Genomic DNA, 124,330 nt, shown 5'->3' with positions numbered 1-124,330 from the left:
CCAAATACCTCCTGCCAGTGGCAAAGAGGGACCTGACAATCCTACTTCTTGCTGTCCCTCAACCTGGCTCTCTTCTCAGCTATGCAACTGGGCTGTTGCTCTCCTTGGGCTATGGTTCAGTCCACCCCTTCTTCCCAGAGGTAGGGTGTGACAGTTCAGACTACAAGAACACATTTTGGCCATCATGCCTTACTTCTGCTTTGATTTAACTATCAAATCTTCAAATCTGGTTAAAGCCCTAATACATCATACAATCGAAATACCGGTATGTTCTAGATGCCATGTCTAACCTGAAGATACTCATAAAAGATAGCTTCATAGGGTTAAATTTCGTCTCAAGCTCTTAGAAGGATAACATAGTCTCTCCCATGTCAGGATCCATAACTGTGATACATCTACATGAAATCACTTATTAAATAGCTCTGAGTCTTTGCAAGTCAACCAAAGTCTCAATGGAGACAACTTGAGGGAAAATATCAAATAATATATCCCCCAGATTTAGAGAAGGTGAAACATATCTGACACAAGTATGTTTTCTTCAATTGTTTCTTTTGTCCAATCCATATCTTAAAAGGCACTTCAACTCTTTTTTATTCTAATTCCCACTTAGCTTTCTTTTTGTAATCTCTGAACCAATGCATTAGTGCAGACAGCTCAACTGGGTAACTACACAAACTACACAAATCAGTTTATCTGAAGAAGTGAGCTGTGGCTCACAAAAGCTAATACCCTGCCAGAAATTTTGTTAGTCTTTAGGGTGCTACTGGACTCTTGCTCTCTTCTACACAAATTAGCAATTGTGAGTCCTCCCTTTTCATACAAAACTCGCATAACTTTGTTTTGAAACCTGGGTTTTATTCCTCCCCAAATGAACTAATCCAAAACAGACTTTTTCAAGTTTGTCAAGGGTATTAATTGCAAAGCTAGGGACGTGAACACAGATCTGAGAAGTACTTTCTTTCTTTTTTACTGCCATCTTCCCTAAATATTGAGACATTATATGCTTGTTCAATTGATTTTCAGAGTCTCTTGTTAACTCAATGGTTGTAGAAAAATAGATACCTAAGTATCTCACGTTGCCATCTGGCTATGAAGATGGGGTGAACTGGGAGGCACAAATGGCCCTGGGACAACACCCCTCCCCCTTGGAAGGAAGAGGGAAGAAGCAGGTTTGCCAGAGCTTTTGCCTGGCTTGCACCTGCCTGCACTCGATGTGGGCTGTATGCTTGTGACTGCAGTGGCTCTCACACTGGGCAGAAGAGAGGATGTTTTGCTATGAAGAACAACAATCTAATCACAAGCTTTCCTACCATAACAAAAGTGTCATTTTGTTTTGGGTATAAATATAACCCACAGTACTGTGAGGCAGAGTGCACATGGACCAACGGAATATTTGTGTTGGCTGCTCAAGAAAAAAGTTCATCTGGAATCTGCTTTTATCTTTAGTAACAAAATATGAATCCTTTATTTAAAGGAACTCCATTCTGGATAGGACAGAGTAGAAATAGCATTTTAGGATGGAGAGAGATGCAGGAAGTGTGTCCTGCTGCCATGGTGGTTAGGTGAAGAAGAGAGGGGTCATCCAGAAGGACGATTCCCTAAGAGTAGCAATATACACATCTAAGGGATAACAGCACAGCAACAGAAAGGAAGGATATACAGAGCCTGACTTACCTCTCTCTCTGGCTCTCTATAGTCCCCATTTGAAGTCTGATGCTAAGAGACAGTGCAAAGTCCTTCAGTACAAAAAGTTCAGCAGCATCAAAATGCATTTCCAAGCTCATTGCAGAAGACTGATTCAAAATGAATACAAGGCAAGGCAGCTTGGAAGACCTCTGTTGAAAGAACGAAATAAGCACATAAATAAATACAATTCAAGACAAAGCCAATACTTTTGAACACTACCCCAGATAAACATATCAAAGATGCCCTGGTAGTCTCCCACCAGTGTGATGTAGCAGTTAAGAGTGTCAGACTAGTATCTGGAAGACCCAGGTTTGAATCCCCAAGTGCCATGGAAGCTCGCTGAATGACCTTGGGCCAGTCATATGCTTTCAGCCTAACCTACCTCACAGGGTTGTTATGAGGATAATGGAGGAGAGAAGAATGGTGTAAGCTGCTTTGGGTACCCACTGGGGAGAAAAGTAGGGTAGAAAATAATTAATTAAATAAATAAATGTTTAAATGTTTGCCACCTTGAGTGGAAAGGCAGCATAAAACATGTTTGATGATGATACCAGCAGATGGCCAACTGGCCCAGAAGATTCATGCCAGGGCAATTTCACATCAGAAGACTGCATGGTGTTCTGTTATAGCTGCAGAAGATGGTATCCTGCAGCTTGCCTGTCGTCAGCTACCATATAATCGCCAGTATGTGCACTATAGATATTATTAAACCCATTTTATTTAAGAGTTAATATTTATGGGGAACCTTTAATTTGTGAATCCTTCCTGTAATTGCCAAAGTGAATGGTGGGTAAGAATGTCTGTTGAGAGGTGGAGGTCAGGGGTGTCAAAGGGAAGCACAGAACTGTTCATCTGTGCCTGAGATACTGGAGAGGCAGAGGCAGTCAGAGTGCTTGTGTTGAGATGGGCGAATAGCCTCATGTACTATAAGACATTAAGATATTAAAATCTTCATGTAAAAAGGTATACATCACCTAGAGTACGAGATGGGATTTTTCACAGAGAAACTGGTGGGAGAGTACTGTGGGCCTGTGGACGACATAGTGAGCAGAAGTGTCCATGGAACTCAGGGAGGGTGTGATACATAACAGGAACATAGAGCACAAGAAGGAAGCAGACCTGGAAACAGTGGGGCTTTAAGGTAGAAAAGCGAGGGGAAAGACTCTGGTGGCGGTCATTCCAGACCCAGAACACTTATGGCAATCTGTAGTACCATCATTCCACTCTGACAACTGTTATGCCCATCCCAGAACACTTATGTCGCTCCCAAGGACCATGATTCCACTCTGGGGGCTATCATGCCAGGCCCAGAGCATGGATTCAAGGCCTACTGACCATCATTCAGTTATACTACTCCAAAGGACCGGCATTCCATTTATTGCCACTTGTCTGCCCTTTTCTGTAATGCTTTTCAATGGAGCCCATGCAAGCAAATAGGCATTCCTGGCTCCCATTATATCCAGTGGGACTCCAGGCCTATTCCCTTTCCCCCCTGCGGCCGTTCTCGAAATTCTTTTTAGTACATCCCTTCTTTGCTCTGTCCTCCATCCCTCTCCCCGACCCAAGGAGGTTCAACGGCATTAAGACAACAGTCAACCGCTAGCATCCATCACCATCGGTTGTATTGTTAAAAGCGGGGAAGAAGAAGCCCAAGCCTATGCACCGTGAACAGGGCAGCAAAGCAATTGAGTTTGCTAAGGCGCATCATGTGTCGGGGGGGGGGGGCTCGCGTCCCAGGAAACAAGCATGAAGCTTATTCTCCAAATATTGCTCAGTTGAATAGGGTTGACTCGTGAGAACAGAGCCCGCCCACGGGTCACCCACCATTCACCTCCCCGCAGCGACATGAAACCACTTCTCTCCTCCCTCCGCCCCCGTTTGCTCCGCCCCCCCACGGCATCCTGCGGAAACGCCGGCGGAGGCGGGGCTTGTTTCCAGGAAGTGATGTTACACGCAAGGCAGAAGGCACGCATTCGGCGCCTGTGCGTTTCCTGGCTGGTGGAGGAGGGGTTAGGGCAAGATGGCCGGATCCACAGGTCTGTGTTGGGGGGTCTCGGCGCAGCCGAGGGGGGGTCTGCCTTGGCGGGTGGGGTGCGCGCCTTTGGGGGGGCCGGGGGTGGTGCTGCCGGGCTCTGCTCGCCCTGGGCGCCGGGGCGGCCGGTGTCCGTGCAGCCCGGTCGGGGGTTTTCAAGCTGGAGAGGAAGGTGGGGAGGGCCGCGGGGTTGGTGCAGGGGCAGAGAGCCCTCCTCGGCGTGGGGAGGGACCGGTGGGGTTCAGAGGGGCAGTTCAGGTGGTGCACGGCCATCACATCTGGGGTGGGGTGGGCTGAGTGTTTATCCAGGGGCTTGAGTTTCCTCTGGGAAAGCAGGCAGGGGCTGGGTTACCCTAGCTGGGAGTTTGCTTCGTTTGTGTGTGTGTGTGTGATGTGCCGTCAAGTCGCTTCCGACTCATGGCGACCCTATGAATGAAAGTCCTCCAAAATGTCCTTATCTTTGATAGCCTTGCTCAGGTCTTGCAAATTGAAGGCTGTGGCTTCCTTTATTGAGTCCATCCATCTCTTTTTGGGTCTTCCTCTTTTCCTGCTGCCCTCAACTTTTCCAACGTGATGATCTTCTCCAGACTCTTGTCTTCTCGTGATGTGACCAAAATACGATAGCCTCAGCTGTCCTTTCAGCTTCTAGGGTCAGTTCAGGCTTGATTTGATCTATATAACCCACTGGTTGATTTGTTTTTTGGCTGTCCACAGTATCCGTAACACTCTCCTCCAACACCACAAGGAGTCTTATTTTCTTCCTATCGGCTTTCTTCAATGTCCAGCTTTCACACCCATTACATACTAATAGGGAATACAATGGCATGAATTAGCTTGATCTTGGTGGCTGGTGACGCATCCTTATACTTCAGAGTCTTTTCTAGCTCCTTCATGGCTGCCCTTCCCAGTCTCATAGAGAAGGGAATAACTCTTTTCTTTGAGTACGGTATTAGCGAATGATGTTGGTGGTAGAGGGAGATCTCAGGCCTCTGACTTCCCTACCTCGAAAGGGCAGGTATTGGGGGAGAGGTATGTAACTAAGGAAGAAGGCAGGATTTGTATACTGTAATTAAATCCAGTGTTTTGCCTCAGTAACTTATAGTGTACTAATCAGTGCAGTGTTGGGGGTGGGGGGATAGCTTGCTTATAAAATTTACTTCTAAGTAAGGTTGTTGCTTCCAGCTTTTCCCATATGTGGTCTTGTTGGCTAACTGCAAAACTCAAGAAGGAAACCTGGTTATGTTCACTGCAGTCTGTCTGTGGTGAAACTTGAGCTTTTTGCATCTCATTTGCATTCTATGATTTATCTCTTCTTTGCCCGCCTTCAGAATATTATAGAAGAGTGAATCTTTCCTGCCATTTAGTGCACATACCATGGATGGAGTTGGAACTGAACAACTATAGTAGCTGTGAATAGGAAACTGGGGAGGGGGTGGTGGTAATTATTTCCAGTGAATATGAAGTAAAATAAAATAGTTGCATATATAATACTGTTTTCTGCTAGTTATATGTAACTGATCCCGAAAAAGTAAAAGGAACACGATCAACTTTTGCTTTTAGAATACAAACCATAACCATTACACATCAAACTGGTATTATAAAACTGACTTCATGACAAAAAAATAAAATCTGAATGATAATATGTGGATTGATTTCCAAGGGGTTGTAGTAATTTCTTCTTCGATACTGGCTTAACCTAGATGATCATAGACGCTGATATACAATGAATGAATTTCATTCCAGTACTACTGCTTGGTTTTAGACTGTGAATATTGCCTCTGGTAAGGTGGTGATGGTTTGTGACCTGGATCTTTCACAGCAGTGATGGATACTGAACTCATTACATTATTTAAAATGTTTTGGCCCTAGCATGCTACTATTGATAGGAGTATGGTATTGCTATATATTCTAAGCATTTTATCTAAAAATGTATTATAATAAGTGATGGTGTGTTTTGTTTTCCTTATTTATCACATTTCTATTTTGCCTTTCTTCTGTTGTGGAACTCATGGCAGAGTCCATAAAAATTCACAGGAGGCCTTCCATCAAGAAGATCCAGGCCTGCTTTAGTTAAGCAAAGCTGTTGCATCGTGTGCTTCCAACCATACCCTGGGACTGTACACTAAACTGTATGTTGCCGTTAACCTTAACGGAAACCATCCATTCGATACTTTGAAAAGGATCCTGCATGCATATTTTGCAGAATATGTATCTGCTGGATTTTAATTGATAGAACTATTAATAATTGCTTTGGCCAATTTCTTTCTGTCTTTAAATCTACCTTTAACAATTTGGAAAGTAGCCCCCCCACCTGAGTAGCTGTCTCAAGTGGGTCTTGGAGAAGCAGCATCTACATTTTCTGCATACATTTAATAAACAAACTGCTATTTATTACATTTAAGCCACACCATCAACACTTGTCATAAAATGGTAACCAGAATAAAGTCATGCAGTGTCTCGGAAAGAAGCTTGGTGGGCTGACAAGTGGGCTTCCAATGTTTGGGGCAGATTTTGAGTGAAGGGGACATACATGGCCAATCTGACACAGCCATGAGTTACAGAAGGGAAATCCCTAAGTATGGACAGCATAAAATGGAGCTTTCAAGCTCAAAACTAGTGCAAATGGGAAACAGCTGTTTAAATAATAACATAAAAAGACAACAGGCTGTGCTTTCTGCATTGGGTGGGGCACTAACACAAGCTCTCTACAGATGAACTCCTCGGTGAACAGCGTAGAGTATAAGGGTGAGATAACTGGGTGTAGTGAAGCAGACATACCAGTTATTAATATGTACTAAATTTGTTCTTAAGACTAGAGCTTGCTTTGTCAACTGGATAGTACAACACTATTTTAGAATGTTGATAGTATGAGTTGAATCCTCAGAATGCCACTGTCTGGCATTTTGGGATACTGAGTGACAATCAAAATGCAGCAGTAAGTGGCATTGGATCCCAAACTTTTGAACATGCCCAATTATCACAGTGCCCAGAGCAACAATAAAATGTTAGTGTTATGTCTGGCTGGCAGACTGGCTAGCTGTCATAAAAGTAATGCGGATTAGAGATACGATAACAGCTGAATATTCTAACTGAACATAGAAATCCACAGTATTTTAAACGGCAGTCATCCCCTCTGTAGTTCACAAGGACAAAAGTTACAAAACATTTGGATGCTTGGAAGTATCTAAACATTGTAGTGCCTTGAGGTCCCATGTCTGACATGGAATTGTTGTGATGGGCAAGCTGTTAATCTCAGTCTTGGCTCCCTGTCTGTAAATGGGGATAACTCTCATAACATTCTTGTAATGTAAAATATGGTAAGTGTGAAAAGACACTCAAGGTCACTATGTATGCTTGGACGTGGGTGTGTGGGGGAATAGAAGGAGAGGGAGAGAAGAAAGTGTCTTGGAATTAAATTTGCTGAGAGTCAGTGTGGTCCATAGCAGTTGGGCAGCAAATAATTGATAGGTCTAATTTATTTTTTTAAAAACTGATTTAATTACTCACTAAGGTTTTCATATTTCACATCCATTGTCAATGGACGTGTCCACCGTAAGTTGTGAAATAAAGGATATTCATGATGCTGAGAAGTTATGAAGATAAAAAAAAAATACAAGGAGTCTAACGAATTGGAATCTCTGAAGCTTAATTCAGAGAGCAGGCCTGGCTGTGCATCAGAGAATCTTAACTTATCTCAACCTGAGTGAATCCATAATTAGTTATGTTCTTACTGATGCTTTGGGAACAGTGGAGGACTACAATACAGTTATAGAAGCATTTTTAGGCCTGTTAAGAGTCTTCCTGCCAAGAAGGAAGTCAGAGGAAGCTGTGTGGGGGGCACATTGACTTCTGTGGTATAAAAGGTAAAGATCCCCTGTGCAAGCACCGGGTCATTCCTGACCCATGGGGTGACATCACATCCCGACGTTTCCTAGGCAGACTTTGTTTACGGGGTGGTTTGCCAGTGCCTTCCCCAGTCATCTTCCCTTTACTCCCAGCAAGCTGGGTACTCATTTTACCGACCTTGGAAGGATGGAAGGCTGAGTCAACCTTGAGCCCGCTACCTGAAACCGACTTCGTTGGGATCAAACTCAGGTCGTGAGCAGAGCTTTTGACTTCAGTACTTCAGCTTACAACTCTGCGCCACGGGGCTGCTCTGTGGTATAAGGGAGCCTATATATAGTCTTCCTAATCTCATCTAAGTGCTGTGAAGTGCCCAGGAGTGTTGTGAAGGGGCTATCCCACTAAAGTTTCCAGTTTTAAATATCTCTTGCAGTGGCATCGGTCTCAGCACTTCGACTTTTCAGTTTGGGGTTTGAAAAGTAAACTTATATTATGGAATTTAGTATAAATAAATTAGAAGGCCTATCTCTGGTTTCCAGGTAGTGGCTTACTCTAGGTTGCCAGAAACTTCTAGTTAAAGAGGTATATTAACCCAGCTTTGTCTAGTTTTTATGCAGTGACTTTCAGTATAAAAAATGAGGAATAGTTTTGTGTGGCACAACACAGGAGTATCACATTGGATTGATGATTGTTTGTATATTCTTTTGTTTTGGAAAAACATCCCAGAAGAATGAGCCTGTAGGGTGATTTTACAAGAGGTTATATTTTTCACAAATATTTCCATACTGGCATTAAAAACAAAACATGACTAGATATGAGATCAGTGAAAATTGTTTGGTATTGTCCTTGTATTTCAGATGCAAAAAGGAGGGTCAACCTACTAAAACGTTGTATGCATATTAGCTTTGGAAATAAGTTCACAAATTACTGGTCTACAAAACAATGTAGTCACCCGCCCACTGAAATGTGAATTTCAAAAACCACTTTTATATTTAAAAAACTCCTCAGAAATATTGTTATGAGGTTATGATTTTTTAAAAAAGTTTCACTTTTATTTGTGACTTGAATGGCATGTACAAAAACAATTCAGCTACAGTATCTAGTAGCTTTTTAATTGTAGATTTTCAATCACATAATCTAATTGACCAAAGGTAAAACAAATTCTCTTGTCCAAACAAGCATTTCTAGCAACACAGTGCAAGGCTCTGCAGGTGAGTATCCATGTTCCCTTGCTCTTAATTTGAGCCAGAATTTAATAGAACTTGGGCTAGAACTTGTTTTTAGTGCCCAGGTTCAGTCCACAAACATGAGATGTAATAGAGGGGTTGTGAGAATGAGTTAAGTGCCCTGTTTAACTCATTTAGTAACCAAAACAAGTCTTTCATAGTGTTCAGATTGCATTCAGAATCAAGTTTTATTTGAAAACATGCACAGAAAATGTAAATAGCTAATGAAAGTTTACATTTTCCCCTATGATGTGGCCCGAGGTCAAGGAAACAGTAAAAGAGCGGTTATGCTAAAGGCAAAGACCCTGCTCACAAAACACAGACAATCTGTTGGCTTACTTTATTAATTTTCTGGTCCTGATCATACAAACTGCATGTAAATAGCAGATGTCTTTGCATGACAAAACAGGAAATTTGTGGAACACAAGTACTCGTTCAATAACTGATGAAAGTTCAGTTAGCACTGAAATGAGCATGTCCAAAGAATATTTTAAAATAATTTAAAGGGCTGTACTTAAGTTGGGCAAAGTTCTGCAAAGCAGGCACTGCAAAGTCACCACCTGATCGCCTGGGGCAATTTCTGGTGGCCAGTGGCAACCCAGTGCCTTAATAACAAACTTAATGTGTTCATGTTCCTTACGGTCCAGGGAACCTCCCCTAGTCTAAAATTCTTTTTAGTTTTCAGGAAGTGTGTAGCAAGGACTTGTTATTTTTGTGACTTGTTATCTTCGAGTAGTGAAGCTTAGCGTTACAAGAGGCAGATACAATCAAAAGGCTGGGTAACTGCTTTCAGAAGAGCAGCTGGTGATAATAGCATAGGCAATATTGTTTTTAGTCCTTTTCCCCATACTTACAGCTCATCACTTTTCAGATCTTATTTTTCTCATGGTCTTCTTGAATGAATGTATTTACTTGGCTGGTATTCAAGGGCCAGTTTTTAAAACTTTATTGTTTGGGCGAAAAAGCTGCCACAAATCAACAGTTAACATCTGCAGTACCAGTTATTGATGAAGGCAAGCTTTTGTGTGGCAGTTTCTCTTGATAACCTCTGCTCCTAATTGTGTATGCATTGCTTCTAAAAAATGCAGGAATTGTTGTTGCAATGTATGTATAATGCTGGAGGTCATAATTTATTTGTGTAGTAATGAGTCATTTTGCACCTTGTTTAATTTATTAGCCTACAAAAGAAAGTAGTCTTCCTCTTAAAGCATTTCACTATCTTTGCAGAAAAAAACGACAGCCCTAGTTTCTCTGGGATGTTTTAAAGGCTTAGAAAACTCTTGTTGTGGTCCTCCACCACTTCTTAGACAAAAGCTCACCTGTAAAATACTTTAGAAAGTGAATTTGAGGCTATGTACCAATATTATAGATGTTGCATGTATTAGCAAATGTTTCCTGTTTAGTAGTTGGTGACATAACTAAATTCAAACAAAAGGAGTCAGCGGTTGTAGCAATTAAATTTAAACAGTACACAAGAGCCCTTTATTTAGTCTGTAATGTAAGGTTATATTCTGAGAGGTTCTAATTCAAAAACTGTTTCCCATGGCAACCACAGGGCACTGTAAGTCTTAGTTGGAGACAAGAGCAGGGCAATTTTAACAAGATTTTTCTTGTAAACCCCCCCCCCATCAAAACAGGAACTGCTTGCTTTGCTAATATTGTACACTAAAGCCATACCTCCTTGGCGAGGGAGGAAAAACTGCTTTTGTTGCAGCTTGATGATAGTGGGGTAAATACTTGCTTTAAAAAGAAATCTTTTGCCCTAGGCTATGCGCACTTGGGAGGTCCTCCTTAAAATGGAGCTCTGTGGGGAAGCAGCAGAAGCACCCCCACCTGAAAGCAGTAGATAAACAAATTATGCTCTCCTGCATCATGCTAAGATATGGAGTAATGGATCTGGCCATCCCAAGTAGATTGCGCCTCTACATCTCAGATGTAACTACCTGTGCAAATGAGAATCAAGCTTCATATATCTTTAAGTTCAGGCTTCTATCTTCTCTTGCAGTCATCTGTTAAATTCAGTTGGCACTTTCCTCAGTTCTGTCTCCAAAAATAGCCACATGAGCGTGTTTGTGGTCAAACCAACTTAGAGTAGGCACTGCGTACTTGCATAATAGTTGACCTATACAAGGAATCAAATGTGTACATATCTGGATCAGTTACTTGATGCATGAGCTTCATCTGCTGGAAGAATTTGCTGACTTTGAGCACCTATTTGAAATGGTTCCTTTTATGGGGAAATGACATGCTGAATTTATAGTTTTTGTTTTAATCCTCTCTGAGGAAATGTGGTTTTGCTATAAGCAAACATGAAGGGAGGAGAATTATATAAGCTGCTTTGCGTCTGTATTGGGGAGAAAGGCAAGGTAGAAATGAAGTAAAAATTTAAAAATTAATGAATGGAATGAGAAGGTTTCTTGTGAAGCTCCATCAGCTGAAGATGGTTTCTGTCCAAGCCTTGACCAACAAATGCTGCTGTTGGGAACCTATTACATTAGACTTGTTTTTCACTCTTAATTTCTAGCCTGAACTAGAAACTCAAAGTGATGTAAGTCATATAAGCTTCTGATTTGCAGGACATGCTGTGAACAATGAAGTGTTGGATTCCACTGGCCACCTAATAGGCTGTGATGTGACAAACTCCAGATTTCCCAAAAGTCCAGGAGGCACCCATTAGGTGGCAAATAGGTTGTGATGTAACAAGCTCCAAATTTCCCAGAAGCCCAGGAGGCACCCACGAGGTGGCAAAGGGGCATCAAACAGGCAGTGTCTTTTGGCATTGCCCTTTAAGAGCCACTTTGGCTGTAGGCTGCTTAAGTAGACTAGTTGTCAGCCGTGCCTTCCCCCACTCAGCTGCAAATGTTCCCAGCAAACATTAACCCCCAGGGAGTCACAGTCACATGCTAACTCTTGAATTCTAGCCAAGACAACTAGACAGAAGTATCTGCTAAAACTCTGTATTGCTCACTACGGCAGTGTTTGCAAAGCCTTTTAAATTAGGACTTTTATATAATGACTGAGAACATTGCTGAATGAATTTATGAAAGGAAAAAACCAATGCTTTTATCAACCTTCTAAACAGAAAATTTGAGATGACTTTTGGAACCAATCACTTTAAAATGAAGCCTATGAGAGAATATGCTAAATTTTACAACGGATTAAACCTGGGTCAAAGTACTTTGATGCTTTGCCACAGAACTTAAAATTGAAACTTGTATTGTGTCACAACCATTCATTAACGGAGCAAGTTTTTCTCAGTAGTTCATAGGTAATGTGTTCCTCTGTAAAGCGTTTTACATGAAGAAAATTGAATGGTGTGGATTTGTAATGTTTGTGATGGACAACCTGTAATGCTAACAGGTGAAATGAGGCGAGCGGTGATTTTGAGCATTGTTATTTACATTGCTTCATTTTTCCAAATAGTTAAAGTCCCTCGTAATTTTCGTTTGCTGGAAGAACTCGAAGAAGGTCAGAAAGGAGTCGGAGATGGTACAGTAAGCTGGGGCCTTGAAGACGATGAAGACATGACGCTTACAAGGTGGACGGGCATGATTATTGGACCACCAAGGGTCAGTGCTACAAGACAACCTTCACTTTTTAAAAAATGCAGTGTTTTAAAGTAGCTGAAATTATTGGTAACCATTATGAAACTTAATGTAAAATCCTGTAGGGCTAAATTTTAGTACTCCATGTCAGGCATCTTGTAACCTACAGTTTTACATCCTGAGAGCTGGAAGAAAAAAATATGCAGAAACTTTTTTTATTCACAGCTCCTATCCTAAAGGGTAATGACTTTCTTACACACACTTAAGTAAGTTATCAAATTTATATTGAGGTGATGTGCCTTTAGTGGCTGCTGCTCATACTGACGTATATACGCGTGTAGACTGCTAGCTCAGAGCTGTGGCTCAGCACAAGTTCAGAGTCCTGCTGGGTGCATTTGAACTGTTTTGCTGGTAGCGTTAGGCATCCCCCTATGGCATTGTAATTTTGGCTGTGCCAAGAAATCGAACGTATTCTTTTAGAAACCTTAAATGTTTTCAGCTGTTATTGAGTGGCATGTAGAAAAAAAATCTTGTCTCTTGGTTTGACTGGGCTTGCAGCATGGTATTCCCTTCTTTATTGTGTGTGTGTGGGGGGGGGCAGTGCTCATTCACTGGCAGTCCAGAGTGACAAGGAAGGTGGGTAGGAGAAGAGACAATGGGTCTTTCAGACCAGTACCTACCAAAAGCAATTGCTTTTTCTTTGTTCTCTCACAGACTTAAAATTGGCAGCAGAGCTGGTTACAGTTTTGAGGCACAGCAGGGAGGGGCTGGGGTTCATATCAGATTTCCTTTTTGGTGTGGACAAGTGGGAGCCAGTGTTAGGACCCCACTGTCTCTCTTAAGCTACCCATCTGACTAAAGGTGGAGGAGAAGGATTGGATGGGTGAGCAGTGACATCTGGATTATCTGGGCTCTTGCCTAGACATTACTGTTTTGAGAGTAGTGAGTATTATCCCATACCATGGCAGGCATTTTGCTAGAATTAGTATAAATGGGCAAATTGGAGGGCGTTTGGTATGAACGTAGCTATAGTAAAAGCAGCTTTGTTTACAAAATTTCTGTGATTCTGTCATAAAAATGACAAGTTCTTAATAGAACGTATAAAACCAAAAAGGCAAAAATATTCATATCAGAACTGTTTGAACCTCTTATGTTTTCAGTCATGCCTAAGATTTATGTATTATTATAAAACATTTCTATGCTGCCTTTCCACCCAAATAGGGTCCCCAGGGCAGGAAACATCAAACATTTGAACATTAAAACATTTAAAATAATATATAAAAGAATGCAATAATTCGAATAAAAGCACCCACACAAGCAGAGCTTATCCCCATTACAGGCATCCTGTATTATCCTATGCTTAATTTTATATGCTGCTTTTCAACCAAAAACACTATTTTCGCAGGGGCAGCCAACGAAATTGTTCACATTTACTGTGTGGGAAGTTATTCGCCTCTGGTTCTTGTCTTTTTTTTAATTGACTTACTGAAACTGTGACCTGGAGAAATAGAGAACACTTCTTTACTGGTCCACAGTGTCATCATCAGAATTTTTAGTCAGGATCATGTTCATTTAGTGAATTGGCAAAAAGCCATGAGATCCCTGTTGGAAGCATGAGGAAACCAGCATGGGAACAATAGTATGCAATAGTATGAAGATGCTGTTAGTGAAACTTGAAGGAAGTTGCTACAGGCCAAGATTAGTAAAGCTAAGGCTTTTTTGCCCTTACTGTGCATGATGGGAGTTCTAGCAGGAAGCTGATTGAGAGTAAATATGGGGGTATTTTATTTGCTGTGAAAATGCAGCCTACGTCACGTTGGCTGAAAGGAAGAATTCTGAATTGATTGGAAAACGTATATTAAAATGCTGGTGTAAACGTCTTCCTGCTGTGAAGAGGCAAGGCAGCTGCAGAATAGGTAAAACACTTAGCTTTATAAGATGGTAACCAGTCCCAGATGAAGAGTAGCCAGAAGGATAAACGACATTCTGCAAAGAAGTCTCAAACGCTGTAGGCTAGCCTGATCTCATCAGATCTTGGAAGCTAAGCAATGTTGGCCCTAGTTAGTATTTGGATGGAAGATCACCAAGGAAGTCCAGGGTTGCTACACAGAGGCAGACAATGGCAAACCACTTCTGAACAAAGGACATTCTGCAAAGAAGTCTCAAGCACTGAATAGTTCCCCCCCCCAATTCTCAAGATTCCTGTATATATCTATGCCTTTGGAAATGTATGTTCTTCCAGTAATGGTTCTGTGTAGGGCTTTTTTTCTGAGTTTCACAGCTCATCAAGTACATTAGCAGTCCTTACAGAAGCCTTGTGAAGTTTGTCAGTATTATATCCGAATGCTGGATGTAGAACTGAACCAAGGGAACATTAATATCTGAACCAGGAATTTCAGTTCACGTTCTGAATACTACAGTTCCATTTTGATGGCAAATCTGTTTTATATGTAGCCGCTTTGACCCCCTCAGATTTATAGCAGTTGATGTAGTCCTCAGTCTCTCAGAAATGAATTACAAAGGAATTGCTCAGTATATATTAGATTAGTACTTCCCTCATGCCCACAATTTTTTCCAGGTTAATTTGTACATGCATGTTTATGATGACTCAGTAATTCGAAAGCTTCAGGCATACTTGATCTGAATTATTCCTACTGCAAGCTGGTTCTGCCACTGCTATTGAACAATCGATTCAGATCTGTCAGTAGTTAATGACTTAATTAATCATTGGGCAATGAAACCAAAAAAATTTAAATAACAAGTAATATACGCTATAAAATATTATCAAAATAATAAGGGAGTTAATATTTAGATACAAAGAGGACTGTGAAGGAGCTGACATATTTGAATCGCAGATTCATGGTAATCAGTGTAAATTACATAACTAAGAGCCCCAAGTTTCCCCAAATCAAAGCAGATTGCAGTGGAAATTAAAACACATCAGACATAAAATCCACAGTTAAAATCAACTGTTGCTGTCCTCAACTGCAGCAGCTCTACCTCAAGTCAACCTCAGTAGTCTACCTCTTTATCAGCTGATGAAGTAGCTACTCCTGAGTAGCTCAGCCTTGCCTATTTCACAGAAGGACAAGAAGGCCATTGTAATGTGTGGGTGCAACCACAGAGAAGGCCGTGCACAGGCTGATTTAACATTTATCTCTGCATTAATGGTGGCACTTGTAGATTGTCTAAGAGAAGTACTAGTTATTGCTCTGGCTTTATTTTCGAAAAATCTTAAGATAGATCATTGGGTATAATATCCAGTCATACTTCTTGGGTGCCTGGAATATTCTAAACACCTTGCTATGAAATAAGTTGCACCTGCCCCATCTTGCTGCTGCTTAGTGGAGTTAATTACATTTGTATTTTACCTTTGTTCCATCTTAGAAGAACTTGTTGTGGTTTACTTAGGTTCCTTGGAGTTTCTTGGTCCAGCTAGGGGTTGTGCATGTGTATCCCCAGGTGTGCAGGGAACCACACCTACAAGTAAGCCCTGCGCACATGTCTTTCCCCTCTGAACCACCAATTAGTTGCACAGTTGGAGCCCTTATAATAGTGCCAGAGTTCCCTCCGATTATCTGTTCAGAGGGAAGAGTGGACAAGAGAATTCAGTCCCTGCTGCTGCGCATTCCTTGATGAGCAGAATTTTAGTTATTTTGGATGGGCTTAATCCGTTCACCAGAACTGGGTCAGCTGGCTTCCTTTCATTATTCTAGTAGTGCCTTTTGCAAGTGTATTTTCATATAATGAATAATTCTTTCTCTTTCATTACTAGACAAATTATGAAAACAGAATATACAGCTTGAAAGTAGAGTGTGGCCCTAAATATCCAGAAGCACCGCCAACAGTTAGATTTGTAACTAAAACTAATATGAATGGAATAAATAATTCCAATGGAATGGTAAGTTGAAATGCACGATGAGCAATCTGTTTCACTTTACAGAAAAGCTATTGAGGATTATGATGGGTAGGGAATAATGTATTTGCTTCCCCTGTTATATGTCTTGAACTGAACCTTGCTGGTTCAGACCCACAATCTATCTAATCCTCCATTCTCTTTCCCTCAGTAGCCCACAGAAGGGGCACAGAGGCCAAAACTTCCCTTCTGTTGCTGCCTCCCAGCAACTGGTATTTAGAAGTATACTCCTTCCAAACATGGAGGTCCCATTCACCCATCATAACAGTTGATGGGTGTTTCATCTGTGAATATGACCAATTCTCTTTTAACTGACAGCTAAGCTGGTGTCCCCTCCACACCTCTTGGCAATGATGTCCACAATTTAAGTAGGCATTACTTCAAGATGTTTTCTTGTTTTGTCTGCCCTGAATGTAATAACTGTCTCTGATTGTATATGGAGCACAATAATTATGGAATGGGAGGCTAAAAGAAAAAAAAATTGTTTCTCTGATATCTGTTTTAATCATTACCAACTTCTTAGATGAGGGGAGCAAGCCACTTATTACATTTTTGTGGAGGGGAAATCCCACAAATGATTACACATGTGTATCTCTTGCCAGTTATGTACACACTAGAAAGGAAATACATCTCAAATGTATGTTAAGTATCCCTATGTAATAATTATGGGCAACAGTTTCAGAATACCATAGAATAAATAACACACATTGATCAATTATCATTTGCCTTGTGCCACGTTCATGTGTCAGTTGTTTAAAATGCACAGTTACATATGCAGACAAAATATTAATCATAGTCTTTTTTAGTGCGCATCTTTATGCTGTAGCCAAAGCTGAAGAAGTTGCATAATGGAAGTGACAATCAATTTGTTCAATCAAATCTAGAAAGTAAAATGCAAAAATAACAGGCTTAGCTGTGTTTCCCTGTCAAGCGATTCTGTGTTTACGTTGTATTGGTGTATTATAGTGTGTATTCAGGTCATACAGCAAGCAAACTGTGTTTTAAATTGGAGTGAGGTGGACGGAACGTTGTGACTACTAGCAGCCCTTTACCTGTCCTTCATCTGGAGTACAGAGCACTCAGAATAATGCAGCTCCACTTCTTCATCAGATCTAGTTGTTGCAGTTGTGAAATGGTGCCACGTGACAGTAATGCATTAGATAAATGTGAATAAGTTGATTTTGTTGCAGCCTTGCTTCTGTTTGTACCTGTTACTGAGTAGTATGTGTGTCCTAATTGTGTTTTTATTTTGGTCTTGTGAATGGCTTTGGAAACATAAACCAAGTTATAGAGTGTTAGAGTATCTAGCAGTAAAATAAGGGAGTAATGCCTCGAGCAACCAGCTGTGGAGAAGTGAGGCACAGGAACGGAGATGATGCAGTGCCCCTTCTCAGCGCCCTCCTGTACTCCCGGATTCTCTTCTTTTCCTTGTGTGTTCCCCCAACAGGCAAACAACAGCTTAGATCAGGAAAAAGTTACAGGGAAGAAAGAATTCCACACATCCCTCCCACACTGCAGGATCTGTCTGTCTGTGCGCACACAGCCCCTCTGCCTTGTCCTGCAGCTGCTGTTTGGCAGCAAATATATATGCTGGTAGATCTGTTCCCAGCATCCTTGTTGCCTCAGATGCCTGTGTTCTTCAGTAGCTTGCTGTTGTATCACCAGAGTGTGTTGTATCGGTTGGTGTTTAAATGCTGACAGCTATGAAGTCTGCTTTTTAAGTAGTTTGAATTTTGTTCAGTCACTGAATTATATGTCTGGGACAGTCGTTTGCCTTATTGAAAAACAAAATACGAAGCATAAGTATGACAACTGCAGTGTATAATATAATGTCACAGTTACACTATATTATGTCACTAACTGACTTTTATTATACGCTGCAATTGTCATGCTTCGTATTTTGTTAGACTTTTGTTAGACTTATAAGGGTATCTTGATTTTTCGATTATTAAAAAACAAAGCAAAATATTGAACTTCAGGCACATCTTTCTCAAGTTACCCTTCTTGGAAAAAAACGCACAATGGCACGATCATCAATTAATGCTTTTGGCACTGAGTTGTATCTAATGATTGTTGTCTGTCAGTTGAAGGGCACTTCTGCCGGTGGAGGAGGGAAGCCATTTTTACCTGTTTCGCTGCTGCCACCGCACATTCTGTAGATCTCTTCATTATGCACATTGCTGTTCCTGCCAGATCCCCGGGACACTGGAGGCAGCTTTTAAGGGGCTGCAATGGGAGGGGAGTGAAGGCAAGAAAATTCTGTTCTGAGAACAAAGTGCAGCACGTATATCGGGAGGGGCTGTGGCTCAGTGGTAGAGCATCTGCTTGGCATGCAGAAGGTCCCAGGTTCAATCCCCGGCATCTCCAGTTAAAGGGACTAAGCAAGTAGGTGATGTGAAAGACCTCCGCCTGAGACCCTGGAGAGCTGCTGCTGATCTGAGTCGACAATACTGACTTTGATGGACTAAGAGTCTGATTCAGTATAAGGCAGCTTTATGTGTTCATGTGTTATTCTTGGATACAAACCAATATTTGCAAGTTTCTGTGGAATGTGTTGCCTTAAGGTAGCCTTAAATCTTCTCGCTGTAATTTTCCCATGGTTTATATTTTAGCAGGAGCGCTTACCACACCCAGGGAAATCTTTTACAGCTACGATAATTAAATTCTTACATAGTAACAGCCCAAAAATCTTCACCTTAAATATATACACCCATGATGCTTTATGATGTGTAATGATAACTTATGCGCATGGAACCAATTTCAACACCAAGCTGTATTGTCTAATCTTCTGGTGTCAGTTTGAAAATTAAATGCAGGAATGATAGTACAATTGTGAGATCAGTTATTCTGCATTCTTTACTCTCTATTTAAACTTCTGCTTTCTCTCCTTAACAGGTGGATGCACGGAGCATACCAGTGTTAGCAAAATGGCAAAATTCTTATAGCATTAAAGTTGTACTTCAAGAGCTAAGGCGTCTAATGATGTCCAAAGAAAATATGAAGCTTCCGCAACCTCCAGAAGGACAAACTTACAACAATTAATTTTAGCTAAATCCCAAACTTGTCTTAAACAACTTCTACTTATGTTAATGTCTTGATTCAATCTCACAGTGCAAAACTACCCACGCATTAAGAGTTTTCTTCTGGTATACATGATCTGGACATATGAAAGAATATATATATGTATGTATGCCCCATATGTTTTCAGGCACAATCAGAGAGAAAAGGCAGCACATTTTTTTCCTCTTTAGCAAGGCACTATCATTTTAACATAAGCCTGAAGTAGCCTAAAATTGGAGCTCCTGTGTTTCAAGACGAAAGCATGACAAGAAGTGTCAGGTTGCTGTGGAGTAAGATGTTTCAGAAAAACCTTTTCTCAAGAAGAAAAAAGAAATAAAAATGGCATGCTTTATCCATCTTGCTTTAGTAAAAGAGCTGCAGGTGACATTGTTTTAAAGTAGCGGGTACTGCAACTACCATTGCTCAACTTGTTTAATTTTTTTGCAAAGGTGTGGGTGCTGAATGCTAGTAGTGTCACAGAAATACAGTCAGGATTGTTTTGATACTTGTATTTATAAAATGAGGGAATGATTTTTTTCTCTTAAGTGGCTCCTGTGTGTTACATGTAATGGACATTGCAAAATATTTGTTTACAGTCTTTGTTCTAATAAACCATGCATTTAAGTTTTAGTGAAACAAAAAAAAAAAGGAAATAGGTGTATGGCAAATGTGACCGAGAATAAAGTTAGTCTTCAAATGTAAATAAAATGTGGAAAGTATCCTCTGAGGCTGTGCCATTTTTGTATTAAGTAATTTGTTCCTGTTGTACCTTGTACAGACAAGGAGTGAACTAACATTGCTTCTAATTGATGTCCAACTTCCACTGTACTTCATTTGATAGCCGGAGCTGCTGCTGGAACTCTTTCTGTGGAATCGCTAGCTTAAGAGACTAGCCAGAGCTTAGCTTGTGGAAGTATAACTTCTGTAAGGCTTTGGAAACAGAATTATTCTCTAATTGCAACTTGCTGCTTTCATGATTGCTCACTTAATAAGTCACTTATTCCCTATTTATCACAATTAACATACCTGCAAAAATCAATGCAACGATTGGAAAGAGCATCATTTCTGGTCCTTGGATAGCTTTGATTTCATGTTTCTGCAGGCAATGGAAGTTGTTGCAGTATGAGGCGTAGAGCAGCCTGGCACATACAGTCCTGGTCCAGCAAAAATAGAACACGACAATGGGATGTTAAGGGGGGAGGGGGAGAAGGGTGGCTGTTCAGGCACTCAGTGTTGATAATGCCCAAGCTAAAATTGAAAGGGAAGCTGTAACTTTGCTATAAACCTTGATGGCTCTCTGGCCAGTCCAAGTATAGGTTGCTTGTTTGGCTATTCTGTTGCATCCCCGAGAATCGTAGAAAGCCTTCAGATTCAGAGCAGGAATCCATTTTATTCAGAAACCCATTTCCAGCAGCAAGTTAGGCCGATCATTTGTCAAGTGGACTAGATGGCCAAGAGAGCACCAGCCTTTTCCTTTTTTTTCCAGAAGCAAATGCATTTGCTTAGAAATGAACTTCCTCTAAACTAGAAGGTTCTATTTATGAGTACTAATAGTGTCAGCTGGTTTGGCCAAATCTTGTGTCAGACTGTTTCTGTCTATTCAGCTGAATGATGGGAACTGAATAGCAATGGAGCTTGCAGGGGATCCTATTCTCCCTTACTCCACACGCATGAGAAGAGCAGAAGGCATTGTGTGATTTGTAAAAAGCTCCCATCCTCACAATTTCCCTGCACATGTACATATTAGTGAACATCCAAGTGTCCCCATCACCCTATTATATCTTTTGTGTTGTGAAGGCACATTCTTAGATAGTGTATGAATTCTCTTAGGCAGTGGCCATAGGATAAATCAAGAAGTTTCTGGATACACCAGAAAGTAAATGGAGTTCAGGAAATGCAGCAGAAGGTCTCCACAAATATGTTTTTGCTTAGATTATGGCTAGTTAGTACAGTTTAGTGTGTCTCACTCAACCCCACTTTCTATAGTGTTTTAGAAAATATATTCATGAAAAGCAGAGTTGCCCCACTGGAAAAAGAACAACTAAAAGTAAATTTTGTACCGGATTAGCTGTTGAGATTACAATTGCAAAATAGAATTTAAAGCTACCTCATACTTAGCTATTCCCATACACACACCTAAACCTTGATTCTGTATTTAGGAATTATGTTCCCAGATTTTAGTCTCTTTAATTCTGCATCTGAGTTTCAAATTGTCAAAGGATTGCTGGGTCAAGTTAAAAGGGAAGTTTTGGAACAATATATGTATAAAGAATTTTTATAATCTAGATAAGAGGAGCCTGCTCCATCAGAAGCTCTGTCAGAGCTTTCAATAATGTCAGTTTTGTGTAACCAGAAGAAGGTATGGGTTTTTGTTTTGAGTGTTTTAAGAACAAGACCAAGGAAAAAGCTGAGGCTCCCCAGGATTACATAAGCAACCCAGTATATGCATAGGAGTTATTCGGCCTTGGCTTTGCCTAACACAAGTATTTGGTTATTTTGAGTAGAATTGCAAAACACTTTAGCAGTATATTAACCAGCATGTAACTGGGCTGGCTGTAGGCCTTTGTTCTGAAACAAAAAGCATAAAATGTTAAATGTGCCTGGAAGCAAACGTTTCTAGTACTGTTGAATTCAACGAACAATGAGCTGGCCAGAGATGCTGGCTGTTTGAGTCATTACTGTAATGTGTATTTAATGCTGACTGCTATACAAGGTTAACAGTTGTATGAAACAAACTAGTTGGATAACTATTTACCTGATGCTGTAAAAAAATGATTTACATTGGGAAATATAGTTGCTACTGGCTAGTTTCCCTCTCTGTTCATGTGCTGATCAATTAAAAATTGGTCGAATATTTAGAATGTTTCATTTTTGCTTAGAAAGGATAAATTATTATTTTACTTGTTGTTTTGCTATTTACATCTGTTTAAATCCTATCTTTCTAATGGGTGGGGTGGGGGAAGGAGGCCCTTCCAAGTGGACACACACTATCCTTCCCCCACCTATATAACAAGTACTGTTCTCATCCACAGTGGTCTAGGCGTGTGTCTCATTTCTTTATGCCTTTATGCTTCTCACATCTATGGCAGACAATGAAGTGGCCGTGTGCGTCCTCTAAGTGACAGGATAGTTAGTACAAAGCACCTGAAATGCAGAGTGTTACCAATAAACAGAAGCTAGTGAACTTTGTGTGTGCGATGACTGTCCTTATCTCTTCAGCACTCTTATTTTTAAGTGAAAGGTTTTTTTCATCATCTTTACTATCTTTTCTGTCCTAGCTGTCAAACATTTGACCAAAGACACTAACAGTGTAATGCTAAGACACTTTTCTGAGAGCAAGTCTCAATGAACAGATCTGAGTAGGACTTAGGGTTGCCAACCTCCAGGTACTAGCTGGAGGTCTCCTGCTATTACAACTGATCTCCAGCCGATACAGATCAGTTCACCTGGAGGAAATGGCCGCTTTGGCAATTGGACTCTATGGCATTGAAGTCTCTCCTCTTCCTAAACCCCGCCCTCCTCAGGCTCTGCCCCCCAAACCTTCCACCGGTGGGGAAGAGGGACCTGGCAACCCTAGCAGGACTCTTGATTAGATCTGCTTAGCCTTATAGGGATCTCAGGTGCAACTAGCAGGAAGATTTTACAGTGTGGGGGCCATCGCTGGCAATGCACTGACATCACTTCCTGTGCACACCAGAAGTAACTTCAGTGCATCACTGGCAAAAGCCATAGTATTTTGCCCAAATACCAGAGCATTCCCAGAGGCCACAGTGATGCACTGACATCACTTCCATTTGCTTAGTGTTGCCAGGTCCCTTCGCCACCGGTGGAAGGTTTTGGGGTGGAGCCTGAGGGCAGGGTTTGGGGAGGGACTTCAATTCCATAGAGTCCAATTGCCAAAGCGGCCATTTCTCCAGGTGTACTGATTTCTGTTGGCTTGACATCAGTGGTAATAGCAGGAGATCTCCAGCTACTACCTGGAGGTTGGCAAACCTACATTTGATGCATGCTGACATCCACCCCATTTGAGTGCCCCCCCTGCTGGACAGCTGAGTGGAATCAGGGATTGCTTGTAGGGGCCTGGCAACCCTACTTAGGGTTTCTATCTAAAAAGCCCTTCTTATAGTCAATGCTCAGCATTTGAACTGCTAGTGTTGTGGCTGTATTAAGTGAAGTTATTCATATGTCTTCACAGCCATCTGAGGTTTAATCATTTTCCTAGCAGTCCTAAGACAGCTATTTAGAGCAGGCTAGGAACAGCTAACTGATGATCTGTGAGTTGCACCCAATGCTTCTGGGCAGCGCATTTATGTCTCTGTAAAGTCGGCTGCGACTTGACGGCACTTTACACACACACACACACACACAATGGGGAAGCCATTTTCTCTGTCCCAAAGCCTGGGTGGCTAGGTTCTTTCAGAGTGGCATCCACTTTATAGATTACACTCGGCCTTTCAGATAAGTCATGCTATTTGAGGCCTACAGAACTGCAAAGGAAACAGAGAGAGAGAAACCTAAACAGGGCAACTTCTTTTCTGTATGTGTCATAAGAAGCCAAAGTTGTAGGTCTGTACAGTTTACAATTTACTATTGCTGGTTGAATAATAAAGGCTGCCAGACATGGTTATTACTTGTGCATCACTCATCAGATAACCAAGGAACATCCTTCTGTAAACACTGATTTGGAAGCTTGCATTTCTTGTAATTTCTTTATTGCTCAAGTCATCCATGAAAGTGATTGTGTGCTGCTGGCACATTTGATATACTACAGCCAATAAATCTTTATTTAAACCAGTTCATTCGTAGAGGAAATGATGAAACTTTCCTACAACCATAAAAATATAACTCCAGCCACTTGGTTTATAGAGTCATGTAGAATCTGAGCAAGGCTGTCAAAGACAGGACATTTTAGAGGACTTTCATTGATAGGGTCGCCATGAGTCGGAAGCGACTTGACAGCACACAGAATCATGAGAAAGTTCTGCCTTCCTTTACCAATTTATTGTACAGATAAATGTGACATTGATTGGTTCTACGTAATTTAGGATTTTTTTTTTTTAAAAATGGGGTATACAATGGATATCCAGCCTCTGGGGGCATGCAAAGTAGTTTTCAGTAGCAAGTTTCTATATTCCGACATGGATTATCTGACCCACCCACCCCAACCATTCTTGTTTTAAAAATGCTGCCCCTCTCTTGATAGCAGGAACCTAGAATTAATTTCTCTGGCTCCAAACAGCTTTCAGAATATCCCTCAACATTAACAGGAAAACAACCTGGTAGGCATAAGCAAATAATGGGTACTGGGATAAATGCAGGTTTATATCCAAGTGAAATGTCCATTAGAAAAGCTAACTAGAAAGCAGGGAAATTATAAAAATAGCAAAAAGTATGCAAACAGAAAAATATATTCCTACATTGTCAGTTGCCAGAAGCAAATCCAGGAAGGGTGCAAAGTTTATTTCTAAGTGGTTCTTTATTCTCACACCCTGACCTAAGCAATGTGGCTGCTGCAACTTGAAGAAGCAGCAAGAAGTCATCATATATCTGTCTCTCCAGAGAATATCAAGCCTTTCATTGTAAAGAGAAACTCAAAAAAGACTCACTTCTTGCTTTTTCCAATTAATAAGGTAGCCAGATTTATGCGGTTCAGGTAGTTTGTAATCTCATTTGGATTGGCCAGTGTATCCTTTTAACCAGTGAGAGAGTTAAGACAGTGAGTCATGGGGAATGAAGCACTGGAAGGTAAACAAAACATCACCGAATGACTGAAACATCAGCTAGAGAGCAGATAAGCTATTCACCCCCTATCAAGAACCAGAAAGAGAGGCACAATTAACAAAACAGACTAGGGAAAAAAAATCTTGGTTTATATCTGACTAGCGGCTGTTACCGCACGTTGGCTGTTACCGCACTTGTATTCCCAGTGATGTATTAAGAGTTTGAAAATGTTATAAAAAATACTGTTCACACTTTCTATGTATTCCCACCGATGTATTAAGAGTTTGAAAACATTATAAAAAATTCTGTTCGCACTTTGTTTGGCCCCTTTAGCTGTGAAGACGTCTTCCAACCATTTATTAGCCGTGGTGTCCAAAAAACCCTTTTTAAAGCGATGTTTTTTATAACATTTTCAAACTCTTAATACATTGCTGGGAATACAAAGTGCGGTAACCCCAGTATCAGACATGAAAACAAATTCTACACTTTACAATCAGTAAACCATTTTTTCTTGACGAAGGGGTGGGAGAGAAAAGTTTCTGAGGTTGGATCAGCCTGAGTAACTCAAAATTGAGGCTAAAGAAAAGAAATATCTCTGTAGCTGAAGTTCATTACTTATGACAATATGTTATACAAAGCGATGTTGGAATTAAACTGCAGCTGGACTTTTACAAAAAAGTACTCCAGATGGTGCTTGCAGAATAAAAAACTTCAGAAATCAGAATAATTAAGAGTTAGTTACTTGGAGAAATACACCCTGTGTAAAATTATACAAATATGTAACCTTTGATCAGAGATTTCAGCTCAAAGCAACTTTCAATGGTTCTAACAAATGAGCTACTTCTATACTTTGTAATACAAGGATGTAGCTTTGTTGTCTAGCCCATTTACATGTTCTTAGAATTTCTAATCTTTTTGGCTATCTCAAAATAAGCACTCTACTTCCACACACTGAAGCCAGGAGACGCACTGATCCTACAGCTGGGAATCAAAGAGCTATATTAAACTTGTACACATCTTCATGGAATTAAAAAAACAACAACCCATCTTCTAAGAACGAATCCCCCTCCAGTGGTTTTTGAAATTCCCCTCAACTGCAAAACTAGGTATATGGCATTGTAGGATGAAAACCAAATCTAATCCCTCCCTGGCTGTTCGAATTCTGGTACACACATGCCCAACCTTCTGCAGGTTCAGATGGCGCCCTAATCACCAGTTGCAATTATGCTAATAGTTTTATCAGTGATTGGAACAATTAGACACATTTGCTGGAGTTTGCTGGGTGGCTGCACAACAGCATTCACACACACACCCTGCTTTCATAAATAGATGTCATCTCTTACAGCCTGATGGCGCTACCAGACTGGCAAACTCTGCAACCAAATTGTGTCTATTGTGAATGTCTTGGAAAATGAATTAGTTTTAAAGTAAATCATAACTTTTGATGTCCCTATGAGTGATTTCCAATTATAGACACTGAAATGTTCAGCAGGGGTTTCAAATTAGTATGGTTTTATAAAAGACTGTGGAAGTTGTCGTTTCCTACCATGCTTGCATCTTTAACACTCATCCGCAAGACATTCACAAATGCCTCCAGCATGAGCATTTAAATAAAACTGGATATTTTAATAAAACTAGTACATGTGTGTTTTGCGGGTGAACTGAAGATTTATTCACATATTCGTTCATCCATAGTAGTGTAAGGTGCCTTGTTCAGCAGAGATGCATTTCCTCTCTCCCTTTAGGGCGCATCACCCCTTCCTCCACTAGAACTGTAGCTGGGCTCAATGGTTTTTAGAACTACTCATTCTGATTTTTTACACACATGTGGGCAGGAGGACTTACTGCCCCCATGGCACTCAGGTTGCCAGCTCCAGGTTGGGAAATATCTGGAGATTTTGGGGCGGAGCCTGAGGAGGGCGGGGTTTGGAGAGGGCGGGGACTTCAATGCCATAGAGTGCAATTGCCACAGCTGCCATTTTCTCCAGGTGAACTGGTCTCTATCAGCTAGAGATCAGTTGTACTAGCAGGAGTTCTCCAGCTACCACCTGGAGGTTGGCAACCATAGTTGCCAGGTTCCTCTTTGCCACCAGTGGAAGGTATTTGGGGCAGAGCCTGAGGATGGCGGGGTTTGGGGAGGGGAGGGACTTCAAGTCCATAGAGTCCAATTGCCAAAGCGGCCATTTTCTCCAGGTGAACTGGTCTCTATCGGCTGGAGATCCATTGTAATAGCAGGAGATCTCCAGCTAGTACCTGGAGGTTGACCAAAACAACAAACACCTAGTGCTGTGCTGAGAACAACTCAATCCAAAAAACAGCACACAGCTCAATTTCTATAAATACAACGTGTATTGTAACAAAATTCAAATATCAATAACAAACAAGGAAGACAACCTAACTACCTAATAACATGCGAACAGACGTGTAACACACATAAACGGTGCTGAACAAGAACAAGCAAAGAACAAGGAATATTTACAATATATACAATAGTCCCACAAAACACCTGCGCAAATACAACAAGAAAACTTTCATGGAAAAACCTCTTAAGTGCAGGGCTTATTAAAAAAATCATCCGTAGACTTATCTTGCAGCAGGCACAAAGCAGACCTCCTCCGTTTTTCTCGCCTTGCTGTAGCTTGCTGCAAAACCACATGTCTTAAAAGGGTATCTGCTTCTGGTGGGGACCACAGTTCAACTCGTGTTCAGAACCGGATGAAAAGTACGCAGATCCCAGGTATTCTTTGCGTTTCACCTTCAGGCTTCTTCAGCCTCTAAAATCCTTTCAGTTCGCCTAGAGTTACATTCTGGAGAGTTCAAGAGCGATGGAGAGTTCAAGAGCGATGGCAGCCCTTGATATTAATGCTCAAGTGGCTGGGGTTCACAGTGTAACATCCAGTCAGCATGGCCTTTCCAGCAGTTTGGCACAGAATAACTGGGTGGAACGCAGTGGCATAAAAACCGCTGTCGGCACTGCTGCAGCCACTGAATGCAGCCAAAACTTTTTTGTCTGTTTCTGGTTCAGCATACGCCTCATCCACATACCCATCCTGCTCCACTCCACGTCCTCTTCCTCCTATATTGGGAACAACCTGCTTCACCACTGGGCCTATCAGTTAAGAAGGCCTGAAGATCTAGCAATTAGTACAGCTTTTACAGTGCAGCTGCCAACTAGTTTGAAAGGAGTTCAGGACACCAACAACCAATCCCAATATCAGCTCACTGGAATGGCTACCATCAGTTATGGTAAATTAGTCTGGCAGCACCTCCCTATACATTCACTGTCTGCAGCAATTACTGGAACTGTTGTCCTTTGCTGCTGAGCAGTGAAATGCCAACACTATGCTACAGGTTTTGAGGCTGAACTTACAGTGACAAGCTAATCTGGTTGCTATCCTAAATTCAAATGCCGATGGGATATGGCCATTACTGCTGTACAGGCCCAATATTAATCCCCCCCCCCATATTTACCTGGAAGATCCAAGCTGAATTCATACAAGAACCTCGACATGATGGAAGAAGACTTTATGTGACTGAGGAACTGCAGGACAAAGAAGGTTTAATTAAAATAAAAGTTACATTAGGCATTGTAAGTAAAGAGCAAAACGTTCATGGATCATTCCTTTGGTTTTGTATTGCAAGTTATCTTTTTTTTTTTTTTGCGACTCTGACCTTGTGAACTTCATGTATAAGATTACACTATAGAATCTTATGTTTGATTTATAGAATTGAAGATTCCATATGTATATGTAGCGAATAAAGCGTGTCGTATAACGGATGTGATGTCTGGGGGCTTACAGCTGTTTTGCCATTTCCCACCATCTGGCAACCCTTTTTCTCCTAGGGTGTGCTGAAATTAGGCTTCTGCATGCTCCTTCCTGTTGCTCTGCTCTCCCTCCCTCCTCCTCTTCTTTCTTAGAGTGGGTGTTCCCAGGGCAGCTAATGTAAAGGAAAACAATTTCTGTTTTCCGTTGTGCAGGCATTAAGAGGCTTTTCATAATTTCAATAGATTATCCAGCTTGCCCTTGAAGGTACTGTAGAAGTTGCCTTCTGAATAAAAAGCTTTAAAATAATGAAATTCAGCCATTTGGATACGTGCACACCATGTACAGCCATGCACGTATTGAGAGTCTCCTGAGAAAGGGTGAGGGGTAGGCAATAGCACGTTGCTTAAAGTCCACCTTTTCTCTTCCCCCACAATAATCCAAGCACTGTACATGGAGCAAATAAACCAGTAAATGATACCATCCCTCATACACTAGGACAGCTAAGTGATCCAGAGTCTCTCATGCGGTCAAATGTGTTCACTCCTATGTAATGGGAGGCAACACTAAATCAACATGAAGGGCGGTGGGACTCTTCCATTGTTGTTCTGCTGTACAATAAACAGCCAGGCTCCTAGAATGCAGCGGAACTTGTGCTGTTTTGAAGTCATTGACCGTCAAAGTCTCATATGTAAACACACAGTCTTGCTATTTTTTCAGTTTACAGTAAACATCTGTGATATAATGCAGAGACATTGAATGCTCTCATTAGAGAAAAGGATAGTCTTAGAGCCAGTGTGGTATAGCGGTTAGAGTGCTGGACTAGGAAGGAACTGGGAGACCCCAGCAATTATACAGTTGTGCAGCTGAGGCACAAGCCATTCTTCCTACACAGATATGTTCCATGCCGAGAGAGAGAAAAATCCATGTTCCAAATAAATGTCTGGAAAATGTTCTTCATATTCAGAAGCCTGACAGCATAGTAGCTTCCAAGTATGGATAATCATTAACAATCATACTCTCTTAAAACATGTCTGAGTTTTCTTATTCCTAATTGGAACAGAGATTATCTCCCTGTAGGAAAAGCCACATATGAAGATTTCAGATACAGAATAGGTCGGTGGCCTACCTTCAGTTACCCCCTGTCTCTTAAATAGGAATAATAAGTGATCTATGAGTTGTTTCCCCTAATGTTTATGGGTAAGATAGGTGGCCTGTAAAACTAACAATGGCTTACAGTGATCCCATCCTATATTTAATGCTGAAGAATTGCTAATCCAATGGTGTTTTGTTTGATATTTTAAAGTACATTTTATATTAAATTACCAAGATTTTTAATGAGCCCAGTCTATCTGTCAATACTGCTTGACTTTAAGCCTATCTTTGAGTTCACATTCTCTGTATTGTTAAGCAAAGTGGTAGCATCCATTTTATTGCCTATCAAACTCTTCTGGTGGGAAAGTTACACATAAAACAAGATCTGGTTCTGACAGACTACGAATAACACAAACATGTTGGTTTTGTGTGCTGTTGCAACAACCCAACCCACAACATAAGTCAGCAAATCTTCATTACACAGGTAGAATCTACTATCCTGGCTCTCACTCAACCAGAAGCCACGATCACATATTTGGTTCTGAGACTTTTTGCCATTCAGTAAAATGCCCTCTGTCCTTTCTTGTAAGAGGTGTGCCGTTGATGGTAAAGAGCAGATGTTGCTGGCAGAGGAGAGGCCAGATTTGATCGAGTCTTTAGATCCTGGATGCAATGCCAACAATAACAGCAGAAGTTGCTCCAGAAGTGCCTGTCTCCGAGAAGAGGAAAGAGAACGTCTGTCTATCCACGAGAGCCTGGATTATTTGACTTCACATAGCAAAGTTTACAAGAAGTGGCTGCAAGGCCAAACCTACAGGTAACATCTTTAATATGCGCACTGAAAATTAGTACTAAAATACTACTAGTAAGTTGGAAGTCTGTGAGGAATTGGCGGGGAGGGGGGAGTAAATGGAGGAGAAAGATTTCTTCCTGCACAGTTTATAGCACTGGCCAGCCTGACCCATGTCTGGTTTTTACTATGATGGGTTTACACTGCCTTTTAATCTGGCAAAATGCTTATTCCATCATCTGAGCTAAATAGTTGGGGAAAAGTGTAATGTAAACTAATAAAAGTTTAAGTAAAGTAAACCCTTATAATATTTTAATTTCTTCCAGCATATCTATTCACAGATAAGAAAGGACAAATTCCTTCCTTTCTCTGTTGGGATCCCTAGAAAACATAGTGCGAAAATGCATGGTCGCTTTAGCCTCCTTTATTCCTTGTTTCAGCCAGGATCGAACGCATGCGTTTCGCCAAACGTGTGTTCGATCCTGGCTGAATCCTGGCTGAAACAGGGAATAAAGGAGGCTAAAGCAACCGTGTGTTTTTGCCCATAGAGGAAGACATTTTAGCTGATGTCTAATCTTAATAGAGGAGCAAGTACACTGTAGAAAAGGGGTAGGCAATCTTTTTGGACTGAGTGCCAAAACCTTCATAACACCTACCGGTGAAAATGTTGCTGTGTTTGTAAAGAGGAATGGTGTGTGTGTGTGGGGTGTGGGGGAGGGAGAGGGTTGTAGTAGGCCAGTCATACCGAGAGCAAGCTGGGTGCCGGCGGTGCTGCCAAGGCAACAAGGGCTCACCTTAGTCCTCCGCATGGCAAGCAAAATGGTCTGGTGTGCTGATTCTATCCGCTGTATATTGCATTCATGAAGCTTTAAGCAAAAATCCTCTGATGCCACCTATTGGTGACAAATAGGGAACTGTGAACTCATCTTTCAGGAAAAATGGGCTGTTAGGACGGGCAAGGAATGGCCTCATTCCAAAGGAAAAATAAAACAGGAGTTCAGTGGCATAACCTTTCATTACCATAAAATAAGCTGATCTGGAATAAACTGTGTTCATCCATAAGGTGTCACTGGCATGCTGTTGTATTTTGCTGCTACAGGCTAACATGGCAGCCCCTCTGGAATTATATACCAAAGGAAGAAATTGGTAAATACCTACGTTTGAATAACTTTTAGGAACATTTTATGTGAATCCAAGACTGTCATGTCTTGCGTAACATTCAGCTGTGTTGCTAAAATGCCAGCCATGCCACAAAAGGTATGGCAAGGAAGAAAGTTAACTAACCAGAGGTGTGGACTGTATCAGATTGGTTAAAGACATTTTGGGGATGAGGGTTTCTGTTTTGTTTTCTTTGCTGATAGTGTGCTGACGGTTTCTGAGGAACACAGCTAGGTCTGTGAGTCTTCATAATGTTAGATAGCCTGATTTCTAGTAGAAAGCAGATCTTTCAATCTATTTTGACATTTTTGCATTTTGGCAGTCCAGAATCACACCCAAGTATTTTATCTTCCAATGCAACTGATGTGGTTAGTCAAAAGGGCTACAAGAGGCACACATTCATGGTAAATAATTTGAAGTCCTATATTTATAATTATGTGACTGGAATGAACTCTGGTTCTAGTTACTTTTTTTTTTGGCACTTCACACACACACAAATTAGACTGAGAGTGTGTGACTGGGCCAAGGTCACCTAACGTGCTTTCTTGGCAGAGTGGGGATTCGAACCAAGGTCTCTTGAATCCTAGACCAGTACTCTAACCAGTACACCACACTGGCTGGCTGTGTAATATGTGTATAGGGAATGAGAGGGAGAGGGAGGAGACAGACTAGTATGTCACACACCTCATGAGGGAGAGGGAGCTGGAGAGGTTGGTGAAGTTTAGAAGTCTCTCGGTCAGTGGTGGTATTGATCCAAGCCAGCCTAGTTTCTAAGCCATTAGCTGAGCAACCTGCGTGCATTAGATGTTTCTCCCCTATCCATAATGGCTAGAAAAATATGGTCTTGTTTCAAATGGAAGCTGAGATGTTCTGAAGTAGATGCTAGATATTGTGACACAATCATTCAGCTTTTGAGATTCCTTAACCAAAATGCTTCTGAGATTACTGCAACTGATACACAGTTCTGAGTTTTGTTTTGTTTTTTAATCTTTAGAATGGACTGGGATCGGTGGTTGTTGATGGGACTTATTGGAATCATAGTAGGAACCCTGGGTTTCCTGATCCATCAAATAATTGATTATCTTATCAAACTGAAATGGGAGCTGGTGGAAAACTATATTCAGGTAAAATGGAAGAAATAATAACCTCTCCTTTTATGTACCTTTGAGTGGTAGTAAACTTAAATGAATACTTTCCAACCTCACATCGGCATTAAGCTGTTTGTTCCTGAGCATCTTTCTCTACCAACACTGAACAAAAGTACTGTTGAACAATTTATGCATGGGATCCTTAAGCTTATTCTGTACTCCCCCACCCTCCATGGCATTTACTTTGTCTTAAGGAGGGAATACATGTTATCAACTCTGCCCTCTTCTAGCATCTATACAAACCGGGTCAGCTCATGGTCCTGGTGACCTGAGTGGCTCCTTGAGGCATCATTTTACTTACTTATTTACTTTATTTATCATCCATCTTTCTCACTGAGACTCAAGGTGGATTACATGGTGTAAAACGATGTAATAAATTGCATGAGAGATGTATCAAGCAATGCAATAGGACCGGGATTACAAAAATTAGGGGAAATGCCAAATATATCTGACAGAATATGTCAAGAGAAGCAAAAAATGGAATTATAAGAGTAGAAAACAACACAATAAGAGCAGAATAATGCACACAATAAAAATATATAGCATACACACAGTGGTACAGACTACAGTACCTTTCTCTTCTTGAACCATTTCAATATACTATTGTCTTATTACCATTATAAAAATACCCTTCTGAACAATTCTGTTTTACATAGTTTGCAGAGTGGGAACAATCTGCTGACATTAAAGGTCATGTGCAAGCAAGCTTCAGAGAATAAGGGGAAAATATCCACCCAGCATTCAGATATCCCTCCTTTAATTAGCAAAGTTACCCATGTATTTGGTCTTCCTGTTTTGCTGTACCAGACCACATATTTCCAATTTAAAGTCAAAGACCCAATGTGAGGTTAAGGCAGGAAGTCTGTGATAACTTGCTGAACCATTTAATGTCAGGAAACAAAAGAGGCATCTTTGACTCCCAGACACAAGTGACCATAACCTCAGCATTGTGAAATGTTTGAAAATGTGTGGGAGTCAATTAACTTGTGATGGGCACTGGAGACAACAAGGCTCTGGCTAGTCCAAACACAAACAAATCTAAGGAGGAAGAAGTCTGAAAATACAGTTATGAAATATTGTTACATGTTCTTTCCTTCTCTGAATGGCGAGAAATTCCTGAGGCAGTACTTATCCCAGTTGGTTCCCTTTGGAGGAGTCAGCACTGAAGACCCATGGGGTTGTGAGATGTTTACATTATTTACAAACAGAGCATAGGTGGGAGCAAAGAAGCCCTTTTTTTTTCCAGAGGAGATAACCTACAAGAATCAATTAACTCTGACCGTGAAAGCCTTCGACGACATATGTGGATTGGCTGCTGAATGTCATTTTTACCACAGAGACTAAAATACAGCATATTCTTGAGCTGCAGGAATGACACATGAACATAACAGCTCTGCTAGATCCAACCAGTGGTCAATGTAGTCCAGCATCTTGTTTCACGTAGTGGCCAACCTCATGTGTTCTGACACTGGTATTTAGAAATTTGCTTCCCCTGAATATGGAGTTTCTCATGGATTTAGTTATATGCCCCATGTGATGTCTCCCCAATCTCTTTCTTCTTGGTGGCATAGTGAAATTAACCACATCTACATGGTAAACTGCTGCTTGTCATGCAGAGCAGTCTTCATGTGGTTACATTTTAAATGGCCATCATGCAGCACTGTGTGAACTGAACCACTATGTTTCTGAGGGCTGATCCATACTTCATCATGTGGTAGAAGTTGGACAGCCTCTGTGTAATTACTTCTTCTCATTGGCTAAATTTTATCATTATGCTGGCAGTTATGTTGTTTTGTCGTATAGTATGGAATATCTACACCAGTACTATACATTCCTGGAAGTTGCTGGTAGTAGTACAGAAACTGCTGATTTCAAGCAGAAGACTTATGTGATCACCCACATCATACATTATTGCAGTGATGAGTAGTAACTAGTGTGTGACAGCTACTTCCAGTTTCTTCTGTTTATTAAAGGTAGTATGTGGACTGGTCCCAAATCTGAAGCTACTACTCAATAAGACAGTGGAATTTGTCTGGCAAGCGAATACCCCAGTATTTTATGCCATTTTCCCAATGTTCGTTTCTTTGTAAAACCAACAGAAAGACAATTTTCATATGACCTGGATCTGCTTACTTGGAACTGGACTGGCTATGATCATTGTATCATCAGGGCTTGTTGTGGTAAGGGCTAAACTTTGCTTCTTGCTCAGCTATTGCAATATCAGGTTTTGAGAGATGGAGGGTTATGCTACTGGTTAAAGAGAACGAAAGCCAGTGCTTCTGTTCTGTAGACCATCAGTAGGCGCAGCACATTTTGAATGATAATGTTATAAAGGACTTCTTGTAAATAAATACACCTCCCATAATTTGAACCATGATGGTACCTGGAGAGATTCATTTGTGAATTAAACACTTTTTTTTACATTGTTTTAAAGTCCATTAGGGAGACAAAAAGACTTAAAATGTTGTTTCCCTTATAACTACTTGAAAACTTACAGCAACTTATATGATCTCATCAGAACATGATGGTCGATAGAACTGTCTTTTTGAGGGCAACCTACACATTACATTGGGGATTCAACAAGATCTCCCAATATATAATTTTACATTAGCTAGTCATAGGAAGGCTGGTTTAGACTAAGGACATTTCACTAGTAGAAATTGCCTCTTTCTCCTAAGCAATTTTAATAGGCTAAAAGTCACCTGGCCCTGACCTGGATGGCCTATGCTAGCCGGATTTTGTTAGATTTCAGAAACTAAGCAGGGTCAGTCCTGGTTAGTACTTGGATGGGAGACAGACTTGCTATGCAGAGGCTGGCAATAGCAAGCCACCTCTGCTTGTCACTTGCTTTGAAAACCCTATGGGGTTGTTATAAATTGGCTGCGACTTTCCACCACCAAAAGGTGCCTGACTTTTCTCTACCAAAACTAATATGGGAGGGGGGATTTTTCGGGGGAAATAGTGCAGAAGGAGAGTTAAGACCCCCAATCTAAATCCTCCCGCAGCTGATTTTTCAAAGTTAAAATACAAATCAGGAGATCTGATCTAGAATCTCTAACATAATGTGTAGTTTGGTCCTTACACTGCTTATCTGAAGTAGAACTAACTCAGTAACATAAAATCAGATGAAACAGAACTGCACCCATTTCCCAAACAAGCGTGACTGAAGTATTAACATGGATAGATAGGCGAAGATGCTTTTATTTTCCTTATTGTTGCATTTAAAATGTTTATTTTTGCTATAACTATATTTGTTTTTGCTATAAAATGTTTGTTTTCGCTATAACTATATTGATTTTTATTTAAATTGATTTTAAAAAATCTGAACAGTCATGTTGAAAAGCAGTCTACTACTAATAATACTACTGCTTTTTTGAGACTGTATTAATTGTAATTTGATTTTATGCCGCATCAAAAGAAATAGTGGTAGATCATAGAAATTATAATTATTTGAGAAGGCTGCAGGCTTCAAAGATTATTTTTTGACAAAGTTATTTAGGCCTTTCTTAGCTGATCTTAAGTACATTCCACTTGAAATTTCTCTTGACTGAAAATTCCACTTTAGCTTATAGTTTTGATTAGAAAGTACCAAATGTTTGACTAAAACTATGAAGTCTTAGTCATTGTTGTGGCTATGTGATTGTTAAAATGCTGTCATCTTTTTCTTTTTGCAGTTCTTTTGTCCAACGGGTGCGCCAAGTGGGCTTCCAGAAGTCATTGGTTTTTTAAATGGTGCTTCTATTCAGCATATTTTTAATATCAAGACTTTTGGTGGAACATTTCTTTCTTGTGTTCTAGCTGTAGCTTCTGGACTGTTCTGTGGACCAGAAGGTCCCATGATTCACTTGGGGTAAGGAACAAATATTTTAGAAGTCCCAGATATAAATTGTCTTTAGTGATGTCCATAATGGCATAAATACATATCAAAACTATATCTGCATAAGGGGATCTTGCCCATAATTAGGCTTCAATCCTAAAAACACTTTCCTGGGAGTAAGCAGCAATGAATTCAATAGTGCTTACTTCTTACTTCTGGATGTGACTTTTTAAAAAAGCTGATCTTGGGCCTGAAATTTGTCTTGACTGCAAAACCTACTGAAATGATGGGAATTGTGCCAAAGCATAGCCGTGTGACACTCATTTCAGTGTGGCTTGTGCTGGAGACACTCCCGTGGGTTGTATAACCACAGCATTTCCTTCTGATTTTATTTGTTTAAGCCTTCATGTTTTGATGGTTCTTACTTCCTCTTCTCTGTCTGCAACAACATTAGATCTTTTTCTTCTGTTCTGAATGCTTTTACATAAATGTAAAAATATGTTCTAAAGAATTATTTCAAATTAAAAAATAAATATCAATACTTGAGTCCTCAGTGGGCCTCAAACTGGCAATCTGTGGTGGAAATTCAGTCCCCACGGACCTCCTAGTCCAGTGGTCGGCAAACTCATTAGTCAACAGAGCCAAATATCAACAGTACAACGATTGAGATTTCTTTTGAGAGCCAAAACGCCTTTTAACAACCATTCATGCACGGGAGGTTTTGCCTTGGATTTGCCACTTTCTAGATGCACATTGCAGGGGGGCTTATTGTTGAGTTTTGAATATCTGGATGGGAAAAATGTGCATCTGAGTGGCAAATCACGTAGAGAGTACAAATCCCAAAAAGAGAGTACAAATGAATCAAACATGGCTTCGCCCCCTGGGCCCCGACCTCCTCCTCCTCCTCGCCACCACCGCCTGGGCTCCTTCCTTCCTTCCCTCCCCGGCCGGCGTGCCATCTGCCTGTCCCCCCATCCGCAGCACCTCGGCCTCCTCCGCCAGCCAAAACCAGCGTGAAAAATCCCGCCCGCTGATTGGCTGCCGCCGCCCGCACCACCGGCCCTCGAACACCGGGTGCAAAACCCGGCCGTGCTGTGAGGGGAGGGAAAGTGGGGGAGGAGGAGGAGGGCGCTTTCCAGAGCTGCACTCAAGGGGCCTAAGAGCCGCATGCGGCTCACGAGCCGCGGTTTGCCGACCACTGTCCTAGTCAATGCAGGGCTGCTAACAACCATCAAGCCCCCTTCCAACAAAGATTCTATCTGATCCTCCCTACTCCCAATTCAAACACTAAAAAAAAATCCTGACTCACTATTAACCCAAATAAGCTGATAATTGTTATGCATACATGTCCTCCCTCCATTCTTCCCATTTATATCTCACTCTTCCTTCAAGGACAGTGTATATATTTCCCCATTTTATCCTCACAACTACTGTGTTAGGTAGGTTAGACCCTGAGAGAGTGACTGTTCCACAGTCCTCTTTTCCTTCGCCTCAATAAAGGGACTGCTGATTTTACAACCGCACACTGACGTCACCTTGTGTCTAGGATCACCAGAATTTATCCCCTCAGTCCCCACCTTTTTATAGCCATGTCTCTAGGGCAAAGCTTCTTGAACTGTGGGTCGTGACCCCATATGGGGTCACGTTAGGGTTGCCAGCTGCCAGGTAGTAGTAGGAGATCTCCTGCTAATTCAACTGATCTCCAGCCGATAGAGATCAGATTACCTGGAGAAAAATGGCTGCTTTGGCAATCAAACTCTATGGCATTGAAGTCCCTCCCCTTCCCAAACCCCGCCCTCCTCAGGCTCCGCCCCAAAAATCTCCCACTGATGGCGAAGAAGGACCTGGCAACCCTAGATCATGTAACTGAATGTGGGGGTCATGAAAAATTTGGCAACAGTAAATGGTAAAATTATATGTATACCAAAGAATTGTTTCAAAATAAATTTCTTTATGATTTATTATCAGTAAATGTTTGATTTGTATAGCTATTTATATACCTATATACCTGGGGTCGCATACAAATTTCTCAGGCGAAAAGAGGTTGCGAGTGGAAAAAGTTTAAGAAGGCCTGGTCTAGGAATATGTGTAATACCACAAAGATAGCCCTCTTAATAACTATAGGCCAGAACACATCAGGATGTCTTCCCTAACCCTTATATAAAAAGACTGAGGATCTAGGAGACTCTGCTCATTCTCAGACCCTGCCCTAAACTGAATAGAAGATGACTCTGAAAGTAAGGTAATGATGCTTACTCAAAAGCTATTGCATGAACACATGAAGTTGCCTTATAATGAATCAGACCCTTGGTCCATCAAATTCATAACCTGAAGAAATATTCAAAATTGCTCCACAGCTCTGTGCTATCTGATTACTGATTTTCTTTAATTTAAATGTTGTAAAAGTGCAAGTTAAATGTCCCATTAATGTTTAGAAACTATTTCTTTTCAGTGCAATAATAGGATATGGATTGAGCCAGTTCAAGTCCGAAATCCTTGGAATTCATCTTCCTTCCTTGACCAGGTTTTGGAATTCAGCTGACAAGTAAGGAAATGTGTCATGTATATTTATCAAAGTATGCAAAGTTTGAGGTATATATTCGTGCAGAGAGGTTGTATTTCTGCTGCAACTCCTCCTATTTGTGTGGTTTCATGGGGCAGCATGAGATTTCAGTTATCTTGAAATATCTAGATTTCACTACCTCTCTCACTTTAACTTGTGCCATATACTTATATGACCCTTCTTTTTACGGGCCTTTTCTTAACTTTGAGACAAGAAATAGTGCTCTGCCAAGAAAACTGTTTGCCAGTTTTTTAAAATCTCAATTGGAAATTTTTGCCAGGGAACCCTGCTATGATATTCTTCTGTTTTCCATGCCTCAGGAGTAGACAGAGGTCAGATATAGTAAAATGAAAGTGCTATGTTGAATACATAGAAGGAAATGAAGTTCAGACTCCTGTTCATGGTCTTTAGGCACATATTGAAGTAGTATCTAACTATAAAGCATGAACCGAATAGATCTTTCCATTCACGATAGCACTTTAAATTGATGTTGCTTATATATAAGGGTTTCACTCTAGGGTTGCCAACTGCCAGGTAGTAGCAGGAGATCTCCTGCTAATTCAACTGATCTCCAGCTGATAGAGATCAGATCACCTGGAGAAAAACAGCCGCTTTGGCAATTAAACTCTATGTAACCAAAGTCCCTCCCCTCCCCAAACCCCGCCCTCCTCAGGCTCCACCCCAGAAGTCTCCCGCCGGTGGTGAAGAGGGACCTGGCAACCCTATTTCACTCAGTGTGAGAAACTGAAAAGTCACTTCCTATTAGGGTTGCCAGGTACCCCTTGGCATCCGGTGGGGGATGGGGGAGTGGGGGAACTTACTGGTAGCAAACTGAGGCCTAGGCCTCTGTTGCCAGTGACATGTCAACTTTACTTCCAGCACGTACCAGAAGTGATGTCATGTGGGGATGCTCTGGTATTTGGGCAAAAACTCTATGGTAGAAGCTAGGGCTGTTGAATTTTAAAAAAAAATTGGTATAGTTCGGATTCGGCTGAATTTGGCCCATTTAGATTCGGGATATGCTGAAGTCTGAACTCCCCCACTTCGGGTCCATGCAATTCGGCGGGAATTCAAAGTTCGGGAAAAAAATTCAGCCGAATAAAGCCATTAAAAACACAACCATGCCTTTCCGCGGCTCTGGGGGGGCATTTTTTGGGGTAGAGGTCCCAAACTTTCAGCGGAGCTTCAAAGGACCCTTCTTGCCAGACCCCCCAGGTTTTGTAAAGATTGGGTCAGGGGGGGCTGAGATATGGGCCCCGAAAGGGGTCCCCCCACCCTTAATGTGCATCTGTGAGCAGAGCTTGCCGCCCCGACAAACAGCTGATGAGAGCAAGGGCGGGGCAGGTGCAAAGAAGTTTGCAAAGCAACACAACTGCAAAGCAACACTGCAAAGCAACACAACTGCAAAGCAACACCTTTGCAAACATGCAAAGGGCGGGGCAGGTGCTAAGAAGTTTGCAAAGCAACACAACTGCAAAGCAACACTGCAAAGCAACACAACTGCAAAGCAACACCTTTGCAAACATGCAAAGGGTGGGGCAGGTGCTAAGAAGTTTGCAAAGCAACACAACTGCAAAGCAACACTGCAAAGCAACACAATTGCAAAGCAATACCTTTGCAAACATGCAAAGCAACACCTGACACCTGGGAGTTTGCAAACCATGGAAAGGGACAGAGGCAGCTAGCTATGCATAATGTTTTGGAAATTAGCACGGGTAAAAGGTACACAAATGCACAGAGCCAAGTAGCAAAAATGCAAATGTTAATAAGTGCAAAACATCGAAGACAGCAGTGTGAGACAAATAGACCTAACAGCAGTGACTACACAATGTACTAACAGCAGTGACTACACAATGTACAATATATACATGGATTATAGAATAACCAGGCAAAAAAGTCCTCTTCTTAAGTTGGTTGGTTCCAATTGTATAATATGTTCATCTGGTATGAATCCAGTGAATATAAATCCAAAGATGGGGGATGGCCGTTTCACCTTGGTTTCTTCAGCCCCATATTATCTCCTATATATAAATACTTGTATTAAAAATATTATCATATCTATATTCACATTGGTACATATAATATAAAATTATTATATACTTACATCCATGTAATGGTAATTCCATAATATAACAAAGTCCACAAAGGTACACTATTAAGCCACAGCAATGTCCACAGGTTCCCAAGTGGGATACTAGCTTAGTAAAAACCTTCAATCTTTGCTTCCAATTAAATACAAAACAGGTGTTGAACTCCGGCTCCAGCGTGCATCTCCTTCCTAAGTTACCGTATATACTCTATCACAGAAGCCCTTACTGGGTGAAAACTACCGTATGCTTGATATGAAACATGAAAGATCGTTTTCAAGGTTCAAACCTCTCGGTTTAACAGAATCAAAGAGATGGATGAAAAAAGCCTCTTTTTGTCTTAAAATTCTTTCTGTGTTTCTTTTATCATAATGTTTTCCCTTAAGGTGCCAGATTACAAAAAACCAGAGATCATTTTCAGAATGGTGGGCAGAAACAAAATGGTCTACTACCGGGGCTGTAAGAACTTTTGTGCGTATGCGCGCACGGTGCTCTAATATTCTATTTTTGATGGGTCTAATACTAGAACCAATGTAAACAAGACCACAGGGACAAAAAAGGCAATAAACAGAATTCTTGGTATTACAATTAGTAAAGCCTAGTAGCTTGAAGGTGAATTGTCTGTCAGTACGGTGGAATTCTTTTACTTCCAAACAAAGACTACATGCCAAGCAGTTATGGCATTTAAAGTGACCCCTACCGATGTCCCTAGGTTCAGATGTTTGTGTCATGTCTGTATGTACTAACCTATCTTTTATAGAAGTAGTCTTTCTAGTCTTTACGCACAAAAGTTCTTACAGCCCCGGTAGTAGACCATTTTGTTTCTGCCCACCATTCTGAAAATGATCTCCGGTTTTTTGTAATCTGGCACCTTAAGGGAAAACATTATGATAAAAGAAACACAGAAAGAATTTTAAGACAAAAAGTGGCTTTTTTCATCCATTTCTTTGATTCTGTTAAACCGAGAGGTTTGAACCTTGAAAACGATCTTTCATGTTTCATATAAAGCATACGGTAGTTTTCACCCAATAAGGGCTTCTGTGATAGAGTATATACGGTAACTCAGGAAGGAGATGCACGCTGGAGCCGGAGTTCAACACCTGTTTTGTATTTAATTGGAAGCAAAGATTGAAGGTTTTTACTAAGCTAGTATCCCACTTGGGAACCTGTGGACATTGCTGTGGCTTAATAGTGTACCTTTGTGGACTTTGTTATATTCTGGAATTACCATTACATGGATGTAAGTATATAATAATTTTATATTATATGTACCAATGTGAATATAGATATGATAATATTTTTAATACAAGTATTTATATATAGGAGATAATATGGGGCTGAAGAAACCAAGGTGAAACGGCCATCCCCCATCTTTGGATTTATATTCACTGGATTCATATCAGATGAACATATTATACAATTGGAACCAACCAACTTTGATAGACTTAAGAAGAGGACTTTTTTGCCTGGTTATTCTATAATCCATGTATATATTGTACATTGTGTAGTCACTGCTGTTAGTACATTGTGTAGTCACTGCTGTTAGGTCTATTTGTCTCACACTGCTGTCTTTGATGTTTTGCACTTATTAACATTTGCATTTTTGCTACTTGGCTCTGTGCATTTGTGTACCTTTTACCCGTGCTAATTTCCAAACCATATGGTATAGGCACGGGAGTGCTTTTGTTTTGTTTATATAGCTATGCATAATGAGCAGGAGGGGGTGGAATTTCCCCTTTTGCATGGGACTCGGGACCAGGCAAATGCATTCTTTAAGTCACCGTTTGAAAACCAGTTTTAGCAAGCATCAAAATAGACCTAACCGTCGTATGAATGAGGGAAAACCTGAGGACATACAACTGAAGCCCCCCCCCTCAAACCAGGGAGAGAGAGACTCGAGGGGGCACACACACACCCAGGCAGAACGGGCGAAAGCTCCCTTTGGCTTCCCCCACCCACCCACAGAAACTGCTCTCTCCCCACACACACACAGACTCTGCTTTCCCTCCCCCCACACACACAGGAGAAAAAGTATAGATTAAAGCCCCCAAAGGGGTCTTACTGTGGCTGTGTTCTGTTTCATCAGGAGGGGCTGGGAGGAGGACTGGGTAATCCAAGACGATTCCATTTAAGCATGGGACGTTTGCTCTGGAGATGCATACAGGATCGGGTGATCCATTCATCCCAATAGGGAAAAGGGGAAAGGGGAAAGCCCATATCTCGGGGGGCCCTGACCCAATGTTTACAAAACTTGGGGGGTCTCTTAAGAAGGCTTGTCTGAAGCTCCGCTGAAAGTTTGGGGTCTGTACCCCCAAAAATGCGCACCCTGCAGCCACAGAAAGAGAAAAGGGGGGGAGCCGATATTTCTGCCCCCACTGAACCCATCTTTACAAAACTTGGGGGGTCTCTTAAGAAGGCTCGACTGAAGATATTCTGAAGGTTTGGGGGCTGCACCCCCAAAAAAGCGCCCCCTGCAGCCACGGAAATGGAAAAGGGGGGAGGGAAAAGGGGTGGAGCCCATATCTTGGGACCCCCTGACCCAATGTTTACAAAATTTTGGGGGTCTCTTAAGAAGGCTTGTCTGAAGCTCCACTGAAAGTTTGGGGTCTGTACCCCCCAAAATGCGCCCCCTGCAGCCACGGAAAGCGAATGTGCACAAGCACCCCCCACACACACACGAGGATTTCTCTCACTCTCTCTCTCTCCCGGGCCTGGCCGCGCATCACCTGATTCCTCCAGTACTCAATCCTGACTGATTGGCCAGAAGAAGACCCAGCTTGGCCACCGAATGGTCGGGGGAGGAGAATGCTGCTTACTGACGGCCCGGAATTTGCCGGATTTATTCGTGAACTCCCGAACTCGCTGAATTCGGCTCCCCTGGTTTCCCGCTATCTTTGAGTTCGGTTCCTTCCGAACTAAAACCACCGAATTGGGAAATTCGGCTGTTTTTCGGTTCGGGCCGAACCGAATCGACAGCCCTAGTAGAAGCTATTTTTACCACAGAGTTTTCCCCCAAATACCAACGCATCCACATGTCACTGGCAATGTGATGATGCCACTTCTGGTGAGTGCCAGAAGTGATGTCGACACTTTGCCAATGACAGAGACCTAGGCCTCAGTTTACTGCTGGTAAGTCCCCCTTAGGGTTGCCAACTTCCAAGTACTAGCTGGAGATCTCCTGCTATTACAACTGATCTCCGACAGAGATCAGTTCACCTGGAGAAAATGGCTGCTTTGGCAATTGGACTCTATGACATTGAAGTCCTGCCCCTCCCCAAACCCTGCCCTTCTCAGGCTCTGCCCCCAAAACCTTCCATTGGTGGTGAAGAGGGACCTGGCAACCCTAGTCCCCCTGCTGGCCAGCTGAATGGTGCCAGGAAGATAGGGTTTCCAGCTCCGGTTGGAAAATACCTGGAGATTTTGGGGGCGGAGCCTGAGGAGAGCAGGTTTGGGGAGGGGAGGGACTTCAATGCCACAGAGTCCAATTGCCAAAGCTGCCATTTTCTCCAAGTGAACTGATCTCTATCGGTTAGAGATCAGTTGTAATAGTAGGAGATCTCCAGCTAGTACCTGGAGGTTTGGCAAACAAACGTTAGCGTGCTGTAAAGCTAATTGTTAAACGAGAACAGCAACAAAATGCACTTAACAAATTTTATATACTTAATAGTGGTATTAAAATATTGGTAAATAAAATACCACGCTCCATAACAACATCTAGATTACCAAAAGGAAATTTTAAATGTGGATTCTGTTTAAGCTGTAAGTTTATGTTGACTGTACGTGATATCACAAACCCAATAACAGGTCGCACATTTACTATTGAGAGTTTCAACAATTGCGACTCACAAAACCTTATTTACGTTATTAGATGCGCATGCCAGCACTGGTACATTGGTAAAACGTTGAGACCCATAAAATATCGTATCAGTGAACACTGGATTTATTCTGATTGTTCGTGTTAAGCTTGCATATGGAAGGGTTTGAAGGATCAAGCAATATAGCTATTTCACTAGATGATCAAAGCATGTAAATAAAACATATGCCTTTGACCATTGTGTTTGTTGTACATCCAAACAAAAAGCTTCCTATGGCCCAAGGATAACCAGACAGTCCAAATAAACAGGATACATTTTGCCTCTTACACTTGCTTCAGCAATTACTGGCATAAATTAGGGATGTATTCCTTAAACTGTATTTAAGGAAGAAATCTGATCTAAGAGTGCAGATTTTCAAAGATCCTTTACATGTTCATAAAAGTCCCCCTGGCAGCTGGAATTCATCTGATAGATTACACAGGTAATACACTGCCTCTTGTGCCCCATTGCACTAGAGTAGTTGATCTGATTCAGCTTCACAAGAGTCTGTGAACTCTGAATAAGATGATCCAGAAACAGTGTGGTAATCATAGAAAAGTGTAAGTTTCAGAGGGCCTGCCATTTTCACGCCTCCATGGGACTGTGGCAACCATTCTTTTTCAGATGGACTGCCAATCTGCGGTTTCAAAGAAATAAAAGGAAAACCAGTGATTACCTCATCACAAACAGAAATTTCTGTGTTCCTGTTCTTAAACCTAAGTATTCATTTTAAGGTGTATGAATTGTTGGTTTTAGAAACATATACATTTAACAAGAAGGGTCGTTCTCAAGTTTAGAAGTTTTACTGCTCCTATAATATCACCCTTAGCTAATGACTTCCCTACCTCAGGAAGATAAAAGTGATCTTGAAAAACCTGCCCTGGGAGGGAATTTTAGGCGGGCAGCGCTTGATAAACCAGGTGTGACTAGTTTGAAACTTTACTGCTTTTGCTGGGGGGGGCATCAGCTGCCACTGTTTTCTTTTCTTTAAAGCAGACATTTCCCTGTGTTTAAACCAACCAATAGGTTTTTATATGGAGTCTTGTCAGATTACAAAACTTAAAAGCCTGTTTTGTTTTATTCTTTGGTGGGATTAATTAGAATACTAGGTAGGGTGATGCATCCATTGTATTTGAGTGACTCCAGTGTCCAGCTCTGTGGGCCTTTAAAAAAGAAGATATTATTTTGATTTCTACTCCAAACATGTGCAAACCGGGAACTTCGTCCTAGCAACTCTTTATGTCAATACTAAAGGTCAAGAGCACAGAAGTCTGTTATACAAAATCTGATTCTGAAAAAGCTGTGCTGTGCTGCATTGTTAGGGTTGCCAGCTCCGGGTTAGGAAATACCTGGAAATTTTGAGGGTGGAGCCTGAGGAGAACAGGGTTTGGGGAGGGAAGAACTTAAGCAGGGTATAATGCCATAGAATCCACCTTCCAAAGCGGCCATTTTCTCCAGGGGAACTGATCTCTTTCACCTGGAAATAGGGTTGCCAGGTCCCTCTTTGCTACCGGCGGGAGGTTTTTGGGGTGGAGCCTGAGGAGGGCGGGGTTTGGTGAGGGGAGGGACTTCAATGCCATAGAGTCTAATTGCCAAAGCGGCCATTTTGTCCAGGGGAACCAATCTCTATCGGCTGGAGATCAGTTGTAATAGCAGGAGATCTCCAGCTACTACCTGGAGGTTGGCAACCCTACCTGGAGATCAGTTGTAATAGTGGGAGATCTCCAGCCGCCACCGGGAGGTTGGCAACCCTATGCATTGTTGCTTTTGTCTAAAGTGTTTTTCCTCCTCTCATAGGAGGAATTTCATTACGGCTGGTGCAGGAGCAGGGATTGCCTCTGTATTCCATGCTCCGGTGGGTGGACTTCTATTTACACTGGAGGAAGTGGCCTCTTTCTGGGACATCAAGCTGGCCTGGCAAACATTCTTCTGCTGCATGATGGCTGCTTTCACCACAGATTTGCTCTCCTCTTCTCTCAGCGGGTTTGTCTACAGGGGGCAGTTTGGATTTTTCAAAGCCGAGAAAAGGATTTTATTTTGGGTACGTGCTACGTTTATCAACTGGCGTTATATGGCAGCATCCATATTGCTTTGAACATATTAACATATTTAAAATATCAGGTCTGGATCTATATTTTTTTAAGGGGGGGCAAAAGTACAAAATGATGCCCCCGATATATTATATATATATTTTTTCTTTATATATGCATATATAATCAACATGATAGAGTAGATTTTGTTCACACCTTCATTCTGCTGAAGGTATAAGTTATGAAAGAAAAAAGTCTTCTACAGATCTGGCCTGAACAAGCAATCCCTTTCTTGTTCTCACACAGGAATGCCCAAAATTTCTGGTTTGTTCCCATGGCTAAGAATAAAATATAACAAAGAACCCAAATAGCTTTCTGAGCATAGTGATGTTGAGCGATTTTGGCATGACTGTAGGCTAAAATAAGATCTTTTCTGTTTGCTTTCCAAGGTGTTACTATGTCGTTTGACTATGCTTTACTACCTTGACTAAAAAACTGGTGCCACAAATCATGAGAATAATGAATGGCATTCTTAAATGTCTTGCATTGTGCTCATTCATTTTCTTGACACAAACTGTATTAGTTCTACACAACTTATTTGATTTAAATTTGCAGAGAGATAAATTTAAGCCTGCAGCCATAGGGGAATATGTCTGAGGAAACTTAAGATACCACTGTTCTGTTTTTTAAGTTCTAGTCAATTGATATGGAGACCTTCTCTCAAACCAGGCTTTGTGTCTGTGTACGGATGCATCCTAACTTGAGTTGACTTATATGGATTGTCATACTGTGTAACTGTGTAATGTGCCTTGAGTCTCAATGAGAAAGGCAGAAATAAAACAATCACACTGAAGATCTCACAGAAAACAGAAACTTAGCATTGTTGACGTGACCCTTTAGAAAGCAGCTGTGCCTGTATGAGCTCAGGTAGTACCTCAGGAAATACACGTCTCAGGAAATACACAGGCACCGTGTTGGCATAGTTATACTCTGATGTCACATTATCTCACTGTAAGGGCACACGCACCAGTTCCAAACAATTTCAGTGTGAGAGTCTCTCTGCTCTCAAAATCAGGACTTGCCTATCTCCATGAGTAAAAAACAAATTTGAAACTCGGGGTAGTTGCTTTGGCACAGCCCTGTTTCTTAGGTTTTTATGTATGATCGGCTGATGCAGTGAGGTTTTTCATTTCTACTAGTGAGATGCAGACTCTGACGTCGAAGCAGGCGGATTAGCAGTTATCCAGGACACACCACCAGAACTCCTTGCTTTATAGAAAACAGTGTTGTTTAATTTATAGTGCACAGATAAAAAACAAACGGTCACTTACACTTCTCTCCACCAAACTTCCCAACACAGAGTTACAGTTACATAGGCTTATATACAAAACACCACCTGAAACCAATAAGGCCACCTGCAGACCTGGCCCCAGTATTACATCATCCTTACTAATTCAAACCGGTTAGTTGCAGTTCACCCTAGAACCTGCAAGGCTCTTGCTGCCTCTTGCATCATCCTAGATACCTCTGATCTGACAGCTACCTGTCAGCTGTCTCTGTCAGATTATTATGGGCAACTTGTTACTCTGACAGACTCAAGTCTCTCCTGGGCTTGAGTTTACTTCTGAAATACCTTCTCACTGGAAAAGACAATTAGAAAAGACTCATTTGGGAAATGGAAGGACATCCTTATAACCAAGGATTAATACAGACAAATAACCAGTGTTTGTAGGGAAAGTGTTAGAAAAGCTAAAGCTCAGTATAAGCTTAGGCTAGTGAGACATGTTAAAAACAGCAAAAAAGAGTTATTTTGTTATATTCAAAGTAAGAATAATGTTGTGTATGTATATACTGTATATACCCGTGTATAAGCTGACCCGCGTATAAGCCAAGGTGCCTAATTTCTCCCAAAAAATGGGGAAACATTAGGCACCCGCGTATAAGCCGAGGGTCAGCTTATAACCCCTCCCCCCCGCAGGCTTACCTGACAGGGCTCCTGGCAGCAAGCGGCGTGGGCCCGGCGGCGGCGGCGGTGCGGCCCGGCGGGGACTGGGGCAGCCTCCCTGCAGCTGCAGGAGGCCGCCCCAGGCCTCTCTCGGCGGCAGGAAGCAGCGGCGCGGCCCAGCGGGGGCCGGGGCAGCCTCCCTCCAGGCGGCAGGAAGCGGCATCGACAAGCTCTCAGCCACTGTTTTCATTGAGGGGACACCCTGCGAAATGGAAGTGGATTCCGGGTCCGCCCTCTCCATCATTTCTGCGGACACCTTCCGGGACCTGGCCAAGCACGCCTCATTGCCCAAACTGAGCCCTCCGGCCTGATTATCACGGAGTTCCAACACCGCCGTGTTCTGGTCAAGGGTGTCACTCGCGTGAACGTGCGCTACGGGTCGTTCACCAGCCGCCTGCACCTCGTTGTTGTCGAGGGCCCCTGTGCCAGCCTTCTTGGGTTTGAGTGGTTCCAGACCCTCAGACTTAAAATCACGGGCCTCCACCACATCAGCCACGCATCCCTCGATTCCGTCTGGTCCGAGTTCAAGGATGTTTGGCGAGGACCATTGGGTCGCTACAAGGGGCCACCTGTCCGCCTCCTCGTCGACCCCGCCACCGCCCCCATCCGCCTGAAGCCCCACTGTGTCCCCTTCGCACTCAAGGACCGGATCGACACAGAGCTCGATCGGCTCATCGCCCAGGGCGTTGAGGTCCCATGCCCAACGCGAAGTGGGAGACTCCGATTGTGACATCCTTGAAGCCGAACGGGGACGTCCGCATCTGCGTGGACTACAAGTGCACTCTGAACCGGGCCCTTCAGAGTCACACATATCCTGTGCCGGTTGTCAGCCACCTTCTGGCCTCCCTCCCCGGGGCCGGGTCTTCGCCAAACTGGATCTGGCCCAGGCCTATCAACAGCTGCCGGTGGATGCAGAGTCGGCGGAGGCACAAACCATCATCACGCACCAGAGAGCGTTCAGGGTGACCCGCCTGCAGTTCGGGGTCAGCACGGCCCCGGGTATCTTCCAAAACATCATGGAAGACCTCCTGAAGGGCCTGCCTGGCATCGTCCCATATTTTGATGACGTCCTGATCGCTGCTGCCTCCGAGGGGGAACTCCTGGACCGAGTCCGCCAGGTGCTCGGCCGCTTCAGGTCCGCGGGCCTCACCGTCAAGCGCGAAAAATGCCAGCTGGGCCTGCCGCAGGTGGAGTTCCTGGGCTACCTCATCAATGCTGCTGGAATCCACCCGACCCCATCGAAAGTCAAGGCGATCCACAGCGCCCCTCCGCCCAAATGCAAGCAGGAACTCCAGGCGTTCTTAGGACTTTTGAATTTCTACCACGCCTTCCTGCCCAACAAGGCGTCGATCGCTGAGCCCCTCCACCGCCTACTGGACAAGTTTGGTCGGTCTTCATGAACGCCTACGAGTTCCAGCTTGCCCATCAGCCCGGGAAGTCCATCGGCAATGCCGATGCCCTCAGCCGCCTGCCGCTGGAGGTTTCTGACCCTGACCCACACCCCGCCAGCGACGTCATGCTGCTGGAGTTGCTGCCCAATGCCCCCTCCAAGCGTCGGACATCGCCGTGCACACGGCTAAGGATCGCACCCTCATCCGGGTTCTCAACTGGGTGGGGAAGGGGTGGCTGGCCGCCAAGCCGGACAGGGAATTCAAGCCGTTCGCCACCCGCCAACACGAGCTATCACTCAACAAGGGGTGCCTGCTCTGGGGGAGCCTCGTGGTGGTTCCGGTGAAGCTGCGCACAAGGGTCCTGGAGGCTCTACACGTCTGCCACCCGGGGATCGTGCGCATGAAGGCCCTGGCTAGGAGCTACGTGTGGTGGCCAGGCATAGACGCTGCTGTCGAGGAGTGGGTGAGCCGTTGCCGACCCTGCCAGGAGTCACGACTGGAGATGCTGCACACCCCGACCCAGCACTGGGAGTCCACACACACACACACTGGTCCCGCATCCACATAGACTTCGCGGGGCCCTTTCAGGGTAAGACTTTTCTGATTATCATGGACTCCTACTCTAAATGGCTGGAGGTGGTCGACGTCAGATCCATGACCTCGCGTACGGTCATCCGAGAGCTGCGCAAGGTCTTCGCAACCCACGGGTTGCCGGACACCGTGGTCTCCGACAACAGGGCCCAGTTTACGTCCTCCGAGTTCAAGGAGTTCCTGGCCAAGAACTTGATCCACCACGCAACCTCGGCCCCATTCCACCCCTCCACCAACGGACAGGCGGAACGGATGGTCCGGCAAGAGCCCCGCGGAACTCCTCATAGGTCGCCGGCCGAAAACACTGCTCGACCGGCTGCACCCTGACCTGGCGCCTGAGTACCCAGGCCACAAGGACTCAACCACCACACCGAGGGTCGTTGAGCAGGACGACCCCGTGTTCGCCCGAAACTACGGAGCAGGCCCTGCATGGATTGCAGCCACTGTCCAGGATGCCACCAGCCTGGTATCCTATCGGGTCACCACCCCGGAGGGGCGTGTTCTGCGGTGCCACATCGATTAGCTATGCCACCGCCCCGTCGACTTGCCGGAAGCAGCCACAGCTCCAGCGCTGCTGCCGACTCCCATCACCAGGGAGCCGGAACAACCGGAGCGACCGGAGCAACCGTTGCCGCTGCTAGCGACGGACACCACCAACCGCCCAGTGGACAACTACCCAGCCACCGAGGGTGAGACTGATCCGGCACCGACGGATCACCCGACATCCCCCATCCTAGCACCGCGCCGTTCCCAGCGGAATCAATCGTGGCCGAGCTACCACCAGGACTTTGTGTGCTCCCAGTGCACAGCGAGGGTCGCTCGGACTTAGGGGGGAGGGGTGTTGTGTATGTATATATTTGGGTAGTAAGCAAGGGGAGACTTAGGAGCTTGAGTTCTGCATGAGGGATCCTAACCCCTGCTCGCCCTATTGGTTAAGCAAATGAACCCCATTGACTCTAAGCCAACATGTACCATTGGTCACCAGGCGGTTATGTTCCCCCTATCACGGATTAAGGGGGGAGTGGCTGCGGGCGGCCAGGGGGGCATATAAACAGGGTTTGCTCGTTGTGTTAACTAGTTCTGTGCTGAGTTACAATAAAGCGGTTGTTGTTGAACTCCATCTTCGACCTCGTGAATCCTTCCCACGCAGACATAACAAACAAGGTCATGGTAGGCCCATTGCGGGGACAGGAAAGTGAAATTGTAACAGGTGATGAAGAGAGGGCAGAACTGCTCAATTCCTACTTTTCCTCTGTTTTCTCTTGCAAGGGAAACAGTGTTCAACATGATGAGGGAAGAGAGTTGCAGCCTAGGATCAGTGGATTGTAATGATACAGTGGATTGTAATGGTAGCTGCTTTAAATAACATTTTACAGTTGTTTTACAAGCTCATTTGAGGGCAAAATATTGTCGAAGGCTTTCACGGTCAGAGTTCATTGGTTCTTGTAGGTTATCCGGGCTGTGTAACCGTGGTCTTGGTATTTTCTTTCCTGTGACCTAACTGAAAGTTTGTTTTACTGATGACAAGGGTATCAAGAAATGGGAGTTTACCCTCAATTTCCTTTTCCATGGTAAACTGAATGTTTGGATGGATATTATTAAGATGGTTTAGAAAGTCCATTAATTTTTCTTCACCATGGCTCCAAATAGTAAATGTGTCATCTACGAACCTGAACCAGACTGTAGGTTTGTAAGGTGCTGATTCTAATGCTGTCTTTTCAAAATATTCCATGTAAACGTTTGCTATTACTGGACTGAGTGGACGTCCCATAGCTACTCCATCAATCTGTTCATAAAATTCTTTATCCCATAGGAAATAACTTGTTGTCAGACAATGGTGAAATAAGGCTGTTATGTCTTCTGGAAAAATCTGGTTAATCAATGAGATTGTGTCTTTTACTGGAACCTTGGTAAAGAGGGATACAACATCAAAACTGACTAATATATCCTGTGGATTGAGTCTCAACGGACTGATTTTGTTGATGAAGTCAGTTGAGTCTTTGATGTAAGAAATGGTTTTTCCAATGTGGTCCTGTAGGAGGGTGGTCAAATATCTAGCTAATTCATATGTTGGGGAACCAATGGCGCTCATGATGGGTCGGAGTAGGACGGAATCCTTATGAATTTTAGGTAGTCCATATAATCGTGGTGGTTGTGCTTCTGTCTTGCATAGTTTTCTGTGTGTGTCCGGATGAAGAGTGGAATTTCAGGCTCCAGGGAAACTTGACTTCTTTTGTGTTTTTACAGAAGTGACCAATTGAGTTTACAGTGAATAAACGAAAGTTTGTGGGCTATTTTCCAAGATAAATATTTCTTTTCTTCTGTTTCACCCTGTTTAACATAGGCTGTTACCGCACTTGTATTCCCAGCGATGTATTAAGAGTTTGAAAATGTTATAAAAAATACTGTTCCCACTTTCTATGTATTCCCACCGATGTATTAAGAGTTTGAAAACGTTATAAAAAATACTGTTCACACTTTGTTTGGCCCCTTTAGCTGTGAAGACATCTTCCAACCATTTATAAGTCGTGGTATCCAAAAACCCTTTTAAAGCGATGTTTTTTACAACATTTTCAAACTCTTAACACATCGCTGGGAATACAAAGTGCGGTAACCCCAACTGTGTAGTAAAAAAAGGCTTTATTGTACAACATCTCTTTGATTTTTCTGTACTGCAGGATTTTATAGATGTCTGAGGATAGTTTCAGATTTGTTGGTCTGCAGTAGAAGAGCTAGATTCGTGTCCAGTAGCATCTTAGAGACCAAATGGTCTCTACAGTGTTACTGAACGCCAATATAGGTGTCCGAATTTATTGTCATGAAAGCAATGATTTGCATGGGGAAAAACCTCACTAAACCCAGGCTTCACAACATACTCTTATTTAGAAAAAGGTGAAGCTCATCTTAGGTGGAGGAGCACGTCTTAGGTGAAGCTCATCTTAGTTGGAGGAGCACATATATCATATATCATTTAAGGAGCGCATATATCATTAACCAGCACAATGAACTCTCGCAGGAATTACAAAGCAATAGAAACATCATGTTCCAAATGCAAAGCGCACTTCTTCAGCCTTTCTCTTTGTAATATTATGGATCACCTTCATAGATGTCAAGTTTCAGATTTTCAGTTACGCAGTTGTCTTGGAGAAATCTCATGTATTTAGGGTTGCCAGCCTCCAGGTGGGGCCAGACTACAGAGATTAGTTCCTCTGGAGGAAACAGAAGATTCAGAAAGCAGGCTCTAGTCTATAGCATCATATCCCTGCTGAGCTCCTCCCCTTTCCCAAACACCACCCTTCACAGGCACTGCACTCAAATCTCCAAGAAGTTCCCCAAGCTGGTGTTGGTATCCCTACCTGTATTAGACTTCATTTTGTTACTCAAACCCAAAAAATATAGTACAGGATTCCATGTATAGTGCTGCTCACTGTATTTGGAAATTCATAAGCATTTGAAGTTGAACAAGGGCTCAGCTCATGCATGATAAAGCTCTGTAGTAAAATTGGCTTCAAAGGCATAGAGCTTCAGTCATTGAATGGTATGAAGTCATCTTCTGGGAAGCACTGAAAAACCAATGTATTTCCTGAAAAGTCCCTCTCAAGAAGCCATTTGGCAGTGGTCCTTTGCCCTCCCAGGATGTTCCTCAGATATAAATATAGTAGAATATATATGTACATAAGTCTTACTTGAGCCAATAGATTTCAAAGCACTCTTCACTGGCCACCAGCAGGGGATGCGGGGAAGGGTTGCCAGCTCCAGGTGGGGAAAACAGGGACCTTAGTGGGGTACAGTGCCATAGCGTCCACCCTCCATTTTCTCTAGGGGAACTAATTCCTGTAGTTGGAGATGAGCTGTAATTCCAGCAGTCCCACCTGGAGGCTGGCATCCCTATTTCACTCCGTATTGAGTCTCATTGCAGCTTTTTATAAAAGGTAAGACTGTGAATAAAATGTGTTCTTTAACCGGACCTTGAATAAATTTGTTAGGAGCCAACAAATCTGGGGGCCAAATAGAGAGCTGATCCAAAAATCTATGAGTGGAATTCTTCTCACAGAGTAGACCTTTGCCACCTATCCTTTTTTCTGCAGATAGGGGACCAATTGGAACAGCACAGGACAGGATATGGGAGGCTTCTGTAAGAACTGAGGGAAATTGCTCTCCTGAGGCAATTTTTGCAAATTCCCTTGTACCCACCATCCCTCCATGATGCACATTCATACTGTCCCTTCAGATCCCCCAGTCTGGGTGCAGGGTGCTGAAACTAGAAAAAACACAAATGGGGCTCACTTTTCTCAGGATCCAAACCTGCTTCAGGAGCCATGGCTGGTTCTTGAGCTATCAGTTATCAAACCCTAGTTAAGACCACCACAAAAGCCCCATGTGAGTGTTTCTCCTTTCATGGGGATACTTATTTCTTTGTTTCTAATCTTTGTGTTATGTGCAAATATACTGTGGCTCTTCTGTGGCTTCTTCTTTGCAGGCCTGTAGAAAATTCATATAGCATCTTATAGAGAGGCAGCCCATTCTTAAGGTGGTGGTGGTGGTGGGGGGGAAACATGGCGGCCAGGACTGGCACAGCTGTGAGGCTTCTGCCAGAAAATAAAATAAGTAAACTGTGTGACAATAGGAAAATTGGGAAACTCACCCACTGAATTCAGCGAGGCTATGCCAGCTATTTTGCAGCATGAAGGGGTGTTCCTGGGCCAAAAAGAGGTTAGGAAGCTGCTTAAAGGCAGCTCCGCCCCCAGGAACGCCTCCCAGGATGCCAGTGCGGGGAGATACACTGGGACAACGCTGGCGGGAGTCAGCGGTGGTACCCAAGTGTCATGCTGCCACCGGTGGTCAAGGGGACCAGTGTAGGGTTACCAGGTCCCTCTTTGCCACTGGTGGAAGGTTTTTGGGGTGGAGCCTGAGGAGGGAAGGGTTTGGGGAGGGGAAGGACTTCAATGCCATAGAATCCAATGGCCAAAGTGGCAATTTTCTCCAGGTGGACTGATCTCCTACACTGGCATCCAATCCAGTTTGCATGCCACAAGTGGCACAGACGCTGGCGTTGGGGTCACGCCAATTCCTGTGTGTTTCTGCCCTCCCCTTCAGGATTGCATGTATTATCTACTATTATACATTCAGAAAAAACATGTTTTAGAGATGATAATACAAGTCAAACTTAATTAGTATATTTTAAATCACACCACATCCACTAGATTTCTTATTCCGAAATAAATCCGTTCTCATGGCTGATAATTCTTCAGCTGTATGCTCTCAATTCTGTGGCTACCTGCCCATCACCTAAGTTTAGCCAACCGTTTTGTTTATTCACTGTCTGATTTTTGGCCAAAATAAAATTTGAATATATTAACAGGGCAGGGGTTCCCAATCTTGTTGAACCAGTGGGCATTCTGGGAAGTTTGAGAAAGGGTAGTAGGCACCATCACAAAATGGCTGCCTTGGGACCCACTTACAAAAGCTTGGGAGGTCTCAAACCAAGATCCTCTTACAAAGGGGGCAACTATTTCTGAATGGGCACTCCTTACATACCCAAAGGTCATGGCTTCTGGAGACTTCTGAAGCATCTCCTGCTCCAATGAGGTAGAGGAAAGCCAGGGTAGTCTATTTGCTTTAGGGAAGAAGCAAGTGGCGCCAGGAAACATGTTGGTGGACGTCGCGGAAATCACTGTACTACAGCAATCAAGTGGCTGCCTTTGCAGAATGCATTAGCTTGGTTTATAAATGCAAACAAAAAAGCACTGATACTTCTTAAGCAGTCATTCATGCATCAAACAACACAGGACATCCTATCCAGTAGCTCAGTGCAGGCCGATTCTGGTTTAATGTAAAGCTGCCGGCACATTTCCAGTATAAAGTGTTTGCACTTCTCTGCCTTGATTCTAGAGGTAGAAGGCAGCATTGGATACACTGATGGATCTGGCACAAAGTCCTTGACTGGGATGCAAAAGCTATTGCAAGAGCAATCTGCTTCTTATTCACCTAATTACTGCTTATTTGCTGAGCTGTGTTCATATTGCTTTTCACACAGTGGCTGTTGTGTATCAACTAACTGGCAAAATTCACAGCATGTACTGTTTCTTTTTCTTTCAATTCAGGTTAAGAATTTACTGGATATGAGTGTGTTGGCTTTTGTTCCAGCCATTTTTCTTGGAATTCTTGGGGGCCTTTTAGGAGCTCTCTTTGTTTTCCTGAATATCAAGATTAATAAATTACGTATGTGGTTCTTCAGCACAATTCCAAAAACATCCCTCAGAAAAACAGCCAAGCTGTTAGAAGCTGTTCTGATTCTTGTAAGTATTTAATGGCATTTTGTTGAATGTTCCAAAATCATATTTACTCTGGTTTCAGTGAGAATGAAAACCTGGGCCTGACAAACAAAAGTGAGTAGAATAGCAAATAATGCTACATTGTGGGTACAGAACAGGATTGTAGAAGTTAAAAAAGAACTCCATGCAAAGTACACAGGGATGTGGGGTGAATGGGATCCTTCATGTGTATTTTACTGATGTCTTGGTAGGGTTGCCAACCTCCAGGTACTAGCTGCAGATCTCCTGCTATTACAACTGATCTCCAGTCGATAGGGATCAGTTCACCTGGAGAAAATGGCAGCTTTGGCAATTAAACTCTATGGCATTGAAATCCCTCCCCCTCCCCAAACCCCGCCCTCCTCAGGTCTCTGCCCCCAAAACCTCCCACTGGTGGCGAAGAGGGACCTGGCAACCCTTTGTCTTTGTATTATACCCTATTTTTATTTTGCCTATTGTGATTTTAATTTTGTTTTGTTTTGTGTGAGCTCCCTCAGACTATTTTGGAGAGGCAAAACTTAAATTTGAAGTGAGCAGATAAATATTAACCAGAGATGTTTTTTTTCTCAGCCACTAATAGCTGTTAAATTTCTCAACATAATTAGGAAAACTGTGTTATTTTATCACCAAGTACAAATGGTTGCTGTGCTAGTCTTCTATGCTTTTGAATTTTCCACAGAAATATCATAGACGATGCCTCTCACATTTCATGCACTTTCATTGCGCAGTTCACAATGGGCGAAAATGCACTGTCGCTTTAGCCTCCTTTATTCCCTGCTTCATCCAGGATTGAACGCACGTTCAGTGAAACTCATGCGTTCAATTCTGGCTGAATCCTGGCTGAAACAGGGAATAAAGGAGGCTAAAGCAACCATGCGTTTTCGCCCAATGTTTCCCTTGTGCATCCTCTGATTTTAATTAATCAAAATCCTTTCTTGCAGAAAGAGATCGGGAAAGATGTTTGGTCCCATAGCCACAAGATAACCCTAACTACCTTCCTTTTAAGAAAAATTATATTTGGTAATCTCTAGACTTCCAGTTAGAAAAACTGTCTTAAGAAGTATTATCATGACCTTCATTGCTTTCCTACAAGAAATAAATCACAGTTGCTTCTCTGTATTTTTATCTCAATGAAGATGAATCGTCCATTTCCAACACTTTGAGTCAGATGAACACTATCAGGATGTAATATTCAATTGATTGAACATGGGAATGCTGCATTAAGAAATAAATAAACAACAATATTCTTGCAGAAGAATCTTGTTTAAGAATGAGATAAGCGCATTTTGTAATAGTTTTAATAACTGCTGTTCTCCCGTTGCTTGCAATACTAGAGTCTCAGTTATAGAGTCCCAGGCCAGACTCATTTTCTGTAATCAATACTTTCCCCCCTTTTATAAACATGGAATTCCTGATTGGATATATCTGCTGATAGGTTGGACCATACCATGTAAAAACTCAGGCCACACAATATTACTAGTGAGATGCCACCTGAAGAGTGCGCAGAGGGGCCTGATTCAGCCATACCTGCTGGATCACTTTGGTTCTTAGGCCAGCTCTATGCATTTTTTCAGAATAGAAAATCAGCAATGGCAAACATTTTTTTTCTTGCAATGTGTCTTCCTCTCTCACTATGGGTGTGGTTGGGTCCAGTCTTCCTGCCTACTAGAATAAAAATCAGAACTGTAGCAGTCAGGATTAGCTAGCTGATGTGAGAAGAGTCTGGTTCAATATACTGTGTATACTCAAATGCAAGATTTTGTTTTTTCCCCAAGTATGCCATCAAAAAGAAGAGAGGGTCATCTTAAATTTGCATAGCAGTTACAGTTATGTCAAATGCTAAAAAAACATTCTGTGTGTAACATTTTTTTGGGGGGGGCATCTTACATTTGGGGTCATCTTCGTTTTAAATAAATACAATATTTATTTATTTAGAAATGTGTATTCTGCCTTCTCCAGACCAATTTGAGGCAGCTCACAACAATAAACACTTTATTGTCGAAGGCTTTCACGGTCAGAGTTCATTGGTTCTTGTAGGTTATCCGGGCTGTGTAACCGTGGTCTTGGAATTTTCTTTCCTGACGTTTCGCCAGCAACTGTGGCAGGCATCTTCAGAGTAGTAACACTGAAGGACAGTGTCTCTCAGTGTCAAGGGTGTAGAAAGAGTAATATATAGTCAGAAAGGGGTTGGGTTTGAGCTGAGTATTGTCCTGCAAAAGTATTGTCCTGTAAGTATCAAGATAATGTGCTAATGAGGGTATGGTATGTTAATATGGAACCATTGTATCCTGAAGTGATCTGTTAATGTGTGTAATCCAAAACTAATCTGTATGGCTATTGTTGAATGTTGTCTTTGTCTGGAGGTTTTTCAGGGCAGGAAGCCAAGCCTTATTCATTCTTAAACTCTCCTCTTTTCTGTTAAAGTTGTGCTGATGTTTGTGAATTTCAATGGCTTCTCTGTGCAATCTGACAAAATAGTTGGTAGAATTGTCCAGTCTTTCAGTGTCTTGGAATAAGACCCTGTGTCCTGTTTGTGTCAGTCCATGTTCAGCCACTGCTGATTTCTCAGGTTGGCCAAGTCTGCAGTATCTTTCATGTTCTTTTATCCTTGTTTGTATGCTGCGTTTTGTGGTCCCGATGTAAACTTCTCCACAGCTGCAAGGTATACGATATACTCCTGCAGAGGTGAGGGGGTCTCTTTTGTCTTTTGCTGATCGTAGCATTTGTTGTATTTTCTTGGTGGGTTTAAACACTGTTTGTAGGTTATGTTTTTTCAAAAGTTTCTCCATCCTATCAGTGACTCCTTTAATAAATGGCAAGAATACCTTTCCTATGGGAGACTGTTTTTCTTGAGTTTTCTGATTTTTGTTTGGTTCAATGGCCCTTCTGATTTCATTCTTGGAGTAGCCGTTTGCTAGCAGTGTGTGATTTAGATGGTTAGTTTCTTCCTTGAGAAACTGTGGTTCACAGATCCGTCTTGCACGGTCCATTAATGTTTTGATTATTCCTCTTTTCTGTCGGGGGTGGTGGTTGGAGTTTTTGTGTAAGTAGCGATCTGTGTGAGTTGGTTTCCGGTAGACCTTGTGACCTAACTGAAGGTTTGATTTACGGATGATTGTCATCCGTAAATCAAACCTTCAGTTAGGTCACAAGGTCTACCGGAAACCAACTCACACAGATCGCTACTTACACAAAAACTCCAACCACCACCCCCGACAGAAAAGAGGAATAATCAAAACATTAATGGACCGTGCAAGACGGATCTGTGAACCACAGTTTCTCAAGGAAGAAACTAACCATCTAAATCACACACTGCTAGCAAACGGCTACTCCAAGAATGAAATCAGAAGGGCCATTGAACCAAACAAAAATCAGAAAACTCAAGAAAAACAGTCTCCCATAGGAAAGGTATTCTTGCCATTTATTAAAGGAGTCACTGATAGGATGGAGAAACTTTTGAAAAAACATAACCTACAAACAGTGTTTAAACCCACCAAGAAAATACAACAAATGCTACGATCAGCAAAAGACAAAAGAGACCCCCTCACCTCTGCAGGAGTATATCGTATACCTTGCAGCTGTGGAGAAGTTTACATCGGGACCACAAAACGCAGCATACAAACAAGGATAAAAGAACATGAAAGATACTGCAGACTTGGCCAACCTGAGAAATCAGCAGTGGCTGAACATGGACTGACACAAACAGGACACAGGGTCTTATTCCAAGACACTGAAAGACTGGACAATTCTACCAACTATTTTGTCAGATTGCACAGAGAAGCCATTGAAATTCACAAACATCAGCACAACTTTAACAGAAAAGAGGAGAGTTTAAGAATGAATAAGGCTTGGCTTCCTGCCCTGAAAAACCTCCAGACAAAGACAACATTCAACAATAGCCATACAGATTAGTTTTGGATTACACACATTAACAGATCACTTCAGGATACAATGGTTCCATATTAACATACCATACCCTCATTAGCACATTATCTTGATACTTACAGGACAATACTTTTGCAGGACAATACTCAGCTCAAACCCAACCCCTTTCTGACTATATATTACTCTTTCTACACCCTTGACACTGAGAGACACTGTCCTTCAGTGTTACTACTCTGAAGATGCCTGCCACAGTTGCTGGCGAAACGTCAGGAAAGAAAATTCCAAGACCACGGTTACACAGCCCGGATAACCTACAAGAACCAATAAACACTTTACTTTGCATGCTGTTAATTGAGGCTGAGCTGCTCAAATATAATGTTTATTTGTTTCTAGTTTTGGAGGGGTTGAAATACCTTTAACTGTGTGTGTGTGTGTGTGTGTGTGTGTGTGTGTGTGTGTGTGTTTGTAAAGTGCCGTCAAGTCACAGCCGACTTATGGCAACCCCTTTATGGGGTTTTCATGGCAAGAGACTAACAGAGGTGGTTTTCCTCTGCACAACAACCCTTGTATTCCTTGGTGGTCTCCCATCCAAATACTAACCAGGGCTGACCCTGCTTAGCTTCTGAGATCTGATGAGATCAGGCTAGCCTGGGCCATCCAGGTCAGGACACTTTTACTATATAGAACATAACCATTGCTGCTTCCACACCAAGGTTTTCTTCACATTTCAGCCATTCAACTGGTGTGGGTTTTTTTTCTCATGTTCCCATATAACATCATCCTCTGCTTGTGCACTAACCATTAGCGGCCTGTTCTTTCCACACACAAAAAATCTCCTTTATCTGTAAACAGTTTCTTGTGTCTGAAGAAGAAAGCGATTAACTGCAGAACTTCAATGAAGAGCTAGTCAGTTACCGGTCAGTTACTTTTTTCATTTGTTGATGACTGTAAGGGGCCAATCCCTGGCAATAATTAGCATAATAGCAGAGAATTCCATGCCTTTTAGACAGAGGGGAGGGGAAGAAGAGTTTTGTTAAAAGGTTCTTAAAGGTATTGTGTTATTCTTATCTGTGTTACTCATATGCATTTAAAAACAAAAACAAAAGAGAATCAGCCACAGCTCAGTCTACCTTTGCGGGGGGGGGGGGGGAGGGGATCATCGGTGATGTCTGCAAATACATGCAGTTTTTTTAAAAAAAGGTTTTTAAAAAGGTACTGTATTGTATCTATGTAGTGCTACATTGCGCCCTGACCTGGATGGCCCTGGCAAACCACCTCTGTTAGTCTCTTACCATGAAACCCCCCAAAAAGGTAACGCCGTAAGTCGGTTGCGACTTGACAGCAATTTACATACACAGCGCTACATTACCCATGATCCTCAAAATTAAAATAAAATATGGTGGGTGGATAGGGTTGCCAGGTCCCTCTTCGCCACTGATGGGAGGTTTTTGGGGTGGAGCCTGAGGAGGTCAGGGTTTGGGGAGGGGAGGGACTTTAACTCCATAGGGTCCAATTGCCAAAGCAGCCATTTTCTCCAGGTGAATTGATCTCTATCGGCTGGAGATCAGTTATATCAGCGGGAGATCTCCAGCTCCTACCTGGAAGTTGGCAACCCTACAGGTGGAGAATCCTGAGGGTCATGTGAGAACACAGCGGGGTGTGTGTGTGTGTGTCAATGCACATTAGGTGTGAAAAGGAAACCACCATTAAAAATGGAGATAAAATGATTGCCCTGGACTATCCAGGCAGTTTCACACAGAAAAGAGACTACCACAGAAAATCACCCTGGTGTGGAAGCAGCCCATGTAACTTACATACATGAGCTTCTAAGAGCACATTCCTTTGGGCGGGGGCGAAGCTCCATAGGAGTCAGCATGACCCTGCACTGGTGTAAGTGCCATTTAACCGGGATAACATGCACTTACGCTGTCCCGGGTGGCACACGCGCCGTTGCCTGGGTGCCCAGGTACGGCACCACCCTCTGCTGCCACAGCTGCTGCAGCAGGACCTAAATCCTGGAAGTGGCAGGCAATGCTGGTGTTGGAGGGGTGGTGGTGGTCACATTAGTCAGCTTCCTAGCCCCTTTTGGCCGGGTAATGCCCCCTTGAGTGGCAGTATGGCTGTGCCACCTTTTTCGGCAGTGAAGCCTCGCTGTTCGCTATGGGGCATTTCCCCCTTTTTACATTTTTTAATGTTAAAAAAAGAGAGATTTTTTTGACCTCTCTTGGACTGGAATACACCTATCTGAAACACTGCATAATAAATGTACAATTAAAGATTTAGTAAACATGAACATTTTTGTGATGATGTGCGTGTGTTCTTTTCAAGGGGTGAATATGCTCATTTTAGATTAACCTTATGTTCACTGTTTCTACCCTGTGTACTTTTATACAAATGTACAGGTTTTGACCATTACAGCAACTGTCTATGTGCCTTATTTCTTTCACTGTACGCCAGTCAAGATCCTGCCAATGTTTGATTTGACCAGTAAATCAGAAAAGTAAGTAATGAAATAAATGTAAGACCTTTTATATTTTATACGTGTCACTGATAATGCTTCCATAATTTGAGAATAGGTCACTGTCTGAAGATTCTATGGAGTTCCATAAAACTCAAGAATATAGGACATGAAAGATGTACATACCTCAGATGTATACTTCATAAGAAACACCAGAGTGGATTTATGTTGTACAAGCTTTTCGGAATGATGTTACAGAATTATGGATCCATGAAACTATAATGGTGGCAGGGAACCCCTCCCTTCTCCCCCATCCTGTTAATTACCAAAGAGCCTGGAGTCATCAAATGAGTGACAGGATCTTTTGTTGCTACCATTTAGAGGGACTGTGGCATAAGAAACTAAAAAAAGCGGAGGTATCTTCTGGGTAGCTGGTGGAATCTAACTGCTGGGTATAGAATAGAAACAAAAAATCCACTATGTGTAATATCTGTATTACTAATTCTGCCTCCTACATGACGTTTAACTCCAGTCTTAAAGGCAAAAAGATGTCAGTTTTTCAAGAAAGCACCAATTCTACAACAATTCAATAGCATTTTGAAGAAGTGTTGTACATTCTACTCATGAATCAATATTGTTTCTTTTCTTTTGGATTTTAAAGCATAAGCCATGCCATGTGGCAAATTTCAGAATATAATTGTCCACCAGCAACATTACATATCAGGCCAGATTTAACGAAAAATTCAAATCAAACCTTTAATGAAGGTACGTACAAAAACATTTAACAGGGTTCATGTAATTGTTTTTCTCCTTTCAAGTCAGAATCTGAGCAAAGCTTCTAATTCTGAAAAGGGCTGTGTAGGCATTATTGTGGACATGAGCAAGACAGAGTAAACATTTCTGAGCTTTTCCAGTTGATCAGATCCCTCCCAAATATGCCACTGTTTGCTGTTGTTCAGTTATCTACAGATGGTAATCATACTTCAGTATAAGATTTTGTCAGTAGGACATGCCAAGTTGGGTGAATAGACAGGGTGGTGGTTAAATATCTGTGAATTTGAAGATGACAATTATTTTTACACTATTAGTATATATAGTGATTTGCAATCAATAAGGTTGAGGAGCAGACAATGCCTGGCCGCCCAGCCATGGCATTGGAGTCTGCTCAGGAAGACTCCTAATCCCAGGAAGAACCTGCTGTTCCAGTGGGCGGCTAGCAGAGACTCTGCTCTCGCCATCCCTCCTGCTGTTGGTGGGTGGCCCTGCTTTACCTCCACTGTGTGTCACTGTCTCCTATGTCTGTGGGGGGAGGGGGAGGAGGCAGGTAATGGGTTCCTGCAGCTATGTGGGAGTGAGGAGGGTGGGTACCATTGTGTCCCACCCTGCCACAGAGGGGCAAGAAGGGCTAGTGGCATCTTTCTGCTGCCGTGGAGGAGGGCAAGGAGGGTGGGCAACATCTTCCTACCTCCTGGCAGGGGGGAGAAGGGTGGGCGGTGGATTCTCACCTCTCTGCAGTGCCAGGTAGGGGTGGCTTGGTCCTTGAGCCAACCTCTTGTGGAAGGAAATGCTGTTATTGGTACTTAAACTTGGTTAAGTTGCAAGTGTGGTTTAAGGTCAAAGACTGGCTTTTGTGGTACCTGTACTGTTAATTACTAATGCACCCGGAAGTCTTCCCAATTACATAGGAAAGATAGAAAAAAAGAGCTAAAACATGAGAATTTCTTTATTTTAAGTTTAACATTATGAACTCTTCTGTTATTTTATTTTGTTGCTCTTCTGTCTCATTTAAAGCTGCTGCTCTTTTGGCTGAAAGCGGCATGCGAGGAATCATGTACCTGTTCAGACGTGGGACTCATGAGGAATTTGGATATGCCTCTCTTTTTACTGCGCTGGTATTTTATTTCCTGTTATCCTGCTTGACAGCAGGGTCTGCTGTTGCCAGTGGTTTGGTTATACCTATGCTGTAAGTATTGCCTGCAATACCCTAGGGCACCCTAGGGCACGATTATCCCTGCTGAAAATCAAAGTTGGGTGACAGTGGTGAAGTACACGTTTGATTCCCCACTGTTCCACATAAGCGGTGGACACTAATCTGGTGAACTGAGTTGGTTTCCCAACTCCTACACATGAAGCCAGCTGGATGACCTTGGGCTAGTCACAGCTCTCTCAGCCCCACCTACCTCACAGGGTGTCTGTTGTGGGGAGGGAAGATGATTGTAAGCCGGTTTTATTCTTCCTTAAGTGGTAGAGAAAGTCGGCATATAAAAACCAACTCTTCTAGTTGTACTTGGCCCTATACTAAAAAATCATCTTAAAGTTATAATTTACTAAATGTGATGGTGGCAAAGGTTGCCAGTTATAGAGTCTACCTTTTATACTAGCCAAAATGGGCTTGGCTTTGATATGTCTGATATAAGAGAATGTCAACCTCTTTCATGGAAAGGCTTACTGGAAGTGAGTTACTTACTGGAAGTTAGTCTCCTAGCAGGTGTCTGAAAAGAAAGCAAACCTAATAAAGAGCCTTTTATCTTTGAATCTCATGTATATCAGGTTCATGCAAAGAGGCTTCAAGAATAGGATAAAAGGTATATGATTATTTTGAGTGCATGACAGATATACTTGAACCCCTATCTTTAACCTTTGTTGTTAGTCTCTATGTGATCAGGATTTTTGCACCGCTAATATGTGTTATTTTTCTTATATATGTGGGATCCAGGGGTCTTTCCTCAAAGTAATACTTCTGTTATGGGTTTTTTGTATTTTCCCAGTACTCGTATTTTGTCAGTAGAAAAATGCAGTTGTCTGCTCATTACAATGATAATTACTGTGTGGAATGCGATTGTGTGTATGTCCCAAGCTTTTATTGGATAGTGCCTGTGTTATCACTAATGATTAGCAACAGTCCCCATTAATCTATTATGTAACCTTTTAGGCTTTTGTTAATCATTTTAATTTCTAAAGAGGCTGAATGGGCCCCTGCTGCCTGTCCTTCAGCATGAGAGGACTCATGTTGTATTTCCACAACAAAAATGGCAAATGATACACAGTGTGTCCTGCTATTCGTGTGGATCTTTTCTTTTTTAACCCCCCCCCCATATAGGGGTACAGAAATAGAAGGGAAAGGGGAATAGTAAAACCCCCCACAAAATATATATTAACAGTGCTCAAGTTCACCTCATTCATCATGACACCAGATTACTAAGAATAGTAAAATGAAGCCAATCAACCTCAATATCCATTTAATACAATTATTAATAAAAAATATGTACTGCTGTTGCCTCTGGGAAAAATAAGTCTTACTTGTCTACTGAGGCTATTATTTCTATATTACTAAATTGTCTGAATTCACAATAGTTACTATATCCATTTGCTATGAAATGTCTTCGTGGAATATAGTCTTTTCCATTTACATTTTTTTTCTAAAATACAATTGTGTGACGGTTGTGCACTTTCCCCTCCATTGCTAGCGGGCCCCTTTCCCCTTATTTCTTTTATAGGGGAAAATAGGAGTAGAACTGTCCCAGCTTGTACCAATTTTGCCCTATATCCCATTATACAAAGACAGAATGTCCAACTACAGGGGCTCAATCTGTGTTACCACAAGTATAGCACAAAGAGAAAAGGAAAACTGTGCATGTCTTTCCTGAGTAGTGCCCTCATTTTCTTCTTTTTCTTTGTAGATATATAGGAGCATTATATGGCAGGATTGTTGGTTTGATCCTGGTTTCCATTCTTGGGGTTCAGTATGGAGCATGGATTGATCCAGGTCTGTTTGCTGCAGTTGGAGCTGCTTCATTCTTCAGTGGTGTTTCAAGGCTAACTATTTCCCTCACAGTTATAATGGTATGTTTTTTATATTAAACTAACTTGCAGTTGTGGGGAGGGGACAACTATGATATTACAAAACAAATTAAAAGAAATTCTTTGTGTCCTGGAAATTTGACTGGCACTGAGGAAGTACAGGGGTAAAGTTGGGAGTTGAGCCGCAAGTCTTCCTGAAGCAAGGAGCTCTGGCAAGCAGTAGCACTCAGAGCCATCTCAAGCATCAGAGCACTTTCCAAAGTGAGTACCTCCAATGTACATGTAGGTGTGAAGTCGGGGGAGTGCTGACTCTGTCCCTTGTATTGTTAAACCAAGATGGCTGCCACTTTTGTCTGCGTCTCGAAGGTCGGTGGCTGCCATGTATCCTCCAAGGTTCACCCATCAACCTTCAGACTGGATTTGGACCTAATTCAAATGCATGTGTAGCACCATGGAAAAGCAGCCTTTTTGGCGTTTGAAATTATCCCCCCGCTTTTGGGGGGTGTTAAACAAAAGAAGTATTCCAGCAATAAATGGCTTTCCCAACTAGCAGTTCAATTGGTGGTGTTCTTAGGTGACAGACTTCTAGTACTATTTAAACTAGATATACAAAGGACTAGTGAAATAAGAATTGTGCCCTATAGAACAGTGAAATAATTTAAACTCTGTTTTCAATCTTGCTTCTGGTAAAATCGAATCTCTCTTAATTTTTGTAGTGGAAAACAGTATATAGAACTGTAATAAAAAGGTCAGAAATTGTACAATTTCCATAGATCAGTTTCAGTTTTGAATACAAATAACTGCCAAAGAAAATGAGGGCAAAAAAACCCTCCCTGCTTCAGTTGAAGATGGCTGTTCTGGTGTGCACTCCTAATTCCCCTAGGTGGCACGTTGTAACTCTAGTGTTCATTTTTTCTTGGCTGAGAAGCGAGTGCTTCAATGAATAACCAACGAAAACAGAGGACGTGCTACAGGAGAAGCGGGACATGGATGTGACAGGGCAAAGCCGTAGTTCGAAGGAAGTGCCCTCAAATCATAAAAAGCACTTATTTTTCTTTTGTTGTCTGATAGGTTGAAAAGAGGATTTTGAGATATGTGATTTGGCTTTCTATGCAGTCTTCCAGTTGAAAATATGATATTGAGAAGATAGTAAAAATGGGTAAAAAATAGTAAAAAAAGTGCTGGGGTCATGCCGCCTCCTATGCCCATTCGGCCCCCAATCTCAGGACTGGGCTATTATTGTTCTTTTTAGAAAATGCTAACTGTGTCAACATTTCTTCTGGTTTCCATAGCGTCCTACATCTCTGTGGTACATCATGTAGGCCACAGTCACACACAGAGTTAGGTATGCAGATGCCCAATTAGCTACAGACAGACTAACATGGCTACCCATCGTGATCTCTTTCTCTCTCTCTGTTTGTGTGACTACATATATCAAAAGGATGTTATGTTGAAGGGAAATTTTCAGTTGGTAACTTAGATTTTTGATGGCCACCTTTCATATAAGAATGCAAATTTAACCAATTATCAAACAAATTCATCTTATTTAGGTCAGTCACCTTTCGGGTAACCATATTTTGTTTGTAATCACATCCATTGGATATTAAGTCAGATATTAATGGTTCAGTGCTGAAAGAAAATTCAGTCAAAAGTGGAAGAGTGCTACAAAATATTTTTTCTATTTTCTATTTTATTCTTTGAAAATATTATCTATGCATGCTATTCACTGAATTTGGTGGTGTCAGGTTGCCTGGCTCAGTTCCCCTGCATTTCTACATCAGATAATAGGTGACATGAAAGATCTGAGATCCTGGAGAGAGAGAGAGAGCCACTGCCAGTCAGAGTAGGCAATATTGCCCTTGATAGACCAGTGATCTAACTCAGTATAAGAAGCTTCATGTGTTATGTATTCAGAAAAAAATGCTTTAGGAGTTAGGTTGAAAATATATTCAGGACTCCAGAGCTGAAAGGCTGACAGTTCACCAAGTTCAAGACTGAAGGCATAAAAGCAAATTTAAAGTATTAATGGGAAGCAACACCACTTTTGGCAATTTTCATTGAAAATGTGGGTGCCTTAGAGTGAACAGAGAAGGCTGATGGTATAGCCCAACCTTGTCAGATCTTGGAAGCTAAGCAAGGTTTGAACTTGGAAGGAAGACCTCCAAGGAAGACTCTGCAGAGGAAGGCAATGGCACACCACTTCTGCTTTATCACTTGCCTTGAAAGCCCATTGCTAGAGTCACCATAAGTTGACTGTGATTTGATGGCACTTTGCATGCATGCATGCACGCGCGCACGCACACATACACACACACAAATGTGAACAGTTTTGGCTATAGAACAAATAATATGTTCAAGTGTGAGTTTGTAACTAATATAAAAACAGAATGCAGAGCAAAGTAACCATACACTGCTAAACCAAATACAATCGGTAGATTGCTTTCCTATTCATTACAAAGAGAGATTCAAATAATAACAAATGATCCAGTTTACACTTAAATATAATTTCCCAATGCAAAAGACAACTGTTGAGGCAATCATGTCCACTCAGCATCAGCGACCACCATCTTTTACAGATTTCCTAGATTACAGTCTAGACTCTGCAGATAAGACACATATTATGTATTCCTCCAAGTGGTGTCAAGTAGTGGCAAAAACCTAATGCAGACAAGTCGTAAATCTTCAGTATATTGTGTGAATTCTTTTTTGCCGGGTGTGGGGGAGAGAAAGCACCACTGAAAAGTATGAACATGTGTGGAAGTGGTGAATAAAGATGGTAGAGGAATATCTGTGGTAAATCCATGTACAGCAGGAACGATGGCTTATGTCACAAAAGGGAAATACAAACTAGCTTGTAGTTGCTCCTGGACAGGGCATGGCTTCAATTGCTTGTGTCATGGCTGGATCAACCTTGTTGGCATTTCCTCTTGGGAAAGGAAAATAAATATCTAAACGGTTTCCATCTGCTACGAATAAGACTGAAACATCTGTTGTGGTGCCATTAAGTGCTTTTCTGGCTGTGTTCAGCACACACCAACAGCAACTTCAAAGTACTAATCTTCTGTTTCCACTAGTGAATGAGCTAAAACGATAACAACGATAACTTCTATAGGGAAGTGCATCTCTTATTTTAGAAGATCTACACAGTATCGTGGATATATGAGGATTTTTAGCTTTATTGGCCAGAATTAACATGCTCACAATTCTGCCCACAGATACTAAATTTATCATCTAGAGTAAAACACAGCTGGAATTCCATATTCTCCCCCATTCTGATAGTTCCACCAGCTGGAATCATTTGTATACATTGAACCTGCGCAACACAGGGCCCACTGGCTGATTGCAGTCCCATGGGGGGAACTCTTCATACCAGTTGTTTGTGACTCTTTCCTATACATATATGGAAACATCTGAGGTCTACCCAACCCCTCCAGATTGAGGGATAATTATTTTGTCACTACATTTGCCTTGTTCTTCTCTGCTTTGATTCAGAGATTCATGGTGGAGTTAGCTCCACTTGTTCTAGATGGCTGCAGCCAACTTCTAGGGCCCATCTCAGTGTGTGAATTACTGAGTGAAGAAAGCCTTGCTTACTAAGGATGTTCAGTGTGCAAAGAAATCTTAATGCCAAGGGTGGTCAGAACTACATTTTCAAGGGTACATCAAGGAGCAGGAGAAGATAGAGATAATCTACCCGTCCAACTGTCAGCTCTGTGACAGCTTGCCTGTTGCCACAAGCTTGATGCTGCAGTGACAACAGCTGCCACCCACAACACAATTATTGTGGCTGAAGAGAAGAGTAAGAAGTGGTGGGAAGGAAGGAAGGAAGGAAGGAGATCTTTCCCTTCACTCTGATATCCTTGAACTCATGGAATAACAAATGGCATTCATCCATTATGCTGTTTTTTAATCATTCATTTTTGTTATCCAAATAAATTAAATGCAAAGGCTTTTTACCTTTTATTTTCATTCGTTTTGAAATCAATACAAATCCTTAATCTGTGTTGTTGCTTGCTGAGTTCAGTGGCAGTAAAGGGAGGAAAGGACAACAGAGGAGAAGTTCAAAGTTTAGCCTGGAGAGGAGACGACTGAGAGGTGATATGATAACCATCTTCAAGTACTTGAATGTTGTCATAGAGAGGATGGTGCAAAGTTGTTTTCTGTTGCCTCAGAAGGTTGGACCAGAACCAACAGGTTGAAATTTAATCAAAAGAGTTTTTGGTTAAACATTAGTAAGAACTTTCTGACAGAGTGGTTCCTCAGTGGAACAGGCTTCCTCGGGAGATTGTGGGCTCTCCTTTGGAGGTTTTTAAGCAGAGGCTAGATGGCCGTCTGTCAGCAAGGCTGATCCTGTGAACTTAGGCAGATAATGAGAGGGAGGACAGAAAGGGTTGGGTCAGTGTTTGCCTCTCGTGGCCTTTTCTTACATGCCCAGGGAAATGCTGATTGCCACTTTGGTGTCAGGAAGCAATTTTCCTCCAGGCCAGATTGCCCAGGGATCCTGGAGGGTTTTTTGTTGTTGTTGTTGTTGCTATCTTCCGGGCATAGAATAGGGATCACTGTGTGTGTGTGTGGGAGCTAGTTTTGAATCTTCTACATTGTGCAGGGAGTTGGACTAGATGACCCTAGTGGTCCCTTCCAACTCTATGATTCTGTGACTCTGTGAACAAGGAATAGCCATTTTTATCAGCTGAATGAGGCATCCAGCTGTTCCGTTTGAGGAACATTGATGCCTATTCTGCAGTCATTTGCATTTTATGAACGTAAATATAAACGGTGTTTTTTTGCCTTTGCCTTTATAGAGTACAAATATGCTTGTTTCACCAGACGATTTCACTTTTAAGTGATTCTTTTTCATGATTTTTTTGAATCCTTAGTAAGAATTTTACAAAGACTGTCGCATCAGCAGGCGCTGTTCTAATGAGGTTCCATTTTGGCTCGTGTTTTCAAAACCAAAAACCAAACCATGAAACCTCAATGAGATTGAGAACGAGGGCCAGGGCTTTTATCAGTAGTTACAATTCAGTGACTGCGTTTGTATTTCCTGGGCAGCTGCCCACCTCTCTTTGATGTACCATGCCCTGTTGAGCCTCTTAATGAAATGCATAAGTATGTGTTATGTAATAAAACTAAAATAATAAGAATGGTTCCAATTGGTTATAATGTTGTGGAAGCCTGGGAGACGTAGCACTATAAGGCATGTGGATGAGTTCCACGATTGACTAACACTGCCATCCTAAGCGGAGTTGCACCCTTCAAAGTCCATTGGAGTCAATGAACTTAGAAGGATGTCCCTCTGTTTAGGACTGCGCTGTAAAAGTGGGGTTTTTTTTTCTTCCAAAGTCTCTGAAGCATTTCACTAATCATGCAATTATGTATGAGGTAAGAGGGTGAAACTAATTTGCTGATTTATGAAATATAAATCTGTCTATTAACGGCATCTCTGCAATCCATTAGCAATGTGGGACGTACTCCTGCATCAATACTAAAGGCTTGCAATCTTTAGCCTGGCCTCCGACGCCCCCAAGAGCTAAATTAAACGGGATAGCAAAATCAAGCATAGCCATATATCTTGCTTTATGATCAGCCCTTCAGGGCACACTACAATGAAAATGATTAAGAGAAGTAGGATAAAATTTACTGGCTGATAAGTTGTTTTCTTTTGGTTTCCGTGTTTTCATTACAGATTATGCTGGGTCTCTAAAGATTTTTTTTTTTACTAAATTACCATTTTTGGTAATGCTATGGAGCCTCTTAAACTTGACAGAGTTTAGGGCCTCAGCATGTCTTAACCCACCTTGCCTCCTAAGAGGCTTCCTGGCCACTGCGGAGGGAAAGAAATGTTATAGGAGGGGTAAAAAAGCAAAATAACACTGAAAAGTCCCTATAGGGGAAAGCAGGGTATGACGCACCCCCCTTCCAACCAATTCAATATCCCACTCACTGAGCCCGGCAGTATATGCTGAGGGGAAAAGGCGTTGGCCTGAGTATATTTGTGAGGAGAATTATTTTCCTTCTTCTCCTCCAGTCCCACACCCGTATTTACCTCAGTGAGAAATAGGAGACAAGAGGCTTTTCAACTTAAACAGAGAAAACAGGGAAGTTTATTAAAGAGAACTCACAGAGATTGGTTTGTAAGAAAAGGCAGAAATTTTGGAGGGAAAACTCAGAGTTAGATTGATACAAGCAAGATTACTTCAGAGAAATAGCTTAGATGTTCCCTTTACTCAAGTTACTTTCAGTTCTCAGTTCTCAAGCTTAGTTCTGCCTCACAGAAGTATTATTCAGACGTTCAGACCCTCATTCAGCTTCAGACTTTCACTCTGTTCCCAGCCTAGCTCTCTCTGACTACCCCCCCACCTTAATGGCTGTAATCCTCCACACCTCCCTGCTACTGGAATAGCTCTACCTCAGAGACTAATCCCCCTTGTGACTTGAGAATGGGCCCTCTCTAACCCAGGTCTCACTCCTGTCACTCCCACAGGTTGCGTGTGTCAATAGCTTTGGCTTTCACAGAACCCCTCAGGTTCACAGAGTATAATCTCGCTTCTTCTTCGTCTCCTCAGGCGTTTCTGTGGTGAAAGGGGCTAGGAAGCTGCCTAAAGGCACCTCTGCCCTTGGGAACGCCCTGGAAACACCTCCCCGGGATATCAGTGCGGGGACTTGTGCTGGGTGGGTGCTGGTGGGAGGCTGTGCTGGCGGGGGAGGCCAGGGCAGCTCCATAGTGCCCAGGCCCTGGCAGAAATGCCTTCCATGCTGGTGTAAGTGCCAATTATCATGGGATAAATGGGCACTTGTGCCGACATGGGGTCACATTGGCTCCTAAGCCGGTTCGCCCATATTGTGATACAAGCTTTTATGAGCTAGAGCCCACATGGTTGGATACATGATGAAGAGGATACATGATAAAATGGAATCTTGGTCTTCCTTCATTGCATGAGATCTAAATATTTTCCTCCAAGAAAATTCTTTTGTTTCAGGATATTGTTTTTTGCCAGTGTGATTGGGACGATTTCACACTTTCCCCAGAATACAGGGCCACTGTGATTCAGGGTAACAGCAAAATAACTGATTCAAAATATTTATAACGCACCTTTCCCAGGCTAACAATTGAGCCAGTAAAAAACAACAAAATACTTCGACACATTAACCTCCCCCCCCACGATACCAAACACAACTCAAACCCATTTAAGCTCAAACTCTCTCAAAGCAACAGGCTGAAGGGGAGGAGCCCTCTTCACCTTTTCTGGGAGCCCATTCCCTAGGGTGGGTGTAATGACACAAGAAAGTGCAGGCTGCGGCAGAGATTGAATTAAAAACCCTGACTGGGGGGATGATAAGGATGTAACCGGCATGTGGCTCATGTGGGGAACGATGGTCCCTTAGATACCTGGGTTCTAAATTGTGAACAGCTTTAAAGGTATAAACCAGCACCTTAAACTGAGCTTGAAACCAAACAGGTAGCCAATTAAACTGCTTTAGGACAGGTGTCATATACACTGACTAGTACTTGATATCAAATAAACTACTGTGTTTTGTACCACTTGTCGTTTCTGACATCTTCAAGAAAAATTGTATTATCATTTTATTTTCATTATGTTGTTATTTATATGGTACCATTAATAAGGCACTTCACAGGGGAAAAGATAGGTCCCTGGCCTTAGCCACTTACTGACTTAAATATTAATTGGAATTCAGTTATATGTCAATCTACAGCAGCGGTTCTCAAACTTTTTGAGTCATGGAGCACTTTTCAGGAGAGAAATTTTTCAAGAAGCACTCAACTAGCACCTATATACTAAACCGAACGACAGCAGTGTTTTTCTTTCCAATCTCTTCACAGAGCACTAGGAGATATTTCGTGGAGTACCAAATGCTCCGTGGAACAGTTTGGGAACCACTGGTCTAGAGCAACTATTTGACACCTGAGACATCTAAGTTGATAAGCTTTTAAAATACTCGTCTTTTCTTTTTTTAAATGCTAATAGTAGAGTGGGGGACCCAGTATTGCACACCAAAGTACAGGTTGAAGGATTAGAGCACCCTTCCCTGTATATCCCCAAGGCAAACTGAGAAGGAAGAGAAGCGGGGAGAGGGAGCATGTGAGCCAAAAATTTCAGGATGCCATGAACAAATTGTGGTTCATTTGGGATGCTTAAATACAGCATTTTTCTATGTAAAATGTCCTCATTGAAATCTAGATGTACCTCTTGAGTCCCAGGCAGCGGTTGAATCAGTTTCAGCCAAATGGATATTGAATATAATTCTTCCTTACACTGTGGTTGTTTCAAGATAACTTGATAGTTAGTGGGAACTGAGAATGCTTCATGCGGACAGGATGATCCTTTTCCTTAGACAAATGCCAGTAATAGTATCTGACAATGAAAAGCTTCTTACCCTGGAAGGTTAAGTTACCTACTGATGGGATAAAACCCCTTGTTGCATCTCCTGTTCAAATGAAGAAACCGAATTTACTTTTAAAACACAGTACTTAAATTATCTGTAACTGCCACTGCTAGAGGAAAGCCATCTGTTGATTCCTGCTGCTGAGAAACCCCCAGATCCACAACAGCAGCTGTTTTCATCCCAGGCCTTCATACCAAGTGTTGTGTATGTATTTAGTAGGGTAGTAAGCAAGGGGAGATTTAGGAGCTTGAGTTCCCCCCGAAGGATCCTAAACCCTGTTGCCCTATTGGCTAAGCAAACGGATCCTATTGGCCCTAAGCCAGCATGTCCCATTGGTCACCAAAAGGGTATTCCCCCCTATCACGGATTGGGGGGAGTGGCCGCAGGCGGCCAGGGGGGCATATAAGCAGGGCACGTTCAGTGTGTAAGTTAGTTCTGTGTTGAAATCAAATAAAGCTGTGTTGTTGAACTCCGTCTCTGATCTCGTGAATCCTTCCCTTGTGGACTTAACACCAAGAACTGAATAAACCAGGGGAGGGGGTTATTAGGCCTTTTCCTGATTCTGTAGATGATCAGTTAATCAATTAATTTGATTCAGAGGAGGCATGGAAGGGAGATGCCATGCTTAATATATACTTTCCCCATTAGACAGCCTAATAATGAGACAAATTAAAAAAGCAAGAGGTTAAAAACGAATGCTTATCCACTTTCTAAAGATTTCTAAAACCAGAATGTGTATGCGTAAAGTGCCGTCAAGTTACAGCTGACTTACGGACTTTCAAGGCAGGTGAGAAGCAGAGGTGGTTTGCCATTGCCTTCTTCTGCAGAGCCTTCCTTGGCGGTCTCCCTTCCAAGTACTGACCCTGTTTAGCTTCCGAGATCTGGCACGATGGGGTTATACCATGCCATCTTCCTCCCAAAATCAGAATAGTCATATTTTAATATTGCATTTTCTAAATATTTTAGAAATGCATTTGTAATTTCATTGTTTTAAATGGAGTTGCAAAAAACTGAGAAGTATTCAGAAACTGTAATGCAGAAACTATGTTAGAAATATTCCCCATTTCGGCATACATTCACTGATTTTCTCACAAGGAACCTTTTTTCATGACTTCTTTCAAATAGCATACTTAGGAATAGTCACTGTGGTGAACCATGCTATTCTGTTATGCAAAGTGGCATTCCTACAAATCTTTGTTAGTGAACAAATGATAGACATAAATGAGCCATTAGACTGTTCTTTGAGGGTTCAGAAAGGCAAGAGAACCTCATATCTTTAGATCTTCCATAAAATACAATTTTCAGGTTCATGCATTCCCTCTCAGTCTGACCTAGCCCACATGGTTGTTGTGAGAATAAAATGGAGGACAGGACAATTATGTAAGCTGCTTTGGGTTCCCCTGGGGAGAATGGTGGGGTAATAAATGACATAAATGAATAATAAATATAGCTGAATATGGAGGGGGCGGATAAAAGGTAGGTGAGTGGGAAGGAGAGAGGGAAACAGGGGAAGCTGATGATATGGGGGCTGCCAAGAGGGCAGAAATAGTGTGGGGAGTGGCAGGGGAAAATAAGGTTCTCTCACCATGCAACTCAGCCTGGCCCGGTGGCTTGAGCATCATTTCTCCCAATAAATATAATCTGTTTTTAATAGGGGATGCAATGAAGAGTTCTATGACACATTTTAGAAATGCTTACTTTTATTAAATGGGATGGAGGAGCCAAATACTTTCAAAGTGTGTTTGAAAGGAATCTCAGATGAGGATGACTTCAAAATCCCTCCTATTAGAGTATAAGAAACTAAAACCCTCCAGTTCTTTAAAAATGTAAGTGAAATGACAAATGTTTAGTGTTTTTTTCAGAATGCGTAGTAAATTGGAGAATTCCCAAGCAGAAGTGGCATAAGGAATAGAGAAGCGTCAACTCTTACCTCTTGTTTTTCTGTTTTATATCTTATAATAGTGTAGTGGGTAAGAATGTGAGCTGGGAAGTCTCCCACTGAATCTCATCTCAGCCATGAATAAATTCACTGAATTGCCAGTGTTTATTGGTTCAATGTACAATTTGGAGCAAACATTAACTGGTCATGTGGGTTATTTGTAAGCATTATAGAGTTAATAACTTAGAACATTCAAAAAAAGTTTCACTTTTTTTTCTTCATCTTTTTTATTATTACCACAATGTGATTTTATTGCTTAGTTTTCAATGTGAAGCCTGCTGATATTGATCACTGTTCTCATTTCCCTCTAACTCTAGGTAGAGATTACGAACGATGTGCAGTCCTTGTTACTCATCATGCTGGCTGTCATGGTAGCCAAGATGGTCGGCGATTGGTTTAACATGTCTCTGTACAGTTCTTTACTCAAGCTGAAATGCATTCCCTACTTAGATGTTGAGCCATTTGTCTGTCATAGGAAAAACTGGTGAGTAATATTTCTCATGAGTACTGGGCACTGTCTAACAATGACAGAAAACTACTGCCTGGATTGAACTTCAATCTGTTAGATATCTTGCATGTTCAAGGAAATCTTGATGATGTGTTTGTGTTTGTGTGTGTGTGTGTGTGTGTGTGTGTGTGAAGTCACCAAGTCGCAGCCAACTTATGGTGACCATGTAGGGTTTTCAAGGTAAGAGACTTACAGAGGTGGTTTGCCATTGCCTTCCTCTGCATAGCAACCCTGGTATTCCTTGGTGGTCTCCCATCCAGTTACTAACCAGGGCCAACCCTGCTTAGCTTCTGAGATCTGATGAGATCAGGCTAGTTTGGGCATCTTGGTCAGGGCTGATGGTAATAAGTGGCTTGTATTCAATGGCTACCACAAGTGGAGTACAGCTTACAGGATGGGACCTTGCTGCTTTCACCCCCTCCCACTGTAACCCACTTTGCCTCCCAAAATATTGTCCCTGGAGTTCTTCCGAAACAGCACCAGGTACAACGGGGTGATCTACAGCGGAAGGAAGGAAACAGCTGAAGTCACCTTCCCCAGTGGCGGTATCTTCCTGATTATGGAAAACAGCTGTTGGATAGAAGCCTCTAGAAGGCCAAATGGTTTAGGGGTCATAATATCCAGGCAGTGTTAAGACCCATCACCTCTCACATGCACTGATGGGGTACACATATGTTTCTACGACAGGGCAAGTAAAGGAAATGGTGTAGTCACCCCACCCTGTAGTCCCAATCTGAAATGGGCCCCACACACCCGGGAACTGAGTTCCCAGCACTGAACTCACAGCCCACCTCTGTTGATACCAACCCAGGGAGGACCTGGGGAAACAGCAATGTATAGTAAGTTAATGATATTGTAGTCAATTTTACAACCATTTCCAAAATTTCTACCATTACATGAGGTAATAGCCTCCTACTGGGGCTCAAGACTAGTCTTCTTTCTGGTCTCTTCATAAGCCCTGGGTTCCAAAAGAGTCTCTTTCATTTGTCATCCACAGCTCATGGGTCGGACCCAGCCCGATGTGCTTCTTCCTGTGCTATTTGGATCTTTTGCTTGCTGCTTCTTCCTTCTGTTTCTCTGTAGTATCAGGTACTCCTTTCTTAGTATCTGAGTCATAGAATATCAAAAATAAAAAAGCTCAGCAGCTGCAGTAACAAGAATCTGCCTCAGTACAACCAGTTGTCTTTTGCAGGTTTTTACTGAGTGTGCTTATCCCTGCTGTTGATTTTGGGGTGCTTGTGTTTTCTGTGTTGAAAAGCTTCACAAACCAAGTCACTTACTGCACTCATTTTGAGGAAGGAGACTCATGGAAGCGCATATGGAAATGATATTTCTCGTTTCTGACTTCTGGAGAGCTGCTTATGTATCATCCGTTCTTCTGCAGGCCTTTATATATAACATGCAGAGGATGAATGACTTCCCGCTGAGAGGGAAACAGAATAGTTTCTACTGGCTAGAAAGAGGCTTCTTTGGCTCATTTATTGGAGCTGTAAGTTTTGGTTTACATTGATCCCTGTTCAGCTCTCAGATGTGGTAGCTTGCAGGTGGAACACACAGTGAGTGGAGCCACTGGATGGGATATTCAACTAATTGGTTAAGGCTGCTCTAATATCTGGCTACCAGCTGGCAGACAGAACAAATTACTGAGGTTTTCAACTTAAAAGCATCCCAATAATCCAGCTGTGTCAGTGCCGTAAATGAGCCAACTGGCCTACTTTCATGAAGACTTCCTTAAAAATGCTGAGTACTGTGTCTCTGTTTATGGCATTTAGAGGTTGCACTGTCTGCCAAAAGAAGTGGCAACTAAGGATTTGTACGACAATTAGCTAATCAATACATACAATCCATACATTCAAAAAACAATAAGTAAAATGGAATACATGCAGTGTAACATCAGTTAATCAGTGTGCACAATCCATATGAACCCTCTACAAAAATTTTAGTTCAAGGAACACTTGTGAAAATCAAAACCAGCCTTATGAAAAGCTCACAGAAGTGAGTTAATGGCTACCAAGTGACTGCATTGTGGCTGCTTAGACCTTACGGAGACTCTGTTTTGCAAAGTGGTTGTATTAGCAGCTTCCCATGAGGAGGATCCTAACCTTCTCTCCTTGATGCAAATTTACTGGGTTGGTGGTTTGCAGTGATGAAGCTTCCTTGGGGTAAGCCAAGCTTGTGACAGGATATGCTTGTTTTTCAAGTATTAATTGCAGTCATAGGTTTATTTATTAATTAAATGTTTATACCCTGTTTTCTTCCCCAATGTGGACCTAGTGTCGCTTACTTCATTGTTCTTTCCTCCTTCATTTTATCCAAACAACCATGTGAGGCAGGTGAAACTGAGAGACAGAGAGGCCAAGATCATCCAGCAAGCTTCCTAGGCAGAATGGGGATTTGAAATTGGCTTGTCCAGATCCTAGTACAACATTCATATCAGGGCCACGGCATGGGGAGAAGAAGGGAAAATTCAGCCCTTTTCTCCATTCTGTTGCGCTGATTTGAGAGATTTTATTTGCACTACAGAAGAAAAGAGATGGGTACACAAGAATACCTGGATTTTTTTTCCTGCATGGGGCACAGCAGAGAACTGGAGAGGAAAAGGAATTTTAATTGAGAAAACTAAATGGAGAAATGGTTAAATCTTCCCCCTCCCTGGTCTTATTCACTCCCTGCCCCCAGCTATCAACACATGGGGGAAAACATGTGAGAAATCTGTTCTCATCTCTTTGGTCCTAACAGTTTATATTGGTGTTTTGTTTCCCCACTCCTACACACGAAGCCAGCTGGGTGACCATGGGCAAGTTACAGCTCTGTTAGAGCTCTCTCAGCCCCACCTACCTCACAGGGTGTCTGCTGTGGGGAGGGAAGGAAAGGTGATTGTAAGCTGGTTTAAGTCTCCCTTAAGTGGTAGAGAAAGTTGGCATATAAAAACTCTTCTTCTTCTTCTCCTCCTCCTCACCTAAAAATAAGTGGCCACTTTTGACATTGTAAAAATATAGATCATACTATTGAAATCCGTAGAGCCGGAATAATATTTGTATATCTGTGAGTTTTTTTAAGTTTTTTTTTTTTTAATTCTCATGCCATATCATGGGCTGTTTGTAAAGCTCCTTTCCCCTCCCATGGCACGGTTGGCTGTGGGTGACCAAACAGAAATCTAACAGTGCCATGCCGTCCTAAGGACAGTGACCATCATCTGATTTCACTGGACTAGATGTCACTCAGTGTAGTTACATTGTAATCCCTGCTGGGCATGTAGAGAGAAATTACATGGTTCTTTGGAATTTGGGTTGGGTACTCTTGTTTTAGAGAGAGAAAAGAGGTTACAAATATTTAAAAACAAATTTTGAATTGTTCTGTTATGGAAATACACGGGGAAGATCAAATAATGAAATTGATTAGCACCATTTTATATTTTTGATGTAGTTCAATGGTTATATGAACATCCCTACCAGTGGGTGGAGCTGTTGCACATCCGAGTGTTGGATGGTTCTGTGTTGGTTCTAGTTGGTCTGTATTCTGGGTCGAGGTTGACTGTTTACCACTTCTAACTGTTTTAAGGCCTGTACTAGAGATTGCTTGGAAACCTTTTTAACAAGTATGTTGCTGTAGCCATAATTAACGAACCACTGATAGAGAGGGCCAGTAGTTTTTAATGCAGTAAAGGCATTACTGAGTTATTAATTGCCAAGAAGGCTCAACTAATGAATATGTAAAAGGAGCCTTCCCTGAGTTTAATCTGATCTATTAAAATAGACAACAGTCATGAGAAACATTATCCAGCCATAGGACACTCATGGACATTGTGTTATATACCATGAGGAAGCAGCCTGCCTGAGGCCTTCTGATGAAGTGAAGTCTTGAACTCATATACCAAATCTTGAATCTTGCCCCCTCATATAACATCTGACTTATAAACTGCTCTGCTCTATCCCATTTAGGCAAGACCTTACAGGTCTTGAACTCATATACCAAATCTTGAATCTTGCCCCTTCATATAACATCTGACTTATAGACTGCTCTGCTCTATCCCATTTAGGCAAGACCTTACAGGGCAGGTAGTGAGAGGCTTTAGATCATTTCATAAATGAAAAAAGTGAAAACACAACAATGTAAAATTTCCAACCCTTTTACTGGTAGAAACCTGGGCCAGGAACACTGATCAATCGTGTTCTGGATTTTGAAAGTTGCTTTGGTTCTTTCTCACTATAAAGGAAGCATGGTTCCAGCAGCTGGATCAGGCTGAAAATACATAGGCACACCATTCGAGCTCTCTGTTTCCACTTCAGCTAGGAAATGCCCTCCACTGGAACAGGGCAACTTAACAGCATGATCTTAAGCAGAGTCACACCCTTCTAAGCCCAGTGACTTCCATGGATGAAGAAGGGACAAGTCTAATTAGCATTATACTGTAAGTTTTTTTAAAAAAAAAAGAGTAGCATGAAAAGTACTTTAGTGTTTTTTTAATCCATTCATTCCCTTGCTGTTTATGTTTTCAGTACAGTATACCTGGAAAGCCATTTGTCATCAATTTGATCAGTAGTGGCTGAACAAATACAATGTTCAAATCCTCTTTGGGGAAACAAGTGACACAGACATTAAACTGACCCAAACACATTTGAAACTTAAGTACCCATCTCGCTATGTAGCTAAACTGCCATACCTCCATTTGAGCTAGTGCTACAGAGTCCTGGGCATTTGCCTTGTTACGTGCCCTTTCAGTTGCTTGGGAGTAACTGTTAATCCTGCCACTTCTTTGCTCACTGAGTGAATAAACTGAGCAGTGGGATTCTTCTGCAATCATCCAAGAATCAGAATATACAAATGAATCAGAAGAGTAACCTGGTAGAACCCAGGACTCAAGGTGACCATGGGCAAGGAGACTTCATTACTGTTTCAAGTCCACACTAAAGAGATTGTACAACAAGATAAATTGTAAAGTACTTTAAAAAAACCTTAACAGATTTAACTATGACGTGATTAGTATTAAGAGGCAAGTTTCTGTCTTGTACAATTGTCACTTGTGAACGTTCTGTATAACTCGCTGATTAAAACCAGTTTGGCTGCTGTGTTTAAATGCTACTTGGCAACTATCATTAAAATACAGTAATCTTGAAAACAAGCTCTTGAAATATATTTATATTAAATCCACTAGTTAGGGTAATAAAACATTGGTTTACAAGAAATCAGTCTAAAAGCCAATGTTGTTCCAATGAAGAAGTCTTTCAGCTAGTCCATGGGTAAACATTCTCACCAAGTAAAGTGAGTAAGTTGAGAGTAAGCAAAAAACAGAAAGCAAGTCTTCCATCCAGGAATGAAAGTATGGGAGTGAGGAGAACCACCTGTTTTCTTTTGCTGCTGATCTTCATGAAAAGGTCTGTTTTGAACATACTCTTCAGATAGAATATTCTCATGGTCTTTAAAAAGATGAGGGTACTTAAGTAGGCCTGGGATACACAGTACTGCTTCTTGTCATGCCAAGGTCTAGTTCTCAAATAACAGATGAGGTAATAAACCTGTTTCTGGATTTTAAAAGGATTTTTTTTATTGATCCATGGAGAACCCCCCCCCCCGAAAACAACAGTCTAATGCTTTTTGTTAGGACCAACCAAAGCATCTCAAAATAGCCACAGGTTTTTGAGTTCCCCAGGTCTCTTCATACAGCTGGGTATTAAGTACACAAAAAGAAGGGGAAGATGCTTCAGGGCATGTTGGAATAGCCCAGAAGGCCATCATTTGTAGCTTTCTTAAAGGCTCTTTCTGGTCTGAATCACTTTATACTGAAGCTGGTGATGATGGTGGGGTTAACACGACTGAACAATTCTCCATATGAAATATTCCCTGCACATAGAAAACTGGCATGTTAGACAGATGGGGAGGCTAGAACCCTTTCCCAGGCCTTTCAGTAGCCAGAATCGGTAAGTCCTTCAACTGGTTACTTTGCATGCAGTTCTTCAGACAATCTTTCCCCTCTTTAAGTCTTGATAATGTTTTTGCTAGAGGAATATTTACACACTAACACATAATTTATGCAGTTCATGGCAGACAAGTTTGTATTTATCTCCCCATTTAAGAGCTGCTGCAAATTGTCAGTCTTGGAGCTCTTCACAGAGTTAAATTAACTTCTGGCAACAATTTTACTCTACTACATGCTGTCTAGATCACATCTATAGTATTCTTTAGGATAATGCCAAAGTCTCCAGGCTTCCTTTCTTTTCTAGTCCTGGCTGAGCCCACTTGAAAAAAGTGGTGGGATGGGCTGCCAGCCATGCCATGCTGGTGAAGTCACTGGAAAAAGAATTCCTACCTGCTTTTCCCTCCAAGGAGAGCCTCCCAGGTCCTGCTCTCATGTTTCCCTATCTGTTTCCCTATCTGTTCCATTGGTTCCCATTTGCTGAGCTGTAACTTAGCAGGGAGAAGAAGGATTTTTTATTTATTTAAAACCACCACAAGATGATGCCAAGTTGTATTATTCAGAACAGGATGGGACGCCCAGAAGCACCACAGAAGCAGGGGAGGTAGTGTCGCCCCCCCCCCCAATTTTATTCAAAACATAATTAGGAGCATTGCATCTTTGAACAACTGTTTAGTTTAACATATTGGAAAACAAATAGTTAAAAACAACTGGTCTATAGACTGAATATGCATGCCCTTGACGACTTGTGTTAATAACCTTGCAATGTTATACAAAAGTGGCTCAGAGCGGTAAGCCGCAGTGCTGCAGTTCAAGCTCTGCTCAAAACCTGACAGAAGTTGGTTTCAGATATCCAGCTCAAGGCTGACTCAGCCTCCCATCCTTCTGAGGTCCGTAAAACAAATACCCAGCTTGCTGGGGGCAAAATGTAGACAACTGGGGAAGGCAATGGCAAATCACCCGTAAAAAATAGTCTGCCTAGTAAATGCCATGATGTGACGTCACCCCATGGGTCAGTAATGACCCGGTGCTTGCACAGGGGATGACCTTTACCTTTATACAATAAATTCTCATAAAATATGTTTAAGCATAAAAACATCTACATATAGTCTTTTGAATCCTGCCTCTCTACAATTGATATGACCCCAGGCTTATGAGGATGGGAGGCAACAGGATAATGGTGGCTAAGGAAGCCACCTGTCACCCAACTTGAGGTAACTAGTGCTAGTGATATGACTGTTGAGCTGTGTCCATCATTGTGCCAAAGTGCAGGCAATGCAACGCTAGCCCAGTGTGACTTAAATGAGAGTCTCATCTTTATCAATGACTACAGTCAGAGGCAAAATGTGGATGTGGGTGGATAATTGTTCTGAACTATTTTAGCTGTTCTTACTTAGCTGTGAACGCCAAATTTGTTTTCTTACTTTTCCTCTCTCTGCCCAGAACTTTTCCTATCTTTAATGTGATGTTCTAAGGATTTCATTGTCAGTTAGACTTGAAAAACCAACAGCTTAAAAAGTCATAGCCGATTAGTTCTTTTTGTCCTGGAAAACTGATGCTTGTGTCTGGTAGAATGTATCACGCATCTTATTCATAAGTAGGAAAGCCATGTTTGATAATGAGTTTATTGGTTAATTACATTTGCAATAAAATATTCCCAAATAAAACCAATTTATTTGCACCTTGAAGTAATTCACTGGCACAGTAAAAAGTCATCAAATGCTAATGTGGTACAGCACGCCCTGTTTCCTGTTTACTAAAATACATTGTTGGCTGTCTGCTTTATGTCTTTCAGGTTAAATTTGGAATTGTTTGCAGCCAGAGATGTCATGAAGCCCCATGTCAAAGTCCTCCGTTTAAAGGAAAACATTGCTTTCTTGGCCCAGCTCCTTACCAACACCAGCCATAGTGGATTCCCAGTGGTGTACAAATCTAAGCCAGATCAGGCAGAGGTGTTCCTGGGAACAATTACACGGTGAGATACAGCTACGTTATTCCTTGCAGATATTTGGGCCCTTGGGCTAGAACAATAGTCGTAATATACTGCATCATGAAAGTCCAGATCTTGAACCAGTGGTCTTGAGATATTTGGCAATTTTCTCTTTTTATAGTTTGAAACAACTGTGTGCGTATTTTTACCCACTGTTTTGTTTATGGATCTCTAGGTATTCCTCATTGTTAATATTTTATCAGTAACTGGTAGTTCAGTTGGATATTAAGCAATCAAGCTCCAAAATGAAAAACGTTAATATAATTACTATAATCCAAACTGAAACATAAATGACAGTTGATATTATTTGGAAATCTTAGACTCTGTTATTCTGGCATATTGCTATCTAGTTTGGAGTTCAAGTAGGTCAAAGTGAGGAGGGCGTGTGCTCCAAACCAGACTCAATATGCCAGAATAACAAAGTCTAAGATTTCCAAATAATATCAACTGTCAGAGCCATGCCTTTCAGCGGCAAGATCTATACAACTGTACATGTCCCTGTTACTTAACATATCTGCTGAGTTTGGACATGTACAGTTGTATAGATCTTGCCGCTGAAAGGCATGGCTCTGATAGGTTACCTTTTCGAAGTGTGTGTGTGTGTATATATATGCCCTTGGGGGATAAGTTGTACCTGCAAGAATTTCATCTCAGGGGAATGGAGGAAAGAGCCAAAAATGTATTTCACATCAGAATCAATGGGAATGAAAATGAACTGAATAATCATAAATTCAGTGAACGTGAATCATATTGTTAAAAAAAAAGAAAATGAACCCAACATGATCTTTTTGTGCACATCTCTATTTGAAAGAGGCAAAAGTTCAAGACACTTTGAAGTTCACTAGAAATCTTTGCAGAAAGACTTATGTGATCAAATTGATCATAAAATTGAAGTAGTTAACTTGATAGAAAAATGAACAGCAGCCTCCTTTTGTTCTTTTACTTGAGTGAATCTATTTCAAGATAAAACATGTCACAATTCAGATAGTATAGCAGTGTCTGCAGCCCTTGTGATAGCTCGGTTCAGTAAACAGAAACCAAAGACTTCTCTATTTCAAGGTCTAGCAGCAAGGGTTGGGAGGGGGCAGAAGTAACAACACGTGTGGATTTTGTTTTTGTCTCACAGCATATCTGTTCATAGTGACACTGTTTGTGAAAAGGAGGGGCTTCAGTGGGGTATAATGCCATAGAGTCCATCTTCCAAAGCAGCCATTTTCTCCAGGTAAACTGATCCCTGTTACCTGATCAGGTGTAATCCCAGGAGATTTCCAGCCACCACCTGGAGCATGGCAACCCTAGTTTGGCTGCAGATAGAGAAAAGGCAGTTTCGCAGCAGCCATGTAAAATGTGGGGGAAATCTTATGCTGGTAAACAAAAACTTCATAAACAACAAAATATTTTCTCTATAATTACACCATTGGACAAAGAATATAATTGCTTAAATATTGCAGGGCTCTTTAAAAAAATTATTTATTTTTTAAAGACTAACTTTAGCCACTTAGAAAGGCATCTGGCATTTGTAAATACAAAATATTTAATGGCAATAAAAGGGAACAATTAATATGACGAAAAGCCTAACGTTATGGAAATAAGATGTTTGATCTTATAGTGAAACTTATCTAGGAACTTGGATCTCCAGAGTGAAAGTTACTCAAAAGGACCTATTAATAAGCAAAAATTGTGTTGTTTCAAAGAAGGGTAGAATTCAATTTGCCAGTCCACAGTAGCTGCTAGAGAGATCTGCATTATGCCAGTCCTGGCCTAAAATATCCCTTTATAGCCACTTCAGTATCTCTTCTGATGCAACAGTTACTTAATTAGGGGAAATACAGAGGCCAAATGAGCCTTGCTAGAAATCATACCCAGAGAGAAGAAATCAAGGGGGAACCAACCCAAACTCCTCCAACTAGAAGAAAGAAGCAAAGAAAGGACTTACGGGGAGTGTATGAACAACCAAGGTTGTGCATATCTAGGCTCTGAATAAGCTTACTTCTGTTTGGTACACTGTTAGTTCAGCATAGAGGCTGTGTTAATCTGCCCCTGCGCTTAACAGGCATTACATCTTGTGTTCATCATTCACAGTTTTGGTTTTGCTGGCACGATCACGATTTCTCTAGGAATGTTTGGCAATTGAATCCAGTTTCTGTTTTTCTTTCATCTCGGTTTTCTTTTTTGGTAAATCTTTGCTGAGAACTGCATTTCTCCTTCCTTTCTGATTGAGTTGAAGGGTAAACATCAAGAAGATGTTTGTTTGAATGTATGAATATAGGACGTGTCTAGGAAAATAGGATCAGTTTGAGAGCATCTTATTTTCTTTTACCCTTCACTTTGAAGTTGTGTTACTTACTTGCATCAGTTGGGCATTTTAAATTATTTTTTTTAAAAAATCAAAAATAATTTATTAAAATGAAAACCACACAATTAAAAGTCATAGTTGAATTATTGAAATACACATTTGGTTGAGTTACGTGCATGTGATTTAAATTTTATCCTTTTAAGCCACACTAGTGACCTATTCTAACATTTTAAGTTTTTTTAAATCCTTCAGCTATACCACTGTTCTCCGTTGTATGGCACAGAATATTTTTGGCACAGTATATTTCACCAAACCTTGCCACATACTCCGTTTCACGCATTAGTGGAGACAGAATTTGTGCCACAGTCAGCTGCTTTTGATTCTCTGACAAGTATACTTGTCTGACGCTCTGGTTCACAAATGCTTTTTTTTTTTTTACAATAGTACATTACATGTTTATATGTACACCAAAAAAAATGTAATGTGGGAAGAGACCCAAGACTTCTTGTTGCCACTTCCATGAAATGTTCTTAATAAGTATCCAAAGAACTACAGCTCTGAAGGTTCACAAACTGTTGAGTCCACCGGGTTGAAAATGTTACATTAAATAAGCTTAGCCCACTCAATTATTACTCAGCTGTCCGCAGCAGTAAACCAAGAACTGATGCTAATAAATGATTGAGCCAAAATGCTTGTCTCATTCTTTCCCTTGTTAATTCACTCTTACAATTTGGAACTCCACATCACTTGCCAGTGGTGGCAAAGTGTTTGAAAGTTGTTCAGATACCACAGTAAATTGGAAGACAATGGGAATAAAAAGGTAAAGGTATGCATCACATATCCACATGACTTAGCAAAGGATTAAAACCAAGCAATCCTAGGTACTGTGGAAAAATTAGCTGTTTATTTGAGATGTAGGGATGGTACATTAATATGTACAGGCTAGAGGTTCAACTGCCATTCCCTCTCTCAAGAGAATCTTGAGACCTGTAGTTCAATGTTCTATAGATTAACAGAGAATTCTCAACAATGTTCAATGTTTAGTGTATTTTAATGAAATCATGACTGATACAGTGGTATAGATAATGTAAAACACACACCAACTCAATTTCAATAGCTGAAAAACACCTTCGCTATTAATATTAATATTGAAAACAAGCGTGCTTAGAGAGACGTGAACTGGATCAAACTATAGGTTTCTTTCTCTTTCTTTCTTTCTTTCTTTCTTCCTTCCTTCCTTCCTTCCTTCCTTCCTTCCTTCCTTCCTTCCTTCCTTCCTTCCTTCCTTCCTTCCTTCCTTCCTTCCTTCCTTCCTTCCTTCCTTCCTTCCTTCCTTCCTTCCTTCCTTCCTTCCCAGGCACAGACTGGCCAATTCAGACAACAGTGCTCAGGGAGAGAGGGTGCCCCAGATTCCTAATCTGTGCCATTTTCCTGACCTGAAATGGTCCTAGGGAATCACTGTTGGCTATCCATTAGTTTTTTCCAAAGGGGCAAATAGAGGCTCTCTGGGTCCATTTCAAATTGGGAAAACAATGGAGGGGAGGCATCCCCCTTTCCTGGCCTGGCATGGTCCTGATCCAATCCACAAATCCCAGGGAATTAAGTTTCCAGAACAAATCTTGAAATGTATATCTATCTGATGGATATAGAGGGAAATGTTTTAGGTTTACACAGCAGGATTGGAAGAAGGTGGTTATGCAGAAACCACAATACTCATGTCTTAGGGTCTCATGTCTTAGGGTCTTGGGGTGTATCAACAGAGGCATAACATCCAAATCGCAAGATGTCATAGTCCCACTGTACATTGCATTAGTTAGGCTGCACCTGGAATACTGTATGCATTTCTGGAGGCCTCACTTCAAAAAGGATGTGGACAGAAAGGAGTGGGCGCAGAGGAGAGCGACACGGATGATCAGGGGCCTGGAGACCAAGCCCTGGGAGGAAAGGCTGAGGGACTTGGAAGTGTTCAGTCTAGAAAAGAGGAGGTGGGGGGGGGGACATGATTGCTCTCTTTAAGTATTTGATAGGCTGTCACTTAGAGGAGGGCAGGGAACTGTTCCTGTTGGCAGCAGAGGATAGGACTTAATGGGTATAAATTACGGGTGGAAAGGTACCGGCTGGAAATTAGGAAAAGTTTTTTTTTTTTTAACAGTGAGAGTAGTTCAGCAGTGGAATCAGCTGCCTATGGAAGAGATGAGCTCCCCCTCACTGGCAGTCTTCAAACAGCAGCTGGACGAACACTTGTCATGGATACTTTAGGTTGATCCTGTATTGAGCAGAGGGTTGGACTAGATGGCGTGTATGGCCCCTTCCAATTCTATGATCCTTTGTCTCTCAGAAAGTACAATAACACCCTGGCTATAAAGAGCAACTGGTGAAAACCTGTGCCTATTGCCAGTTTTATGAAATGAGTGAAAGCTCTGGCAGATGGCCCACCTTTCTGGGTACTTTTAATTACTTAAGCAACTCTTTTTCTTCACCTGCCCTTAGAGCTCATTGAAATTTCAGTGGCTGATGGAAAGTGTTATACCTCAGGCAAACTATTTTTTCCCCCAAAATAAGCAGGCACTGCCAGAAACTTACCCAATCTGAAACTGGCAATATGCCAAGGTTGGCTTTCAAAAAGAAACTTCTGCCAGTTTCAGTCGTGTGGCAGAATTCTTTTTACGTAGCATTGCTTCTCTCTTGGGTGGCAGCTCATCAAAGTTCTTACTAACTAAATGAGCTCATTAATGTTTCTTCTAGTCTTTTTAAAGGCTTCTGACATTGAGTAGATAGAAATTGCTGGTGATTTCTAGAGGATTTACTTTGCATTAAAATCAAGATATTGGATTCATTTGCTCAGAGTTTTCAGAGTCCCCAGAACAGAATTCCATGTTTTCAGAAGCATTGGGTGTTTCTAAAAAAATCCAGCCTCCTTCTGTTTTCCCAGAAAATAAAACATGACATACAAATGGTTTTTCCAACTGAGGAGTTCATGAATTTCCATGCTATGGGCTAACTGGTGTAAGGGTCAAATGTTGTCAGTGACTGCTCAACTAAACGAAGAGCCGGTTTTGTACCTGCTCAGGATCAAGTTTTTCCACTTCAGCTTTGAGGAGAAAAATGATTTTAAATTAATAATGAGTTAATCCTGTGAAAAAACATGTATTTCTTTGGAAAATGTGTAGTAGCCCAAAAGAATGAAACTGCATTTGTGCTTGAACAACATATTGTTCGATAGGAAAAAGCAGTTTCCTGAATACTATGGATTAACAGTGCCATTCTAAACAGAGTTACGTGCTTCTAAACCTAATGAGTGTAACTCTGCTTAGGATGGCACTATTAGTGACACTTACCTCAGTTCATAGACTTCTAATTGTTGGTTTGCTGTGGAACTGGTAAGAAATGGCTCTTGTTGTCTGCATTAGAACGAGATGGCAGAGCAGCTGTTCTCAGTAACAATAATGACACTATTGCTGAGACAAACATTTTCATCATGATGCATGCGAACACTAAATCCAAACCACATTGTTTATCTAATACATGCTTTCCCTCCAGTAAAGTGCAATGTCACATAACTGAAAGTAAATTGAAGAGATCATAGTTTAGAAAATATGACAAAGTTGAAAATGTAAAGCTGCATTACACAGTAACATCCTTTAAGCAAAAATTTATTGATCCAAAACGTTAAGTCTAAGTATACTTCAGAGTGGTTTATTGGGTATAATTTTTCTGTGGTTGACAAAGTGAATTGAAAGTTTACTAAGCCAAAATTGCGTGTGCGTGTGTGTATGTGTGTAAAGTGCCATCAAGTCTCAACCGACTTACAACAACCCAAGTCAGGTTTTCGAGGCAAGTAATTAAGCAGAGGTGGTTTGGCATTGCCTTCCTCTGCAGAGTCTTCCTTGGAGGTCTCCCTTCCAAGTACCTACCCAGCTTAGCTACCAAGATCTGATGAAATGGGGCTATACTATACCATTCCACATTTCAAGACAAAATTACTTGAGGCAAGTGTGTTTCATCATTCTAAACTATATGCCTTGAACATGTGCTGCTTTAGAGAAGGAGATATTACAATTAGATGACATATATGAGCCACTGTGCTTCCTAGAAACTTCATTTTCCTTACTCTGTGGATGTATTCTGGTGTGATGTCAAACTGTATTTTGTCCTTCTGAAAGTGGGCGTACACATTCTCTTTTCCTTCCATCTTCCCCTCATACATAGCTGAAGAATTGAGGACTTCCTATTACACAACCAACTATGGTTGCCCGTTATGTCTGAACTTTGGTTTATTTATTGTCTTTAAATCAAGATTCCACCCTTTATTAACCCACAGCAATACCAGACCACAGATGACACAGATGTAACACAAATGATAGTTTGTTGCAAAGCAAGACATTGTCTTTCCTAGCCATGTATGAGCGGAGGGGAGAAAGAGAATTTCCCATACTCATTACTGTAATGGCAAACCACATTCTTATTTATTAAAGGAATGTATAGACCACCCTTTCAGTCATTTGACGTTGTTTACATAAAACAATCATAAGATTGTTACCATAAGTTAAATCACAATTACAACAATTGCCATGTTTATAGTTACAGCTGAATGCAGTCAAATGAGGCAGTAATGACAATCACTCAATTCCTTTCAAATGGTTATTGATCCTCAGATGTCTTATGAAGACGTTTTGTTTTCATTTTCTGTAACTTAAATAGTAAAATGCCTTTAGAATGAATGGGTTGCTAATGAGGGAAATCTTGCTGTTTATTCTGCTGAGATAAACAGTGAAGAAACTTAAGTATGAATGCTGTGTGCAAGAATGATGATTCCTATATTTGTTTTAAAAAGTTTCCCCAGTTGTACAGTTGTACAGTCATACTTAAAAATTTCTTCTGCATCTGACTGAGAAGTCTGGATTGTCAGAGTCTTTCTGCATGATAAGTTGATTGTAACAAAAACATGAGTGAGTTTGTCACAGATGTGGCTCTTACATCTTCTCTCAGTTTCTGCATGAAGCTGTTAGACCTTCTGAGCATTCAAATGGTAATCTATGGAGCTGGAACATTCTTTGCCACTGTTATTACTCTTTATGTTATGTGAATGTCACTGTCAAGGCAGATTTGCATGAGGTAAATAAGCATCTATCAATATTTCATGTTAATTTTAATTATTTGGAAGCTATGCTCTCCCCTGGAATACATTTCCAGTGCAGAACTGCTCATTTAGCCACTCTGAAAGCAACGTGTCATGGAAAGGACGAGGAAAGGGTTTTAAATAAAAATAAGCATTGGTATTGTGTATTACCCATTTGCAAGGGGGCTTTCCCTGAATATTTTCTTGTTGATAAATAGGGCTGTTGAAAAAAAAATTCGGTAAAGTTCGGCTTCGGCAAAATTCGGCCCTTTTTAATTCGGGATGTGCCGAAGTCCGAACTCCCCCGCATCGGATCCGCGAAATTCGGTGCGAGATCCGGAGTTCGAGGGAAAATTCGGCCCCACCTGCCTTCACGGGGCTTCCATGAAGGCGCGCGGGGGCTCTTTAAACAGATCTGTGCCTCCCAGCTGGAAGGCGCAGATCTGTTTAGAGAGCCCCCCGCGTGCCTTCATGGAAGCCCCGTGAAGGCGCGCGGGGAGGGAACAGATCTGTTTAAAGAGCCCGCCGTGTGCCTTCATGGAAGCCCCGTGAAGGCGTGCGGGGGGGGGGGGGGGGAACAGATTTGTGCCTGCCGGCCAGGAGGCACAGATGTGTTTAAAGAGCCCCCCGCACGCCTTCATGGAAGCCCCGTGAAGGCGTGCGGGGGGGGGGGAACAGATCTGCGCCTCCTGGCCAAGAGGCACAGATGTGTTTAAAGAGCCCCCCGCGCAGCTTCATGGAAGCCCCGTGAAGGCGTGCGGTGGGGGGAACAGATCTGCGCCTCCTGGCTGGGAGGCACAGATCTGTTTAAAGAGCCCCCCGCACGCCTTCATGGAAGCCCCGTGAAGGCGTGCGGGGGGGGAACAGATTTGTGCCTGCCGGCCAGGAGGCACACATGTGTTTAAAGAGCCCCCCGCACGCCTTCATGGAAGCCCCGTGAAGGCGTGCGGTGGGGGGAACAGATCTGCGCCTCCTGGCCAAGAGGCACAGATGTGTTTAAAGAGCCCCCCGCACGCCTTCATGGAAGCCCCGTGAAGGCGTGCGGTGGGGGGAACAGATCTGCGCCTCCTGGCCAAGAGGCACAGATCTGTTTAAAGAGCCCCCCGCACGCCTTCATGGAAGCCCCGTGAAGGCGTGCGGGGGGGAAACAGATTTGTGCCTGCCGGCCAGGAGACACACATGTGTTTAAAGAGCCCCCCGCACGCCTTCATGGAAGCCCCGTGAAGGCGTGCGGTGGGGGGAACAGATCTGCGCCTCCCGGCCAAGAGGCACAGATGTGTTTAAAGAGCCCCCCGCGCAGCTTCATGGAAGCCCTGTGAAGGCGTGCGGTGGGGGGAACAGATCTGCGCCTCCTGGCTGGGAGGCACAGATCTGTTTAAAGAGCCCCCGCACGCCTTCATGGAAGCCCCGTGAAGGCGTGCGGGGGGGGGAACAGATTTGTGCCTGCCGGCCAGGAGGCACACATGTGTTTAAAGAGCCCCCCGCACGCCTTCATTGAAGCCCCGTGAAGGCGCGCGGGGGGGGGATCCTGAATCTGCCGAATTTATTCGCCAAATACCCCAAAGTCGGCGAATTCGGCTCCCCCGTTTCCCGCCTTTTTTTGAGTTCGGTTTGTCCCGAACTAAAAACCGCCAAAATTCAGGGGGAAATTCAGCTGTTTTTCAGTTTGGGACAAACCGAATCGACAGCCCTATTGACAAATTCAGCATAGGTATCCAGAATGAACGGTATCTAATGTGGGAGATTTGGGTAAAAGTATGATATCTTAATTGTGTGTCTTTTTAATGCCCTGTTTTGTAACCGATACCATAAAATTAAAGTGCTATTAGGCTTTGCCAGGCTATCTTTGAAAGGAACTTTCTTCCTTTCTAAATAAATAAAGAGTAGAGGAATAATTGCCAATTGCCCATCTGATCCCTAGAACTTCCTGTTAAGCCCAAAGTGTAGTGCAAGAAACATGTTTGGGCTGCTGTATTAGAGACTTGATGATGTGATAGGAAGGATATGTGTAACATTAAAGAGTGATCCTGTAATGCCTCTGAAGCCAGACTTCTACAAGTCCAAATGAATAGTGGGTGCTTTTTTTAATTGAATGTTTCATGTTTAATAGCCTTGAATGGTTTTTCATTAGTGGTATTCCAAAACGATCCTTCCTCATACCTGAGGTATATGTATTGCAGGGACATGTGTCCTTATCACTATCCAGTTTCTTATTAAGCCCAGCCACTATGTGAATTCTGCTGGATTTAAGACCAATGTGGACTAACTTTGGAACCTGACCATATTTGCAAGCAAGGCTATTTGAATGAACTAAAGAGTAGCTGAATATAACTTGCACATTCTGGGTTGGATCCTACCATTTTGCTCTGTTAGCAGTCATCATTTTTTCAGCACAGGACTCGTCTACTGATGTTGCTTCAACATAAGAGCCTTTTAGGTCAGTGGCACTGTTTTTGCACTGGAGGAACACACTAAGTTGACATTACATTTTCCAGATGCACGGTAACGTGTACCTGCCCATTTGATTAGACCCTTTGCTATTGTTGAAGCTGAACACCATGAGTTAATAGCCAAGAAGGTGAAGGACCAATATTCCTTTAACTGGGCTTGTTCTAATTCCTTTCCTGTCCCACTTGGTCGAGTAGTCCATTGTTGTGCCAGGCCGAGGGGAAAAAACTTCCCAGTTTCTCAGTCTTATAATAATTTTGCATTGATCATTTCATCTGTTGATGAGTATATTCTTCATAAAATTAGGCTTGAGCTCTGTGTACTACTGGAGAATGAAGCCATCTTTGAAACAGAGGCAATGGAAGGTTCTCATTCTTCTCCAATTATTCTTCCCTACCAGAAGGTAAAATTTTGCCTTTTACTCCTTTTCCAGGCTCATTTAGGAAGGAATGGGATCACCCATTTTGATGTAGAAATCACATTAATAATTTTTGAATGAAGCTGTAGGTAACTCACTGTGTTGGATCTAGCTAGCTTTTCCACTGGTGAAAAGTGGGAGAGGGGTCCCCTTTGATCACCAAAAAGGCTATGCTCTGTCACAAGGAGTAATTGGTCAAGACTGAGAGGAAAAGCTGGATCCAACCTACTGTATTTGGAGGGGGTACACGTGTCTCCATGTACTCACAAAAAATTGGTGCTGTAGCATATATTGCTGGGGGGACAGCTTAAGTTGGTAAAAACTGTTATCTAAGGTACCAACAGCAGTGCCGGATCCATTAGAATCCCAAAACTATGAACCTGAATCTTCAGGGAAAGTGTGTACAATCCCATTGAGACATCATCATCTGTCTTCTCTGATCTGAGTGCCACTTTATTCATCCTCATCCAATCCACTATGATCTTCAGACAGCTGTTCTGGCCCCCAACTGCCTCATCTAGTCATATTAAAAGGAGAAATAGAGCAGGGTGCCTTCAGCATACTGATGACACCATATTTCCTATACCTTTATATGCTATCCCAGAAGGTTCATGTAGATGTTAAAAAGCATGGGAGAAAAATGCCACCCTTAGAAACCCCATATGGAGTCTCATGGAAAGAAATAATAGTCCCACAGCAGCAGTTGCTGGGAGGACTTCAGGAAGGACCAGAACCCTGCAAAATGATTCCAGAAGGATATACCGTATTGTTCGCCGTATAAGACGACTGGGCGTATAAGATGACCCCCAACTTTTCCAGTTAAAATATAGAGTTTGGGATATACTCCTCCGCAGCCGAGGCCCGCCCCTCACGCGCTCCCCTGCCGCCCCCCTTCGCTTGCCTTTTGCACAAGGGCCGGGAGCCGAGCCGAGCCGGGGGGAGGCGGCGCCCATTCCTGGAAGAGCCCTGCCTGGGGAGTTAGTCACATTCTTGGCCACGCTACAAGAGCGGAGCCAGACGCACCAACGTGCAGGCGGGGAGGGAGGGAGGCAGGGGGAGGAGGAGCGCGCAGCTCGCCCGCATTCGCTCAGCCCCGAACCACCCTCAGTCTGGGCTGGAGCGCAGCTGCAGTCGCAATGCCGGAGCGGGTGGGCAGGAGCCAGAAGGCGGAGAAGGACGTGGGGAGAGCGGCCGCCACAGCCCCGGCCAGCCGGCCAGCCAGCCGCCTGCCTGCCTGCCTTGCACCGCTGCCGGAGCGCGGCTGAGCGCTTCCCTCCGTGCGCCCCGGCGTGCCTGGCTCTGACTCCCAGCCGGGCAGCGAGAACCCTCGCCGGGCTCGCCTCCCCTCCCTCCTCCGGCAGACAAGGACAGAGCGGAGGCGGCTCCCCAGGCAGATTCTCCAATCCGGCTCGGAAGTTTCAGCACCCGCCCTATAAGACGACACCCGGCGTATAAGACGACCCCCGACTTTTGAGAAGATTTTCCTGGGTTAAAAAGTCGTCTTATACGCTGGACAATACGGTAATAGTTGATGGTACTGAACATTGCTGAGAAGTCCATAGAAACCGTCATACTTGCCTGGACTCTCAACTGGAGTTCATCAACCAAGTGACCCCAAAATAATAGTGATCTATAATATCGTTTATTCCAGATCAGAGTTGAAAAATTGCATGATCAGCAATGGATGACCGTGTTGTTGGGTCGCTATAGTACAGACCCTCAATATCAGCAACTGTTCATCAATCTGGTAAGAGTGAAGCCAATTCTGAAAGCAAACATTTCCTCCACGAACAATGTGTTTGTTATATTTTCTCTTCTGTTTATGACGGCTGTGTCAGCTACACTGATTTACATAAACACTGCCAATCCTGGGAGGCTACACTCTCAACAAAAGTAGCCGAGTACAAACAGCATTCCTGAGTTTTAATTCATATTGTATAAACATAACAGATGTTGATACAATGAGCCAAAAAGAAAATACAACAAAGGCAACCATTTCAAGGGGACTTGCAATGAAAACACGATCCAGATTGGCAAAAGGATGCAATGTTAATGGAACAGAACATTTAAATGTCATTATTTGGCTCATAAGCATTGCAAAGACACAATGTATAGCACTGCTTTTGATTCCCCCCCTCTATTTCCATACCTTTCACAACATAGCAATGAAAAACTGACTTTCTGTGCCTGTTTTCCTTGACAGTCGTTCACATTGAATCTTAATTGTCACATGAGACAGTAAAAGCCAAATGCAGCTCTGTTATATGTGATTACAATAATATACCCCACTGATTGACACTGTGTTGTCTGTCAATGGCAACATTTGATTTAACACTAGCTAACAGTTACCTTGCCCTGACCTGGATGGCCCAGGCTAGCCTGATCTCGTCAGATCTCAGAAGCTAAGCAGGGTCAGCCCTGGTTAGTATTTGGATGGGAGACCACCAAGGAATACCAGGGTTGCTGTGCAGAGGAAGGCACTGGCAAACCACCTCTGTAAGTTTCTTGCCATGAAAACCCCAAAAAGGGGTTGCCATAAGTCGGCTGCAACTTGACGGCACTTTACACACACACACACACACACACACACACACACACACACACACACAAAAGTTACCTTATGTCTGTCTGCAAGGACTAGCTTTCACCATGGCACACAGATGGCCAGTCTTGGAGCTACTTATGTAACATAGGAGAGGGGCAGGTTGTTGGGTGCACTGGGGCCAAGTGGTTAAGGAAGGCTGCTTTATTGTACAAAACAGTACCTTGATTTGCGCTGCAAAAAACATCAGAAACCAATGCAGATAATGGAACAGTGCTGTAATATACTTTCAGTGGAACAGTCGATTGGCAGAATGTGCTGTACCAGGCAGCTGAAGCATATAATTCAGCCAAGGAGAATATCATCAAGAGTACATTGTAAGAGCCTAGCGTGAGCACTCTAAAAACCTGAATGATTCTTATAAAACATAGCATACCTCTTGACTTGAGGCATTAAACACTATGCGCATTAGCTTTCTGACTAGCATACCTACACCAAAATAAATGCATGCTGTTCTTTGTAAGTGATGTTGTATGTAGTTTTTGTGGACAGGGATACTCTCTGTTCTTCGCATTTTTGTCTACATGCAAATAATTTCCATGAATGAAAAACAGCATGTCAGCCCATTCCTGAGGTGGGGGGCTGAAAGTGGTCTGGAGGCGGCGTGATCACGGAATAAGAGGCATTTACGCTGGCAGCGGGGGCAGGTTCGTTGGCACCTGGGCACCACAGAACTGCACACTGCTTCTCCGATGCCACAGTCTCTCTGAGACCTAAATCCCAGAAGAGAAATGCAATGATGGCGCGGGTGGGGGGGCATTCCTGCGGTGTTCCCAGGGGTGGAGTTGACAGTAGTCAGCTTCCAAAGCCCCTCTAGCCCAGGAACGCCCCTTTGACCAACAGCATTGCTGTGCCAGGTTTTTCCTAGCGTAGCATTGCTGTTTTCTATGGGAGGGAAAAGCCCCATTTTCTTTAAACTTTAAAAAAGGCCTTGTGGCAGCTGGGAAACCTGTTTGGAGGCACGCAGTGGCGCCTTGGGTACATTGTCCCCAGCCGCTGCAAGGCTTAGGAATGACCTGTGTGTGAAGTAGGGCTTGGCTTTGTGTATTCCAGGAACCCTGAGGGCTAAGATGTTCAGGTTTAAGGCACTACGGTCCACTCTCCCCTGCATGCCTAGAAGTACCTTTCTTCTATTTTTGCAAACCTCTATTGCAGAATGTTACAGGATGTCATAAATGACTGTGTAACAAAAACATGGCTATAAAACACATCTTAGTAAATATACAGTCATTTATTGTTTTCAAGCATAATTTTTGAGTTTAGCCTTAACAGTTCTAGTGCGATCTGGGTATTTTCCAGTAAATATAACCTGACTGACGAGTACACAAGTACAACAGAGACAAAAACAACAACAGCCACTCTAGATTTCATTTGAGAATCCAGACATGGTAGCATCATGATATTTTTCTGTTAATGTATCTTTATTTTATTTTGCAGGAACCGTACATAAACAAATCAGCAGTGTCAGTTCAAGCTAATTTCTCACTGCAACGGACATATGTCATTTTCCGGTCCCTGGGCCTTCGCCACCTGACAGTTGTTAATTTGCAGAACCAGGTTGTTGGGATAATTACCAGGAAAGATCTGATGTCTTTCCAGCTGGAAGAGAAACTGGGGCTCCAGCGGACACCGCAGCAGCCTCACTCTGACGAGGAATCTTTAATCCAGGAGGAAATCTGAATGGGGAATGCTGAGTTTTTCAGGCCTTGTAGTCATCTGTATTTTTTTTTTAAGGAACCCTACATTCGTCTTAGTGGAAGAGGAAAATAGATATGCCACTTTCTTGACCAGCGGGGTTCCGAAAATATAGCTGATGCATTTCAAATAATGAAATAAAACGAATAGAGTATTGAGATTTTGAATTCATACTTCACACAGGTCTTTTTCTCCCAGATTCAGGCCAAACTACTTGTCCCCCTGGGGACTGGTTCCCTTGATACAGTGTTTAGTCTTAAAAACTGCCACAGGTGAGGGGAGGATGTTCATTTTGGATTGGATTGGTGCCATAGCTCTGGAAAAGGAGGGTTTATCTCATCCCCATGCAGTTTCCCCAGTTAAAATCAGCTGTCCCCACAGCTGCTTTAGCCCCCGTGTGGAAAAAAAGACAGGCAAAGAGAGGGTGCAGAGAAGTAACTTTCTTGGGGCGAAAACGCATGGTCGCTTTAGCCTTCTTTATTCCCGGTTTCAGCCAGGATTCAGCCAGGATCGAACATATGCGTTTTGCCAAATGTATGTTCGATCCTGGCTGAATCCTGGCTGAAACAGGGAATAAAGGAGGCTAAAGCGACCATGTATTTTCGCCCTTGGTAACATGCATGAGGTTGGAATGGTCTCAGCAACTTTGTAAGTAGGAATTTTGATCAAGTGTGTGTATGTCTTTTAAAGTAGGATGTAAAAAAGGTTAACATTAAGCAACGTTTCTATTGAACTGTCTAATGGTTGGTTTGCAGATTACAGTTTATCAGGCATACTGTGGTATAACTCATGTCTCTGTGGCATGCCTGTAACATGTGATGTGAAAACATACTGATTTTTCACCTTGTGAGCATGCCATGGGAAGGAAGGATTAGCCCCAGCTCCATGCTACCTATATGTGTGGAGAAAAATAGACACGTACTCTCACATTATGCAGTGTGTGCAGCATACCTTGTAATTCTGTAGCAGATGAAACAGTTCTGAGACATACCTAACTGATGCGCGGCTATATTTTGAAGCCTGTATGTATTTTAATGCAGCCAAATCACACAGACATAAATTTAGAAATGGAAAAACTGAATTGTAACCAGTGGCTAAATGCTGATTCATACAAGCAATTTTTGGATTTGCTTCAGTTTTTTTACAGTAAAAGGGAGAGCATAGTTTTTTATTATGATGGCACCATGTAGGCAATTCTTAGACATTTCCACATGCATTATTTGCCTCAGGTCTGAAGCTGTTGGAAAGTGGTTTCTTTTCCTGCTTCCCCACCGTATTGTGGTATGTTCTCAACCCTTCTGGGTTTTTGCCAGCTTTTCCCCAATCCTTCCTAAACCTGCTGTGCTGTCAAGTTTTTGGAATGATCTCAGCAAAGCCTGGATGGCTGCTGTGTGGGTGGGGAATTTGGATTTTCCAGGGCCCATTTTCCCTGTCCTTGCAGTTGCCTTAGTGGAGAGTAGTCTGGAGATCAGTTATAATTCCAGGAGACCTCCAGGTCCCACATGGAGGTTGGCAACCCTACTGAATCCCCAGCTTTCATTTTGTAAAAAAAGTAAGTCTCTAGCTCCTTTTGTGGCAGAGAGATATAGAGAAAGGCATATCTATGCAACAGAAGGCAGAGACATTTTTTTTCCCTTGAAGAAAACTGGAAAGTCAGAGTACCTGATTCACACTTTGTTATAATGAAACTGCTGATAACCTGGAGAAACCCTGGTGGTGTGGATGGCTGTTGCTGGGATACTGAGGCAGGGAAACTGCAAGGAATCCTGCCACTGGGCTTCATTGGCAGCAGCAACAGGAAAATGACACAAGCTTGCCCCATGTGGAAAAACCTTAGTGTCTGCCTATTACAGGCGTTTCCCTTTGAGTTAACTGGATTCAGCTTGTAGCATTGTTGTGCAGTGTTTATGACAGGAATCCTTTCCATTTGTTTGCTAGTAAATGAAACCTAAAAAAAGAGTTGTTTGATCACATCCTGGCATATAAATGGATACATTAATTTTGGAGCTTCTTTATGCGTAATATTCCTGACATAGGTGAATCATTTTATGAATAATTTTATTAGTTTGTATGCAAGCAAAGTAATAAAGAAAAAAAATCACCATGCCCTGGATGAGCAAATGATTTTCCAGACAAATACTGTAGAAGATGGGCTGTGACATCTTAGGATCACTTGGAGGCAAAATCCAAAAGCCAAATCAATTCAGTAAGGAAAAATCAAATGACACAGCATATTGTGGAAGCTTCCAGATTCTCCAGAACTCTTCTTCAGGCTGAGTGTTAAATACAGCAAAAGGAGGGTGTGGAAATGGAAGGCACAACTTTCAGGCCATAGTGTTAGAAGGCCTCTTTGTCTGCTCCATGTGTTGGACGTTTAACTGACTTCAATGGGAACAGGGTGTGGCTAGCTGCCTGGCATCAGATTGCACCCTTGCATTTTGGGAAGAAGAATAAACAATGGAAGCCATCCAATTGAGAATATAACAACCAGTAGTGAATCAGATTTCTCTGAGATGTCCAACAGAATGCACAGATTCTTAAGAGGATGAGAACGAAAAGGAAAATTGTAGAAGTACTAGAGAATAACTGTAGCTGGTGCACTAAGTAAAGAGTCTATACTCGTCAAGTTGTAGTAATATTACATAGAGAGGCTTCCCAGATTTTATGTCCCCCAGATCTTCCAGATACATAATGTTTACAAGGAAAGAAGAGTGTGCTGAAGGAAGTGGCATTGTGTGATGTCTCAGTTGATGGAACTCTTAATATAGTGTCCAGCTTCTGTGAATCTAGTTGTTATGTAATGGCAGGGACTGAATTATTTTCTGCACTTTTCTTCACTTGCATTTTTAAATAGAGGTAAATGGCCACTGATTCTCAAAATTAATTTGGGAGAGGGAAGTACTGAAGGCGCAAATCACAGATGGGAGAAACCAATTTGAGACTTTGGAGCAATGCCAAAACAGGCCCAATGTAGACTGTTCAGATAACTAAGCAGATCTACTTCTCATTCTTCTGGGGCTGGTTTATTTTTACTCTTTCTCACACTCACTGATTCACTACCCAGCTTTGCTGAGCCTCAGCACTGTGGCTCTTCTTATACTCCTTTCATGAGATTGCCAACTAATTTTCATGAATATTTTCCAGAGGCACCCTGTGTCTTTGAGGACCCTCAGCTGGCCCTGTGTTGTCTACGATTTGCAGACTGTCAAGCCATAGAGTTAATGCATCAGTGCTTGTGGGCAGCCAGGTCTGTGAGCCTTTGTATTCTTCTCAGAGAATTACACATGCATGGGAATATGCTTCTGATGACGTAACCTATAAAGTGTTTTTTTTTTTTAAGTAAATGTTACGGATTCCGCGGACTGCCAAAAAAACCCCAAATCAGTGGGTTATAGATCAAATCAAGCCTGAACTGACCCTAGAAGCTAAAATGACTAAACTGAGGCTATCGTATTTTGGTCACGTCATGAGACGACAAGAGTCACTGGAAAAGACAGTCATGCTAGGAAAGGTTGAGGGCAGCAGGAAAAGAGAAAGACCCAACAAGAGATGGATTGACTCAATAAAGGAAGACACAATCTTCAATTTGCAAGATCTGAGCAAGGCTGTCAAAGATAAGACATTTTGGAGGACTGTCATTCATAGGGTCGCCATGAGTCGGAAGCGACTTAACGGCACTTAACACACACACACCCAAATGACCACGATTGCCAGTTAACGACAACATTACTGGCAGTGGAAATTAATACAGGAAAAAGACTCTTTAAAATTATGAACTAGAACTGTGTGAAGGGCCTTTAGAGCTTGGTTGATTTCTTTCTGCCTGCCTGATCACTGTTGATGATGTGCCACATCCCATTCCTGCAGAGGAAATTTAAACTGGCAGGTTAGTTCCTGATGAAGGATACACGTACCTGCTTCAACGTAAGGTTTATTGCCCTCGGCAAAACAGTTCTGACCCAATATGATCAGAATGAAAATACCAAACCAAAGTGCCCACTCAGAGAAACAAGCAGGATTTTCTGTCCGTCGCCCCCACCTTTCAGTGCTTTCTAATTCATTATAGAACCCTATTCCCTGTTTTGTTTGGTCTTTTCATTTGACATATAAGACCCAGATGCTGATAAGAACCACTAGATGTCACTCTTTCCAACATGTTCACCATCTTGGCAGCCCTTTCCTAATGAAGGAGTGAGTCACACACAGCCCACTGTGTTCGGATAGAACTGTAGCACCACAGTACTGCAAAAATGACCTCAGTAGATGCTTATTGTTTTTGGATCATTTTCAGTGGCTTTTATGCCAAGCTAAAAGATGATACAAGTAGAACAAATGTCCAAGGGTATGATTCTCAAAGCATCGACTTGCTTAACTCTTGAAATGATATTGTTGAAAAAGAATATTATTGCAAGAAGCTGGTTTGTTCAGTTTATTGGGGGAGAAGTTCCTGAAGAAGCAACCTGTTTTTCTATTCTTTAGGGGGAAAGATCTTTTGAATGAACTGAAATTGCAAAATCATCTGCAGAGCATTAGCTGAACACTGATTTGTGAATTCTTCTGCATCAGGTTCACGGCTACCAAGTTCAATATTCCAAAGCAAGTTGTTGACTAAGCTTTCCTGGGCATAATAAGAAATAATTATTCCACATTTTAAACCTTAAATTCTTGATAGTCTTAATTCAGTTTGTGATTCACACGTTAATCAAATTGTTTAACTGACTTTTGTTTTATCTGAATTTTAATCTAGATGTTCCTGAATAATTGTGGTGGAATTGTAGGCAGATGTGTCTTAAGCATGACTGTAAAACTGTGACTATTCTAACTATATGAATAATAACAAAAATAAGTTGTTGTTTTAGAGTGATGTTGCAGGAATATTAAAAAGAATATGTGGACTGAAAGTGATTCATGTATGGCCTATTCGAACACTTGCATATGCAACGAAATGTATTCAGAGAAATGGGTTTTCAGAATGCTGTGGTATCCTGCAATTGCAAATTAGTTTGGTATAGTTCCTAAAAACATGTTAGGGAATGAAGAATTTCCATGGAACACCAGTTTTCCTCTAATGACTGGAAACCGACCAGAGGCTGGGTGGGAAACTGTAATGGGGTTCCTTTGGGGAGGGGGTAAAGTTCCTTTCTGTCAAGTATCTGGTTCAAGGGGTAACAGACAGTGAAGGCTGGTTCATTAGGGTGAATGAGCCAGTCCCCCCCAACTCAGGTTGCCCCCAGCCACTTTCCACCTGTCTCCTTACTGACATCCCCAGAAAGTCTAGGGGCTGCAGGATGTCAGCGAAGTCAGTCTTTGCCTTGGCTTTTAACTCAGTACTACAATCAAGACTCCCTGCAGGCTCATCCACATCAGTACATTTGTTCACTGAGCAGGGAGCCAAACTCATGGCTCCCTGTGTGTTCCTGATTAGCCTTCTCCCTCCATCCCAGAAGAACACAGCCATTTTTTGTTAGCAAGAATGGAAAGCCTGGAGAGGAGGAGTCACAGAGGTATCAATGAAATCTTGCTGCTGCTGCAACAAAAGGGTGAAAAAATATCTTTCTCCCATCTTTGAGAAGATGAAGAAGGCTTATGGAAGTTAACTTATTCAGGAACTCTGTTTCAGAAGGGTAGATGTTCATCTGTAGTAGCAGAAAAAAATTGAGTCCAGTGTAAAATGCTTCCTGCCCTGAGCTGGATGGCCCAGGCTAGCCCAATCTCGTTACATCTCAGAAGCTAAGCAGGGTCAGCCCTGGTTAGTATTTGGATGGGAGACCACCAAGGAATACCAGGGTTGCTATGTGGAGAAAGGCACTGCCAAACCACCTGTTAGTCTCTTGCCTTGAAAACCCCATAAGGGGTTGCCATGAGTCGGCTGCGACTTGATGGCAGTTAACAGACAACACACATAAAATGCTTCCTAAGGGAAGGAATAGTCCCCTTGGCATTAATAGAGGCCATAGGTGAGACCATTTTTAAAAAAGTCATCCTTAGATGGTACAGATTTGATCAACTTTTACCCAATTTACAGTGTTCAAGACCCACACAAAGTATTTGAATGGGTGATGGCAGCTTGCCAAGGTTTTTTTAAAAAAAACGAGATCGATGATCCAGATCCATTTCAATCTGGCTTCCATCCCAGCTTTGAGACTGTGTTAGCCACCGTTGAGTATTCCTCTGTGTGTGGTTGATTTGCATCCCAGGCCGACCTTATGTTCTGGTTCTTGTTTTTACATGCATAAGGCTTGGAGTGTATGAGTGACAATTAGGAACATTTACATGAGAGAAAAGGTAAAACTTGCTTGTTTTATGTATACCACAGAGCTGTCTATGGTGGCTTGGCTCCGTGCATCTCAAAAGCTGGCTTCCAGCAATTTAAATACTTATTGGCCCAGGAAAAGCATTATTTCATTTTCTTTTTTTGTAATATTGTTAATATGTACACTTCTGGTACTAAGGAAAGCCCAGGACAGATTGAAAATAATGGTGGGAAATGGTTTCTCCTTTTTGACACTAATTTTTTTTTTTTTTTTTGCTTTTGGCAAATTTATGCATTTTTACAGAACAAGGTAAAAAAGTGGACAAGATCGCCTTTTTTTAAAAAAAAAAGAAACTAATGCCTCTCAATAGACATTGATTAAGTGAGGAAAAATGAACTTCTACCAAAGCTATGAAATTTATTTGAACTCTGCCAAGTGGTTGGCTGTAAATGATGAGATTCCCTTTCTTTGCAGCTCATATACATCACGGATAATACATGAAGTGTTTCATTATCTCATACACTGGGGCTGGCACACATCAATTTTAAACTGAAAGCAGGACTGTATGCTATTTGCTGATTTGGTGGTTTGTTCTCACTTATATTGAAGGTGAAAAGCAAATGGCAAGATAATTATCTTGTTTGTCACAAAGAACCCTCTCCTAAATGCATAATCAACTGGAAAGCTGCAGCTAATTTGAGTGTCTTACTGGTATATTATAAATATATATGCATATCTAACCAGGCTTATGTGCTACTGCAGGGGGCAGGGATTTGGTAGATGGTGAACACAAGTAAAAGCTATGGTGTAACCTGAACTTAACCAGTGGTTGTCAAACTTTCTGAAGTGGGATTCACTTCTAAACTTACTTTGCCTTTCAAAACCCATTTGTAAATTACTCCACACTACTTCCCCCTACCAAATATAAAAAGAATCTAACATTAGTTAATAGTGAAGAGGTTTAATTTTTTTTAAATATGGCAATATTTACTTATTTATTTATTTACTTACTTACTTCATTTATACCCTGCCTGACTCCTCCATTTTTATCCTCACAACAACCCTGTAAGGTAAGATATGCTGAGAGTGTCAAGGTCCCCCAACAAGCTTCCATGGAAGAGTAGGGATTTGAACCTGGATCTTCCAGGTTCCAGCACTCTAAGCACTACACAACATTAGCACAAAACATTGCTCTATCTTTTGCTGCAAAGCCACAGGATGTAGTAGGCAAGCAGGCATGTGCCTTACTGTCTGCCAATTTCTGTCTGCAGTTCCTTTTGTCCTCACTCACCAGGGCAAAAACTAGATTTCTTTCTGTCACCTCTTTCAGTAGCAGTCCACATGTTTTGGGAGCTGCTGCTCTTGGTCAGCTTCATGATGGTCATGCTGCTCCTGGTCAGCTTCATGACAGATGTCCACCAGACCTGAAGCTTCCTCTTTCCAGCTTCTTGGCTGTACTTGTGCCTTGCAAGCAAAGAGGAGGAGCAGCCTCCCAGGTCCCACTAAGGCACTGCATGTGACCTGAGACACATCTGAGCCTCCCAGTAAAGCCCACTGCGATGCTACAATTGCCACAGCATCTGAACCACCTTGGTCTAACTTTGATGATTGACTTCCCTTAGGGCAGCTGGCTTCACTGCAGGCAGACTTGGCTTATCTGCCTTGGGTTGTGGGGCTGCAGGTTACATAGCATGTGACCTGCCAGTGAATCACAATGCACAGTCTGAGAACCATTTTTTTAGAGTATTCTTTCCTAGCCTTTTAATGTCAAAACATCAGTCCTCATCTCTTAGCAGAATGCTATTAAGAAAATGGTTAATGGAGATTGAATCTCCTTGTTCTGACACACAATTCATGTATTGCTCTGGCCTATTGCATAAGGAAGGAATGGGGTATCCTTGTTCTTTCCACCACTAAGCTGAAGAGCTGAGACATCTACATAAATTCTCCACCCCCGCCCTTGTTTTTGAGTGGTTGACATTTTCAAATGATGTCTCATGCCACCTGGGGTTTATCTAGAAGTCCAGCTCATATAGCACATTTTCTGCATGGTGGAGGCAAAGGAGGCATGCTGCTCTTCACCACATGAAAGCCTCAGGTAATATATGAACTGAAACAAAGTGATGGTGTCTTCCCCTTCAATTTGAAGCAGCCCTAAAGAACTTTTCCACACTATCAGTCAACAAATGTGAAGCAGAAGCCTTCCAGATGTGAGACATTTTCTGGATTGCTTACTGTTCAGATCCTTAAGTGCCTCTCATGTATATGCATTTATAGCTTTACAGAGTAACTCAACAAGGCACAGAGACAGGTCACATATAGTATTCAGTGCCTCTCAGTGAAACACTATTGATGTTTGAGGGAGGTGTGTAAGGCCACCTCCCCCTAGCATTGAAGCTCTTGGGTTCAGGGAGTTCTGGGTCCTCCAAGTGGGTTTCTCTCACAGATCCCCAGTTCCCCTAGCCCTGTTCCTTTACTATCCAAATGGTACCTCAGGATATTTCCCAGCCTTAGCTTATTGCTTTGCCCACCCTGTTGTTGCCACCCTACTTCTCAGCTCAAAATTGCTGCCTCCTGAGACACCTTTGGCTGAATCTTAATACAAATTTGAGTGTAACATCTATTTTTTTTTACAGACAGAGGTTGGCAATAGGGGTGTGCACCATTTTTTTCTGGTATTTTTCAGATTCAGGTTTATTGGACCTGAAATATTTTGGAAAGGCTGAAATAAGCCCAATATCTATACTGGTAAATGCTTCACCCCCTCCCCACCTTTTTTCAGGTATTCAAAAATTTTCATCTCCGTTAAAATTTATGGGGAATTTTTAGAGGGCTCCTGGGGGGCTGTTTTTCAAAGTAGAGAAACCAAATTTGCAGCATAGCTGTAGTTGCCTCTCCTCAGAAGAAGTTTGGTGAAGTTTGGGACAGGGGGTCCAAATGTATGGGCCCTCAAAGGGGGTGCCAATGGAGTTTTCAATTGTTTCCAATGGAAGATAGGGGTACCCCCTTTGGGGGGCATAAAATTGGACCCTTGAACCAAACTTCACCAAACTTGGGAGTTCTTCTGAGGAGAATCACCTGCAGCCATGCTGAAAATTTGGTCCTTTAAAAACAGCCCTCCCAGAGCCCCTCAAATATTCCCCATAGACTTTAATGGGCCAATTTCACACCTGAGTATCTTGTAGGAAAAGTTCCCACCATTGGCTTAAATGGGGGGGGGCTGGGAAACTGTTTTGCTCCAATTGCATTCAATGGGTTATCTTTGCAGGGCTCTGGGGGGCTGTTTTCAAGGCAGAGGCACCAAATTTGTAGTATATTTGTTGGTGAAGAAGAACCCCCAAGTTTGGTGAAGTTTGGGTCGAGGGGTCCAATTCTATGGGCACCCAAATGGAGGAAAACTGGGTACCCATAGAATTGGACTCCCCAACCCAAATGTCAACAAAACAACAAATAGCCAAAATGGATTTTCACCCAAAAAAAGCCGAAATGGCCTTTCTAGCTTTTTTCGGTTCAGTATATCCAAATGCACACCCCTAGTTGGCAACTCACACTTTGATTTTTTGGCAGCCCTTTGTTTCTAGCTGTCTCCACTGAATAATCTATTCAAGCTTTACACAGACTAGTCCTAAAACCCTCGCAGCTAGGTTTTGTAAGCAGTTTGATGATGATGAAGAAGAGTTGATTTTTATATGACGACTTTATCTACCACTTAAGGGAGACTCAAACTGGCTTACAATCACCTTCCCTTCTCCTCCTCACAACGGAGACCCTGTGAGGTAAATGGGGCTGAGAGAGCTCTAACAGAACTATAACTTGCCCAAGGTCACCAAGCTGGCTTCATGTGTAGGAGTGGGGCAATAAATCCAGTTCACCAGATTAGCCTCCGCCGCTCATGTGGAGGAGTGGGGAATCAAACCCAGTTCTGCAGATCAGACTCCCCCACTCCAAACCACCACTCTTAACCACTGCTCCAAACCACCACTCTTAATGACTACACCATGCTGGCTCAGATGATGTGGTGTCATCTGAGTAAGAGTGTGGATCAACTCCTACAAAGTCGGTGTTTGGTGGTCTGTTATTTCCCCAGAAAGTAGCTGGGGCGAACAATGGCATTAATATTTAATGGATTGAGAATAGCGAGTGAAGAAATATTTGTTTCAGAACTGTATTACACAGCCTTTTTATTCTGAGCTCAGATTCCAGTTGCCAAGAACTACTTCTGTTAAAAAGTAGCAGACTTACAGCCCATTCCTGAGAACGGGGCCGAAGGTTTTTAGGAGGTGGTGTGACCTCGCCGCTGGTGTAAATGCCTGTAATCACGCGTTTACACGCATTCACGCCGGCGGTGAGGCCAGTCCCGGTGGCGGCCGAGCACCGTGGGACCGCGCTCCCCCCTCTGCCTGCGCGGCCTCTCTGTGGCACCAGCAACGGTGTGGAGAGGCCATGCCAGCGCAGGGGGGGGGGGGTTCCAGAGGCGGGTCGGGGGGAGGAGCCGCTGGTTAGGTGGCTCCCTATCCCCTTTTGGCCACTTCTGCTGGTGCTGGGAATGGCGGTGCTGCACCTGCTTTTTAGCAGGCGCAGCCTCACTATTCCCTATGGGGCGAAAGGCCCCGGTTAAACAAAAAAAAAGCCGCGAAACGGCTTTTTCTTGTTTAACGGCGTACGGGGAGCAGCTTAGGAAGAGGCCCCGCCGTCCCTGTACGCCTCAGCTCAGGAATGGGCTGTTAGTCTGTTTATATTAGGTGTACCAGTACTGACTCCCCCTAAATGATCTGCCCCTCTATCTATTATTAAAAATTTAATGCACTCTAATTTTATTTAAACCCTATTGCATTGCCTTATATTTTGGAAAATGAAAAGGAAAGAAACTTTCAGGTGACCTTTATCTTCTTAATGAAAAGCAGATCTTTTGTTCTGAGGTCTTTTAATTCTGTTGACCCGGGAATTAATTTAACCTTTACAAGTTAAAGTGCACATGAAAATATCTAGATCATTATTAAAATTGCAGTACTGGAGTTTGATGTTTGTAGCCTTCCTAGTGCTTAATGTTTTAAAACCAACCAGGAATTTCAGCTCATGGGAAGCAGCATTTAATTGTGACCCTCCATGCTATAATAATATGAAGACAGTGGTTTTATTTTGAGCTTATTTATTAATGCACCTATAAATTCTATAAAGCAAAAGACTAGTGGAGATGTCAAATGTCTTGATTAAAAAAAAGTAGTTGCCTTTACAACTACAAATCAACATGAGTTTGTTCTTTTTGGTGTTTCTATTATGGTGATTCTCAGCTCCTTCAGAAAACTACAGTTCCTTTGATTCTTTGGGAAAAACAATTGTATTTGATCTGGTGAAAATTCTATAAATGTGCAGTGCAGATACACAGCTTATCTTCCATTTTCTAATGGCTAGCAGTGCCATTTTCAGTCTACAACTTATACACTGGTTTTCTCCCTCTGATCAGGTCTGCACATGCTGTACCAATCCAGCCTTCACAAATGTCCAGATTTGGCTACTGTCATACATTTTAGATGGCCCTAAACAATTGAGTTCGATACCCCTGATATAAACAAGTCCTTCATAAACAAGATAACTTCATCTCCTGCCCAATCAGCATCCCTCTTGGAATATCTCAAGCACTGAGAAAACCTTGTTCCTTCCACTGGCAGATCAGGGGGCACATTTAAGCTATAAAGCCCCCCCTGTAAACCTGGCATTTTAGATTCAGTTCAGTTTCCTCCCCCCTAGACTTGTTCTCCACCCCTGTGACTTTGGCTTCAGCCTTTCGCTGGAAACTTCTGTGTCATTACAACTCTTGACTGCGCTCTCGCTACAGAATCAGGCAATGCATGAATCTTTCTCCCCACCACTCCCCCTTCATCTTCCAGATGATCTTGCTTTTAGCATGGTTCTCTCATGTTCTTGCCCCTTACTCTCTGACCCACTCTCTCTCTCTCTTTCTCAGCTGTGCTCCAGAGACACCCTCTCTCTGCCAGCAGTGCACTTTCTCCCCACCTTCTCTCTCCCCTTCACTCCCAATCAGCTCTTGGACATTATGCCACCTTTCTCTCTCTCTCTCTCTTCCTCTCATTCAGCTGAGCTACAAAGCCCCACTCCATTCTCCTCTGCTTCTACTTCTTTCACTACCCACTTTAAGCTTGACCTCTCCCCTCCCCAATCTGTAAGCTCATTTCTCTCCCTCCTTCTTGGGGACACCACAGCCACATGAACAGGTGGCCTCCAGTTGTACTAGTCATGTGTGGGCACATTCTGTCAGGCACGGCTCAAATTTAACTTTTCATCATGTTCCCTGATTTTGTGTACCTAGTCATTATATTGCATTTTACAATCTTGTTTCTTTTCCCCCACCTTTGTGTCTATTGTTATATTTGAAAAAATGAATTAAAGGAGAGTCTCTTTTTGTTACTATCCAAAATATCACCCCAGAGAATGCACTAGAACAGGGGTGTCAAACATAAGGCCCGTGGGCCAGATGTGGCCCCTCGAGAGCTGTTATCTGGCCCGTGAGCCAACTGAGGCAGCCACCCCCCCTCTTGATCTGGGCTGGCAAGGCATGACCCGGCATGACCAAGTGACATTTATGTCATATCCGGCCCTCGTAACAATTGAGTTCAACACACTTGCACTAGAATGTAAACAGACTTTAGATTCCACACATGGATCAGTATACCACCAACCCCAGGTGTTGGTTGCCAGTAACAAGCACATCCTGTCCCTGGCAACACTGAGTCCCATTTTCTTCAAATAGGAAAGAAAAGATCAGTCCACCACAAAGACCATAAGATAACGGGTACCAGAAAGGAGACTTAATCCTGGTCTCTTTTTTCTTTAAGGTTGTAGATTGTGTTCTGCTGTTCCTTGAATTCAGCAATCTGTCTGTTTGGCAGACATTTGTCCAAAACAGTTCTTCAGAACCACAAATGCGTCTTAGATTTTTCAGGAGTACAGCATACATATAGGGCAATACATAAATGATTGGTCATAATAATAGTATTAAAACAGCTACCCATATGGTTTTGATTTTGACCTTCAGAGTCTAGCTAGTCTTCAGCCAACAATCACCACAAAATGACTTTTGTGGAATTTGATGACTCATCAATAAGGTGGGGCGAAAGACTTTGGCATGGACACCTTGAGGGTTAACTGATGACAATGAATATGTTGATCTCCAAAACATCACAGGAATTTCCATCATAACATTAAACCAACCTGTGTGGTACCCTTCTTCCTCCCCCACATTTCCTTGCTACAATCTAGTTTTCTGCTACCTGTAATTTCTTGGGTACAAAAAGGATTAAAGGATTTAATCAGAATAATAGAGTTCTCACTTTAAGCATCACTACAAATCTATGGTAACTTTAGAAAATGTCAGATTTAACCTTGTTCTTGGACAATTTAAAGGCCCCATTACACTCCCTACCCCACAATTTATAGGTACTTGGATCTTGCCACTTCCTTGATGGACAGGTGGGAATCACCCATGACAAGATGCCATCCCCCTCACAGTAAGAACTACCAGACAGGCCACAACATTAATGGCCTACCATGCAAATCTTCTAAATGGGCGGTGTTCTGGGCTTGGGAGAGAGGATTATGTTGGCCAATACTGTGTGTGTGTGTGTGCCTTCAAGTCACACTGAAGGTCAAAATCAAGTCACATCTGATGTAGACCCCGTATGGTTTTCAAGGCAAGAGACCTTCAGAAGTGGCTTGCCATTGCCTGTCTCTGCATGGGCTGAGAGAGTTCTGAGAGAACTATGACTGGCCCAAGGTCACCCAGCAGGCTTCATGTGCAGGAGTGGGGAATCGAACCCAGTTTTCCAGATTAGAGTCCCTCCACTCTTAACCAATACACCACGCTGGCTCACAATGATATAGATTATATATAACCTCTTGTTGATTAAGATTTTTTAGTGCAGATACTGCTTTGGGAGTTGCCAAACTGACACAGTGAGTGACTCCTGCCCAGGAGGCAGGAAGTTCAAAATTTAGGTCCTGTGTCCTTGATGGACAGATGGGAATCACCCATGACAAGATGGCATCCTTTCCTCAGGGCGGAAGGAACCCTCATGGTGAGGAACCTCTATAGTGATGAAGAGAAGATTTTAAAAACAACACAAAAAATTTAAAACCCCTCCGCTTTAAATGCATGGGGCGGGGCTGAGGCTCAGTGGTAGCACACCTGCTTTGTTTGCAGACTGTGCGAGGTTCAATCCCTGGCATCTCTAGTTCAAAAGAAAAAGAAAAAGAAAGAAAAAGGATCAAGCAGTAGATGATGTGAGGTGTCCTCAGTAGAACACTGCATGGTTTATAGCTACAAGTGCATGCCAGCTGCAAACTTTCCTTTGAAAGTGTGAATTGGCCATGATGATACCCTGATCACACCCAGGTTACTAGGTTACTGTAACACACTCTGCATGTGCCTGTCAAAACGTGCCTGTCAAAATTACTATTGGAGGTTGGATATAGGGATTGTATCAACTATGATCTACCCAAAGTACAGAGGACAAAGGAATGGGGGAGGACTTGCCTCAAAGGATACCAATTCCTGCCATGAGTGGAATATTCATTTCATAGGGCACTGGATTTTTGATATCTTTAAATGACATTAAGAAAATTATACAGTAGGAAATGGGGAGATCTGATCTGAAGGCTTCAGGTCTTTCTCCTTCCCTCTGGGCTAGGTGTAGAGTGACACTGAATTCGAAAAGGATATAGAGTGTCAGGCGAGAATCTGGGAGACTCGGGTTCAAATACCTACTCTGCCATGGAAGCTTGCATAAAATGAAGAAGGGGAGAATGATGATGTAAGTTGCTTTGGGGGTGGGGGGAGAAGCCAGGTATAAATATAAAAATATATTCTGCATTGGCTTTTTTACAAAAAAAACACACATACACATTTGGTGTAGCTTTACAGCTGGGCAGTGGCTCAGTAGAAAGGAGAAATATCTGAAATCTTAAAATCAAACCTCCCTATTTTTAAAAATTGCCATTTAAATATACCAAATATCCAGTGCACCACACAAACAAAATGAAAAGTAGGCTGTTACCGCACTAGGTATTCCCAGCGATGTATTAAGAGTTTGAAAACGTTATAAAAAATACTGTTCGCACTTTCTATGTATTCCCATTGATGTATTGTTTGAAACTGTTATAAAAAATACTGTTCGCACTTTGTTTGGCCCCTTTAGCTGTGAAGACGTCTTCCAACCATTTTTTAGCCGTAGTATCCAAAAACCCTTTTAAAGTGATGTTTTTTATAACATTTCCAAACGCTTGATACATCGCTGGGAATACCTAGTGCAGTAACAGCCGTAGTCTCCATCTGCTGTCTAAAATGAGTGGATGGGATGCTGGAGATAGTGTGAATAAGAATCTGATTAGGCCTGCAAGGCTGGTGAGGTTTGTTTCAGCAGCAGAATGATTGCCAGCAAATTAGGGGAAAATACACAAAGGAATCCCAACCTATGGGCAGATTTCATATACAAAGAAACGGCAGGCAAGGCCCTGGAGCTGGCCCTGACCTTCTAAGGGGTGCCCTTGTGTGAGGGTTGCCCTGGTGACTGAAGACAACGTTGCCTTAACTGTCCCATGCTGCTGCACCACTGGGACACGAATAGCCCATTAAATAGCAAAATGTAATAACAAAATGCTGATAAGGGCAATAAACCAGAATCGATCGCCTTTTACAGCAGCAATTAATGCCCCAAAAGTACAAATGGAATGTTCCAGTTTTAGGCTTACACTGGTTGGTGCTCATTATTTAGGACTGCCAGCCTCCAGGTGGTAGCTGGAGATCTCCTGCTATTACAACTGATCTCCAGGCTACAGAGATCTGTCCGTCTGGAGAAAATGGCCACTTGGGAAAGTGGACTCTATGGCATCATACCTCACTGATGTCCTTCCCTTCCCCAAACCCCGCCCTCGTCAGGTTCCATCCCCACCCAAATCTCCAGGTATTTCCCAACACAGAGCTGGCAACTCTACTCATAATTACACACTTAAAAAAGAAAAATCCAAACCAAAGATAGACGGCTGACTTTTAAAAGCCTTCCCTACCTCCACCCCTTCAAAGGTTGTGTAGTAAAATCCAAACACAACATTGCTCATCATATTTTACCGATTTATCTGTTTCTGATGTATGTCTCCTTTACTTCTGGCACTAGGGCCAAAACTAGGCATTACATCTGGAATAAGGCAAATAGGCTCCCCCATTCCATTTTGGCTTGGGAAAATGGCACAGGGAGAAAGGTTGAAGTCCCCCCACCTTGTGCCATGGTCCCAAGCGGAATCAGGATCTGGTGCTAGGGTTGCCAACCTTCAGGTGAGGCCTGGAAATCTCCCAGATTTACAACTGATCTTCAAACTACAGAGATCAGTGTCTCTGGAGAAAATGGCTCCTTAGGAGGGTGGACTCTATGGCATCATATCCTGCTGAGGTCCTTCCCCAGGCTCCACCCTCAAATCTTCTGAAATTTCCCAACCAGGAGATTGCAACTCTACCTGGCACACTTGGAAACTTTGGTTCCCTGAGGTCAGTTCCATGATTTTTTTTCAGCATGGCTGAGTAACCTACCAACAGGCAGAGGGAAGTGTCTTTCCTGCTGCCTCATCCAGTTTTTCTTATGCTCTTTTAGCCTTTTAGGTTTTGAGACTTTGCACCTCCGTGCACAACTGGGAATGTAGTCCTTAGGGTGGCTGTCTTATGGCTCCAGGGGTCAGCAGTAGTAGCCAAGAAAGGGTGTGTGGGAAAGTGGGATAGTGAGAGGAGGTGGATACAGAGGAAAGGCTGCAGGGCCAGCAAGCAAATGAACAAATGGCTTCTATTCATTTGTCACTTTCCCATCTATATACTAACAGCAAAGTTGGCAAAATATGAGGATACTTAAATCTGGTGATTGAAGCTGTGAATGAGCAAGACAGACCTTTCTACAAACCTGAAAAGGGCCCCAGATTTGCAGAAAAATCTGAATATCTAAAAAAAGTACATCGGGGGGTTAACCCCCCCAAATGATAACCTGTAGCTTTAAGAAACAGAAGCCTTCAGTGGCTGTTGCTAGATAACTATAGATTCCACGAGTGGTTCTTCCCAATGTAGAGATGGCAACCCTAAGGAGCGAAGGAAGCTGGAAAAGGAGAGAGGCTATGGGGGGGGGGGCTTTTAGGAAAGGGAAAGAGGAAATTGTGAGGAAGGGGGGAATGAGATGCTTCCTGCAAATCCTTGCAGATTCCCACTTGTTTGCTTCTGTTCCTTAAACAGAAAAAAACATAATGGCGAGGGTTGCCGTGTGTCTGGAAATGAATGCACCTCTCTACTAAAGCTGAGTTGGTCTTGACAGAGTGTAAAATTAAATCAAAGCAAAACTACCATACTATCTCATTTGTGCTGTGATATGGAGAAACAACACAGCCAAAACAGGAACCATCTCTTGCATGACAGAAGAGCCATTATGTGCCTTATGTGGATTCTCTGTAATGGCATTTGTCTTGCAGGACAGACCTGGGCTCACTCTTCCAATATTAACTTCCATTGTTTTAGGCCAAGCTCTCTTTTATCGTCCCGAACCGAAAACAGCCGAATTTTCCCCGATTCGGCGGTTTCTAGTTTGGATGGAACCCAATTCAAAAAAGGCGGGAAAACAACGAGCCGAATTCAGCGAGTTCAGGGCAATCGCTGAATAAATTCAGCAAATTCAGGGGCTCCGAATCAGCAGCATAACCATAAAGGCATAAAAAACACATTCGTGCCTTTCCGTGGCTCTGGGGGGCATTTTTGGAGGTAGAGGTCCCAAAATTTCAGAGTAGCTTCAAGGGAGCCTTCTTGCAAGAACCCCCAAGTTTTGTAAAGATTGGGTCAGGGGGTCCCGAGATATGGGGCCCGGAAGGAGTCCCCCCAAAAATCGCCCACAGGAATAAAGGCATTAAAAACACATTCACACCTTTCTGCGGCTCCGGGGGAGGGGCATGTTTGGAGGTAGAGGTCCCAAACTTTCAGCGTAGCTTGAGGTGACCCTTCTTGCAAGAATCCCCAAGTTTGGTGACTATTGGGGCAGGGGGTCTTGAGTTATGGGGCCCGGAAGGGGTCCCCCCACCCATCTGCCCATTACAGCCTTTAAAAACACCTTCGAGTTGGGCCGTACCATTCCCCGGCCCGGGGGTCTGGTCTGGTGGTTGCCTCGGCAGTTGGGCCGTACCATTATCCCGGCCCAGGGGTCTGACTAAAAGGCAATTAATCCCGAGTTATGGGGTCCCCACCCACCCATCCACTGGAATGAATGGGAGCAGCAATCCTTAATGTGCATCGAGAGAGTGGCAAATCCAAGGCAAAACCTCCCATGCCAGAGAGTATGTGTGTGTGAGTCTGCTAGAATCGTATTGGATTATTCCTGAGTCCTCCCAGTCCCTGCTCCTGATAGAAGAGAAGAAGACATCCACAGTAAGACCCATTTGGGGGCTTTTCTCTATAATTCTCTATATTTTTTCCTGTGTGTGTTTATGTGGGGGGGGAATTCTGTGTGTGTGTGTGTGTGTGTGTGTGTGTGTGTGTGTGTGTGAAGGGGGAAGCCAAAAGGGGGTGGGTTTACCTGTTCTGCTGGGGGGTGGGCTTGATTGCCTCTGTGTGGGACTGTGCTTTCTACTGTTTTCACCGGTTGCCAACTTCGTGTGGAGTTAACTGTGGGTCAGTGAGTCTCTCTCTGGCTGGTTCCTATTGTTTCCAATGGGCTGTGCAGCTGCTCTTGTTGTTTCGAAGGCTAGCCTGACATTCGTTTTAGTACATCCTCTGTAATGTATTTCAGTGGAGTCAATGCAAGTCAACCGACATTCCCCTCTCCCATTATCTTCAATGGGCTGGGCAGCCTCTCCCATTGCTTCCAATGGGCTGACTTGTCATTCGTTTTAGTACATCCCTTTTAATGCCTTTATTCCTGTGGGCGATTTTGGGGGGGACCCCATATCTTGAGACCCCCTGACCCAATCTTTACAAAACTTGGGGGTTCTTGCAAAAAGGGTCCCCTCAAGCTATGCTGAAATTTGGGGACCTCTACCTCCAAACATGCCCCCCAGAGCTGCGGAAAGTTGCGAATGTGTTTTTAATGCCTTTATTCCTGTGGGCGATTTTTTGGGGGGACCCCTTTTGGGCCCCATATCTCGGGACCCCCTGACCCAATCTTTACAAAACTTGGGGGTTCTTGCAAGAAGGGTCCCCTAAAGCTAAGTTGAAATTTTGGGACGTCTACCTCCAAAAATGTCCCCCCCGGAGCAGCGGAAAGGCGCAAATGTGTTTTTAATGCCTTTATTCCTGTGGGCGATTTTTTTGGGGGGACCCCTTTTGGGCCCCATATCTCGGGACCCCATGACCCAATCTTTACAAAACTTGGGGGTTCTTGCAAGAAGGGTCCCCTAAAGCTAAGTTGAAATTTTGGGACATCTACCTCCAAAAATGTCCCCCCCGGAGCCGCGGAAAGGCGCGAATGTGTTTTTAATGGCTTTATTCGGCCGAATTTTTCCCCAAACTTGGAACTTGGTGCCGAATTCCACAGATCCGAATAAGGGGAGTTTGGACTTTGGCATTTCCCCGAATCAAAACGGGCCAAATTTTGTTGAATCTGAATTTTACCGAATTTCTTTTTCAACAGCCCTAGTGCTGACTACATGGAAGTGAAACAAGGCAAGGTGCCCTTTGGAGGGTGCATATGAATTTAGTTCCTTTCTCCCATGCATTCCTTTTGTTGTTGTTGCTTAAAACCAATCCTTCACATGACATCTCAGGAAAAGAGGAAAAACAAACTCAATCACATGTCAATGATGTAACGTCTCCCAGGCCTGCTTTGCAAGGGAGAAATTTAACTGCCTGTAACACTTTCTCTTGTTTGCCTGTATGTTGGTTGAAGGAGAGATACAATCCATGATAATTCCATCCTAATTATAATGGTGCGTGTGTGTTGGGGGGGGTTTATATCTGGAAATACTGAAAAGTACTTGATGTTAAAAATTCAGTATACATTTCCTCGCTTATGCAATGCAGTTGTGAAATCAGTATATATAGTTCTTACTAGAATCACAAGAATGTGGGTTAATCAGGAAGAGATTTTTAATATACGGTATGAAAGCATTGAAAAAACTGTCAGGGGAGGACAGTTTTGCTTTCTCTTTGATTTGGTTGTGGCCAGTTTAGTGCCATCTTCTCCTGCCTCTGCTGAAAACTTATCCATTGTGTAGTTATATGCTCATTCGGGAAGGCAGATTATTTTCATTTGGGAAAGTTTGCAGCCAAACACCCTTCCAAAATGACATGGTGAGAAACTGTAACGTAGCAAAAATATTGCAGTACAAAAAGTGCTCTGCTTTTATTTATATGTGGAAGAGATCTGTATCAAGATTCCAGCTGGAAGAAAACCACCATTTCCCTAAATGAGGGAGGCCTCATTTTTCTGCTCAAGTTCTTGTTCCACTCTGTTCGAGGAACAATAAAAGCAGCAGTCATAAAGTAATCCTTGAATCTAAGTCAACCCGGCTGCTGCTGTAGGCTGTCTTGCAGCTTGGTGTTTTGTCTCAATAGAGAGACTTCCCCATTCCTCTTGAAGCACTTTTACTAACCAGGTTGATTGTGTGGATCCAGAAGAAGGTAAAATCATTACAAGGGGTATCTGCATTAAATAAACGACCTCTGGGCCACCCAATTTTCAATGAGATAAATTCATTGCCATAAATATTAAAAATATGTGATAATTGAGTGGCCCAGAGATCGTTTATTTAATGCAGATACCCTTTGTAATGAGTTTACCTTCTTTGGATCTACACAATCAACCTGGGACATGTCTGCACTTACCATTTGCAGCCCCGATTTCTGCAGGCTTTCCTTGCATGTTCCCACTTCATCTCACCCGAAGGATTCCGAGGACGTCTCCAGAACACAATTCCTCCGCATTAAGTGCATCCGCTTATTCGTCGAATTAAAAAAATAAAACGTCTTCCACCTCCGGAGCCTTAAAGTGGGAACATGCAATGAGTATTAAATCCACTTCCTGCTGCCAGCCCACTTCCTGCTGCCAGCCAATCCCCGCACTCCCCCCACCTCCCTTACTAACGCTGACCAATCGCCGTCCTTGCTTGGAGCACCAACTGGGAATGCGTGGGAGCGTGCCGGTCTGGGGATTATCAAATGCAGCGGAGAAAGGTGGCGCAGTGGGAACAGGAATTTAAAGGCGTTTTGGATGCTTGTGTAACTTGCGAGGTAAGTGGCTAGTGTGTTCATGGGCCAGGTTAGTAAAAGTGGAATTAATTCTCATGCATTTTCTGTTGAAGCTCACAGATCCTGATACGGAGCTATACAGCACATTTATTTTGCACACTGCTAAAAAAACACACACACAATGCTTGGACTGTAATGACTGCATACTTCTTGGCAAGTTACATGACAGTACAGTCCAATGCAGTTACCCCAATACATTGTAAGTAAGCTAGTAAGCGCTCTAACACAGCAAATTCACATAACTCAAGAAGCATCACATTCACAGCACATTCACTTAGGGCAGACTACACATTATGTGCTAACACATATAACAGTACCCTGCTACATTTCTGGGGCGGGGGAAGGAAGCAAAGCCGCTTTGAGATGGGTGTATTTATATCACAGAATTAGAGGGAGATGGAGAGAATTATTAACCTTTTTCAACCTGTTTTCTGCTACAGATCACCTCTGAAGTGGCTTTGTTCTCCTTGTGTTTAAAATGTATTTTTCCTTTGCACATATATTTGCACCTTTGGGTAAAAAAATGATGCTGGGTGGGAATTAGAGTGAAAAAAGCTCTTGAAGCTTTCCTCTTTTTATTTTAAACAAAGGGCAATAGGATGCTGTTACATGCTTTAGAATGTATCATTTGTCCCTTAAACATATTCAGATTTAAAATGCTGCAGTTGTCAAAGTATGCCTTCAGTGCCAACCCTTTTTATTCCTGTGACAGAATTGTTTTGAGGATCTCTCTATGCTACAAGCTACTGGTCCCTGGCTTTTGTCTCTTTACAAGCCATGCACCCTCCACTGGCTGAGCAGCTTTGAACAATCCTTCTGGATATTCTTCTTGAATCCCCAAGGGACAGCAGATAAAAAAAGACAGTACTTCTTTCCTTCCTCTAATTTCATCTGTGGGCTGTGAAATGGATGAAAATGAGAACCAAATTAGACAAGTATATATTTAAAATATTTTCAGTAAAAGAATCTATAAAGCAAAAATTAAAACCGGAACAAAATCCACACCTTAAAATATAACCAGAGAACGTAATCAGCTAAGATGCAACAACAAAAACAACAGTAACAATAACAACCTAATCACAAAGAGCAATGTATATAGACATGTATATATTTAAACTATTTTCAGTAAAAGAATCCATAAAGCAAAAATTAAAACCAGAACAAAATCAACACCTTAAAATATAATCAGAAGACATAATCAGCAAATGTGCAACAACAAAAGCAACAATAACAACCTAATCACAAAGAGCAATGCTGATGAAGACAAGGGTGCTATGGCTGTTTCTTTTTTCTGCTGCACTCTGTGATGCTACTATTTGCTCCACAGGAGGAAACATGATACTGGTATTGGTAAAGGTGGAAGGCAGGGTGGAAACAGTGAGATGGGAAAATGGCATCGGAGAAAAGGTTTAACTCTTACACAACTCAGACTGACCACCCAAGTGGCTGCTATGAAACTGATAACCATTTCCTAAGCAGAACTGCACCCTTCTAAATCCGCTGAAGTCAATGGATTTAGAAGGGTAAAACTTGTTTAGGATAGCACTGCGATTCTTGCAAAGTATTCTGGGAGAAGGCAGGTTAGAGGGCTGCTGCTGGCTTTGTGATTCACCCAGGATTCCAGTACCACATAGGGTTGCCAGCCATAGCTGAGAGGGACCCGGGGGTGAGGACACGCATGCCAGTG

At 42.5% G+C, this 124,330-nt stretch overlaps 2 protein-coding genes across 3 annotated transcripts; both read left to right on the top strand.

Moving 5' to 3' along the window:
• The first annotated feature begins 3,611 nt into the window (after nucleotides 1-3,611).
• On the top strand, nucleotides 3,612-20,027 carry UBE2V2 (ubiquitin conjugating enzyme E2 V2). 2 transcript variants are annotated; one of them, XM_056854430.1, is made up of 4 exons: nucleotides 3,612-3,722; nucleotides 12,211-12,356; nucleotides 16,108-16,233; nucleotides 19,144-20,027. In XM_056854430.1, the coding sequence occupies exons 1-4, from the start codon at nucleotides 3,707-3,709 to the stop codon at nucleotides 19,288-19,290; spliced, it is 435 nt and encodes a 144-aa protein (XP_056710408.1). In that variant the 5' UTR covers nucleotides 3,612-3,706; the 3' UTR covers nucleotides 19,291-20,027. The 2 variants fall into 2 exon arrangements, with proteins under 2 accessions (XP_056710408.1, XP_056710409.1); XM_056854431.1 differs by lacking the exon at nucleotides 16,108-16,233.
• A 10,427-nt stretch (nucleotides 20,028-30,454) lies between these two features.
• On the top strand, nucleotides 30,455-101,125 carry LOC130481971 (chloride channel protein D-like). Its single transcript, XM_056854755.1, has 15 exons — nucleotides 30,455-30,705; nucleotides 32,831-32,960; nucleotides 36,659-36,834; nucleotides 39,254-39,346; nucleotides 47,103-47,346; nucleotides 57,427-57,621; nucleotides 63,924-64,021; nucleotides 64,641-64,744; nucleotides 65,771-65,942; nucleotides 67,660-67,822; nucleotides 78,443-78,609; nucleotides 86,343-86,522; nucleotides 96,707-96,803; nucleotides 98,470-98,565; nucleotides 100,858-101,125. The coding sequence occupies exons 1-15, from the start codon at nucleotides 30,455-30,457 to the stop codon at nucleotides 101,098-101,100; spliced, it is 2,409 nt and encodes an 802-aa protein (XP_056710733.1). The 3' UTR covers nucleotides 101,101-101,125.
• The last annotated feature ends 23,205 nt before the right edge of the window (nucleotides 101,126-124,330 follow it).

This window comes from Euleptes europaea, chromosome 8 (genome assembly GCF_029931775.1).
Source record: "Euleptes europaea isolate rEulEur1 chromosome 8, rEulEur1.hap1, whole genome shotgun sequence".
Taxonomy (NCBI): Eukaryota; Metazoa; Chordata; class Lepidosauria; order Squamata; family Sphaerodactylidae; genus Euleptes; species Euleptes europaea.
Note: the sequence above shows the minus strand (reverse complement) of the source record. Positions and strands in the feature narration are given on the sequence as shown.

What these genes read in the sequence shown, in the direction of transcription:
- UBE2V2 (XM_056854430.1), top strand. An exon ending in TGATTATTGGACCACCAAGG is followed by an intron (nt 12,357 to 16,107) that starts GTCAGTGCTACA and finishes TTTCATTACTAG; the next exon opens with ACAAATTATGAAAACAGAAT. An exon ending in TAAATAATTCCAATGGAATG is followed by an intron (nt 16,234 to 19,143) that starts GTAAGTTGAAAT and finishes TCTCCTTAACAG; the next exon opens with GTGGATGCACGGAGCATACC.
- LOC130481971 (XM_056854755.1), top strand. Translation starts at nt 30,455, where the DNA reads ATGCCCTCTGTCCTTTCTTGTAAGAGGTGTGCCGTTGATGGTAAAGAG. An exon ending in GTCTGTCATAGGAAAAACTG is followed by an intron (nt 78,610 to 86,342) that starts GTGAGTAATATT and finishes TATGTCTTTCAG; the next exon opens with GTTAAATTTGGAATTGTTTG. An exon ending in TTCCTGGGAACAATTACACG is followed by an intron (nt 86,523 to 96,706) that starts GTGAGATACAGC and finishes TCATAAAATTAG; the next exon opens with GCTTGAGCTCTGTGTACTAC.